Here is a 122778-nt window from a genome sequence, read left to right as displayed (position 1 = left end):
ACAGATAATAAACGTAAATTACTGGAAATTATCTCATTCTCCACATTTAAGTAATCTGAATGGAAATAAATGGAAATAACTGTAAATAAATAATATGTACCTCTACATTTTTCCAAAGACTGACATTCGAAAATCTTCACTGTTAAAAAAAAAATTAACAGTGAGAGTTCGGCCACCTCTAACCAAGCTCCGATCGTCTCTCCCGCCAACCACCGCCGTGAGGCTCGTCGCGACCCCCTTCCGGAGCGCCGACCACGGCCTCCCTCCGGACTCCGAGAACACCGACTCCTTCCCCTACGCTCTCGTCAACCGCCTCCTGTGGGCGTCGATCTGGCTCCGACGAGCCTTCGCCGACCTCCTCCGCCGCCTCCGGCCGATCTGCATCATCGGCGACAACTTCTTCGGCTGGACTGTCCATTTGGCCCGCGACCTCGGCGTCTTCCTCGTCATCTTGGCATGTTGAAGGTTAAAAAAAAACCCAGATCTGGTTTTGTGGAGAGAGAGAGAGAGAGAGAGAGAGAGAGAGAGAGAGAGAGAGAGAGAGAGAGAGAGAGAACGTGGATTCTAATATCTGGTAACTCCTTTATACAAAATAGGAATTTAACATGCACAAAAAAAGGAAAAAATAAAACGTGATTTTAAAAAACTATCTTAATTATTGAAGGACAAAAAAATAAAAAATATTTTGCCACCTAATACGTTTGGCTATTTCCCTAAAATCTCCGAACATAAGTTAGATCCCAAATCAAACGTTTTAGGTTGCCTAGTTAGTTACAAAAGCCTTATAATAAATCTCAAAACTCTCGACGAAATCAGTATCTGAAAACTGTATGTGGTATACAACTTTTCTAGTTTATGTGGATTTATTCATATATTTTTTACATGACTACAAATTTATGTCGATATGTCAATATAACTAACATATCCATAAATTTTGTCACGTCAGTATCTTTTTTATACATATTTATGAATTCTGCGCTGACATATTGACAAAAGCAAAAATGATACAAAATAGCTAATTAAAATTAATTGATTAACGGTATGTGATATTTGTTATAGGTTTCATGCTAGCTATCAAAACGTTGTATAAATTTGATATTTTTTTTCATTTGATTAACGGTGTTCTAGCTAACAATATTTCAGTGCCTATAATATATAAGTAGTATTATCATGTTAAGGTGATTGATGTATTGTTCTTAAATCGATGAATTGTTTTAGGGAGTGTATGGGATATTAAGAAGCTCTTCAACTATGGTGCAAAGGCTTACTATATGTAAGATCATAAACTATGATAAATTTTTTGGTCGTTATGAAAAAGTGTCTTCACTTTTTGATAATTTTTCTTAGATGCATCTATACGCATAAAATATATGGGCATATCAACATTGATATTTTCGGACATATCATACTGTATAACATGTAGTTATTATCTGCGTTTATGCGTGAATAGTTTTGTCAATAGTTTCCAAATTGAAGTTAAATAATTTTCCGTAATTTGGGTTCACATGTACTCAGTGGTGCATTATTCATTTCAACTTAAATCTGTGTAATTTCTTTGTACTTACGCAACTCACTTATATCAATAAGTGATTACCCGATCTTATAGTAGTTCAGTCCAAAAAAAAAAAAAAAAGTACTCACTTTTACTTGCTATGATATGGTCTTCAAGATAGGCTTTGTTGTTACATTAATTGGCGATTTAATGTTGGCAAAATAATATAGAATCGTGGAATATATTATCGGATAGCGTTGGGCTTTGTTACAATTTTCGGTCACAAGTGTCGCAGTTTGTGTTGTAACAGTCCTGTATAACAGTCTCGGCCCATTGACTTTTGGGCTTCGCTACTCCGACTTGAAGAAGGATTCCAGCGTGGATTAATGAGATAATGGGCTGGTCTTCCTAATCCGACTTCAAGATTCGTGTTGACCTAGTTTTCTCATATAAATAGGTCATCACCTCACCTTCTACACTCACGCCTTTTGAGAGATTTATTTGAGTGTTTAGCTGAGCTTAGAACGACCTGTGTTCAAGCTTTTAAGGTGTCTTTTACCTCTGCTTTGTTGCCTATATACGGGTGATTGTATTAGAAGCTAGAGGTTAGGTTTTTCAATTGTTTTTGTTGGGAAACACGTTTAGAAGTCTCGGGAGAGATTTTCTGTGGGAATCGAGGGGATCTCGTGCTTAGGGGGAGCCTAAGTTGCTGTTGAAGAGGATAGACGTAGGTTGGGTAGCTAGCGAGGGAGTCGTTGAGTGTAAATCCTTATTGTACCACGTTATCATAGTAAACTGCTTTCCACCGGGCAAAGGCCCTCCAGACGTAGGCACGGATTGCCGAACTGGGTTACCAACTCTGGTGTCTCTTTATTATTCCGCACTCATATCGTTAATCTGTTGTTTCTCTAAATTTCAGCAACTGTCGCACTTTCTGTTACAAACACTTTCTGAAACAGTTGCGCAGGTTCAGTAATTTCAATTGGTATCAGAGCGGTTCACTCAGTCCTGTTGAGTGTGATCCGTAGTGTTACTGATCTGTTTATTTAGAGATGGAGTTCATGAGAGAAGGTGCATCTATTGGCCGTCCGCCCCTCCTCGACGGTGGAAACTACTCGTATTGGAAAGCTCGGATGAAAGCCTTCTTAAAAGCACTAGACGAGAAAGCTTGGAGAGCCGTCCTCACTGGCTGGAAGCACCCCACCACCACCGATGATGCCGGAGAGACTGTTTTGAAACCTGAAGTTGATTGGTCCGTGAATGAAGATAAACTGGCAAGCGGTAACTATAAAGCTCTTAATGCGATCATGGCTGCCGTCGACCCCAACACATTCAAGCTGATTTCTACATGTGAAGTGGCCAAAGACGCATGGAATATCCTTCAAGTCACTCATGAAGGAACTGATACGGTACGAATGTCTCGTCTCCAGCTTTTGACTACTAAATTTGAGAACTTAAGAATGACAGAAGATGAAACGATTAGTGAATTCAATTCTAGACTTTGTGACTTGTCTAATGAATCGTTTGCCCTTGGTGAAAAAATGTCTGAGGAAAAACTTGTCAGAAAAGTTCTACGGTCGCTTCCGAAGCGGTTCATCTACAAAGTCACTGCCATTGAAGAGGCCAAAGACATATCCACAATGAAGCTGGAAGAGTTAATGGGTTCCCTCAGAACCTTTGAGATGAACGATGAGCACCACAATCCCGAGCCGAAGACTCATGGAATTGCATTGAAAGATGACCTCGACAACAACCATGGCCTTACTGAAGATGAAGACTTGACTAGGACTATCTCTCATCTGGCTAAGAACTTTGGCAAATTCATGAAGAGGATGAACAACAACACTCGCAGAAGTGTTTCAGAAACTGTCTCTGACAGTTCCCAAAACAGATCCAACGCCAACGAAATTTCCACAGATCTGAATGTCAAAGCTAAGGGGATTCAATGTCGAGAATGTCATGGATTCGGTCATATCCAAGCAGAATGTGCCAACACCCTCAAGAAGCGTAACAAAAGTTACAACACCCGTACTTGGAGTGATGAAGATTCAGAAGAGGAAGACATTATTGACAACTTCCTTGCTTTTACTGCCCGTGATTCTCAAGACAATTTGAAGCCATGCAACACTGTCGCAGGTTGTGTTAGTGACGTTTTCTACAACAGCGACTCTGAAGTCAGCAGCAACGAAGAAGATGAAGAAGAATTAACACTTGAGTCTGTTACCAAGGCTTATGGACATCTCTACAGCAAGTGGAATGAGGTTGTTAGTCTTAATCAAAGGCTTTATGAGAAGATTGCCACCGCTTCAAAAGAAAAGGATGAACTCCTTGCCTCTGTTGCCTCCTTAAATGAAGAATTGAAATCTGAAAGATCTCAACAAGATAAGTTTCTTTCTGAAATAACTCTCTTGAAGAAAAATATTAGAATGCTCAATTCTGGAACGTCAAAACTTGATGAAATTTTTTGTATAGGTAAAACCAGTGGCGATCATCATGGTCTAGGCTATCAGAGAGGAGGAGCATCCAGCTCTAAGACTACATTCGTCCCGAGCATAAATTCCCAGAATGAAGATGCTGGCTCAACAACTGTTACAACAGTTTATGCAACACCTGCGAAGGCAAGCCAAAAATCTTGGGTTTGTCATTACTGTGCCAAGAAGGGTCATATTAAACCCTGGTGTTACAAGCTCCTGAAAGATCTGAAAAAGCAAAGACGTTCAAGGTCAAACCCTCTTGCCATGAAAAAAGTTTGGAAAGTCAAAGATCCACAAATTCGCGGTGCGTGTACTCCTCTGAAATTCCCGACCAAAGACGAGCAATCTATCATATGCGATAACTTCATAAAAGAGGATGTTGCTCCGGAACAACAACTTGCAGATATTCTCACGAAAGACGATTCAAAGTTCGAATCACTTAGGCCTGCCGTGGGTCTTTGTGTGAATGATTCGTGATCTATCATCGACGTGTATTCGAGTATAAATATGGAAAATTAATGCTCGAATACATTTTTATTGAGGTACGATATTTTTTTTACCTCAAGTGCAAGTTGTCATGTTAACTCGGAATTTTAGTGTTCGTCCGAGTAGTTGTCTTTGTGTTTTTCGTTTTTTTTCCTAGCTCCTCCAAAAAAAAAAAAAAAAAAAAAAAAAAAAAAAAAAAAAAAGGGAAAGAAAGTCGAAATTCGAAAAAAAAAAAAAAAAAAAAAAAAAGTTGCAGATTTCCAGATTTTACTGTTCTGGTTTATCACTCGGCAGACAGACTTAAACGTCTCAGAATCCAATCTCCACCGTTCAGAATGTACCTTTATGTGTTACGACCATGGTGTACAAATTTCGTGACGATCCAACGGTTAACGAATTCAGAAACTCGTGTTTGGCAATGCTGATCGGAGTAGTTGCGATTTATTCCGAAATTTTTTGGTTTCTTCTCCGATGAACCAATGTTTTTCTCCACATTCGGAGTAGATTTGCACCACCATGAGCGCCTCTTTTCTACACTCATTGAGCTAGAAGCTTTTGTATTGAGCTTGGGTCGTGTTTTCTCCGACGCCGTGATATCTTCTTTTCGACATGAAACGAGATCTACGATGATGCATCATATTCAGGGGGAGCAAATTGTTGTTTGGTGGTTGTTCAAATTTGGAGGTATGTTTATGACAAAAAGGGGGAGATTATGTGACTCTTGGTGACTCTGCTATAATGAAATTGAAGCTTCGTCGTCGTCGTCATCGTCACAAGTGTCACAGGTACGATTCTGTTTTGCCTTTAAACGCCAAAGGGGGAGATTGTTGTTACATTAATTGGCGATTTAATGTTGGCAAAATAATATAGAATCGTGGAATATATTATCGGATAGCGTTGGGCTTTGTTACAATTTTCGGTCACAAGTGTCGCAGTTTGTGTTGTAACAGTCCTGTATAACAGTCTCGGCCCATTGACTTTTGGGCTTCGCTACTCCGACTTGAAGAAGGATTCCAGCGTGGATTAATGAGATAATGGGCTGGTCTTCCTAATCCGACTTCAAGATTCGTGTTGACCTAGTTTTCTCATATAAATAGGTCATCACCTCACCTTCTACACTCACGCCTTTTGAGAGATTTATTTGAGTGTTTAGCTGAGCTTAGAACGACCTGTGTTCAAGCTTTTAAGGTGTCTTTTACCTCTGCTTTGTTGCCTATATACGGGTGATTGTATTAGAAGCTAGAGGTTAGGTTTTTCAATTGTTTTTGTTGGGAAACACGTTTAGAAGTCTCGGGAGAGATTTTCTGTGGGAATCGAGGGGATCTCGTGCTTAGGGGGAGCCTAAGTTGCTGTTGAAGAGGATAGACGTAGGTTGGGTAGCTAGCGAGGGAGTCGTTGAGTGTAAATCCTTATTGTACCACGTTATCATAGTAAACTGCTTTCCACCGGGCAAAGGCCCTCCAGACGTAGGCACGGATTGCCGAACTGGGTTACCAACTCTGGTGTCTCTTTATTATTCCGCACTCATATCGTTAATCTGTTGTTTCTCTAAATTTCAGCAACTGTCGCACTTTCTGTTACAAACACTTTCTGAAACAGTTGCGCAGGTTCAGTAATTTCAGGCTTATTTAATGCTAGCTCTGACCCCCGAAGGCCCTTGAGATAGGAGTGAATACATGTAGTAAATTTGGTCAGTAATTATCAGTTCAAATATTTCAATAGCTTGGTTATAAATTGATTGAAGTAGATATAGAGATAGAGAAGGAAGCTTTTGACTTTTGGGTTAACACACAAAGTCAGAAAACCTTTGTCCTATAGGTCTTTGAATTACCAGTTTTTCTAACACGGGTAGATCTAGATGGTCGTGGTTATAAACTTATAATAGGAGCTAAGACCGTAGAAATGTCAAAGATACATATAATATACCGCCCAATTTAAGAGATTATTTTTGTTTGTAATTGTTGCATTGCAGATTTGCAGTCGCGGAGTAAAATAAATAAAGCACTCAATTATTACGACAGTTGAGATGACATGGGAGAAAACGTCTTCGTTCAATTAAACATTTTCAAAAGCTCGAATATTCACTATTTTGGACGTATTTGCTTAATCTCTTGCTGGATAAGGCGTCAGTGTCCAGAACTCTACGAGTCAGATCTTTTACACTACGCAAATGCCTATCAAACCTTATTTCACTGACCAAACAGCGAGAGAGAGAGAGAGAGAGAGGGAGAGAGAGAGAGAGAGAGAATGCGATCATGCTTACGCTTGATTACAGTTTTAGTTGACCAGTATTATTTCTGATAGGAGAGTTACATCAGAGATAGATATTTCCGATGCTTCTATACGTGTATACCTGGCCTTGTTGTCTGTTCTTTGTTTTGAGAGAAGAGCTTCAGTAGGTTTGTTTAGTCGTTTATTTATTTTTCGTCGTCAAGACAAGAGGAACAGGAAGTACAAAAAGTGCAGTCCCTGAGAGAGTACCTTCATTAGTGAAATACGCTCTGTTTGACGGATCACATACAACCCACGCAGTTTATAAGGGTATGTAAGATGAAAAAACATATCAGAGAGGCATAATATTTTTTAATCTAAATATAAATATGATAAAAATATACATTAAAAAGTTTTAACGCCGTAGTTATTTAGCCAGTAATTTGGTTATTTTGTAAATTAGCTACTTATCGAAATTAATGTATGAAAATCATAAGGACAACCATGTAAAATATTATGTGATGAATAAGGCCGCATCACTAAATGTGGTTAGATTTTAAACATATTTGAGATATTGGCTGGATTGTAAATCCAGTGTTTCAAATGGTCTAACAAATAAATAAATAAATAAAAACTATAAAAGTAAAATACGCATTAACCTAAAAAAATTAAAAATTAAAAAAAATACACAAAGTAGCATACTTCTAAAGCAAAACCCATTTTATATTGTTATGTTGCTATTTGAATACTGTTGTCGGTCGTTTTCGGAAAACCCGGAACGCCAAGAAGACGCGCCGCTCAAACGGCCGATGGTCAGGCCGGAGGTTCTGGAAAGCGGCAAGCCTTCCCTCACAAGTCGCCGGCAAGCCTTCGCGCCAAGACTCTCGATCCTTCGAGTCGAGCTTCGCTCCTCGAGTCGGGTCGTTCACCTCGAGTCGAGTTTCGCTTCTCAAGTCGAGTCGTTCTCCTCGAGTCGAACCTTGTTCCTCGGACGGAACCGAGGGATATTCTCTTCGAGTCGAGCCTCGGGTCGTTCTCCTCAAGTCGAGCATTGCTCCTCGAGTCGAGCCTCGAGTCACACTCCTTGAATCAAATCCCACTCGTCGAATAGATATTTTCGTATTTCGCGCAACAAACGCAATATCCGAAGCCCAAAACGGCCCAACGGGTCCGATAGAACAAAGGCCGCGAAGGCCCACGAAAATGCAGCCAGGCGCGCGCCGCGCCTGGCTGAGGTCACGCAGTGCAGCGCATCTCGCGCGCCGCGCGCACACGTATCGTGTGCCACGCGCCGCATGCCGCGCGCCGCGCGTTGTGCGCCGCGCACACCTGCGCGCCTCCTTTCGACGGTGTATGCGCCCCTAGTCCCACATGGACGAGAAAGGGACCTCCTAAGGCCCTCAAACAACTATAAATACCCCCTCTCATTGAGGGGGAAACAACCTAATAATTTCCAATCGATACGCTCGAATTCTCGCTCTCATCCGCTTCTTTTGATGCCATCTCTGGCCTGAAGCGCTCTCTACAAGTCTCTCTCTCGTTCTCAGAGGTTCCGAAGCACTCTCGGGGACTCCCGGACGTCGCTCCCTCTGATCGAACGCCGAGATTAGTGCCCAGGCACGCTCCTAGGGTTTTCCATCGAAAATCCCCTACGCGTCTAACAAACTAGACACGTCCGCGATTTCCGAAGTTCTGAGACGTCGCCGAGGACTCCTTCCGCACTATGTCTCCTTCGTTGAGAACGCCATCTCCCAGGCTCCGCGCCTCATTCCGCGTTACATACGTCCTGAACTACGTTCTGACCTGATCCCACACACGGGTACGTAGGCAGCCTATACACGAAAGACACAGTCACTCCTCCTCCTCACCCCTTCCCTCCTCTGAGAGATGGGTTGATCGGAGAAAACCTAGCTCGAGACTTTCGAGTTCACACTTTTGGCCCGGGTGCGATCACTTGGTCCGGCCTTGGATCGAATCGCCCGAGGTAGATAATCGTTGTTCATTTTCGTGCGACAACAAATACCAATATATATACCTCCTAGGTGGTTTTTTTTATTTAAGGAATTTTCTCTCTCTACAAGTTTTTCTCTTTTTTTTAGAGTTTAAGCAGTTTCTCTTCTTCTTTCACAGTGCGCCGCCCCCTCACTCAGGCGCCTTTGGCGCCGGCCTCGCTCTCTGAAGGCGAGGTCAAGAGGGGGGAGGGGGAGGCTCGTCTTTTGTTCCGGCTGATGCCGATTTTTCTTTTTTCCTTTCTCCCTTTATTCCTTTGCTCCCCTGTTTCTTCGACCCTGTTTTTTCATATCTACCCCCGCATCTAGATCGACGTCAAGCCATGACGGGAGATAGGCAACAGACGAGTGGAAGAACTCGTTCAGGATGATGAAGTCGACGAGAAGGCAAGGCTTGTACAGATTGAAAAAATAGGCAGTCTCGTTCGCCTACGACCCAGATCCTCGTCTTGGGTGCTCTCGGCTTCAAAGGCTCTAGTTCTCATCGGCGACGGCAGATAAGGTGCGGCGAGCTCTGCACTCTTCTGCCTAAGGCTGACAGCGTTGGCTGTAGTGACCACGTCAAAGATTCTGAGAGTGATAGAGGGTCGCTTGTTTATGGTTTCTGAGTTGGTTGGTTTTTATTTTAATTAGTTTATAGTATTTTGTTATATTTTCAGTTTCAGACACTTGTTATTTAGACCCCATTTGTGTTGGTATTGGGTTGAGCCTTTTATTTTAATAGTTATTTAGCTTAAAACAAGTCTTATAGGCCTGTTACATTTTCAAGGAACTAGTATGAATGATGAAGACATGACCAGCAAGGAGTTGCAAGCCAAGTATCACGAAACATTGGGACTTGTGACAAGAGCTCGTGCCAAGAGATTCAAGGAAGAGCTGAACAACCTGATCATGAAGCTCCAAGATGAAGCAAGAGATAAGCTGGTGAAAGAAGGAATCCAAGGAGACCAAGATACACCATTTAAGAATGTTATTTTTGGGCCAGCCTTGATTAAGACATCATTTTAATTCTTGAGTATTTAGATTATGTTTTATTTTATGTTTTAGGCCATAAACTTCTTGTTTAGAACTACCCATCAACTAATTGGGTTGGACCTTTTATATTGATAGTTATTTAGCTTAAAACAAGTGTTATGGGCCTCCATGACTTTTTTTTTTTGAATAATTCTTCCCCATAACCTATTTCAAAAAAAAAATTATAACTTAATAACTTCAATGACAAATTGAAGAAATATTACTTTATATTAGAGTATGATTTTTCTTAATCACAACTTTGTACAAATTTATATTTAGTCCCTCTTAAAAAAAACTTATATTTAGTCTCTTCGAAAGGCAAATCCTGGTTTCGTCTATATATGTGTGTATATATATTATATATGTATATATACTAGCCTAAACTCATTAAGAGCTCTAGGCGAATTACTATTTTGGAGCTTTCGATGATAATATTAAACTGAAAAATTCGGAATTATTTTAGAATAATCTTAGAGTTATATATTTTTGGGCTCTATAGGCGAAATGATAATAGACTGAAATATATTTGGGACATTAAGCGAATTTTTTTTATCATAATCTTAGAGTTATATATTTTGAAGCTCTAGGAGAATTAATGTTACGTAGATTAAATATTGCAGGTTGTGGCCGATAATTATTGGTAACACCTCAGATCTTCACAGAGATCGCCGTATTTAGCGTTGCAGCATAATCGAGACTTGATTGCGACCGCGGGCCTCAGATCGTTGTTGATCTGAGAAGATGACGGAGAAGAGAAACATTCATTTCGCCATTGGTAGCTCTGATTCCAAGATAATCTTCAAAGAAGTGGATGAAAATGAATTTGGGATTCGAGAGCAGTGGCGGACCCAGCCTATTACAAAAAGGAGGGCCGAGATATTTTTTGGCTGAAAATATAGATAAAACATTTAGGTTGAAAATTGGGAGAGGGCCATAGGATCTTCAGTCTAACGCCTAGGTCCGTCCCTGTTCGAGAGAGAATTGCTCTGCTTGATGGATTTTCACTGAGTATGAATGTGTTACAACATTGGGTATAAATACATGAAAAAATATCAACAATATCTCATGTATTTAATCAAAATACGATATTTATCCCTTCAATTTTTAAAAATACTTGACATCCCTCATTAGAAAATACTTGACATCCCTCATTAGTTTAAAAATACTTGACATCCCTCATTAGTTTAATATAAATAACTCATAGCTTCCCTAAAATTATGTTATATCGCAAATAAATTTTTTTTCGTTTATTTTAAATAAAAAATTAAAATCCCCAAAATATTTATTAAAAGTGGTTTTGATTTTTTTTAATAAATGAATAAATATTTATTTTATTCAGAGTACTTTGAGAGTTTGAATAAATTTTCTTTTAAAAAATAAAAAAGTAGTATTTTTAATATAACTCATTTTTATGCGAGGTACATGTCATTTATATTAAACGGAAAATAGTTTTTTTATATTTATGAAAATTGCAAAAATAAATCGCGCATTACTATTTAACAACATGTCATTACAATTTAGTAGATATCTTGTTTTTACCAATTCAAAATATCTTTGCCCTTTAATTATCCGATTTTCAAATTCCTTGGTTTTCCAAATTCATTTCTATTTTTTCGGTGATCTTTGGTTTTCGGTTTGAGTTTATTGAGTGTTAGCTTTAAAAATGTCTCGTTAATCGGGTTGTTTTTATTGTTTTTTTTTTATTTCTCCTCTAACACAATCACGTAACATTTGGCGAGAATCTGTTGTAAGGGTAAACAGGTCTATTTGCATCAGGTAATATATGACGATGGTCAATTGTCACAAATTATCTAAAAAGTGACTAAAATGCAATTCCAAGTTTCAAAATGATCACAAATCAAGTCCGCCCTTCATTTTTAGCAACCGCTGAATCAAAAAAAGATTGCGCTCATTTTGGTCAAAAGAATATTTTGTTTCACCCCAAGTTCTTGGCACATTAGATATAAATCAAATTAAATCTACTTTTAGTAGCATTTTCTAAAATTTATTTTTACAGAATAATATTTTCTAAAATTAATCTATAGAAACTCGTGTCCCGGCTATTTGTCCACCCTCTAGTGTTCCTTCCTCCGTGTGGAAGACAAGAAGACTAAAGGTAATTTGTGCGTTGATGGTTACTAGCTAGACTCTAACAAGAGCTTGATTCCAATGAGAGCTTGGGTTTGTTCGCCATGGAAATATTCAAGTAAAGACTGGCTCTTCAACCATGAATGATCATGTCCGTATACTTGCTCTACGACGTTATATCTCTGAATTGTCCTCGTCCAGACTCAGTAACCCTTGTATTTTGATAAGTTATTCTTACCGAGTCTCTTGATCTTCCATAGCGGTTTGCCTCTGTAGCTGGTATTGGGCCCACCGGGTGTTTGATGAAATGTCTAGCAGAGGATAATTTCCTGATCGGTATTGTTACTAGTTTGTCTCGTCTTTGGATGCAAAACGAAGCCAGAAAAAAGATTCAAGAATTGAGATTTCGTCCCATTTGGTTTGCTGTTAAGCGCTTGTTTCACTTTTGAAGATTTCATTTTTGTTTGTGCGGTGAGTGATTTAGCCTCTGGATTACAATGATGCTCAAGAAACTCGGCGGAAGTCAGATTTCAAGAACTCCCTCGACACTTTTACGTCTCTTACTTTCCGATGGAACTTCCGTTACACACCCGACCTGTACAATTCGGTTTCGAGGTTTCTCGAACTCTTTGTTTGTCAGCTCTGATTGGGCCAACCAGACGGAGAATAGAATCACTGTTCAGACGAAGCCGTTCCCGGCCGAAGCAGGAACGATCCTGGTCCAGACTCGAGACCCGGTAAAGCTGTCTTCCGAGATCCAAAGCTCGCTCGAAGAACGCAGGCTCGAACACGCGTGGAAGCTCTGCGAACAGTACATGATAATGGACGGGATTCCCGCGAAGTCGATTCTGAATCACATCATCGCCGCTTCCGCGGAGAGTCTCGACGCCCAGCTGCTAGAAAGGGCTTTTGCGCTGGCCCAAAGAGCCTGCGAGGAACCGAAACGCAAGTGGGTAGAGAAAGAGACGATGATGTATCTGTCGTACGCCCTGGCGAAATCGGGCTCGCCGACCCAGGCCTCGATCGTTCTGAGAAAGCTCGTGGAGATGAAGGAATACCCTCCTGTGGCGGCTTGGTCGGCCACTCTGGCGATGATGTCGCAATCGGGTCCCGGGGCGTACCTCTCGGCGGAGTTCATTCTCGAGGTCGGGTATCTATTCCAGGACAGCCGAGTCGATCCTCGGAAGAAGAGCAACGCTCCGATTCTCGCGATGAAGCCCAACACAGCGGCGTTCAACATCGCTCTCGCTGGGTGTCTCTTGTTCGGGACGACCCGGAAAGCCGAGCAGCTCTTGGCGATGATGCCTCGGATCGGAGTCAAGAGCGACTCCGTTATGTTGGTGCTCATGGCTCACATACACGAGAGGAACGGCCGGAGAGAAGCCGCGAGGAAGCTCGAAATCCACGTGAAGCAGGCCTACGATTTCGACGCGGACAAGTTTCTTCAGTTCCAAAGTTGCTTGCTTTCCTGTCATCTGAAAGTGGGCGATCTCGACTCCGCGTCGAACATGGTTCTGGAAATGCTTCGCAAGGCCAAAGTGGCGCGGTCCTCACTTTCGGCCGTGTCGTTCGCTTTCGATGGTGTCGTGAGTAAGAAGAAGAAGAAGAAGAACGAGCCCGAGTCCTCTCTCGAGCCGCGTTACGAAACAGTCGATCCGAAAACGTCAGTGTTATCTTACGAAGAGTATTCTAAGGACGGGAAATTTGTCAGGCTCGAGACTGAGGCAAAGGAAGCGATCGTCGAGATGCTAGCCAAAGTGCAGAGTCAAGTCGATATGCTGAAAGTCGAGAGAGGGATAATCCAACCGACCCAGAAGACTTTCGCGAAGCTGGTCAAAGCGTATTTGGAGGCCGGGAAAACCAAAGAATTGGGAGGGTTTCTGATAAAAGCGGAGAGAGAGGGAACGCCGGTCTCCAACGACGAATCGATCTTCGTCCACGTCATCGACTCTTGCGTTTCTTACGGCTTTCTGGACCAAGCGCACGACCTCCTCGACGAGGCTCGCGTCGCCGGAGTCAAGACCAGCCCTTCTCTGTACTCGTCGCTCCTGAAAGCCTATTGCCGAGCCGACCGGGCCGGAGAAGCCGCGGCTCTCCTCCGAGACGCTCGCCAGCTCGGAGTCCAGCTCGACTCGAGCTCCTACCACGCCCTAATGGGGTCTCAGATTCTCCAACAGAACACGAGCGATGCGATCCACCTTTTCAAGGAGATGAAACAAGCCAAGATCCCTAAGACCGGCAACAAGGACTTCGACAAGCTCGCCAAGGGCTCCTCTTCTTCTTCTGAGGCCGAGACGAAAGGTGGGCATTTTAACCGGTCGATTTAATCTACATTTTAACCAAACGATTAATTTTAGGATCCAGTGGATAAATAGCGATGTGAAACGTTGGAAATTATCATATAGCCAACGTTTCGTAATTTTTTGGTAAATAGCCACCAACAATTATTTACACTGCTGAAAATACGTAAATACCCAGTATTTACGTATTTTCAGCATGTAAATATTTGAGGGTGGTTATTTACAAAAAATTTACGAAACGTTTGCTAATTAGCAATTCCTCTACTTTTGGTGGCTTAGTTAGCTAATTATTTGTTAATTTTAACCATTTATTTTATGGTTAACCGCGGTCCGAAAACAAAAATTTGAATCTTACAATTAAATAATTAACCTTTTTAAAAAAAATAACGGTTAAGCGGTAGCGTTAACCGTCTAAAATGGTTACCGGTTCTAACCGGTTAACTGTTTTGTCCATGTTTAGCCGAGACGATGAAGAAGCTGTTGGGGGAGATCAGGGAGGGTCAGAGCACGGAGAGCGGGGTCCACGAGTGGAACAACGTGATCCACTTCTTCTCGGGGAAGAGGCTGATGAAAGACGCGGAGAAGGCTCTGAAGAAGATGCTGAGCCTCGGGATCGTTCCGAACGCTCAGACGTTCCACACGATGGTCACGGCTTACGCGGCGATCGGCGGGAAGTACGAGCCGGTTATGGAGCTCTGGGGGGAGATGAAAGCGCTGGCTCGATCGGCCCCGATCAAGTTCGACCAAGAGCTCTTGGACTCGGTGCTCTACGTGTTTGTGAGGGGCGGGTTTTTTGGGAGAGCCAACGAGGTCGCAGAGATGATGGAGAAGGAGAAGATATTTGTGGACAAGTACAAGTACAGGACTCTGTACCTCAAGTACCACAGGACATTCTGCAAGGGAAAACCGCCTCAGTTTTTAACCGAGCTCAAGAACAGGAAGAGAGAAGAGGCCGCGATTTTCAAGAATTGGCTCGGCCTAGACTGATTGATTATTTGATTCATCACATCTTCTTTGTGCCATAAAATGAAGAAATTGCTTTCGAAAGGTTGTTTCCATGCTTAGTTGAAAAATTGTTTTGTTCTTCAATGTACCTTTACGAGACTCGGTATGGAGTCTCTGTTGGCCGTTACACCAGTTCAGTTCAAAACTTGTTATTATTTGTAAAGAACAAATCTTGCTGAAAATATTCGAACCCCGAGAAGAGCGATTATTTTTCCAGTACAAAAAAAAAAAAAAAAAAAAAAAAAAAAAAAAAAAAAACCTTCAAGAAAATTCGTTTTAGCAAATAGCAAATGGTAAAACTTGACCGTTCTGGCAAAAATAACCGAGAGAAAAAGAGTTGTCATTTGGGGGTAAAGAAGAAAAATAGGAGCTAGAATAAAGGAAAGCCAAGTTTGCACATCTTGGTGTACGGCCTTGAATAAAAAGCGAAATTCTGTTGACGCAGACACAATGTCAGCCTCTTAAATCCGCCGGTATTTTAGGATGCCAAATCCCTATAAATATATAATACACACACACCAACCTCCTCCAGAAATTATTTGACATAAGATTAATATTTTAAAATAATAATAAAAAAAAGAATGGCAAAGAAGGTGATTGCGTTGTTGGTGATGTGCGTGATAGCGATGGCAGCGCTGCGTGGGTGCTCGGCGGACGAAGCCGTAAGCCCGGCCAAGTTCAAGGAGTGCTTCACCAAGTGTCAGAAAGACTGCCAAGCCACCGGAAATGGCTACACTTTCTGCGAGGTCAAGTGCGACGAGGAATGTTCTGACCAGGAATCCAACGGTAATAATTTGCTTTTGTATTATAACTAAATAGTAAATTGAAACTAATAGGTTTGCAAAATAATCGACAATAATCAAAATGTGTAAGTGCCAAATTTTCGTAATTTTTTTTTATTATGTGTAAATTTTTTTAAGTGAAAATTGTTCAGGTATCTCGTCAAAAAATTTAAAGACTCCTCAAAACAAATTTTGATAACTTTATTTTGACTGCTGTGCTGATAATTAATTTTAAATGTGCATTGGATATTTAAACACAAATTACGATGATTGGATGTATATATACACTTTAGATTTATTTAAATATTGTTTGTGACCTTATGTGTGTGTTTGCAGATAGACTGAATGGGCTGTTTTGAGAGTTGGCAACCGGAGAAGCTACGTACGTACGTACGTACGCACGATGGAGAATAATAAATAAATGTGCAATAAAGTTATTGTGGAAGATCTCCCATTATTGTTGTTTTTTTATTATATTATTTTCTGTGGGGTGTACTGATTTGTAGAAGAAATAAAGACTTGTGTTTTGTTTAATATATAATTGTTGCCTACTATTATTTGACGCGCGAGGTGAAATATTAGCACATACAATAATTTATTAAGATAGCGTCGTAAAAATCTTTTTCATTCCAAGTTTCCAGCCACCTTAATAACATCAAGCCATTTGGTAAATAAAAGTTATTAGATAAAAATATAATTTAAGTATATAAAACAATTGTTACGCTTAAAAATTGAAATATTTCAGTGTGTGACAAGTTACACACACATAATATAAGATGAGCTAGACATTATATATTACAATATTATTTTTAGCTATAAATTGATCACATCTGCTCTCCGAATTTCTCTAGATTAGTGATTGACATAACGTTTAGGAATAAAAGAAATGAGACATTCAAAAGCATCATAGATAGAGACCACAACTTAAAAACTGGTTATTGGATTTACTTCTACTAAATACTAATACACAGATAAGACCAACGTACAACATATGAGCTCTTATTAACTTGTTTTATTTATATATAGACATCCGTGGAGGAGTGTTATACTCTAATACACTATCGCACACTTAACCCACCGGCACCGCCCATAACACAAAAACGCGTGACTCACACTCGCTCATATTACATCACATACGCGCGTCCGCGGCCTCCTTCCTCCTCCTCCTCCTGGCGGCGCTGCTGCTGGGTGGGCCCGGCGAAGAAGAACTCGTCTTTCTGGTTACCAAAGATTCTCTCGATCTCCCTGGCGGGTTTCCCGAACGCCAGCTCAGCAGCCACGTTGTCGAACCCACTCGCGACGTTGTTCTTCCCGGCGAGCGTGTACTTCACGTTATCCCTCGCGAAGACCTCGAAGCACACCACTTGGAGGTTCGACTCCGGAGAGGCCACGACGGCGAGCGGGTGGCCAGCTGGAGCCACGAACGCCGTGCCTCGCCTGAGCCGCCCCGTCACGCGCCGGAATGCCTTACCGGCTTGCTGATGTGGCTGCCCAGACGCGTGGGGACACGCCATCTCCAGGTATCCCTCGCCTTCCACCACGAACGCTATCTTCGTCGCCCTTGAGTTGTAAAGCGGCCCTGCCATGTTTCCCTGTTACAAAAAATCATAAATATTAAAAGCCGTTCTAATTAATTGATTCTAAAAATAACCCAAATATAAAATTTTAAAGCTGTCTTGGTTATAAATACTTTTTTGCAAATATAGTTAACAGTTTTGTATACTTTTAACTAATAAATAAAATAAAATAATGAAATTTTATTTAAAAGAAAAGAAATATAGTAATGAGATAATCGACCATACAAATAAAATATAATATATATGCATTTAAAATTATATATAAATATGACGTGGTAGTGCGAATTAATTGATTAGAATAATAATCAAAATAAACAAATTTATTGTTGCCATAGTTTTTTTTTTCTAGGGAAAAATAAATTCTCATCGTTTCAGTATCAAAATTGTAACTATTTAACTAAACATTCAAAATATTGAGAAAATGAGTCTAAAAATCGACCTCGAAAATGAGAGTTTTTTAGGGAAAAAATATTTATAATCTGACGCGATACCCTGGTGATGTTGGCGAAGGAGATGAGGAGGTCGAGGTGTTTGAGTTGCTTGAATTTTTCGAGGTCGGTTTCGAAAAGGCGTCCGTATCGGTTGGAGTGGGTGGGGAACTTGAAGAGGTTGAAAGAGGTTTCTTCCGACGTAGACTCGCCGTGGAACGGCCACACCGGCGGGATTCCTCCGCCGCCGCCTCCGGCGGTGGATTGGGCGTGGCGGCTCAGCTCCTCCACTTGCTCTCTCGACGCCTTTCTGATGCTCTGTTGCTTCTCCTGCCTGAACAGACTCTCTATGTCCTCTTTCTCTCTCTGAGACCCACAACAAAACATACTATTAGTTAATTATATACATATATATTTAATTATTTATATATGAAACACACGTGTACCTTGAAAGCAGCCCTGAGAATGTTCCAGCTGAAGGCTTCGTAGAACGATTCCCGCTCTTTGCTTCCAGCGATTTGGAATGGCTACAATTAACACATACATACATACACCATGCATAAATAATTTATTAAATATAATTTGTAGTTATAAAAAATTGCGATAATAAAAAAAACGGTATATATATCTGTACCTCAAAACGACCAGGAATAGAGACTGGATTGATGAACTTGACGATGAAGAGCTTCTCATTGTCGTCGCGGTTGATCGTGTAGACTGGAGTCCCAGCGGGAATAAACAACACATCTCCGATCTCCACATTGTACGCCTTTTTGTTAATCTCCTTTTCATTACGCTCCTTCCTCAGGAGAGTCACAGTCGCTCTCCCTAAAAAAAAAAAAAAGCATAAATCATGAAATAATTAACCAAACAACTTAAACACATTAACTAATAATGATATATACACCTACGTACGTACGTACCTCTGGCTACGAAGTAGATAGTATCGGCGTCGACGTGGACCGGAGCGATGAAAGCCCTGGGATTGGCCTCGATGAAAGCAAGCCTGTAATTCTCGATGCCCTTGAAGAGCTTGGACCTCTCGGTGAACTTCTTCAGCACGCTAATCCTTCCCTCCTGGGACTCAACAACTCGGTCGTAGTGCTCTTCCTGAAACACGTACTCTTCGTTCTCGCCGCTCTCTTCTCGTCCTTCCCGTTTCCAAGACTGATCGTCTTCCTCCCCTTCTCTGGACCTCTTCTCTCTGATGTAATCCTCGCACTTCCGTTCGCACTGCCTTTTCTGATCCTCTCGGAGACGCTCCGATTCCCGGCACTGTTTCAAGCACTGGCTGAGCTCCGGGTCTTGCTTCGCCCACGCCGACAGCGCCGCCGCGAGGAGGATGAGGCTCAGTAAACCGAGTTTCGATGACATGTTTGTTGTCGTTTTTTTATGGGGTTTATTTTTTCTTTTGGAAATGTTTTCGATGAAGAATGTTGGAGGGTGAGAGGGTGTTTTTATAGTAGGGGAATGTTGAGGGGATTGGGACTATGGTTTTTGCAGTGTTGGGCATGCATGTTGACGAGTGTCTGACTTACGTGGCTTTCATCCCAAGGGCTGGATCGCCGCGTAACATGAAGCGACAATAATTCGGACATGTTTGAGCACTTCTTCTTGTCGTTTACTTATCTGCTTGGCTAGGATCAGGATGATATGTTGTACTTGTATGCATGCAGACATTTACTATATACGACGACTTTTGTTTGTCAGTGTTACTTCGGTGTGCTTATCCTGTAGAGTTTGTTTTATGTTGAAGAATTGTATCTGCGCAGATTTTTGAGTCACATTCATAATTCATATGATTGCATAGACGAACCTGTACGCTTTGTGTCGGATCGATCACATACATGTACTTATCCCCATTTTTTTTTACCAAAAAAAAAAAAATTAAAAGAAAGACATGGTCACACACTCACACACACTACAACAGATGTCGAAAAAAGCAGCTACAAAAAAGTCGTGACTTTTCACTCTTATGTTGCGAATATTGCCTCGTTGTTGTTTAAAATCAGCCACGACTCATCCTGCGCATTCGGACGGCAGAAAATCGTCGGAACGGAATTCCGAACATCGACTGCGCCTCGTGGAAGAATCGTCTACCGCTGGATGAAGGATGGAAATTTCCTTCCGCGGACGTGGCGGAAATGTCAGAGGAGCGTTCGGGGGAGTCGCTGACCTGACGTTTGAGTTTTTTTTTTTTTTTTTGGTTCATCTGGGCCGTTGGATATAAAATCCAACGACCCAGATCATGTCTGCCATTGACGCAGGTTGGCTGCAGCTCGGAAGGAAGGCGTTCCGTCAAGTTCCGTCGAATATTCACTCGGCACGGAAAAACCATTTCCGGACCCACGGAATTTCCGTGTGAAACGCGACGGAAAGCTTCCTTCCGGGAGATCGTCGGAAGGTCACGTCCTCGGTACGGCATTTCCGATTTCGTCCGATGCCCAGCTTGAGCCACGACATGTCCCGGCTAAATAATAGCCACGACATGTCGCGATTGTTGTCCGCCAAAAGATTGCGCGAAGCCTTCCCGAACCGCCTCTCTTTTTTTTTTTTTTGCTTGCCGTTGTTGACATATCTTCATATAGCTATTACATGTCACAAGTCACAACCATATTCATTTGTACAAACAAATGTCTTAACAAACAATATTTCGTAACTACTAACATTTCAAACCAAACAAAATTTATTAATAAATTTCGCAATACTAGAGCACGCACCTTAAACAGAAAGAGTGACATCAGTAAGGGCTTATATGACACGTGGTAAGTAAGGGCTAGTGTATGTATATTCTTTGAAAGTGTTTTTGATAAACCTTGAAACGTTATTCGTTTCTAAGTTTTAAACGTAGAGCTCGCATGCTCAACTGCATGTGTGTGTATATATATATATACATATGGAAAAAAATTGACCGTATTTTTTAAATAAACGTCTTAAATATTTTCCGCATTATAAGTCATTAATTATGCTTCTGTTACGTATCTTTCCATAATATATTATTTAAAGTATTCGAAAGCTTTAGTTTCTATGAAGAAACTTTTCAGTATATGTTTTGTAAAAAGAAACCTGCCTGTCGTGGTTCGTGGGCGAGCGAAGACTCGCAAGTCATGACAGTTGGTTTTGATGTAATGTCCACATTTCCATGACTTAGTCATCTTTCGGATTTTAAGTTCGAGTTTCCCGTTAGACTTTTGGCGATGCAGACACTCAAATTTCTTTCTTCACGGTTGATGGTCCTCGAGCATTTTTGTTCATCCGTTAAACTCGAAGGGTATTGTGAAAGAGCCGTTGAGTTGCTCGAAATTTTATGCGGTCAATCTTCCGGTCATCGAAAGTTCACATAGATGCACTCATTTAAATTTAGTGTTGAAACATTATTGTCTTAACGTGCTATTATTCCTTCTTGAAAGATGTTGGATGTTTGTAAGAAGGTATTATACCTTTTTTCTAATGAAAAGCCTTGAGTTACTACTACTAAAAAAAAAAATCAAACATATCTCATTTTGATCACTTGTGTAACTAAGCCATTCAGTGTATATATATATATATATATATATATATATATATATATATAACTTACAAATGTCAGGAATCCAATAAGACATTGAAATTGAATGTCGTAACACAAGTCATTGAATGTTTATAACTCATTGTTGTTACATTAATTGGCGATTTAATGTTGGCAAAATAATATAGAATCGTGGAATATATTATCGGATAGCGTTGAGCTTTGTTACAATTTTTGGTCACAAGTGTCGCAGTTTGTGTTGTAACATCCTGTGTAACAGTTTCGGCCCATTGACTTTTGGGCTTTGCTACTCCGACTTGAAGAAGGATTCCAGCGTAACTTAATGAGATAATGGGCTGGTACTCTCAATCCGACTTCAAGATTTGTGTTGACCTAGTTTTCTCATATAAATAGGTCATCACCTCACCTTCTAGACGTACGCCTTTGGAAAGATTTATTTGAGTGTTTTAGCTGAGCTTAGAACGACCTGTGTTCAAGCTTTTAAGGTGTCTTTTACCTCTGCTTTGTTGCCTATATACGGGTGATTGTATTAGAAGTTAGAGGTTAGGTTTTTCAATTGTTTTTGTTGGGAAACACGTTTAGAAGTCTCGGGAGAGATTTTCTGTGGGAATCGAGGGGATCTCGTGCTTAGGGGGAGCCTAAGTTGCTGTTGAAGAGGATAGACGTAGGTTGGGTAGCTAGCGAGGGAGTCGTTGAGTGTAAATCCTTATTGTACCACGTTATCGTAGTAAATTGCTTTCCACCGGGCAAAGGCCCTCCAGACGTAGGCACGAATTGCCGAACTGGGTTATCAACTCTGGTGTCTATTTATTATTTCCGCACTCATATCGTTAATCTTTTGTTTCTCTAAATTTCAGCAACTGTCGCACTTTTTGTTACAAACACTTTCTGAAACAGTTGCGCAGATTAAGTAATTTCACTCATAAGATATTGCAATAATATATATGTCTCTTAAAAATAGTTCATTCATTATAAACCTCAATCCAAATCTATCACAATGAAATGAACAAGCTGAAAGAGATGGTCTTAAAAGCAAGAGCTACCACAAATATAAGTTGAAGAGGCGACGGCAAAGTTAAGGTCTTTGAGGACACCGAACTAGTTATCGGCGGACTCAATACCGGATGAATTGTGGCGGTATGACCTTTGGATTCTTCCTGTGGGCCCGGTGCCTGTATCGGCTGCTTCGTTGCTTCAAATTGCGGTGCAGGAGCAACTGCTAATACTTTGGAAGCTGCTTCACGATAAAACTTAAATAAATGATTTTTTTTTAAGGAAATCTAACAATGAACCTCATATCATATATCCTTATTCTAAATAGAGAATGTATAAGTCTAACGGACTTTTTTTAAGATTAGTTGGATTTGCGGTCTCTTAAATTTTATGTATTGTGGCAGTCGACTCTTGATAGCAAGTGTTTGACCCACGTGACCTATTTTTTTTTTTTTTTTTTTTTACGGTAAAATAATCAATTTATGTGGTTTAAAAAAATATGAATTCCGATTGGCTGATAGAACAATCCGGATGGTTGGAAATACATGTAGTGACATTATGCTCGATTTTTAGCAGAGCACTAGATTGAGCTGACTGTTATATATCCTAAAAAAATAAGATTTTGAGGGTTAGAAAGGTTATAATTTCGTCCAAAAATTGATGGAAGCAAAAATACCGGCCATGAGTGCCATATATGTTCACAAAGCATGTGTAAAAAAAAAAGTTTAAAGAAAATGAGAGAAAATAAAAATGTGCCATGAGTGCCATTTAAACTAGTGTGTAATCTTCGTATATATAAAAAAAAATGTAGAAATAGAATTACAAAATGCTTTGAGCTAATTTATATTTTCCTACTTCATTAGTCTTAACTGAAATTTTAATAATGCATTTTTCCGTAGTATTTTTTGGAACTTTTTTCCTAACCATGTTGTGGGAAAATTGTGAATTATTCTATATATTTCTTCCCATATATATTTTGCAAGCTTCAATCAAGTGCTTACAGTGTAGTGAATCTCAAATATATGAAATATCTCAAACATGTTCTTTTGCACTACGATTGTCTCTTTCAAATACAGTTTTAAATTTAATCGCCATAAAAAAAATCCCCAAAAAAAGAAGAAGTTATAGTGAAGCGAAGTTAAAACCTCTTGGACTAAAAGGAGAAGCCGCCATGGATGGCGGGAGACTCGGCCCAGGTGATATCACAATACCTGCCAATATAATACTTGGCTATATCTCATTCTTGATAAATAAAATACCGTAGAAGACAACCAAGGGCATGTATTAAAAAAAATAACGCGCACTCTTCAGCTTAACCCTAAAAAAAAAAAAAAAAAAAAAATTCAATACCACTACCTGGAGCAGGAATAGGAGAACCAGATGCTGCAAAACACAAACACACACACGATCAATCAAATTCAGAGTATTAGAGTAGTACTACTATTAAAAAAAAAATAAGTATATAGGAATGTGTATATATATATTATATGCTGTAATTAATACGTTTGCATCGTAGTGGTACGTTCATGTTACAGGCGCGTGGGAGCGAAAGCGCGAGTGTGCGGTTTATGGGGAGTTGGAGAGGAACGTTGGCGGTTACGAGGAGGCAAAAGCAGTTCATGCCGGTTTCCATGACGGCCTTCATGGACGAGCAACAGCTTCTCGTCGGGGATTTCCCGTTGTTGCTGCTTCCCGTTACGAAGTTCAGGCACGGCGTGTAACTCTTGATCATCGACAACGTGCACGGCGTCGATATCTGCCCATTAATCACCACTCCTCCTGATAATAATAATAATAATAATAACAGTGCTGTTATTATTAGTTGGAGTGTCTTGGACATTTTGTTTGTTTGTGTGTTTAGGGCTTTGATTTGCTCGGGTGTAGATGGATAAATATATCATTTATACGTGTTTGGGATTTTGGTCCTTTTAGTTGGCAAAAAAAAGATAGGGTAGGTTTGAAGTGTTTTTTTGTATTTTTTTTGTGTGTTTATTTGCATTTGTGTCCGTTAAATTTTACGGGTTTGTTAGAGGGGTCTTTGTTCTTTTTTTATTTATTTATGTCATTAGTAGTTGAGTTATTGACGATAAAAATACTCAATATTTTTTTATTATTTGCAGTTTAATACTCATACTTAATTTTTAATAATTTTGCTCATTTAAAGGCGCTTATACGTGTCTTTTCATCTATTTTTAATAACAGATATTAATGGAGAAATGATACTTTAACATTATTATTTTTTTTTTTGCAATTTTTAAAGAATGAGTATTAAACTGCAACAAATCGAAAATATTGAGTATTTTTACCGCCAATAACCCAAAAATAGTTCATGAACTTTGGAAAACAATATTTATATGTGGTTTTATTAAGTGTAAGTGTAACTAGTTTGGTGCGGGACAATACAGAGAGATGAGATGTGAATGCAAAGTGGAAAAAGATTTAATATTATTATATGTAGTATAAAACAACATGATTCGACCAATTCATATCCTAAAAACAGTTTCAAGAGGATCGTACTTTTGAGATTCTGTCAAACAATTGATGGAAGTTTAGGCAAAAAAATGCTGACTGTGTCAAGCTTTCAAAGTGAAAGGACTACTGATGCTAAAAAAATATATATAAAGACTAAAATTGTTAAACCCATAAAATACAAGGATATATTGATGCAAATAAGTCTCTGAGCTTTTTCTTTCTTTTATTCTTGTGGGAGTTTAACTACCTCCAACAACTAATACCTTTACAAAATATTTCATTTTTGGACTTGGGGATGGTATAATAAGCCAGTCTACTAATTAGGTGTGTTTTGGCAATGTTAGCATATTATTAATGCCATTTTTAGAATCTTTCGAATTCCACACGGCTCAAAATCATTAGCGTGACCACTCGGCTTATTAGTTTACTCTCAGAGTTGGCCAACCAAAACGAACCAACACCACTGTTGTCTTGCTTGAAAGGGTTTCCTATATAAAAAAAAATAGTAATCACAAACCCTTTTCCATATCATCAACCAAACATCACCCACAAACCATCAAAACCAACTAAACAAACACAATGGCAGGACTAAAAAGAGGAACTATTAAGGTGGTCGTATCAGCGGCATTATTATTAATACTGGCGGGACGAGCCGCGGCTCAGACGACGACGGGGTGTACGGCGACTCTGATGAACCTGTCGCCGTGCCTGAGCTACATCACCGGAAACACGTCGATGCCGTCGTCAAATTGCTGCAACCAGCTCTCCACGGTGGTCCAGTCGTCGCCGAGCTGTCTTTGCGCTGCGGTCAACGGCGCCGCCGCGTCATTTGGGATCGCCATCAACCAGACGCTCGCGCTCTCTCTCCCCAACGCTTGTGGCATTACCACTCCGCCACTGAGCCAGTGTCAAGGTGTCTATACCGTTCATACCTTACATTTTTAATACATAAATTATAAGTATAATCGGTGCAGATCTAGAAACTCAAGTTGGGGGTGCAAATTTGAAAATATCATATGAATTTGGGCCAAAAATGATAAAAATTGTAATTTCTAAAAGTTATGGGGAGGGCATTTGCCACCTTTGGGCCCAAAGTGGCACTGCCTCTGTGTATAATAAACTGCCGGCCGTGCCGGGTTTATAGGTCTGTCATTTTGACCTTAGAATTTTTAACTGTTTAGTAAATATTAATAAAATCGGGTTAATGTTAACCTATCCGGTTTCTTTTGGGTTAAAAGAAAACATAAATGGTTAACCGCCAGAAAAAAGAGTTAAGATTAACCTCAATCGGATTAGACTAGTTAAGATTAATCGTTGAATATTTTGAGACTCTGAACATATTTTCTAGTCCCGGGAGCGCGCATGAATATTGCTTTTCTTGAAATAAAAAAAAAAAAAATGTTAGGAATCTCACGATAAAAAGATATGAAAACTAGCAAGAATTTCTAAAGATCATGTACTCGTCTTATTGCCAATTGATTTTGATACGTAATCTCATGATACTTTCACACTTACCGTTCGAACTAGGGTTTGAATTTTCTAACTTGAGAGGGAAAAAAATTCCAACACTAAAAAAGTAAATTCGCGTGAGTGAACGATGAACACGCTATTTTAATTTTGTATGATCTAATCTGAGTCAACAATATGTTGCAGCGTCAAGTACACCAACAGGTTCCCCAAGTCCTCCAGAAAGTTCCGCGGGGGATTCCCCGAGCGAATCCCCTGAAGCTTCTCCTTCTACGCCTTCAGCCTCAGATGTCCCAACTTTAGGTTATAATAATTTCAACAAATTATATATATATATATGATATTACGTTGGAAATAGATATAGTTGAAGTTGTTAATTAACTAATCATGGCATTAATTAACAGGTGGAGGGTCTAAATCAGTGCCATCAACGGACGGCGGTTCATCTGACGGTGCTGCTACCAAAGCTTCCATTAATGTGGCGCTCTTCCTCTTCTTTCTTCTTTCATGCTCCTCTGCTGTTTTCACTCTTTAAGGATCTCTTTTGTCTCGCATTATAGCTTCTTTTTTTCTTTTCTTTTTTTTCTTTTTTGTACGTGTGTGGCTGGAGGATTATCCCTTTGTATGATAGTGTGTGCGCTTTGTCTTATTAATTTGTTTGGGTTACTACTTACTTACTACCAGTGCAGAAATAAAAATGGAATATCTCTCTCTCATACAGTATATTGGCTCAAAACATATATATATATATATATATATATATATATATATATATATATATATGCAATTAAAATTTAAAAATACCCTTATATGAACTTTTGACTGAGTTAGAATTTACCCTTAATAATTTAAATTGTTACATTGTTACCCCTCAAATCTAAAATACTAAGGTAAGATCAAACATTGACTAGAAGTTCAATGCAACGTACGGTCAAAATTTGATATTTTAATGGGTTCAACAAATTATAATATACCGCATCCATGCAATAGTAGAATAATTTTTTATTTTTTTTGGAGAAAACCAACTGGTTTTAAGGGCAGGGACCAAATCAGCCATAAAATGATCAAGAATACAATGAGGGGGTTCAATGAACCAAGTAACAGAGTTTGACAAAGTTAGATTACAATGCTTTAAGGAATGGGCCACAACATTGCCATCTCTTTTAACAAAGCTGAAGCTCGAAGAACTCAGCGGCGCTAAGTCCGCGATATCTTCGACCAGGAAACCCACCTCATCCGCCACCAACTCTCGCTTTTGGAGCAGGGAGATCGCCGAGACCGAGTCTGACTCCAGCTCGCACGTAATGAAGCCCCATTAAGACGCGAAGATAACTCCTTCTCGCAGCGCCTCTAGCTCTGCGCTCAGCTTTCGGTCTGGCTCTGCTAAAAGCAGCCACAAAATTCCCTAGGCTGTCCTTGATGCAGCCTCCCAAACCCATAGACAGACCTTCCGACGGGAACGCCGCGTCCACGGTCAATTTTCACCATGTTGCTTCGGAGGGGGCCAAGACTTGGGGGGTTTGGCGTTCTAAATTTGCTTCGTCGAGCAACTGAACAGCTCGTAGTCGTCCCGAACAGATCTCGCCCATTGGAAGACTCGACGAAAATCACCTCTCGACTCGTGGAGCTGTTTTCCATAGAGTGATGGCGAGGAGGGACGAGTCGTCGTCAGAAAGCGTTTCCGCGGCGGTCATAAATAAATTACGAAGTCGAGCGTGAGGATTGGCCTTGCGAAGGTTCTCGAAAAGGCATCCGCTCCAAGCCTCTTCCACCAGCGGACAGAAGATGAGAGCGTTTGCCGAAGATTCCTTCGCGCTTCCACATAATCGGACACTCGGGAGTCACCGAGACATGTTGTTGGGCTAGATTCCCTCTTTGTGGGAATGATTTCTTGGCATGCTCTCCACAAGAAAACTTTGATTTGGGCTGTATTTTCATATTCAAGATTTTCTGCCAAATCGCCTCGCCATGGGGCCTCGAAGGATCTGCCTCGTAGCCACTTATGACCGTATAGATGCCACGTTTATCGAAGTGCCACATAATCCTGTCTTGCTTGGCTTTCTGAGGTCGGGCAAGGGACAATATTTTCTCGGCCTCAAAGTGGAGGAATGAATCACAAATGAGTTGGAAATTCCACTTCCCGGAGTCGAGAATCAGGTCCCTCACCTTGGCATGCTTGTCGAGTAAAGCTGGAGATTGAACTTTGAAGCTGAATGGAGACGGCATCCACCTTCCGCCGTAAATCTCAAATGTTTTGCTCATTCCCCATTCTCCACCTCCAAACCTTTATTCAGAAGGTTAATTACCCCACAAAAAACTACGCCACACATAATTAATTAAGAGCAATCGTTAGTGTGTTTGCCATAGCCTCGGGATTGAAGTAAGTCAAAAGACTGTTCAACTCGCCATCCTTAGTGTGTTTGTCATTTTGCATCCCTCTATTCAAGTCTTCATGAAAGTTCAGCATTGATTTACTCAGATCAACGATTGAGTTACAACTTATCACTATTGTACCATAACTCAAATTTTACGTCCAAACTCATATGACCATCACCCGATTACTTCTTTTGGTCAGACTCAACCGTTACTCAATTTGAAGTTCTCAACTTTAGTTCTACATCTTCATGGTTCCCCCTTCTTGTTTTTCTTCTTTTTCTCGTTATCCATTCTCGTACTCAAGGACGAAGCCAAAAATTTAGATTAGGGAGGCTAATTTGCAAAAACAATATTAAGAGAAGACTGATTTGTAAATTTTGAGAATAAAAAATGGGAAAATAAAATAAAAAATTGGCAAAAAGTGCAAAAAAAAAAAAAAAAAGTAAATTAGGGGGGGTATAGTCGACCATGAACCGGTACTTGTTTCACGCCTGCTCTAACTTCAATTTTTTTGTCCGAGAAACAATAAAGCATAAGTAATAATAACTTGTGATATTAAAGAAATGTAACATTGCCCCCTTATAAATATCCAAAATTATTAATTAATATACTTTATTTATATGAGTATTTTATATGTATGTGTGTGTTGTTGGTTAATTTGTAATTAGATCTTATCACATGAGGAAGAATAAGGATATATTTTAAGATTTAAAAAATAGACAATTGAAAACTTGAAAATTAGATGTACACCCATAGTATTCTAAAATTAATTTTTGTGATGTAACATTATTTAGGTTTAGCTTAAATACGTATTTAAATAAATAAAAATAATTCATTACTTGCATATCTATTTGACACTCATGATTCATAAAAAGAAATTGAATTTACTAATTTAGGGGAATTAGAGATCCCCATTTATTAAAATTAAAGTTTAACTATCTAATCATTAAGAAAATAGACGAAATTAAAACAAGATGAATATGCTATATTACAAGAGATTTAGACATGATTTTTTAAAAAAAATATTTAAATAGCTAGTTTGATGACAAATTTAATTGAAGGGTCACTTGACTATTTCTATTAATTTTCTTAAATACTATTGTCTAATTCAGGATTTAAATTTTAATTGTATAATCAAGCTTAAAAATGTTTTTATATATTATTTCTAAAAAGATAAAACAGAAGTATTATGCTAAAGCAAACATTTGAAGTATTATGCTAAAGCAAATATTTGAAGATTGCAAAACCAAATAAGCCAACCAGAATTTGTTCTTTTCTTCCCTTTAAAAGTTTCAACCACGTGACATGAACATGAGATTCTGATAACCTAGAGAAATATATTTAGGATAAAAAAATGGTCTTTTAGCTATATAGTCATTTGACTTATAGCTTTTTGTATGATAATCAATCATTTGTTAATTTTCTGTAAATAGCCAACTCAATTTATCTACACTATAAAAGATTGAGTTATTTTGATCCTTAATTTTTTTTTTGAGCAAAATCGTCTCCGGTTTTTTTTTTTATTGGCACAGTTGGTTCCTCCCGTCAATAAGTAAACGGAATCGATACGTGCTATGCACGTGAGGATATATATAAAAGAAAACTTTTTATTTCCCTCAATCTTAAAATTCTCAAACATACCAATCTCCTTCTCGTGTGACAATTTTAAGATAAGTTTCTTACTTTGTTTTGAACCATTTTTTGACGATTAGCTCGCTCCAACAACCTCTAATCTTCGAAACCCGCTGTAGCAACCCTTCGTCTTTGACAGTCCCTCGTCTTCCCAGTTCGTCTCAGAACTGATTCAAAATTCTTTCATGATAGTTGATTCTAATTTGGCTATGGTAGTTACCCTATTTAATTAGGTATACACAAAATAATTTGGGAATGAGGGAAAAGGAAGGTTTTCTTTCAAATATATCCTCACGTGCATAACACGTGTTGATTCCGTTTACTTTTTGACGGGAGGGACTAATTGTGCCGCTAAAAAAAAAGTCAGGGACGATTCTGCTCCAAAAAAAGGTCAGCTCAAACTTAAATGTTTGAAGACCAAATGAGCCAAAAAAAAAACCTTAAAAAAAAGAGAAAAAAAGACAAAAGAAAATGTAAACTTTAAAGCTATCTAAGCACACTGTTCATTGTTTATTTCTGGGGAAGAACCAGATATTTAGAAGATGACAAACAAATAAAATGGAAATTTAGCACGAAAAAAAGGAACTTTAGCAACAAAAAAAAAAAAAAATTGTTGTAAGATAACTACTTGATAAAAAAAAATTATGTTTCAGAAAAAGAAAAAGATTGAGTTTTTTATTCTGAGTAATCAATCTTTCATCCATGTTACTATAATGATCGATATTTTTTTAAGAAAATCATATTATGAAAAAGTTGTTTATAGTTTATACACGAGATCCACAACTAGTTTGTAATAATAAAAAAAAAGGTACAAAGAGGAATATCCTGAAAGGGGCAAAATAGTAAGTAGGTCAAGCTTAATGGTAAAACGCTCGAATAGCGCAGAGAAGTGATTAAGTGAATCACGCAATAGAATAATAATAAGGAAAGCAAAGATTACTCGTTTTTTTCTTTTCTCTCTCTCGTTTTGTCACACATAGCGCTCAAATGTTAGGAAGAGTCTTCCAATACACAATGCACACAAAATTAATAAAAAACTAAATTCATTTCGTCTTTCCCAACTCTCTCGCTGCGCTTGCGTTTTTATTTTCCTTTCAGGCCTTAGCTGTTAAGTCTCTCTCTCTCTCTCTCTTCACAATCCAAACCCTTCAATTTCTATCTAAACAATTTTCGAGCAACGAGCCCCAAATCTCGTGTTCTCAACCCGGTCGCTTTTTCTGAGGACCTGAGGTAAATCTACTCTCTCTAATTCTCTTTATTGATTCAAAGCAATCTGTTTTTTAATTTTAGCGTTTTCTATTTCTTTTTTTGTTTCAACTTTGTATTTGGCTGTATTCTATCGGAAAACTTCTTGAAAATTTGCTCATCGTGGCTTTTGGTCAGGACTGATTCCTTTAGAGTTGAATTGGTATGTTCGATTCTTGATTCCTCAGCATAGTTTTGGGGCAAATTTCAGGGTTTATATGAAATGTTGATGTTTCACATGTTATTGTATTGCATCAATGCCGTGAATGTTTCGGGTTTCGATTTGTCTTTGTTAACTTTCCTGCTCTGCAAGAAATTGATTTGCAGTCTTATCTGTTTAACATTGCTCGGCACGTCTCAATAATTATAATGACGATGATAATTTAATGGTTTCATCGAGCTAGTTGAAATGCATGTTATAAGGATGGAATTAATTTGGAATCTTGAGGTGTGAATCCTCAACGACTTATTATCAGTTTCACCACAAATTCTAATTCGTAGTATAGCTGTAGTGAAATGAGTTGATATAGATCCCTTGTTGGGTTACTAGGGTTTACACTGTCTCACATGTTCTCTCCTTTTTACTAAGCTTTCGTATGTGTCCCGGTTAGTGGCTGATAAGAAATCGAATCTTGTATATCGGTTATGTTCTTGGTTCTGTTAGATCTTTGTTGGGAAAATATTAAGGTGAAATAAGAGTGCTATTTTTAATCATATAGATCTTTGGGGGTGGAATCTTTCTCCTTTTTTTTTTTTTTTTTTTTTTTTTTTTGTCTGTGTATGGATGAAGGGTAAACACTGTACAGGGCTGACATGTCTAGATACCTGTTTATTTTAAGGCTCTGTTTCTTCATTGAGCCATGCTAGATTGTAGACAGTTGTTTTGGCTGGGGTCAATTTGCAGCCTCTCTCACATCTCTTGAATGTTTATACATTGCTCATCTCGAAACAAATATAGCTGAGTGTGTTAATAAATATGTTTTCTGTGATAGTTTGGTCATCATTTTTCTTCAATAGTTTTGGGTACTGACTCCGAGTTTCTGTTTATGGTTGTGCGAATTTTCTTTTAGCGCCGCTGGAATTCAACCGCGAAGAATCACCCGAAACAGATGAACCGTAACGATTATGTCTGAATTGATCGAAGGTCTCCCCGACGCAGTTGCGCTCCGGTGCCTCGCTCGGGTACCCTTTTACCTCCACCCGAAGTTGGAACTGGTTTCTCGTCCCTGGAGAGCTGCCATACGCAGCAACGAGCTCTTCAAAGCCCGTCTAGAAGTCGGTTCCGCCGAAGACCTACTGTGCATCTGCGCCTTCGACCCGGAAAATTTATGGCAGCTTTACGACCCTCTACGCGATCTTTGGATCACGCTTCCCGTTCTGCCCTCGAAAATCAGGCACCTCTCCCACTTCGGTGCCGTGTGCGCTTCGGGGAAGCTCTTTGTATTGGGCGGCGGTAGCGATGCCGTGGACCCCCAGACGGGCGATCAGGATGGGAGCTTCGCGACCAATGAGGTCTGGTCGTACGACCCGATGATCCGGCAATGGTCTCCTCGCGCGCCGATGCTGGTCCCGCGAGCCATGTTCGCCTGCGGCGTCTTGGACGGGAAGATCGTCGCGGCGGGCGGTTTCACGAGCTGCCGAAAATCGATCTCTCGGGCGGAGATCTACGACCCGGAAAAGGATTCGTGGTCCCCGATACCCGATCTCCACCGGACCCACAACTCGGCTTGCTCGGGGGTGGTGATCGGAGGAAAACTCCACGTGCTTCACAAGGGCTTGTCGACTCTGCAGGTCTTGGAGAGCAAAGGGCTCGGGTGGGCCGTGGAGGATCACGGATGGCTTCAGGGCCCGATGGCGGTCGTTCACGACACGCTCTATGTTCTGAGCCACGGGTCGATCTCGAAGCAGGACGGGAAAGCGAGCAAGGTCGTGGTTTCGGCGTCGGAGTTTCGCCGGAGAATCGGGTTCGCGATGACTGGGCTACGAGATGAGATCTACGTGATCGGCGGCGTGATCGGGCCCGACCAAGGGAACTGGGAGATCAAGCCGATGTCCGACGTCGATGCGCTGACGATCGGCGGTGGCGATAGGCCGGCTTGGCGCAAGGTGGCCCCGATGACTCGGTGCCGCGGAACCGTTCTTGGTTGTACACAGTTGAGAATTTAGGTGAGACTGCCTTTGTTTTTTATGCTGTGAGCCGTGTGATTGGCCTCTTTGTGATCTTGTTAGTGTCTCACTCTCTCAGGCTGTTTTAGCAGAGGTGTGATTTAGTATGTACTGTATGTCAGCACAGCAACCCATTTTTAATGTGGGCAACATCATGTTGTAGGAGTACATTGAATTTTATGATATTTTTAGTGGTGGAATGAATCCTATATTTCATTTTATTTTGAACAATGTTAGGATTGATGATTGATAGCTTGTTTCATTTCTATAACTTTCCTGGTCATGGACGTGGTTTACATTTGGTTTTTTCTCTGGTGGTGCTTCTGAAAATCATACCCCTTTAGTTTTGACAAAAATGTGTAATTGTGCTCGTCTAACTGCAAATTGGAATACCGGTTGCGTTGAGTCATGAATTACGGGTTACACTTGCATGTACGATGTTACAAGTGGGCTGAGGAATGTAACTTCTTTCAAATAATACATGTATGAAAATATCGACCTCACAACATCAACATGACAAGATTGATATAAAATAAAAAGATCAAATTCAAACTATAACTATTCGAGTAAGATCAAATTCACACTATAACTATACGAGTAAATGAACGGTAATAGTTTTATGATCCACTAGATAGATTGAGATAAAATAAAAAAGATCAAATTAACACCATAGCTAAACGAGTAAATGAACCGTGATAGTTTTATGGTCCACTAGATATATAGTCATAGTTTTATTTACATATCTGATTTATTATTTAGTCAATTTTTAATATTTTTTTGTAAATAACCATAAGTTATTATTTGCACGTTCAAAAAATATAACTGCAACAATTTATTTTTAAAAAATATGTGTAAATACGTTAAGTTTGTGACTATTTACTTAATATTTACCGAAGATTGGTTAAACCGTAATTTCGAAAATCTAAGTGGGTTAGCTTCCTATTTTTTTTTTAATTTAGTTTTATTCTTAGAATTAAATTGAGTAATACAACATCCTATTTTTTGGAATTAAGTGGATTAAAATTATATTTTTAAAATTAAAGTTCAATATAATTCCAATAAGACCTCATTCTTTTCTAGCGTGCACCAACTTAAAGTTGCTAAACCCTGAGAATTGCAGAAGCGGAGAGCGCGAAAAACCCTAACAAGAAATGGAAGACGCTCAGCTTGAATCCGGAGAATCAAACAAAGACGTTGAAGTCGCTCCGGCTCTCATTGCTGTCCATCCTTCTCAAGATTCCGTCGCCGTCGCCGTCGGATCCGAACTCCGAGTCTTCGACCTCCGGTAAGCTCTCTCTAACGATATCTTCTTTTAATCACCGCTTGAGCATTAAGCATTAGGAATGGTACAAGAAGGCTCGTACAAAAAAAAATGTTTTGAATTTTCTCATTCTGATGTAAAAAAAAAAGTGTTTTGATTTACAATCGGACCACGCATCAAGTGTCACTATGACGGAATTTCGACTCTGAATTCTATATTGGTACAGCCGTGACTGCGCTGTTACATTAGACCAAGGAAGTGGCGATTCTCATTGCAAATCGCTGAGGGCTATCCGTTATGGAGCTTACGGGAAGCTATTTGTCTCTGCTGGTGACGACAAACTAGTCAAAGTATGGTCAACGGAGACTTGGAGTTGCGGAACCACTGTGTAAGTCTTTCATGATGACCATGTGTATTGCTCTATGAAACGGTATAAGTATTGTTTTTGCAATGCTTTTGAAAAGGTTGTCTTTCTTGATTTTTCTTATTGTTTTACGGGCTGCTTTTGAGCAGGTTCTCAGAGAAAAGGGTGACTGCCATTGCCATAAGCGAGGACGGTTCATATGTCTGCTATGCTGACAAATTTGGAGTTGTTTGGGCCTTTTCTCTGGTTAATGAGTCAAAGGACGACACACGGCCTGAACCGATACTTTCTCATTATTGTAGTATCATTACTAGTTTGGTCCGTTCTTTCTTGGCAATTTCTGTATCTTCCTTTTTGTACAATGTTTCTTTACTTTTCCAAATCGTTGTTTATGCTTCTTGCTTGATTGGTATCTTTTAGCAATTGTACAGGAATTTATGAAATAAATAAGTACATTCTGTTTGTATTATTCGCAGGAATTCTCGCCGGATGGAAAGTATATTATAAGTGCGGACAGAGATTTTAAAATTCGGGTACGCCATAGCTCAAACATAGTTCCCACATAACTTTGTAAGAATTGTGTTATGGATTGTAATGACAAACTATGTATATATATATATGTATATATATATATATGTGTATATATATATATATATATATATGTACCAGGTTACAGTGTTTCCTAAGAACCATGTAGAGAATGGTGCTCATGAGATACAAAGTTTTTGCCTTGGGCATACAGAGTGCGTTAGTTTTTGTTTATTTATTTATTTTACCGTCCAAAGTAATTTTCTGGTACTTGTCTATTATATTGGCTCTGAACCTTTTTCCTATGTCTATGCAGGTTTGTTACCTCCCTTGCCTTTGTATGCAATCCGGATCTCATGGTCTCTGGGAGTGGTGATTCTACTGTTAGTTCTCCAAATCGATTACACTCGTAATGTTGTTTACAGTCTCACTCTAGATTGTTGCCTGAGGACCGTATGTCATATTTTCTCAGGTCCGCATGTGGGATATTTCCTCTGGGTCGCTTCTTGATACTTGTGACCTTGGAGAGAAGGTGATTTAACTGTTCTATGCTTGGGTTTTTCTGCTCTAAACCGTTCTTGCTTTTGGTCTCGAACTGACAGTTTTCTGGCAAAATGACGGGCTTGTTACATATTCTATCAGTACTTCTCTACTGAAATTTAAGATTTCTTCGACTTTCTTTTTGTAGGCAGGACTTTCGGAGTCAAATGGTGTACAACCAGAATGCCATTATGCAGTCACTGACATATGCACTATCGAAGGCGAGTCACTTGTTGCGGTAGCTATCCAAAGGTTAGTTCAGTAAGATTTTTTGGCATCTTTATTCATGCACCGTTCTCTCTGATGTGTGTATATATATAACCCAAATCAAAATATCTTGACGCAGTGTGCAAGGAATAGTATTGTTAAACTGCAATATTTCTGCTCAAACTCTCTCTTTTTCCAAGGTAACAATACAACTGTTCTCTCTTGTCAATATCATGTTTAAAATTATTTGCGAAATTGATTATAGGGGCAATTTCTTGGAAATCATTTCAATATTAGTGTGTAAACAGTGATACTGTGTTGACACACATAAAAATTTGAATCAGGAAGTCACAAGTCATTTTAAAGCATTTAGATACCCGATATTTGTGTTGTACCTGTTAAGGTTCATGAGAATACTGAGTTACAAAGTTTATTTGGCCCGTGAAAATATTATACTTTTCATGTTTAGACCTAACTTTCATCTAGTAAATGTAACTGAGGCAGGCGTGTGAGCTTCTAGTAAATGTAACTGAGGCAGGCGTGTGAGCTTCTAGTAAATGTAAGGATAGAGTCACAAGGTAAATTGAAAAAACAGATATTAAAAGTTTTTCGATGACATATGTATAAAATTAAAAACTAAATATCAGCAGGATAAAATTTCTCAACCCGTGATAAAAAAAAAAAATCTTTACCGCACACAACCTCAAGCTATTTAGCTTCGCACACATGTATGATGACGAGGTTAACATACAAAGAAAAACAGATAAAAACACGTTTGCATAATTTGCTCTCTCAACAGGTGGTTTTAATCGGCGGAGGGACATTTATTCCCACGAGCATTCGAATGAGCAATTCAACGGGGCTGTTGTGGATGGTCACAGGAGTCTCTAATATACCTGATTCAGACTGCGGAAATTTGGCCCGTGTCAGGGCTATCTCCATTTCAAAGAAAAGCGAGTCCGAGTCTGATCAGAGTGAGGCTTTGGTGCTGGATGATAACAAGATACCAGGGGCAACGAAACTGCTTGAGAAATTGCAGGGCAGTTTGTCATACAGTGAAGAGGCTTTTGTAGCCGCTGCTGAAGCTGTGAAAACGGCAATGAGCAATCTGCTTATTAAGAAGCACTACACTTCGGAAAACCGAGAGTTTAGGAAGAGAACAAGAAATGATAAGAAGACTAAAAAGTAGCACAATTTCTACCGAGCGGAGCAGAGCGGGCCCGAATTGTAGCAGTTTCTTTCTTTCTTTTCTGTGAGGATTTTATTCTTCGGATTTAGGTGGCAATTCAGCTACCTTTGTAGTTCCAGAGTTTTGTAACACTAGAGAGTTTAGAATCAAAAGCATTTGTATATTTGGGATGTTGGTTCAGAAGCAACTACCCATATTTTGTTGTTTTTTTGTTGCTGAAAATCATTGTATCAGTATACCTCTAGCATCCACCTTTCAGTGAGGATATTTGGGACATATATGTATATATATATATATATATATATATATATATATATATAGAGAGAGAGAGAGAGAGAGAGAGAGAGAGAAGATATTCTAGACATAAAAATATTCGACATACTCCACAAAATCTGTCTTAAACCTTAAAAACAACGTTCGATCGTTAACAAAGCACACCATCAAACATATTAATTATAGATTGTACCACCATAAAAAGCACACCATCAAACATATTAATTATAGATTGTACCAACATATTCAGCTACAGCAACAAGAAATAAATTCACGAAAAAAGTAGCTTGTTTATCACGCTTCGGATTTTGAGAACGTTAGAGGTGTAGACTGGCTTCCAGAATTTGTTGAATCTGTGAAATAATTGCCCGAAGTGGAAGACGAAGCGTAAAACGAAGAATTCAAATCCAATGGAGGTATGACATATATTGGTTTAGGAAATTTCGGTGGGAGATTAGGCAATGGAGCTTCAAAATTCATAACATTCACGACGTTTTTGACTGGTGGCCTGAAAGAAGGATCAGGGTGGCAACACCACAACCCGACCGCAATTAGTCTTTCCATTTCTCTCTTATCGAATTCCATACTTAGCCTCATATCGGCGGCTTTGAGGGCTTGCCCTTGGCCGTAAAGATCCCACACCCACTCTACAAGGCTCACCTTTCGTGGGTCATCGTGCCGCTCAATGGGTCTTCTCCCACAACAAATCTCGAGGAGAACCACGCCAAAGCTGTACACATCGGACTCCTTACTCGCCTTCCCATTCATGACACACTCTGGAGCCATGTACCCCATTGTTCCCGCCAATATCGTGGTTTGCAAACCCATCTCATGGTCAGCAAATCGAGCCAGGCCGAAATCTCCGAGCTTGGCATTGAAGTTTGAGTCCAACATGACATTGCTCGACTTGATGTCTCTGTGCACAACGCACCGTTCCCACTCTTCGTGGAGGTACAACAGAGCCGAGGCCAATCCATGGGCTATTATGTTCCTTGCTTCCCATGTCAACGGCTCTTTACTCTCGAAGAGGTGTTTGTCAAGGCTCTGGTTAGGCATATACTCGTAGACGATGATGAACTCTCCTTTTGTGTGGCACCAACCGATGAGTTTGACCAAGTTCTTGTGTCGCAAACTGCTTATGATCGTCACTTCCGCCACGTATTCCTTTCTCCCTTGGCTCGACTGTTTCGATATCCTCTTCACCGCGACTTCGGTGTTGGATTCGGTCAAGAGTCCCTTGTAGACACCCCCAAACCCGCCCTCTCCGAGCTTTCCTTCATCGGAGAAATCCCCCGTGGCCAGCCTTAGCTCATGGTACGTGAACCTCTTCGGCCCGGCTCCCCTTTCAAACTCTCCATCGAACAATGCGTCATCTTCATCCTCCCCGTCACCTCTTCTTTTCTCCCGAAAAACAAACCACAGCACTCCTATTCCACAGATCACCAACACCAAGACACCCAAACCCACAGCCAAGCCAATAACCAAACCCTTATTCTTTCCCTTCGGTTTATGATCAATCGCGTCCAAGCTGGAGTTAAACGACCAAGAATAAACGCTATGCGTCTGCATGGATGCCCCGGTAGCCGCGCTGAAACCAACCATAATCTTCTCAGGCAAGAACTGCCTCAAATCCACTTTGTAGGACAACACATGATAATCAAAACTAAAAGCCGTACTTTGATTGTAAGTCAAGAAAACGCTTAGGTTATGAGTAGTCGAGTTATATCTCACCCACGCACTTCCGACCATGCCATCTCTCAACAACACGGGCGCGGTGGTCTCCGATCTGATGGAATTGATATCGATCCCCACGTGAGAAAACGACGGCGGGTCCCAATCGGGATTGCGAAAGTTGTCGAACTCGACGGCCACGAAATGGTTGAGGCTCTTGTTGAGGTGGTTAGGCGCGGGTAGAGAAAGGCCGAGCGCGCCTCCGCTGGAGTTTTCGGGAATGGAGGCATTGAATGGGGCGAGGAAGAAGGCCATCCCGTCTCCTCTGCCCGAGGCGTTGCTCATCTCTTTTATGGAGAACGTGAAGTGGGTTTCGAAGTCGGTGAGCTGCCCCGTGCGGTTGTCCCAGAGCTGGACCGGGTCCCGGTACGAGGCCCGGCCGTAGCTGAAGCCGAGGAACATGTTGAACTGGTTGGTTGTGAGCTCCAAAGAGGATGTGGAGCGAGTTGCGTTTCCCTCCAAATCGATCCCCTCTGTCGTCTGGTTGAAACTCGTGAAGTTCAAGCTCGTACCTGCGCTTCCTTGCGTAGCGAGCTTCATCATAATCATCACCAACGTTATCAGCGTTGTACTCGTCTTCATACTTGATCTCGATCCTATGATCATCAACAGAATGGGAATATGTTATGAAAATCTCTCTCTCTCTCTCTCTATCTCTCTCCTATGTGCAACGACTTAAACTTCTCTTCTATGATCAATTCGTACCTAACATCAATTTGACGTGTTCTCCATTTTAGAAGTCTCCAGCTTCTCATATTCAATAATTCAAGTTATGCCTGATCTTCAATTCTCTCTCATACTATTATCATTCCCATGTTGAATTTTCTTCAGTCAAATATTAATACACGTCAATTTTGACAGGTACTAGTTCCGATTTGTCACCTGGTCATTTGTGGGCAATAAATATATGGTCATTTCGAATGCATGTACCTGGCTGGAATAGTCGAATTTTAAGCCTTCTTTTATAGGTTTTTTTTTTTCCCCCTTCAAGGGTAAATTGCATATTTACCTGAATTGTATATCTTTTCAGCAGTGATTTAAAAAAAAAAAAAAAATCTTTTCAGCTAGTCCCACTTAAGAAAAATAACGGTGAGTGTAGTCTCAGTATTGTATATTCTTTAAATTTGCCCAATATATCCATGAAAATATATGGAAGGAAAAAAATATTATTAGTTTGCTAAGCTATCGATAGACATGGAGATTTTAAACTTAACCCCCTAGGCCAGCCTACATGACAAAACCCCCGAAACCTCCTTCTCCGAGCTTCCCATGATCTTTGGAGAATAATCCCCAGTGGCCAGTCTTAGCTTGTGGTACGTGAACCTCTTCGGCCCAGATCCACTTGATTTTTGTGATACAAATTAAATCTATTGACGAAGAAACAAGACTAAAAGCATACTAGTTGAATTTTGGAGGTCTCCGTCTTAAACAAGAAAATAGTTGAATAACTCGATTACACCATTTCAAATAGATAGGTGTTGATTTTTTTCAAGGTAAAGTAGAATGACTAAAGGTATAGGAGAGGTCTTGAGATAGAAGAGAGAGATAAATATGAATACTAATTGATGAACGGATTTGAGATATAAGAGAAAAAAAACACACGAATATTTGGTCTGAACCAAAGATTAAAATATCGATACTGATATCGATATCTAAGTTCTGATTTTACTGATATATCGAGTATCGACGTATATATCGACGAGCATCTTATAATAATTTCAATACCGAGTACCGATGATATATCGATTAAAATCTTATAACAAATAGATATTATGTATATATCATTTAATGATACATGTAACAATTATATTATATATATAACATATCTATATAGTAAATGTAACTGAGGCAGGGGTGTGAGCTTTTAGTAAATGTAAGGATAGAGTCACAAGGTAAATTAAAAAAAACAGATATTAAAAGTTTTTCGATGACATACGTATTAAATTAAAAACTAAATATCAACAGGATAAAATTTCTCGAACCGTGATAAAAAAAAATATTTACCGCGCACTTAACACAACCTCAAGCTATTTCAAGCTTCGCGCACACGTATGATGGCGAGGTTAACATACAAAGAGAAACAGATAAAACACGTTTGCGTAATTTTGCTCTCTCAACAGGTGGTTTTAATTGGCGGAGGGACATTTATTCCCACAAGCATTCGAATGAGCAATTCAACGGGGCTGCTGTGGATGGTCACAGGAGTCTCTAATCTACCTGACTCAGACTGCGGAAATTTGGCCCGTGTCAGGGCTATCTCCATTTCAAAGAAAAGCGAGTCCGAGTCTGATCAGAGTGAGGCTTTGGTGCTGGATGATAACAAGATACCAGGGGCAACGAAACTGCTTGAGAAATTGCAGGGCAGTTTGTCATACAGTGAAGAGGCTTTTGTAGCCGCTGCTGAAGCTGTGAAAACAGCAATGAGCAATCTGCTTATTAAGAAGCACTACACTTCAGAAAACCGAGAGTTTAGGAAGAGAACAAGAAATGATAAGAAGACTAAAAAGTAGCACAATTTCTACCGAGCGGAGCAGAGCTGGCCCGAATTGTAGCAGTTTCTTTCTTTCTTTTCTGTGAGGATTTTATTCTTCGGATTTAGGTGGCAATTCAGCTACCTTTGTAGTTCCAGAGTTTTGTAACACTAGAGAGTTTAGAATCAAAAGCATTTGTATATTTGGGATGTTGGTTCAGAAGCAACTACCCATATTTTGTTGTTATTTTTGTTGCTGTATACCTCTAGCATCCACTTTTCAGTGAGGATATTTGGGATATATATATGTATATATATATATATATATATATATATATATATATAGAGAGAGAGAGAGAGAGAGAGAGAGAGAGAGAGAGAGAGAGAAGATATTCTAGACAAAAATATTCGACATACTCCACAAAATCTGTCTTAAAACCTTAAAAACAACGTTCGATCGTTAAGAAAGCACACCATCAAAACATATTAATTATAGATTGTACCAACATATAAAGCACACCATCAAACATATTAATTATAGATTGTACCAACATATTCAGCTACAGCAACAAGAAATAAATTCATGAAAAAAGTAGCTTGTTTATCGCGCTTCGGATTTTGAGAACGTTAGAGGTGTATATTGGCTTCCAGAATTTGATGAATCTGTGAAATAAGTGCCCGAAGTGGAAGACGAAGCGTAAAACGAAGAATTCAAATCCAATGGAGGTATGATATATATTGGTTTCGGAAATTTCGGTGGGAGATTAGGCAATGGAGCTTCAAAATTCATAACATTCATGACGTTTTTTACTGGTGGCCTGAAAGAAGGATCAGGGTGGCAACACCACAACCCGACCGCAATTAGCCTTTCCATTTCTCTCTTATCGAATTCCATACTTAGCCTCGTATCGGCGGCTTTGAGGGCTTGCCCTTGGCCGTAAAGATCCCACACCCACTCTACAAGGCTCACCTTTCGTGGGTCATCGTGCCGCTCAATGGGTCTTCTTCCGCTACAAATCTCGAGGAGAACCATGCCAAAGCTGTACACATCGGACTCCTTACTCGCCTTCCCATTCGTGACACACTCTGGAGCCATGTACCCCATTGTTCCCGCCAATATAGTCGTTTGCAAACCCATCTCATGGTCAGCAAATCGAGCCAGGCCGAAATCTCCGAGCTTGGCATTGAAGTTTGAGTCCAACATGACATTGCTCGACTTGATGTCTCTGTGCACAACGCACCATTCCCACTCTTCGTGGAGGTACAACAGAGCCGAGGCCAATCCGTGGGCAATTCTGTTCCTTGCTTCCCAAGTTAGTGTCTCCTCGGTTTTGAAGAGGTGCTTGTCGAGGCTCTGGTTGGGCATGTACTCGTAGACGAGGATGAACTCGCCTTTTGTGTGGCACCAACCGATGAGTTGGACCAAGTTCCTGTGCCGCAAACTGCTTATGATTGTCACTTCCGCCACGTATTCCTTTCTCCCTTGGCTTGACCCTTTCGATATTCTCTTCACCGCGACTTCGGTGTTGGATTCAGTCAAGAGTCCCTTATAGACACCCCCAAACCCGCCCTCTCCGAGCTTTCCTTCCTCGGAGAAATTCCCCGTGGCCAGTCTTAGCTCATGGTACGTGAACCTCTTCGGCCCAGCTCCCCTTTCAAACTCTCCATCGAACGACGTGTCATCTTCATCCTCGTCACTGCTTTTCCTCCAACAAACATACCAAAACGCTCCCATTATTCCGCAAATAATCAACAAAACACCAGAACCCGCCGCTAGTCCGATAACCATAGACTTATTTCCTTCCCCTTCATCAATCACGTCCAAGGTAGAACGAAACGACCAAGAAAAGACGCTATGCGTTTGCATGGAATCGCCGGTTCCGGCGCTGAAACCAACCCTAACCTTCTCCGGCAAGAACTCCTTTAAGTCCACCCGGTACGACAACACATGATAATCAAAACTAAACACCGGATCTCGTTCGTAGGTCAAGAAGACGCTTAGGTTATGAGTAGTGGAATTGTAACTCACCCACGAGGTTCCAAGCGAACCGTTTCTCATCCTCAGGTCGGTCAGCAGCGCGGTGGCCTCCGATCTGATGGAATTGACGTCGATCCCGACATGAGCCGAGCTCGGATCCCATTCAGCGTTCGTAAACGTGTCGAACTCGACCGCCACAAAGTGGTTGAGGCTCTTGTTGAGGTGGTTAGGCGGAGGGAACGAGAGCCCGAGAGCGCCTCCGCATGAGTCATCTGGGACGGTGGAGCCAAAGGGCGCGAGGAAAAAGGCCATTCCGTCCCCGCTGGCCGACTCTTTGCTAGTCTCCCTTATCGAGAAGGTGAAGTGGGTGTCGAAGTCGGTGAGCCGGCCGGTACGGCGGTCCCAGAGTCGGAGTGGGTCCCGGTACGAGGCTCGGCCGAAGCTGTGGCCGTGGAAGGTGTTGACGAGGTTGTTGGTTGTGAGCTCCAGGGACGCGGTGGACCGGGTCGCGTCTTTCTCCAGCTCGATCTCCTCCGTCGTTTGGTTGAATCTCGGGAAGTTGAACCGGGTTATTGACCTGCCTTGCTTCGCAAGCATCATCATAATCGCCAACGTTAGCAACGACATAACTGTTCTCGTCTTCATCCGATCGGTGATGGACAACAGATATATCTCAAAATTTTTAGCAACTCTCTGATCTCTCTCGAAAGTATCAGTGTTTCTATATCAACTGGACTTTTCTTCTTTTATGATCAATTCGCACTGAACACCAATTTTGACCCAGCTATACTCATGAAGATTATTCACAAGGCCATCGTTGTCCGCAATAAATATGTGGTCGTTGCTCGAATTGTATGACTTGTCTCAGTTTTCCCTCAAGAAAAATAACGATAATTTAGCCTCATGTGTACGCTAGGATATTTTTTTGTCTTCATATATCTACCAATGTGCTCCATCAATCTATGTAAGACATGGAAGAAAATGTACTTTATAACACAATTATAATTTGCTAAATTTTCGACATACATGGAGATTTTAAAGTTAATTTGATAGACATTTGAATTATAAATCAAGAAAAAATAATTAAAATCTTAAAACTCTATAAAAGTTAATTTAAGAATTTCGTTTCAAATCTCTCAACACCAACGGCGATTAAAATAGCTTTGAAACACAATAATGATTACTACTTTATAAAATTATATCCCGTTAGTAGCTCTGAAATGACGGCATAAATAGTTAATATTTTAAAAAACGTACACTTAAATATTTATTCTTTTTTCGCGGAAAAAATAACTAAGTCAGATGCACCGTCAAACTAAGTCAGTTAAATTTGACGGAAATCCACGTGACATTTTCAGATCAAACACGATTTAACATTTTTTTTCTTCAGAAAATTAGCTAAAAATTAATAATATCATTTTAATAATATTTTTTTAATTATAAATGAATTTATATTATAATTAGGCCTTAACAATATTATTAAAATGATTTTATATTTATTTAAATTAACCAAGCATGAATAATATTCTTTATTATAGAAAAATGCTTAATTAATTTTTTAATATAAAAAACGTTTTTAATAATATCATTATTGCTTGATGTATAATAATAGATGTATATATATATATATATATATATATATATATATATATATATATATATTAGGTGGGAAGTTAAAATTACCCTAAATATATAATTCTATACGTAATTTAACAAAAAAAAAATCTATTGATTAGATGTTTTGTAACTCAAATAACTTCTTTTATTATTATTATTATTATTAAAGGCCTCATAAAATAAAACATAAAAAAAGATGAAATTTGGTAAAAGGATACTAGCTTCAAGGCTCACCCGCAGTTTGTTCAAGCAATAGAGACCCTTGAACCCGCCCTCTCTCAGTTTCCATTCCTTAGAGGAATCTTCTGTGTGTTAAGATTTATTTTCAAATCCGACCTAAAATAAGAAAACGAAACACATAATTACGAAGAACAATAACACACACAGTTTATAGTGGTTTACTTCCAATGCGAAAACTACATCTATTTTCCCGCTGCAAATTCTCACTAAACCCAAATTCGAGAGAAAAAAAGTGTTTAAAACTCTGTTGCGCTCTACACAGACAATCGGCACATAGGGTATTTATAAGAGAACATGCTAGGCCGATCCACGAATCATCGTCGTAAGTTCTTCAGCCGTCAAGCCGATCGATTAAGCTCCACAATTCAACACTGTGGCCAGTCTTAGCTCGTGGTATGTGAGCCCGGCTCCCCTTTTAAACTCTCCATTGAACAAAATGTCATTTTCATCCTCGACGTACTCCTTTTCCTCACGCAAACATACCACAACACTCCTAATCCGCAAATAATCACCAAAACCCACCGCTAGTTTCTTAACAAAACTCATGTTTCCCTCCCCTTCGTCAATCACGTCCAAGGTAGAACGAAACGACCAATAAATTAAGCTATGCGTCACCATGGATTATTAAATCGACATGTAATTTTACATCTGAAATTATAATGAAAGTTTATTGCCAATTTTTTTCCCGCAATGATTCCAGAAATTTGTTCAACAGTTTTCTCTAATAATTTTTTTACAGTGAGTAATTTTTTAATTTCAGAATTTTAGCTATATTTTTGGGTAACTAATTCTTTCAGATATAATTCATAGTTCCCAAAGTTACATTTCTAATCATATTAATAACAGAATATAAATATCCACCAAATATATTCTAAACATACAGAATCCAACATAGAGCACAAAATCTACTTTAAATTATCTAAACATCATTCGATCATTAATAAAGCACAACATCAAACTTCACACACATAACAGACTAACAGTCCTATATTATTTTACCATATACAAATATATTAATCGGCAACACAGATTAAATTAAAAGAACAATAAGGCTTGTTTCAAACATTTCGGTTTGTGAAAGTGTTGGAGGTTTAGACAGAGTCTTGGAATTTTGATGAGTCCGTTAAATAATTGGTTGATGTGGAAGAAGATGCGTAAAATGAAGAATTCACGATGGATGGGGGTTCAAAATACATTGGTTTCGGTAATTTCGATGGAAGACTAGGCAATGGCGCTTCGAAATTCAGAACATTCACAATGTGTTTCATAGATGGCCTAAAAGAAGGATCAGGGTGGCAACACCACAGCCCTACCGCCATCAGTCTTTCCATTTCTTGCTCGTCGAATTCCATACTTAGTCTTGCATCGGCAGCTTCGACAGCTTTCCCTTTACCATATAGATTCCACACCCACTCCAAGAGGCTCACCTTCGACGGCGATAGAAACATATACCGAATTTAGGGGGGGTCAAATGTCAAAAATTATAACATCAGCGTAAAAGTAAATATATAATAATTTTAAGAAGGGCTAAATTTAAATTTAAGAATTATATTAAATAAGTTTTAAATTATTCATCCTAAATTTCTAAATTTAGAGAACTTAATCCATTTATTGCTTTTTTTTTATTACTACCAAGTGGTTAGCTTGGTTGACATCACCTCCTTTGTGAGGTTTATAAAAGTTTGGGTTCAACTTTCACAAATGTAAATTTCTTCCATACTCTGAAGTTTAAAGATTATATTACTAATTTGTGCTTCAGTGTCTAATATATTTTTTGATGTAAATAATGAAAATTTTAAAAGAATTGCTTATTTTATTACAAAAATTAAATAATATATTACGCATATTAAAAAAACCCAAAGAGAGTAGAATTATAAATAAAAATTAATAATAATAAAACCAAAAATTGAGGGTGGGCCGACTATGCCCGTCGTTGCTCACCTTTTGCGAGTCTTCGTGTCGCTCAATGGGTCTTCTCCCACAACAAATCTCGAGGAGAACCACGCCAAAGCTGTACACATCGGACTCCTTACTCGCCTTTCCATTCGTGACACACTCTGGAGCCATGTACCCCATTGTTCCCGCCAATATAGTCGTTTGCAAACCCATCTCATGGTCAGCAAATCGAGCCAGGCCGAAATCTCCGAGCTTGGCATTGAAGTTTGAGTCCAACATGACATTGCTCGACTTGATGTCTCTGTGCACAACGCACCGTTCCCACTCTTCGTGGAGGTACAACAATGCCGAGGCCAATCCATGGGCTATTCTGTTCCTTGCTTCCCATTTCAACGGCTCTGGTTGGGCATATACTCGTAGACGAGGATGAACTCTCCTTTTGTGTGGCACCAACCGATGAGTTTGACCAAGTTCCTGTGTCGCAAACTGCTTATGATTGTCACTTCCGCCACGTATTCCTTTCTCCCTTGGCTTGACCCTTTCGATATCCTCTTCACCGCGACTTCGGTGTTGGATTCGGTCAAGAGTCCCTTATAGACACCCCCAAACCCGCCCTCTCCGAGCTTTCCTTCATCGGAGAAATCCCCCGTGGCCAGCCTTAGCTCATGGTACGTGAACCTCTTCGGCCCGGCTCCCCTTTCAAACTCTCCATCAAACAATGCGTCATCTTCATCCTCCCCGTCACCTCTTCTTTTCTCCCAAAAAACAAAGTATAGCACTCCTATTCCACAGATCACCAACACCAAGACACCCAAACCCACAGCCAAGCCAATAACCAAACCCTTATTCTTTCCCTTCGGTTTATGATCAATCGCGTCCAAGGTGGAGTTAAACGACCAAGAATAAACCCTAATCTTCTCAGGCAAGAACTGCCTCAAATCCACTTTGTAGGACAACACATGATAATCAAAACTAAAAGCCGTACTTTGATTGTAAGTCAAGAAAACGCTTAGGTTATGAGTAGTCGAGTTATATCTCACACACGCTCTTCCGACAATGCCATCTCTCAACGACACGAGCACGGTGGTCTCCGATCTGATGGAATTGATATCGATCCCCACGTGAGAAAACGACGGCGGGTCCCAATCGGGATTGCGAAAGTTGTCGAAGTCGACGGCCACGAAACGGTTGAGGCTCTTGTTGAGGTGGTTAGGCGCGGGAAGAGAGAGGCCGAGCGCGCCTCCGCTGGAGTTTTCGGGGACGGAGGCGTTGAAGGGGGCGAGGAAGAAGGCCATCCCGTCTCCGCTGCCCGAGGCGTTGCTCATCTCTGTTATGGAGAACGTGAAGTGGGTTTCGAAGTCGGTGAGCCGCCCCGTGCGCTTGTCCCAGAGCTGGACCGGGTCCCGGTACGAGGCCCGGCCGTAGCTGAAGCCCAGGAACATGTTGAACTTGTTGGTTGTGAGCTCCAACGAGGATGTGGAGCGAGTTGCGTTTCCCTCCAGATCGATCCCCTATCTGTCGTCTGGTTGAAACTCGTGAAGTTCAAGCTCGTACCTGCACTTCCTTGCGTAGCAAGCTTCATCATAATCACCACCAACGTTAACAGCGTTGTACTCGTCTTCATACTTGATCTCGATCCCATGATCGTCAATAGAATGGGAAAATGTTATGAAAATCTCTCTCTCTCTCTCTCTCTCTCTCTCTCCTATGTGCAACAGTATATGGCTCTATATCTTTTTGCAACGGCTTAAACTTTTCTTCTATGATCAATTCGTACTGAACATCAATTTGACGTGTTCTCTATTTTAGAAGTCTCCAGCTTCTCATATTCAATAATTCAAGTTATGCCTGGTCTTCAATTCCCTCTCATATTATTATCATTTCCTTATATTTTCCATGTGGAATTTTCTTCAATCGAATATTAATAAACGTCAATTTTGACATGTACTAGTTCCGATTTGTCACCTGGTCATCTGTCGGCAATAAATATATGGTCATTTCGAATGCATGTACCTGGCTGGAATAGTCGAATTTTTAGCCTTCTTCTATAGGTTTAATTTTTTTTTTTCCCCTTCAAGGGTAAATCGCATATTTACCTGAATTGTATCTTTTCAGCTTGCGATTTTTTTTTTTTTAAAATAATTTTCAGCTAGTCCCACTTAAGAAAAATAACGGTGAGTGTAGCCTCAGTATTGTATATACTTAAAATTTGCCCAATAAAATTATATTCCGAGCTTCCCATCTTTGGAGAATAATCCCCAGTGGCCAGTCATAGCTTGTGGTACGTGAACCTCTTCGGCCCAGATCCACTTAATTTTTGTGATACAAATTAAATCTATAGACGAAGAAACAAGACTAAAAGCATACTAGTTGAATTTTGGAGGTCTCCGTCTTAAACAAGAAAATAGTTGAATAATTCGATTACACCATTTCAAATAAATAAGTTTTGATTTTTTTCAAGGTAAAGTAGAATGATACCGATATCGATATCTAAGTTTCGATTTTACTGATATATCGAGTATCGATAAATATATCGAGAGTATCTTATAATAATTTTAATACCGAGTACCGAAAATACCGATGATATATCGATTAAAATCTTATAACAAATATATATTATGTATATATCATTTAATGATACATGTAACAATTATATTATATATATATATATATATATATATATAACATATCTATATATTTTTATATCTATATATATTTACTAAAAGAATATAACATTTATTTGAATTTTGAACCACTTCATATGAATTTGAAGCAAGGAAATGCAAAAATAAAAATAAAAAAATTTAGTGTTATTTAGCTAACAAATAGAGTTCAGCTTATTGTGAAATTAAAAAATTGAAAGAAATCACTTCATATAAACCTATGTTGTACTATGAATTTTCAAAAGTAACAATGGGCTTTCGTCGGCCGAAGAACTCAACATCAAATTTTGAGCTTGTTTGGGACCATATAAATCGGTATTTGAGGAATAATTTTTTTTATTTTGGCTACTATAGTCATTTTTCCATAAAAATCAGTATTTGAGAAATAAAATCGATATTTAAGCTGTTATAATCATTTTTATACCGAACTTCCCATTTTTTTTTGTTGATTCGATGATAACACTACTAATACTGGGTTAAAGTTTGTTATTATATTCAAATACAACATATCAAAGAGGTGTAGTATTGTGATATTTTCGTATGCAAGTGCATGTGATCGTCCAAATAGTATAATCGTAAGAGCGAGTTGTTGCGATATTTTCGTATGCAAGTGCACGTAGTCGCTCAAGTAGTATAATATTAAGAACGGGTCGATCCCAAGAGGAATATGGTTAATCGAAAATCAAACGAGCTAGCAACGAATTGAATCAAGTAAACGATGGTGATTATTAACTACTTTTGAAGAAAATAAATAAAAGAATAAATAAACACGAATGGATGAATATGAGGAAGACAATGGCAACGACATCGCAACACTCTCCTATGGTCGGGATTCCTAGAACTACACACAATTTTTTGGCTCACTTTATTCACTAATCACACTCACATAATTACATTGCTAAGTCTCTCTCGAGCATCTAACAAACTATATATGTCAATACCGAATTTTTATCTCTTGATCTCTAACCCTAAAAATAGGACAAACACTACAAACAAGAGTTTACACACGATTCCATAGTAGTCTAACTGTCTCTAGCTTAGGATTGTACTACGCTGAAATAATTCTTGTGCACGATCAACCTAATCTTTTTCAAGCATAAAGTCAATCCTAAAAATCATGAATGAGGCCATGAATATTAAACAAGCAATAAGCACGAAATTAATTCAAGCGATAGACAATATGAACAGAAAAATACTTCAATTAAATAAACATGAATCCACAAACGTAATTCAGAAAAATCTAAGCAATCACCCTTAAGGAGTTCAGTTCATGGCGACGACGGTAACAGAAGTACAAAATTAATAAACTAAAACACTCCATGAAAACCATAATAAAATAAATAAACATAAACGCGAGTTCCAAGGATAGGGACAAGAATGAAAAACATTGAATTCACGGTTGTCAATCGCGACGAACGGTGATCTTTTTCTGCGGTTGCATTTTCTCTGCCAACGAGCAAAACAGAAAATAAAAACTTAATATAAAACCTAACTTAATATATAGGGTGTTTTTATGTTTTTTCGGAGCCTTAGAAGATGAAAACTGAGTAAAGATGTGAATCGGGAAAGTGCAGTTTTTTGTATTGCGTGGCACGCCCAGGAAATGGCGCGGTGCGCCATCTGAAATTTATGCTATTTGTGGAACACGCTTGGTGCTTGGATGCTTGTTGCTTCGGTCCGCATGGTGCGGCACGCCACTTTTTCTCTAGTGTGCATCGTTTTTGAAACGGTCATAACTTCTAGCTCCGATATTCGATTCTTGCAAATAAATATGCATTGGAAAGCTAAGAGAAAGCTCTATCAAATGGTGGAAATATATTCCAGAATGTTTTATAGAGAATCTCAAAATCATGCAGAAGAAGATATCGTATTTCTTGTTCCTCTCTAACTTGTTCGAAAAGTCTTCAAATCACCTCGAAATTGCTCTGTAAGTCACATGATGCGCTACTAACCTCCTTAACATCCAAATACTTTCTCAAACTTGAAATCAACTAAAAAATGCATTAAACCACATAAAATCACTCGAGATCGCATTAGATTCAAGCTCGGGAATATCGTGCAAAGCCATATGAAATACTCTTATCACTGGTCGATTCCACGAGAACTAATTTAACCGAAGAGCTAGAAACGAATGGAACTCGAGATTACAAAGGAGATTGTTAACTAAAATTAAAAAAAATAAATAAAACTCGAAATAAATGTGAATGAACGGATATGTAGAAGACAAGGGAAACGGTTTCACAAAACTCTCCTACGGTGGGGTTCCTAACACTACGTACAATCTTTCGGTTCACTATTTTCACTAATCACCCATACGTAATATTATCGCTAAAACTCTCTCGAGCATCTAACAACCTATGTCAATACTGAATTTTTATATCTCGATCTCAAAACTAAATATACAACAAGTATTACATTCGGGAGTGTACACACGACTCCGTAGCAGCCTAGCTATCTCTAGTCTTAGAAATGTACTACGGTTAACTAATTCTTATGCACGATTATTTAATCTTTCTCGAGCATCAAATAATTCCTAGAATTCATGAACGAGGTTGCGAATCTCATACAAGCATTACGAACAGAGTTAAATAAAGTGAAAGAGAAGACGAAGATGAAAAATACTACAATCAAAATAATGAATCCACAACGATATTCAAGCAAGTTAAGCTATCACCCTTAAAGGGCTTAGTTCATGGTGACGAGAGTAACATATGAAGAAAATAAATAAAAGAAAACCACGACAATCAAGCTAAAACAAATAATCATAAAAATATGAGTTTCAGAATTAAAGAGAAGAATATGAAATGTTGAATTGGTGATGGTGAACGGTCTACTTTGTGTCTGCAGCGCGCATTGATGTTTAAAATGCTCATAACTTCTTTATCCTATGTCATATTCGTGCAATAAATATGCATTGCAAAGATAAGATAAAGCTCTATTTAATTCTAGAAAGAACTAATCCAAAATTGTCGATGTAGAATCTCAAAATCATGCAAAATAGGACTTCGTGTTTCTTATTCCGCTTTAACTTGTTCGAAAATCCTTCGAATCAGCTCAAAATTGATCGACTAGCCTTAAAACAATTGTAGGTAATTAAGAACCTATAAAAAGAAAGAAAACTAGAAAAACTATCCAAATACCTCATAACTCGTTTCGATTCAAGTTTAAAAGTACACGATAAGTAATTATGAAATGTGCTTATCACGTAACTTCAATGTTACCCTACAACATTTAAAAAAAAAAAGAAAAAAAAAAGGTGGCCATTTTGTTGGAATTGATCTAGGGTTTAAGAAAAAGATTAAACGCTTCGGGAAGCGGCGGAATTTTAAAAAATTTCTTTTCAAGTAAAAACAGTTTTTACTAACCTAGACAAAGAACAAGTACATGTAATTAAAAACTAATATGAGCTAGAAGTTTACTAACCTTTCTTGAAGCTTGAACTTTGAAGAAGCTTTTGGAAAGTTTGCAACGCTAGTCTCCCCTCGCAGTACGTCTCTCTTTCTTTCCTCGGCACCTCGAGCAACCACGATAGTTTCTATCACTAAATCACTCGAAATAAAAGGAATCAGTGAGTGGACACTTTTAAACACTACGACTTAAGAACAAGTCTTGAAGTCGCAGAGCTAAACACTAGGTCGAGTGAGGACCTAGGTGCCAAAACAAGAATAATCGAAAATGAACTAGAAAGAGAGAGAGAGAGGAGTTCGGCCACAATGTCTAGAGAGAGAGTCTCTCAATCTCTAACTTGTGTGGAATGAATAGAATGAGAGGAATGAGGGTCCTATTTATAGGAGAAGGGTTGGCCTTGGAAAGAAGTAGTTTCCTCTTATTTTCCAAGCCTTTATGAGCAATCTTTATTGCCCATTCCCATCCAAGTCACACGGCCAACATGTGCCTTAATGACACCTTGGATTTGTTTCCTCTTTTATTCTTTGCTCTCTCTAAGCTTGTTTGGCCGAAATCCCTTATGCCTCTTAGAGGAAATTTGTTTCCTCTTTTTCTTTTGGCAAGTATCTTCATACATTAATGCACAAAAGGAACTCTCTTTCTCTTGGGTATTTGGGCGCCCATTATGTCTAGAAAAGGCTTCTAGAATTTTCTTCACTTGTTCATGACAACATAAGAAAAGGCCCATTTAGAATTTTCAATAAAATTCTTATGAAACGAAATTAATTCACGAGGCCCAATGATCAAGTCATGGCCGAGTGACATTAAGTCATCAAATGAACTTGTCAAAAAATTTATTGACATTCATTTCATCCTTTGTCTCAAAAGACAAAAATACCCTTTTAACTATTTTCGTTCTTGTTTTGACTTAGCTTCCAGTTTAACTATTCCTATCGATGTGATTCGTGACAGTGACCTCATGGACCCAAATGAACAAAGCTTGAGCTAAACACTTGGACTCAAAAGTTCACAAACCTTTTCCAAGTTTAGCTTAATGCCAACTGACTCCACTAAAGAGCTGACACTGAAAATCTCTCGGTTCAAATGAATTTATTTTCTACTCAAGAATTCACCTAATTATAATGAGCGGATCAACTGAATATTATCTATGCTACCCTTCATGAATGTCATCAGTTAGTCGGGATTTACTAAATTACCATTTTACCCTTCTAGCTGTTATTTCCTCAACTCATTTGTCGCTTGTGAATAAGTTAGAAACAATGTATTGACGAGGAGCTAACAAGTCACATTGTTTCATCCAAAAGAGTCAGGACTCAATTTGGACACTGGCCAGTTCATTTATTCACACTCCAAGGAACAAAGCATGAGGTGACATACATTGCATTTCAGCAATCGTGTACATGAATTCCATATCTATGAGAACTTCACAAAGTTACTCATGACATTCTCACAACTTAGTACTTCACCAATAGGCCCTGTTCGGAATCACATAGTGAGTCCGAACTCTGACTTTCTCAAATGAGAATACTAAGCTGTGAAATGGCATGTCTCATTTCAGGATTAAGGTAAGCATGATGCAATTCATACATAGTGACTTCGAGACATAAGAGGTTAAATGGTTTGTTCTTATCTTGTCTCTAGAAGTGCACTGGTCAATTCAGTACCTTCGGAAGATACCTAGAAGAACTATAGAGTCTCCAACTCTCAATGCCTCATAACCAGACATCATAGATTCTTCTAACAATCATACTGAGGTCAATAGTCCTTTGACCCTTAGATTGCGAATATATCGTTTTAAGCAAACTACGAAGAGTTTGTTCATGCAAATCTACATTTGTCTCTTCGTAAGTTGTTAAGTTTGTTTATGGACTAAAAGACTAAGGTTTTATCATAAAGCTTCAAACAAAGAAAGAATGAATGAACGTTTCAACTTTATATTAATGAATAAGCAATTACAAGCAAGAGTCTTCGTAAGACTATATTACATCAAATGTACACAAATAGACACTACTACTCTTCTTGTAGGCACCATTGACAACAAACTCCCACTTGACTCAAAGAAGATGTAAGTAGTCCTACATGCCTAATCCCTCTCGAAGTTGGTCGAAGACCATGTTCGCTAGGGCCTTGGTGAATGGATCTGCCAGAGATCTACTTCACCTCCACGTCTCTGCGTTACGCGATCTCTCGAATCAAATGGTATTTCCTCTCAATATGTTTAGAGCGCTTATGGCTTCTAGGTTCCTTTGAGGTAGCGACAGCCCCACTATTATCACAATAAAGGGTCATGGGCTCGTCGACGTTTGGAACAACTTCCAAATACTTAAGGAATTTTCTAAGCCAAACAGCCTCTTTGGATGCTTCACAAGCAACCACATATTCTGCTTCCATTGTGGAGTCAGCAATGCAAGATTGCTTAATACTCCTCCACACAACAGCTCCACCATTAAGGATGAACACAGATCCCGAAGTGGATTTCCTGGAATCCTTATCCGCTTGAAAATCGGAGTCGGTATATCCCGTCATAGTCAGGTCAGTACCTGAGTATGTAAGCATCAAGTTCCTAGTTCTTCGAAGATACTTAAGAACATGCTTAACAGCAGTCCAGTGCTCGGGTCCAGGGTTGGATTGGAAACGGCTAACTACGCCAACGGCGAAACATATATCAGGTCTAGGGCAAAGCATAGCATACATGAGGCTTCCTGCGGCAGAGGCGTAAGGAATTTTCCTCATGTCTTCAATCTCTTGTGCAGTCTTGGGAGACTGGTCCTTAGAGAGTGAAACTCCATGCCTAAAGGATGTTTGGCCCTTCTTGGAGTCTTGCATCGAGAAGCGATCCATTACCTTATCAATATAAGATGCTTGAGAGAGCGACAGGGTCCGGTTTTTCCTATCTCGAAAGATTTGGATCCCCAGAATGTACGCGGCTTCTCCTAGATCCTTCATTTCGAATTGCTTTGCCAACCAGACCTTAACCTCAGATAACTTACCCACGTCATTACGAATGAATAGTATATCATCGACATATAGTACCAGAAACACAACTTTACCTTCGTGTTTTAACTTGTAAACACAAGGCTCATCTATTGACTGTTCAAAGCCAAAAGCTCTTTATAGTTTCATCGAATCTAATATTCCATGACCTAGATGCTTGCTTTAATCCATAAATGGACTTAAGCAACTCACAAACCTTGGTCTCTTGACCTTCTTCCACGAAACCCTCTGGTTGAGCCATGTAAATGCGCTCGTCAAGATTGCCATTCAGAAAGGCTGTCTTGACATCCATTTGCCAGATCTCATAGTCGAGAGCTGCAGCTATGGATAGAAGTATGCGGATGGATTTAAGCATCGCGACTGGCGAGAAGGTTTCTTCATAGTCAATCCCTTCTTGTTGGGTATAACCCTTCGCCACAAGTCGTGCTTTGAACGTCTCGACGTTCCCATCAGGACCCCTTTTCTTCTTGTATATCCACTTACACCCTACGGGTTTAATCCATTCAGGAAGGTCTACAAGTTTCCAGACTTTGTTGACATACATCGAGTGCATTTCAACTTTCATGGCGTCAAGCCAAAGGTTTGATTCAGAACAAGCCATCGCTTGGCTATAGGAAACAGGGTCATCCATTCGGAGACGGCTACAAGAGAGTCTCCATAAGACATGTACCTGTCAGGCTTTTGAGTAGCCCTCACACTACGTCTAAGTACTACTTGACGAGATTCTGATGAGTTAGGTTGTGTTTCAGTTGGGGTAAGAACAGTTCTTACAGATGAGGTAGAAGCTTCCTCACCCGACTTTTCTTCAAGCACAATTTTGCTTCTAGGTTTTGCATCCTTCACAAAGTCATCCTCAAGGAAACGAGCATTCGTGCTAACGAAAGTCTTATCGTCCTCGGGACTATAGAAAGTAAAACCTTTGGTTTCCTTTGGATATCCCACAAACAGGCACAATTCTGACCTACTAGCCAACTTGCTAGTCTTTTGCCTTAGCACATGTGCAGGGCAACCCCAAATTCGGATGTGGCCCAAACTTACTTTACGGCCAGTCCATCTTTCATAAGGAGTACCAGGAACCGTTTTAGACGGAACTTGGTTTAGAATGTAAGCGGCTGTTTCGAGGGCATATCCCCAAAAGGAAAGAGGGAGTGATGAGTAACTCATCATTGATCTAACCATCTCCATTAGATCACGATTAAGAGACTGTTGTTTATTTTTTAGTTTTTAAATAAATTACATATATGGCGCGAATGAATAAAGATAAGTGGTGTTTATATATAAATATTATAGTCAACGTCAATGAAAAGTCAATAAAAAGAATATTTGTGACACTGTTGTCTATTTCAGGGTATAATTTCGTTATTTTAGTTAAACAGATGGTATAATTTCGTCATTTTAGTTAAACAGAGCGTATGAACTCGACATTTTTGAAAACCGAAGGTTAAACTTGACATTTCACTAAAACACATGGTATAAATGTGTTATTTTTCCTAAATGAAATGCTAAAGAATTTCAAACGATGTCATGTCATTATAATGACTATATACTTATTTATAAATACTTGTGGCTTAATTATTTATAAATTTGTTTAAATAAATAACTTTTATGGTAATATGCAAAGTAAACTTTCATGTATTTTTTTGTATGCCCTTCAAAAATTAAAGTTCCTCATATTTTTATTTTTATTTTAATTTTATGCTCCAATCAATCAAATGGTAGGGACCACACTCTAATCATAAAACAAAACCGCTTTTCTTTAAAGTTCGATATTTTTTTTTCTTAGTGCGAAGTTGGAAAATTCGTGGCGAGTTTTCAGGCAGGCATTTGAAGAGTGAAATAAAAGAGTGAAACCTTTAATTGGGACGTGTATATGAATTCCAAAAACCCACTTAGTAAAAGTGCAGCTTTGCCCTTAGATTGATCACATCAATGCAAAAGAAAAGCCTTTTATCTTTGTTATTCACCTTCATTGTAATGATGCCATTTTTCTCATAGGAATTAGCAAAGCAATCCAAATCTGCTCCAGGTCGAGAGAGAGAGAGATTAGAAGAGACACTGTTTGTGGTTCCACTTTCTTGTACAAAACTAAATTGCAGACTCTTTCAACATCTCTGCTCTTCACATGCTTTGCATGCGCTGTGATGATTAGGATTTAGTCTTTCTAGTTTTATAAGTCCAACAGAGTCCCAAAATATATAAATATTTATAAACCGACTAAGCTCTTTGTTTTGTCTTGTTTTTCTTCCCTTTTGGCCTTTCTGTGCTCAGTTTTTATGGAAGCCACGGAGATTTAGCAAAACATTTGGCCTCTGTCTCTCTCTCCTCTCTCTCTCTCTTTCTCACAGTAATTGTTTCTTGACCAAATAGGGAAAATAAAATAGAAAAAATTCCATTCATTTTCCTAACCGAGTCATTGACGGTTTCTGAGAGTAACCAAAAAAAAAAAAAAAAACTCTGGTATTAGAGTAGCGTTTCTCATTTATATTTTACTATTAGTAGTTTTCTATTAATATTAGTAGTAGTTTTATTTTGTTATTTTGAGTCTTCTAGTATTACAAATACCACACTCCTCAGTTTCTTTCTGCAGTAGAATTCTCTATCTTTCGGTTCGATAATCATTTTCAGGTATAAAAAATCTGTAACTTCCATACTCTTTCTATTATCTCTCAAATCTCTTCGCTTTTGCTTATACTGATCACTGATGAACAGAAAGAAGAAGAAAAAAACACAGATGATTACGCTGAGGAACAGATCTAGAGCGGTGACGAGCAAGCAAGCTTTAATGGCCGATCACACCTCTCAAACTCCTTCGCACGCACAAACTCAGAAGAGCGGATCAAAACCCCCTTCTTTCTTCGTCTCTCCAACGTTCAAAGCCTTCACGACTCATCAAAACGACGCCGCTCTTCTCAGCCCGACCTCGATTCTCGACTCTAAGCCCTTCTTCACTCTCAAAAACCCGTTCTTCCGCGCAAAGACCAAACCACCCCCGGGAAGCAAGCACCAACCGTGGGACGACACGTCAGAAGCAAGAGGAATCGGCCTGGTTCTGAATCTGAAGAACGACGACGCGTTCGAAGAGCGACGAAAGAGAAACGACAACGACGACGATCATCACCGGCGAAATAATAAAGTGGTGTTGGGGACTAAGCTCAGAGTCCGAATCCCGCCGACGGATTTCGGGACGAAGACGAGGAATATCCGGTCACACGTGTCGTCTTCCGTGCGGGCTCCGAGATCGGTGGTATCGGTGGATCAGGATTCCGAGAGCTACACGTGCGTGATCTCCCACGGTCCGGTGCCAAAAACCACTCACATTTTCGAGAATCGCGTCGTCGATCACAATCCCAAGAAGATCAGCTCTAATGCACGGCCTCGGAGCTTCCTCAGTTTCTGTCACACGTGCGAGAAAAATCTCGACCAGAACGTTGACGTTTACATTTACAGGTCTTTGACTATGCCTAAAATAGCTAATTTTATTTTCTTATCTTATCTATCTATTTTTTCTCTTTGAATTTTAGTATAGTTATTTATGGATTTAGTTTCTGGTTTTGTGTTATATATGCAGAGGCGAGAAGGCGTTTTGTAGCCGGGAATGTAGACACCGAGAAATGGTCTTGGATGGAATGGGAAATGAAGAATTTGATGATCATTCTATCAACAATAGATAGTTTTTTTTTTTTTTTTTTAAATTTCAGATCACTGGTCTTGTTGGTGATTAAATTGTTAGCTAAGTATGCTTTTAGTGGCATAGATCAGAGGATAAGATTTTGTAGATTAATAAGAAAGGCTGTTTCTTTTTTTTTTTTTTTCTTTTTTTTTTTACTGTTGTGTTGTTTGATCTTTCATCAATTTCATGCCCGCGTGGCTCCTCGATAATTCTTTGTTATCCTAATGTGACCAAATCTGATGAATTTTGATTAAACAAAATATTTCTCTGTTACCGTGCTGATGATGGTGATGATGACGACGATCGTAATATTTGTTTTTGTTATATGATTTGCTATCTACCAGTCGTAAGGGATATAATATAAGGGGTATTAATCATCTAAGAAATTTTTGTTTTGGTTATTGACTTCTTATACTATTAGTAGTAATATTAAATCGTTACGTTACTATGCAATAATGAGGAGAACTGCTTCGGTGTCTGTTCAATTTATTAATCAAGTTCAAGTGAGGATCGATTATTTCCGTCATAAGCTCTCTCTCTCTCTCTCTCTCTCTCTCTCTCTCTTAAGTCTTATCCGTTTGTGGTAACTAGTTTGGTCTAACGATAATCTCACACACACCTCGACGGAGAGGTTATGGGTTCAAACCCTCATGGGATGCAGAAATGCATGTCCCCTAAGATTTATTCTAATAAGTATATAATCTTGGCCAATAATGTCACCTATTATATAATTTTGGCCGATAGTGTCACCTGCGATTTGCGCTAATATATTATGTAATTCTAACCAACAGTGTCCCTACTAAAAAAAAAAAATAATAAATAAAATAAAATAAAATAAAAAATTCTTATCCGTTTGGCTTGTGACTATTTGCTAAAATTGTATCATATATTCATATTCATAATAATGTATGCTTTATTAATTATAAAAGAAAGGCAAAAAGCGGCACGTCTCGAGCCTCGAGGGAATAAAATAAGAAACTTTAGCCCTCTTTCCACAAAAAGAGAAAAGCAAAATATCAGACGAGTTTAAATGACGAGCAATAATTAAACATGGTGTGGCATACATATAGTTACATTACATACATCTACGTATGGATAAAAAATAAAAATTATATTTTATTTTTAGTATAATTTAATTGGTAATTTCATATCAATTTTAAAACGGAGGTAGTTCAATCTTCACTCACAGCTAAATTGCATTAAAAAATTGTATAAATAAAAAAATATTAAAAAAATGTATGAATAAAAAAATAGAGGGATGGTGTATATAGTCAAAGTCACGGATAGCTGTGTAGCTAATTAGTTAGGTAATATGAGCTAATTAACATGGAGTGTAGTACAATGATGATGTCTGATTGTTTAAAGCTAGTGTCACTGATGCAAGAAAATACTAAGATTAAGAATGCTTCATAATCATTTAATGACACCGTTGATCACCAATTTACACATATAAATAAATTAAAAACAAAATTAACTTAAATTAAAAAGAAACAGTTGAATAATATTATTATAATTGACAACTTTTTTTTTTTTAAGAATAATTGACAACTTTAAGAATTGCCTACATTTGAGTATTTTGTTATAAAACAATTACTAATAATTAACATAGAAAAATCATATATACTTTTAGTATTTTTGGATGTGTGGTGAGTCAGCCACTATTGGTATTGGAGTTGTTTTACAAGCTAATAAGTTTGTGAACAACTGCTAGATTCAATGTGAGTTGTGAAATGAAGATCGTGTCTTTCTTTGATCCCTAATTTTTCAGATTTTTTTTAATATTTTTTTTTTCTGTGACTCGAATTTATTGCATCATTCGGAAGAGAGAATGTGGTGCTTATCATTGGGAGTTAACAAATGCATGGAAGAATTGTGTTTTGTTCCGAACTTTCTCGGTTGGAGCTTCGCCAAAGATGGAGACATAATTATGGGGGATTCTATAATTTTGAGAAGAGTAGCAACTAAAATGAAATATTAATAACTATTTAGTATTTCTTTTCATAATTCTGTATAAACTTTTGTAAGATTTTTTAAAACGTACTTTATAGTCATTTTGTTTATAAAATCAATTTACTTGGATCATTATATTAATATATATAGAATGTTAAACATCAATTTTTTTAATAGAAGGGTAATACTCAATTAAAATTAATAGATAATTTGCAAGTACTCAGTTTTAATAAATTTTTTAATCCTATGATTAAATTTTTTAAAAGTGATAAATTACATACATAAATCATAAAAAAAAATTACCACAATATCAAATAAAAAAATTCACAATGTAATTTTAGTTATGTTGTTGAGAAAACTTGAACTTTGGATATCTTACTAATCAATTAGCTTCAAACGGAAAATTATGTCATTCTTGTTCATCATCATTGGTTACACTCGAAAAGTGATTGAAAAAAATTAAAATTATTGGATAATTGGTCAGGGTTTCTTTTATTTGGTTGACAATCTTAAAAAGTTAACAAGTTTTAATTTACAATTCACGATCAGGCTCCATTAAGTAAATTACCACATTCACAGTTTGAAATTGCTAAATATTCAACGTTTCGTAAATTTTATGTAAATAGTCACTTTCATATATTTATAGACCTAAATCTTAGGTAAATATGGTCAATTTCATTTATTTGGCCACGTCATCTTTATGACTATTTACTTAATATTTACGAAACGTTGGCTATATAGCAATTCCAAAAAATTTAGTTGACTATTTACCCAAAAAAAAAAATTATATTAGACTAACATTTTAAATATGTTTCAAATATAGTCAAAATAAATTACGAACAGATTTCAATTTACATAACTAATCGAACTAAAAAGAATCGGTTGAAACTGGGTATGTGTAAAAATTTCTTTAAGTACTAGCTATTTTATTAAAATGTTAATCATTCGTATTTTCAAGATTGTTTAAGTACTAGCTATTGTATTAAAAAATTTAAATTTTAATCATTTCTTTATGATCTCTCAAACTTCTTTTATAAATAATTTTGATGCCCCTCTGAAATCTTATTTTAACATTACTTTAGAAATTTTATTTTACCAACATTTAACCCTATAATTTTCCTTAATTTTGATTTGAGGCTCTCTCTCTCTCTCCCAGATTAAAACTTAAGACACTTAACTAGGTGGTGGTAACATAAACAAAGATCTCATTTCGTATTTTTTATTAAATGTGGTGGTGGACCAAGTTTTTCTTTTTCTTTTGGTGTTGAAAAATGAAAATGGTGGAGCATGTTGCCAAGGCTTGTGAAGCAAAAAAACGAGCTATTAGGTACTGACACTTGAGTATTATATCGACATGATGACCACTAAAGGTGTAATACGAGACATACTTGTTTCGTAATCCGACTTGGCAAATCCTTATATCTTATCTTACCATTAACTCTCTCTCTCTCTCTCTCTCTCTCTCTCTCTCAATTTGACGTTGGAATTTATTTCTAAATTGAAAAAGAAAGCTACCTGCTTTAATCAATGCTCACAAAAAGACTATACTATTGTCGTATTTGCGTCTCCATAGAGGATAGTCCAAAACCTATATGTCTATTTCCGACTCTCCCATCTCACCTCATCTCATCTCATCTCATCTCATCAATCCATAACTATTTCTCTTGGGGAAGTCATGATCATCGTAAAAAAAAGTCAACAAAATTCAAAGACTACATGACAATTCACTTCCTTGACCCTTTAGAATACGAAAACTCAAAATCAGATGGCTCTATGTGACCGTTATTATATGGGTACCCTGACTCTTTAAGAAAAAGCCGCAGCTGGATTTGATGAGAGAAATCGAGAGTGAAACTAGCCTATGAATTTTTTTAAAAAGGTATGAAATAGTGAAGAAAAAAAAAACTACTCTCTATCAAAATTGTAAGTCAAATAATTACTCTCGCAATTATTTAAATATTAAGAATATAATCAGTTTTATATCTACATCTTTAGCACACGTCTTGTTTTAATTTATATTATTTTTTAGTTGGATTAAAATTAGCTATATTCTTGACTTCAAATATATATATATATATATATATATATATATACGTAAAAGTACATATCCGTAATTGCTTAACGTTGTGATAGATAGTTGTTCAACTAAATTTTTGTGACTATTTGTTGAACAACTCATTGATTTTAACAAGATTAATCAAATCAACGATAAATTACACAATTATCTAAAAGCAATAAAAAACACGCAAAATAGGTAATCATGTTCGGTGATAAAGCACATACTCAAGGGCAAGTTTGACTTTTTGCGAAAACCGACCAGAAACCAGCCGAAAACAGCTTTACCGGAGAGGACCGGCAATGGTTCGCTGGTAACCGTTTCCGCTCCAATTTTTTGGCGCTTTCCGGTAATTTTCGTTCGTCGCAGCCTTTTATTTGTTGTCAACTTTCATTGGATTTCACCAGATAAGTTTTGGGGGTTTATCAAACTTTGGGGTTTTTCATTTTTGTTAATAATTTTTTACTTTAATCCATGATTTCAAGGATTTGAGTAATGAATATATGAGTTTACTGGTTGTTTTGTATGGTTTTTTTTTTTTATGTATTTTTAAGTTTAATTTGAATTAAAATGTTGATTCTTAATCCGAATATGAGTTTTTTTTATGTTGTAGATGATGATTTGATGATGAATATGATGATTATGATGTTCTTGAGTAGATGCTCTTGAGATGAATATGATGCTTATGATTTTTTAATGATGATTAATGATATTCTTGAGATGAATATGATGATTTGATGATGAATATGATGATTTGTGATGATGAATTGATATCATGTATTCGTTGTATGAATTATGAAGTGTGAACTATGAAAAGCATGTTTATTTTTGCTAAATATTTGTATGAATACCATTCGGTTTTCCACATTTTTTGAAGGTTTCTTCTACGGTAAGCAGTTTTCTACCGATACCGATTTCTTTTTTGTTGTCTAAATACCCTTCAGTTTCCCCTCCGGTAAACGCTTTATCCCCAAAATTGAAGTTCCAGTACGGTAACGGTAACGGTAACAGTAAGGCGAACCTTTGCTCAGCGGACTGATACGTCTGGGGTGAAAAACAATCCACTAATACGAATAGTCAAATGTACAGGAATATCAAGTTTGACAAAACTCCCCTTCACAAACACTTTCGTCTTTGACTCATGTTATGCCTTTAATCGTCACAAGTGAAAAATGACACTTCTAATAAAAAACAACAAGCAAACGGTTCTGAAAGCTAAGCCCAAAACGGCTCTGAAGGGTGAGCTCCAAACGACTCTTAAGATTGAGCCACAACGGCTCCGAAGGCTGAGTCACAAAACGGCGCTGAAGGCTAAGCCACACAATGGCTCTGAGGGTCGAGACACGAAATGGCTCTGAGGGCTGAGCCATTCTAAGAGCTGAGTCACAAAACGGCTCTCAAGGCTAAGCTCAAGAAACTTGGAGCCCAAAAATCAAACTTTCTATAAATACTACATACATTTTGGAAGAAAGAATAACCATTCTAAGAGAAGCAAAATACCACAATTTCTCTCTCTCTCTCTCTCTCTCTCTCTCTCTAAATATTCCCTCAATAAATACCCGCAAAATAATGCTAGAGTTACTCCACATCTCTCATTTTTTATTTAGAAAAACACTAAGAGGAATGAGCTACTTCATTTCTCTCTAGAATTGAAGAAGAGTTATTCTCTCTCTCTCTCTCTCTCTCTCTCTCTCTCTCTCTCATATTTCTTTTCACAAACAAAGGATGAAAGTATGCCACATTACATTCCCTCTAAAAAGATGTCCAAGAGTTTGAGAAATCTGGTTCTCATGTTCTTCACTTAGTAAGAGGAACATTTCATTATATATCACTCTTTGTATCTTCTATTTCAGCTAAGGAAAAGGAAGATCACGGAAAACCACATCACCCACGTCGAGTTCCCGAAGATCTCCACCGCAGTAGTAACTCTAAGAGATATCCTCGACCCGATCCATTCGAAGCCATATGAGATTCGATGCCCACAACCCAAGATCGATACACGTCGAAAGCTCGCACCCCGACACATGTCTCTTGAATGTTGATAAAAAAAAAAAGCATAAACAACTCCTTTTCTGGATTCTTGGAACCTAAGCTCTCATTAGATTTGAGACTCCTTCTCACTTTTTCTCAATCCTCTCTCGAAGATTGACGAGTAGGTCAATGCAAAAACATACGCTCTAACACACTTGGTATGACGATTGACAAGTTGTAAGTTTCTTTGAGCTCGTTGTCAATGATGATCTCTATAGTAGAGAGACGAACTCAAAGTTATGACTGCGTGAATTTTATCAAACATAAAAAGTGAAATCGCTCAAAACAAACTCTAGGTGGATTTATATGATTGACTTCATAATCTCTCGCAATATCTAATAAGTCGGATTCTCCTAGTAAATCCTATCTTATATACCCATAAAACTAGGAACCAAACGGTGTTTAGTCTCTATTTTCACGCGGGAGGAAAAAGACATAAGTACCCCAATATTTTTAAGTAGCTTGAACAACTCTTTGAAGCTTTGACCTGAACAATTATTATAATTTGTTTTATCAAGCATAAAACTATGTCATAGAGGATCCAACAATATTAAATACATATTTATTTATGAAAGTACATAATATATATATATATATATATATATATATATATATTAAGAAATGATAGTGGCAGGAAATCCGTCCGTACTTTCCTTTAATTTATTCACCTTAAATTCTACCCAATCTTTGCTTATATATTAAAATTAGCGAATCCGTCACTAGAAATTCTAAATCTAAGAACAAAATTTAGAGAATAAGCTCTTTTAGGCAATGTGTGAGATACAAGGCTTATATACAGTTGTAAAATATAAAAACGATAATAAAATACTTGCATAGGACATTTCTAAAATGATGATTTTATAATTATTCAAGAAAATATGAGATCAACTTTAAAAGTTTGGTTGTGGAAACTTTTCTATTGAAGGATCATATGTTTCTTTCTCCAATTCTTCTAAATGTGAGAGGATTATTAGCTAGTGGATTTATGGTCAAGTGGTTTAGTTCAAATGATGAGTACTTCCGCCCATATTAATGTCCTGAGTCAGTACTTAAACTCGTTTTTTGCTTCAACGGTATATCAGTAAAATAGTTAAGTGTATTTATATATCTTCAATCTCTTTAAACTCTTTATTTTCCCCTTTTGTCTGCTCTGCCCAAGGAATTCAAGGATTAAAGTACCAACGGTCTACTATAATATAGTACGATATATCGTTGGTGTCGTGTGAAATTAAATATCTCAGTAAAATTATTACCGCCATATTTTACTTACGCTTGTCACTTAGCAATTGATAAAACAAAAACTAACTGTAACTTACCGCCGGTTTTTTTTTTCTTTTTTTTGGGAACTTGGTTTTCTTGTGAAGAAGATAAAGTCATTTGCAGTAAGAAGAGGAAGAGGAAGAGGAAGAGGAAAGAGAATTATTAGGGACCACCATTAAAGGCATTTGCAGTACTATTGTACAACACCAAAAAAAAAGTTGTACTTTTTTAGTAACTCTAATTAACAACAATGTACTTTTTTTTGTTGGATTAAATGTGGTTTTGTGGTGAACATCTCTCTCTCTCCGCAAAACCCTCGTTCAAACCCTCTGCTTTCTTGCCGCCGCCCCCCTGGGAACCGGACGTCGGTAGTACGACTCCGATCCGGGGGGAAGGCGAAGGTCGCGTTTCTTCGCGAGTGGTGGCTTCTCCGGCATCGATCTTCTCTTGACCTCGCACGACTTCCAAGGCGGTGACCGAGAGCCATTTTCAGATCTGAAATCTCAGATCTGATTTTAGGTCCGTAGTGGAGGTTGGCTCTGTCTTCTTCTCCGACCGGGGCTGGTGCAGCGCTTCCGCCGGAGGTTCTTGCAGCAGCCGTGTCCTTCATCGTGCTTCACCGGAGAAGGCAGAAGCGGTCCATCGGGGGTCCCTGGTTCAGTTCGGCACCGGCCTCGTCGTCCCGGTGGTTCGGTTCCTCCTCGGCGAGGGTGCCTCCGTCGCGGTCCTTGTGGGGTGGGATGTCTTTGAGAGCTTTTTCTTTTTCTTTGAGCATGACGAAGATAATATTAGTTTAGTTTTGTGTTTTGATTTCTTAGTATTAGTTCATGCTGGTGCTGTAGTGAATCTTTATTTTTATTGTTGTGCTTTGGTTTTTTTGACTTGTTTTGGAGTCGGATTAGCCGTAGTCTCCTTATCCGTAGTGGATTCCCTGTTAGGCTTTGATCTATGCAGGTTGAAGAGTCATCTTCTTCGTGGTCATCGGACCAAGGTTGGTTGGATTTTTCCACCGTCAATTTTTGGGTTTTTGAACGAGCCTCTTGTGTGCTCTATTGGTGCTTGTAATTCTTCTCGTTGTCGAAGTATGCACATTACGTACTTTTACAGGATCTTAGTGTTAGATTCACTTCAACTTAGGTCTTGGTGTTCCTTGTACTAAGGTGTTATTCCCCTGTATTAATGTGTTTTTTACCCAATTTTAATGGAAAATCTGTTTATTAAAAAAAATGTGGTTTTGTGGTATTATATTCGTGTAAAACATTTAAATAATAAATTTTGGTAATGTGCTTTCATAATTTGATAATATTTACCTAGAGAGAACGTAATTATATTTGAATTAGTAATTATATTTGGTTATTTTATAGAATATTAATGAGTATACTCGTCGGTATTTGTTATATCAATAAATTTAGACGGTATAAGTTGGTAACGGTATTAAACTTACTATGATTATCAGTCAGTATACAACTCGACAGCCGATATATTAATAAATTCATGACTTTTGTATCGCTATTGGTATCTTAAGTATTGACTCTAACCAATATTTTAAATGTCTAACAAATTTACATGTTTCGTTAATCTAACTCTCCCGCTTATTTTTCTCTCACATTTTATCTACCCACAATAGAGAATTTTAAATTTCACTTACATTTTTCTTCAAAATTTTCTCTTTTAAGTTACCTCAAGAAAAAAAAAACATTATAATTCAAATTTTCATTGTCTATTATAAAATCTAGGTTCCAAACATAACCTAAAGCTAGAACCGATGGAATTTTCGGACCAGAGACATAACAAGCAACTGAAGTAGGTTTAGCTCGAAAGTAAGACTAGTCTTAAACTCTTAATGGAAACCCATAAAACACAAGAAAATATTTCCTTAACCTAATAGCAATAAAAATACAAAATATTAAAATTAAAAAAAGGGTGATGTAGTTAAATAACCAATTTAAAGTTATGAATTTGCAAAATATATAAAGTTTGCCTTAATTTATTGAAAATAGCCAAAATGTACATCAATCTGGTTTCAACAAATAAAAATTTACCCCAAGATTAATTTTTTTTTAAAAGAGATAAATTGCTTACAATAATCGTCAAAATTTTTAATCTTAGCTGTCAAAAAATATTTGAAAACGCAAATTTAGCTACTTTGCTGAAAAGTTGAAACATTGGATATTTTGCTAATCAATATGTTAGATTACGTGTGTATATATGTAATTAGTTACGATAATAATTATGTTAGTTCCTATTTCGTAGGATTAGTTATCTATTTTAGTTATTTGTTTATATTTTATTCTGTTGCATCTGAACGTGTATTCAGTCCTAGTAGTTAGGAAGTTAGTTCACTTTGTATCTCTATATATATCAGTTTATTAATAAAGAGACTTTACATGCTCAATTATACATGCTCTTATGGTATCAGAGCTATAAACACTTATATTGGATTCAGTCAATTCTAGATGGCTAATCCAAATATTAGCACCAGTTCTACTGGTGAATCTGTTCGGTCTGGTGGATGGAACTCTATCTCCACGACCGAATCTCATCAAAGCTATTCCATTACCTCACATAAACTACATGGGGGTAATTTAATGAAATGGTCTCAATCTGTTAAGCTTTTTGTCCAAGGACGAGGCAAGTTCGGATACCTTTCAGGGGCGACGGCCAAACCAGACGTAACCAAGGATCCAACCGGCTATTAGAAGTGGGAGACTGAGAACTCGATGATCATGTCTTGGCTAGTGAATTCCATGGAGGCAAGTCTGGGAAGGACTTATCTGTTTCTACCATCAGCAAGTGCAATCTGGACTGCAGTGAATGAGACGTACTCAGACCTCGGAAACGCATGCCAACTCTTTGATATCAAGACTCGGCTGAGAAAGGCAAAGCAAGGTGATAAAACGGTCACTCAATATTACACCGATCTCAAGATGTTGTGGCAAGAACTCGACCTTTACTGCAACTATGAATGGAGCTACTCAAAAGACAACGCCTTCTATCAAAAGACCATCGAGAAGGAGCGAGTTTTTGATTTCCTTGCAGGGTTAAATAAAGAAACTCGATGAAGTAAGAGGAAGAGTGCTTGGCCGGGAACCACTTCCAAGCACTCGAGAAGTCTTTGCAGAAGTCCGTCGAGAGGAGAGTCGTCGCCAAGTCATGCTCGGACCCGGCATCACCAACACCTCAACCACCGAGATGGACACCATCACCATGATGACGTCCAGGCCTGACTCACACCAACGCTTCACCAACTCCAACAACCGCGCCTCGAAGAAAACAGATCGCCCAATCTGTGACTACTGCAACAAGCCTGGACATATCAAGGAAAAATGTTGGAAGCTCCATGGCAAACCAGCCAATTTCCAGCCATCTCGGTGATCTTCTCACGACAACAAAAATGCCTACATAGCGTCTCAATCTGTTCCCAGCGAGCAAGAAGTCCAAACCTCGTCATCTGAGCAGACCTTCTTCAACAAAGAAGATTTAGAGCAACTGTATAGACTATGGACCTCACATAAATCATCATCCTCACCTTCTTCATCGTCCCTTGCCCACAAAGGTAGCTCCCAAATAGCCCTAACTGTCACCAAAAAAAGGCCTGACCTTTGGATCATAGATTCAGGGGCCAATGACCATATGACTGGGTCTGCGTGTCTATTCAACTCATATTTTCCATGTTCTGGCCATGAAAAAGTAACAATTGCAGATGGATCTCTCTCAGCTATCGCCGGAAAAGGGTCCATCGTGATCTCACCTCCATAACCCTGACAAATGTCTTACATGTTCCTAAGCTAGCATACAATCTATTGTCTGTACACAAAATAACATGTGATTCCCAATGTAGACTCATTTTTTTCACCTACTGATTGTGATTTCCAGGACCTATGCTCGGGGAAGATGATTGGCAATGCTAAAGCGTATGGGGGACTCTACTATTTCTCAATGTTCTAGTTTCGTTTCTTTATCTGATGAAATAATGTTATGGCATTTTCGCTTGGGCCATCCCAATTTTGGGTATTTAAAACACTTGTTCCCTGCCTTATTTCAAAATAAAAGTCCTGATTGTTTGCAATGTGAAATCTGTCAATTAGCTAAGCATAAAAGAGCATTCTTTCCATCTATTAAATATGTTCCATCTAAACCATTTTCGTTAATACACAGTGACATGTGGGGACCATCTCGAATAAAAAATATTTCTGGAACGAGATGGTTCATCACTTTCATTGATGATCACACTAGGAACACATGGATATATTTGTTAAAAGAAAAATCTGAGGCAGCTAATACATTCAAAAATTTCTATACCATGATTGAAACTCAATTTCACACCAAGATTCAAATTTTGAGAACTGATAATGGTAGAGAATATTTTAATAAGGTCTTAGGACAATTTTTAATTGAAAAAGGCATCATCCATCATAGTTCGTGTGTTGATACACCTCAACAAAATGGTATTGCCGAAAGAAAAAATAGACATCTACTTGAAGTCACCCGAGCTTTAATGTTTTCTATGAATGTTCCTAAGCATTTTTGGGGAGATGCAATACTAACTGCTGCATATCTAATTAATAGAATGCCAAGCAAAGTACTTAGCTATCAAACTCCGATACAATCTCTTCAAAAATTCTTTCCGGAAAATAAATGTTTTACTAGCCTCTCTCCTAAAATATTTGGTTGCACTGTGTTTGTTCATATTCATGACCATAAAAGAGGAAAATTGGATCCAAGAGCCATAAAATGTATTTTTTTTGGGGTTTTTCTCCAACACAAAAAGGTTTCAAATGTTTCAACCCTAGCTCGGGTAAATCTTTTGTAAGTATGGATGTCACATTTTTTGAAACAAAACCTTTTTTTGATAAAACTTCTCTTCAGGGGGAGAATATTAATAATGAAGATCAATTTTGGGAAATGCAAATTTTACCTATATGTGAGAACATTGAAAATATCCACAAATCTAATGATATGCCTCTGGCTGAGAATATCGATAATAGTATTTCATCATATAAGGAAATGAATCACATTGGGGACCAAAGTACTGAATTCCGAGTTCACTCGAGAGGGCATACGAGAGCTGAGTCCAGCACCCCGACGCTGCAATCATCTGAACCAAGCATCAGTCTAGGTAACATGTCCTTATTCCCTTATCAACCTCAAGAAATTGAATCCGAAAATGAGCCAGTCAGCCCTGAATCAGTAGAATCATCTCACAATAGCCTAGATGAACCCATAACCCTAAGAAAAGGAACCCGAACTTGCACAAAATTCCCTCTATATCCGCTGTCAAACTTTGTCTCATATCAAAATCTATCTCCTACCTTTAGGGCGCCCTAATTCATAACCAATATAACTAATGATGAGGTTCCTAATTGTGTACACGAAGCTCTAAGTATTCCGAAGTGGAAAAAGGCTGTCTTAGAAGAAATGAGGGCTCTAAACAAAAACGAGACATGGGAGATGACTGAATTACCTAGGGGCAAACGCACGGTAGATTGCAAGTGGATATTCACGGTGAAATACAAAGCTGATGGCCATGTGGAAAGATACAAAGCAAGACTAGTTGCTCGTGGGTTCACTCAAACCTATGGACTAGACTACGAGGAGATATTTGCCCCAGTTGCCAAGCTTAACACAGTGAGAGTTTTGCTTTCCTTAGCTGTGAATCTTGATTGGCCACTGCTACAATTTGATGTCAAGAACGCGTTCTTGAACGGGGAGTTAGAAGAAGAAGTATTCATGCAAGTGCCTCCAGGTTTTGACAATAACTTGGATGGAAAGGTGTGCAGATTAAAGAAGGCCTTGTACGGACTTAAACAATCACCTCGGGCTTGGTTCGGAAGGCTCTCTAAAGCGATGAAGGAACAACACTACAAACAGGCTCAGTCGGATCACACTATGTTCTACAAGCGCAATTCAGGAGGGAAATTGACTATACTGCTTGTTTATGTAGATGACATGGTCATGACTGGAGATGACGAGGCTGAACTCAGAGAACTAAAGCGTTTCTTGGCTCAACAATTCGAGATCAAAGACTTGGGAAATCTCAAGTATTTTCTGGGAATGGAAGGTGCAAGATCACCAAAGGGAATTGCAATTTCACAACGAAAGTATGTGTTGGACCTCTTGTCAGAAACTGGTCTTCTTGGGTGTAAACCAGCTTCAACACCGATTGATCCCAATCACCGGCTCAGCAAGATGGAAGATGTCCCGGCGAACAAAACCAGGTATCAAAAACTTGTTGGGAAATTGATTTATCCGGCTCATACTCGCCCCGACATCGCTTATGCTGTGAGTCATGTAAGCCAGTATATGCACAGTCCATCTAGAAGTCACCTCGAGGCTGTGTACAGAATATTGCACTACCTCAAGGGAAGTCCATGCAAAGGAATTCTTTTTCAGAAAAGCGAGAGCAGGCATATTGAGGTCTATACTGATGCTGATTATGGTGGGTGTATAGATGACAGACGATCGACATCGGCATATTGCACCTTTGTTTGGGGTAACTTGGTGACTTGGAGAAGTAAGAAGCAGCAGGTAGTGTCTCGAAGCAGTGCAGAAGCAGAATTTTGCGCCATGGCACAAGGAATATGTGAGGTTATTTGGATAAGAAGCATCTTGGAAGAATTACAAATTGAATCGAGCTCACCTATGAAACTCTACTGTGATAATAAATCTGCAATCAGTATTGCTCACAACCCGGTCCAACACGACCGGACCAAACACGTAGAGATAGATCGTCATTTCATAAAGGAGAAGCTGGAGAAGGGAGAAATCTGCATGCCATTCATTCCAACCACAGAACAGCTTGCAGACGTACTCACAAAGGGCCTATATAGGCAGAAGTTCGATGATTGTCTTAGTAAGTTGGGCATGAAAGATATCTTCGCACCAACTTGAGGGGGAGTGTTAGATTACGTGTGTATATATGTAATTAGTTACGATAATAATTATGTTCGTTCCTATTTCGTAGGATTAGTTATCTATTTTAGTTATTTGTTTATATTTTATTCTGTTGCATCTGAACGTGTATTCAATCCTAGTAGTTAGGAAGTTAGTTCACTTTGTATCTCTATATATATCAGTTTATTAATAAAGAGACTTTACACGCTCAATTATACCTGCTCTTTTTTTTTTTTGAGAAATCAATTATACATGCTCTTACAATAAGTTTCAAATGGCTATTTTGTATAAATTTTCCATTAAAAAATGCAACTACCCTATTTTGTCACTACAAAATCTTATTGGTCGTAACCCAATTAAGATAGAGATATCTTATATAAAAAATAAAAAAAGATATAGAGACATCATGTGACGGAATTGCTCAATGATATTTTATTTAATTGCACAATTCCTAATATAGCTTAGTTGGTAATTCCACACTACTTCCAAAATCGGGGTCGTAGGTTCAATCCTCACTTACAACAAAGTTGCTTTAAAAAATAAAATAAAATAAAAATTTACTCCATTAATGACATTTTTGCCCCCTGAACTATGGTGTCATTAAGTGACTCTTGATAAAAAAAAATTATGTTTTCCCCCTTCACGTTAGACCACAATTCTGTTTTAGTCCTTCTGTCAAGTTCACCGTCAAAATAGATGTTAAAAGGGTCATGTGCGTGACTCTATTTTGAGGACAAAACTGTAATCTTATAATAAAATAAAAATAAAAATAAATTAAAAATAATAATAATGAGAAATAAAAAAAATCTCTCTCTCTCTCTCTCTCTCTCTCTCTCTCCATTATACTTATGCATACACACACACACACACACACTCATATACATTATGGCTCGATACTGAACGTAGCATAGGTCCGTGATATTTGATTGAAAACAAAAACAAAAACAAGAAAACAACTCTGTACATTATGTGAAAAGAATACACGAAAAACCCTCAAAATTGGAGTGAGAACCCCAGTTAGAAGAATACATGAAGATAATAAAGATTAAAGTGGTGTAAATATTCACAATATATTAATCAGAATTCATAATCAATGTCCATGGTGTTCGGGGAGTGGGAATCGGAGCATTTCAGCAACCGGCCTTCCTCGTCGTAGCGGTCGAGATTGGGGCATGCGAAGGGTGCTGAACACCTCATGCGCACTCTGAACGAGCCCGCGAGTAAAGATGCAATTTCGGTTAAATAAATATGACCGAGAATTTTGGTTAACGGTTAACTTCGGTTATCCAAATTTCCAGCTTTAGCCGCGAGAGGCGTAGAGGCGGATGGTATTGGATGAGAGAGCAACGTTTCGACGAAGTACGCAGCCAGAATCAGGAGGTTGGTTGAGCTTGTATGTCCTGAGGAGAGAGGTTTTAGACGTCGGATTCGAGGTCAACACCTTTCTCGAGCCAGGATTCGAGGTCGCAGACCACAGCGTTTAGGGCTTCAAGCTTCGCGTCCTTCTTCGGCCTCTTTCCGATCACTTGGCGGTGGCGAATATCGCAAAAAGGGTTAGGTTTGGCAGCGGTAGGGATTTTAAAGTCACATGACCCATTTAACATCTATTTTGACGAACAATATAACAAAAGGACTAAAACAGAATTGTGTTCTAAGATGAAAGGTGTAAACGACAATTTTTAAAACATCGGGAATCACTTGTTAAAGACATCATTGTTTGAGGGCAAAAATATCATTAATTTTTTTAAATAAGTGTCATTTTCCACATTTATTGTCAATTACCTTTCTTTCTCCCAATGAACAAAAGTCAGAAAAAAAAAATAGAAATAAAAAGCCCGCGTGAAAAGAGGATAAGTGTTGCCCAGGCCTGCAAAAGATTCCCCGTGAAAATAAGGAAACGACTATGACAGTGACGAGTCCTTCATAACTACGTCTCCTTCACAAACTTGAAAAAGTAAACCAAACCACCAAATTTCTAAGATTGTTATAAAATCAACAAAACAAAGTGTCTTGAGTCACTCAGCTCATTTACTGCAAATTTAAGGAAGCATCGATCAAATGAAACAAGTTCAAGGCATGGTGAAAGACAGTACTTAAGTAACAGACCATGTCTATTGACTGAAAAGAAAATAAAAGAAAAAAAAACTAGAAAGAACAAGAGTTAGGAAGTCTCAGACGAACACTTCACACTGACTTGTACTCTCTACGCCATTGACGAACGCGATAGAAATACAGACACACGACATTCTCTAACGCGATCGGCCGTCCACGGGAAAAGCTGATTAAATCGCCACCTATTCGAGTAAAAGAAAATTAATCAGAACTGAACTTAACCGCGTAAAAACATATGATTATAACGAAGAAGAAAAATAGTACCTTCAAACTGGCTTGGCGACGGCAACGATCTTCAAAGACTATGAACAATATGTGAGGATACTGGATTACTTGATCGCAAGAACACAAAAGCGAGATAGAGTATGAGAGGAAAAGAAAGATATAGATGGAATCAAGGAATTGAGAAAGCAGAGCTGCAAGGGTTATCCGTTCCCATTTTTCTTTCTTCAAAAAACCAGAAATGATGGCAAACAAGGAAAGACCCCACAGCAGAGCCTAGAGCTAAGTCTGAGTATGAAAACTAAAAGGAGATTGCCCGGTCAGGCAAGGCAAGGCAAACTAGAAGGGAAAAAAAGAGCTAGGGAATTCTGTATGTGTAATTAGAAAGAGAAGAAAGTATATATACATAGGAAGTTAGGAACTGAAACCTAAACGCCTAGAGACTTTGCTCTAATTAATGATGATTAGCAAAAGCTGATGAGAATGATTTCTGGGGCAGTATATTGAGGAATCACCAGTGAAACTTCAAAAAGGTAAAACCAGAAGACCGTTGACTTCCTAGAGATCGTCAACTTTAATTGTTGGATCTGAGCGAGAAATCAGACGATCACTCACTTTCAAAACCATCATCCCCTGCTTCCAATCCACCGCTGACTTCCGAGTCGAATCCTCTTTGCAAATCGCACAAACACTAAATACCGTTCCTGTTCTTGTTCTTGTTCTTCTACCACCACTTGAAAGCTACATTAACTGAAAAAGACAAAGCCCACCAGATTTCTTCTTTCTATACACAATCTAAATCTAACACGTTTATTTACAGGAGCATCGCAATCACGCCCCTCTCTCTCCCTTCATTCATAGTCGACATCGAGGTTGAGTATGCGACGCAGAGTCTCAGTCGCTGAGTCAGCGCCGCGGAAAGGACTCCTTGTATAGAAGCCATGCTCTCTAGTCGGGGACGTCGGCGCAGACTTGGCTATCAGGCGAAGCTCAACATCGTGAACCAAACTAGGGAGCTCGAGCGACACGGTTCTCTTCGGCCGGACCGAGAACTTAGGAATCGGCAGCGAGCTCGGGGGCGGCGAGTTCGAGTACGCGGGCCCCGCCCAGAGCTCGGAAAACGAGAGGCTCTCGCCGGAGAACTCCTCGGCGAAGAACTTCCTCCTGTTGGAAACTTTTGAGTTGATTGCAATCGGAGCGCTTCTCGTCAACTTTCTGTCGGAGACTGAACTGTAACTCGGCGGCGGCGGCGGCGTTTTGGGGGAAGAAGAGCAAGCCTGTTTGGATACGGGGCTCGCTTTGGACTTGGACTTGGACTTGAACGGGGATGGAAAAATACCCGCTGAGGATTGCAAACCACAGCTATTCAAGCCTCGATAGTCTCTCAGCGGTGGTGATGACCCAAATCTAACCAACCCTTGAGCCTTAGCTTGGCTACAATACCGGTCCCTATGTTGAGCAACTACAACAAGAGTCTCCATAATAATTTGATTCTAAGTTCTTCTGACCCACTACGAGATACAACTTCTATGATAACTGTCCCTCTAGAGCTTCAAAAACAAGTTTTAGAATGTGTGTCTGAGTTATAACGAATGGAAACCCAGGAAAGGGGTCAACTTGCTAGATCTTCTCAAGTCTCAACTACCAAACCAAATCGGATATCTGAACGAACGCTCTCTCTTACAAGACTTCAGACAATAGGTCAACAAAATCCCAAAACTCACTGTAACAAGATCAAAAAAAGGGGAAAACAAATAAACAAAATGAATATATTCCTTTTTTTTTTTCCTTTCTAATCCAGAAATGTTTCAGAACATCACACAAAATCGCCATCCAAACACAAGATCTAAAACATTCCGCGCTTCATATTCATTTCTTTACAACTACATAAATGGAGAGCGAAGATTACCTGAGGCGAGAGTGAGCGGATCTGGGAAGACGAAGAGAGAAAGAGGGCGATCAGAGAGAGAGAGAGAGAGAGAGAGACGCAGATCTGACGGTGGTGACGAGTGGGCTTCGATCTGAAGATGATCGTTGTTTGGTTTTGGATCTGAAAAAAAAAGTTTGATTGGTTTCTTATGTTCGACGGTTGCACTCCACTCTCCTTCGTCCACAGTAGATTGTCCGCATCGTCACACTGACGTCACACTATAGGATATTTGTTGTCACGCCTCACTAGTCACTAGAGTGACTAGACTCACTACCCAATTTTTTATAATAATAATCTAGTTATAGCCATATATCCAGATTAACGAATTAAATTAGATTATAATACCCTCAATTAAAACCAAATTAATATTGTAGTAATTAAAAAAAAATAAAGGGAAACAAAAACCCAACTAAAATATATTAGCATTAACATTATTATATGTGTGTATATATATATATAGGAAAACAGCACGACACCATTCGCTAAACTCATTTCACTATTAAGTCTACAATTAATTGATAAAATTGCCCTTTAAAATTTTATAATTACACGTGTGTGGTTTATCTCTTAACCCCTCACGCGCGCGCGCACACACACACACGCGCGCCGCCGCCGAGCCGAGCCGGGCCGGGCCGGGCCGGGGCCGGGCCCGGGTTTCGGGTTTCGGGTTTCGGGTTTCGGGTTTCGGGAATGTCTCGGTCTCGGGCTTGGGCTTGGGCTTGGGCCTTGGGCTCTTTGGGCTTACCCTTAACTTTTTATTGCAAAGTTCACTTACGATTTCTTTTAATTCCATAACATAACATAACCCTTAACTTATTCTGCATGGGATAAATGCATTACGTGAGAGTGCTGAACACTGGAAAGCAATCGTGAGAGTGCTGAGGTATTTACGATTCACTCGTGATTACGGTCTACACTATACAAGATATCCTGAGGTCACTGAAGGTTACACTAATGCGAGTTGGATATCTGATATTCAAGATTCTAAAGCCACTAGTGGATATGTATTCACTCTGGGAGGTGCGGTTATATCTTGGAAATCCTCCAAACAAACTGTGATCACTAGATCCACAATGGAATCTGAGTTTGTTGCGTTGGATAAATGTGGCGAAGAAGCTGAATGGCTTAGGAATTTCGTAGAAGACATTCCTGATTGGACTAGACCCGTGCCTGCAATATGTGTATATTGTGATAACCAATCTGCTATTGGTAGAGCACATAGTGTGATGTATAATGGTAAGTCTAGACATATCCGTCGACGACATAATACCGTTAGACAACTTCTCTCATCTGGAGTCATAAGTATTGACTATGTTAGGTCCAAAGAGAACATTGCGGATCCGCTAACCAAAGGGTTAAATAGGGACCAAGTAGAGAAGACATCTAAAGGAATGGGACTGAAGCCCATGGCAAATAAAGCCAAGGCAAAGGAAACCCAACCATGATGACTGGAGATCCCAAGATCTTGGTTCAAAGGGACAACCTAATTGTCAAAGGCTAAGTGAGGTCACTGTGGGGGTAACCCCTGATCCTATTCCTATTAAAATAGTGACTCCCGTACGAGGTTAAGCTTAGAGCTTTTAATGATTCTGTGAAATTGGATTGTTGAGATTCCGAATGAGTAATGCGGGATTACTCTTAATAACTGAATCACCTATGTGAGAGAGAAGTGGGGCCGCTTCAAAGGAGAATTAATTGGGCTTAGTTCTTTAGAAACTCTTGCAGAACCAGGCGAATGTTCAGGGCCAAAATGAACATAACCATGAGAACTGAACCTGTGTCAGGAAAATATCAGTGGGGGATACGTTTATCGTTTATACAAAACGACTAACAGTTCAAGGACATCGTGTCTACTGAGTAGTTAGTAAAGATGACATATCTTTCCGAGGGAAGGTTCAAAGGCTCTACCTACCTATCCTATACTGGTATTAACCGTAGAATCTATCACCACTTTGAGTCGTGTCGTGTCTTTATAATTGTCGTCTCACAATTTCATTCATGTGGGGGATTGTTGGAAGAATTGTAAATAATAAGCTTTATTTACAAGTAAATGGATGATTTGTGGCTAATATTTGAGTGGGGTCCACTCATCGGAATTTGTTAATTCTTGCGTATTCTTATTCCTCGTTGCGTTGGGTATAAGATTGATTATTTATTTGCCAAAATCATTACTATAATGAATGAGAAATTGATGCTCAAAGTATGCTTAAAGAACACATTAGTCATGTGGAAATAAAGTGAATTGCAAAAGTCCCACATGGGTTGGGTAAGTGTGTTGTGGTAGTGTTTATATACCATCATCTCTCTTTAGTGGTCAAGCAAGTGCAAGAGAGGAGAGTGTGTGTGGGTTATCTCTTAACCCCTCACGCGCGCACACACACACACACACACGCGCGCCGCCGCCGAGCCGAGCCGGGCCGGGCCGGGCCCGGGTTTCGGGTTTCGGGTTTCGGGAATGTCTCGGTCTCGGGCTTGGGCCTTGGGCTCTTTGGGCTTACCCTTAACTTTTTATTGCAAAGTTCACTTACGATTTCTTTTAATTCCATAACATAACCTTTGTGTTATGTTGGGAATTAATTTATTCTGCATGGGATAAATGCATTACGTGTGCCTTTATTCTGGAGAATAAAGGAGACTTAATGGAGACGTTTTTGAGCGAGCTTCCAAGGTTGCTCACGTTCAAAACCTGCAGAGTTAGTGAGCAGTAATGAGCATTAATGTATTAATTGGAGGTTATGGCTGAACGTTTTAGATGGTTCAAAATTCGGAACCTCCTCTGCTTGCTTGGCTATAAAAGGCCTTCGAGTCTCTCATTCTGGACACATCCGTGAACACTCCTCTCTCCCTCTCTTTGAAATTGTTTTGTTTTGTAGTATGGTGATAGGTTCTGACGCTCTGGTTCTAGTTCGCCGAAGCCGAGTTCTGTGGTGCATTGCTCGTCTTGAAGTCGTTGTATCCTGGGAGGCTTTCGCTCACGAAATCCAGCACCCGTGGGAGGGCGATAAAAGCTTCAAGGAAACCGTCAAACGGGCCTCGACCTTTCCTTGTTTTCTGTTGCTATTCCGGTTTATTTTCTTTTTAATTTCCTTGCATGTGTCTTGTAATTTTCCTATCAATATTTTATTAATATTGCTAACAATCTTGAAGCTTTTAATTTTTTTTTAAGACAGCGTGCGAGGAAGAAAAGTTTTCCAGAATATTTTTTTCCCGGTTTTGGTTTATTCGTTACTAATTTCCGTTGGTTTCTCTTGTAGAAAAGATGACTAACGTTAACGACACGACGAATGTGACTGGTGATGGGAGCCTCGCCGAGAATCCCTCTGTGGTGAACACCCCGACGACCATGATGTTTGGTCAAATTCCTGTGACCTTGGGTCAAGACTCGATGGCGGCTACGGCCGGGAACGGACCTGCGGGTCTTGTCCAACCAATGGCTTCGATGGCCATGAACGGTCCAAGCGGTTCTGTGGCACGCGTGCCCGCCGTCATTCCGGCCGAGAAGCCCGAGAAGTTCACGGGGTTGAACTTCAAACGTTGGCAACAAAAGATGTTGTTCTACTTGACAACGCTCGGTCTTGCACGGTTCCTGACCGAAGATCCACCGACTCCTCGCGAGGACGAAACCGATCGTGATGTGCTAATGGCGTTTAGCGTATGGAAGGATTCCGACTACTTGTGTCGGAATTCCGTGATGAATAGTCTCAACGACTCGCTGTACAATGTGTATAGCTCCAAACGCTCCTCCAAAGAGCTTTGGGAATCACTGGATCGGAAATACAAAACCGAAGACGCGGGCTCTAAGAAGTATATCGTGGGCCGCTTCCTCGATTTTCAAATGGTGGATTCAAAGACCGTGGTGAGTCAAGTCCAAGAGCTGCAACTTATCATCCACGAGATTCATGCCGAGGGAATGACCATTAGCGAGTCATTCCAAGTTGCCTCTGCCATCGAGAAACTACCCGCGGGGTGGAAGGACTTCAAAAACTATCTCAAGCACAAGCGAAAGGAGATGAGTTTTGAAGACTTGGTTGTCCGTCTCCGAATTGAAGAAGACAACCGTGGCTCCGACAAGAGGTTCAAGATCCACTCCGAGAAGGCCAACGTCATTGAACATGGCGAGAGCTCGAGGGGAAAGAAACCCGCCCACAAGCTTGGGCCAAAAGGAGGGACGTTCAAGAAGAAGAAGCATCAACAAAAATTCGTTGGGAAATGCTTCAACTGTAACAAAGAAGGTCACCGTGCTACCGATTGTAGGAAGCCAAAGAAGAAGAAGGAGGTCAATGTCGTGGAGGGCGATGATGAACTCCTCGTCGCTGTGGTCTCCGAGGTGAACATGGTGGACTCGAACCCCAAGGAATGGTGGCTGGATTCTGGAGCAACCCGCCACATATGCTCTGATAGAAACTCCTTCTCCACCTTCGAGCCGATGGAAGATGGAGAGAAGTTGTTCATGGGCAACTCTGCCACCTCTGACGTCAAGGGAAAAGGCGACGTCCTTCTGAAGATGACATCTGGGAAGGAGTTAAAGCTCACGAACGTGCTCTATGTGCCCGATATAAGGAAGAATCTCATCTCTGGAACTGTGATGTGTAACCATGGGTTTAGAATGGTTTTAGAGTCTCAAAAAGTTGTACTATCTAAGAATGGGATGTATGTGGGCAAAGGCTATATTAAGAATGGGATGTTCAAGATGAATGTAATTGCCATCAAGGCCAATGAGATTAATAAGAAGAATTCTTCCGCTTATATGATTGAGTCATTTAATTTATGGCATGGTAGATTAGGTCATGTGAATTATGACACGTTGAGAAAATTAATTAACTTGGATTGCATTCCAAAGTTTAATATTGACTCAAAACATAAATGTGAAATTTGTGTTGAAGCAAAATTAACGAGAACATCTTTCCATTATGTTGAAAGAAATAGCGAACCTCTTGACTTAATCCATACCGATTTATGTGATTTAAAGTTCATGCCAACAAGAGGGGGTAATAAATATTTTGTGACTTTTATTGACGATTGTACAAAATATTGTTACGTTTACTTGCTTAAGAGCAAAGATGAGGCAATTGAGAAATTTACCATGTTCAAATTAGAAGTTGAGAATCAACTTAATAAGAAAATTAAAAAGGTCCGAAGTGACCGAGGAGGAGAATATATTGAGCCTTTTGGGGCGTTTTGTGCACAACATGGTATTATTCACGAAGTCACTCCGCCTTATTATCCTCAATCAAACGGAGTTGCCGAACGAAAGAATCGCACACTCAAAGAGATGATGAACGCGATGTTGTTGAGTTCTGGGTTACCCCAAGAAATGTGGGGGGAAGCAATTTTGTCTGCAAATTTCCTTTTGAATAGGATACCCCGAAAGAAGGAGGATAAGTCTCCGTCTGAGTTATTTAAAGGAAAAAGACCTTCCTATAAATATTTGCGAATGTGGGGGTGCTTAGCCAAAGTGATGGCGCCTCCTCCAAAGAAAATGAAGATAGGACCAAAAACTGTAGATTGTGTCTTCATTGGATATGCACAACACAGTAACGCATATAGATTCATTGTGTATGACTCGAAAAACCCCGATATACACAAAGATTCAATTATTGAATCTAAAACTGCTTCGTTCTTTGAACACGTGTTTCCTTATAAGTCTAAGGAAGATGTACCCAGTTCTTCAAACCAATTTCTTGACGATATTGAGGAAATAACTCAAGAAAATAATGACGAGTCTGGGGACGAGACAGAGTCCGAAGGACCTAGACGAAGCAAACGAGCAAGGGTGGAAAAATCATTTGGTTCTGATTTTCTGACCTATATGCTAGAGGCTCCACCTCAAACCTACAAGGAGGCTGTAAACTCTGTTGAGGGTCATTTATGGAAAGATGCCATAAGAAGTGAGATAGATTCTATCTTGCAAAACCATACTTGGGAGTTGGTTGACCTTCCTCCTGGAAGTAAAACACTTGGTTCTAAGTGGATCTTCACGAGGAAGATGAAAGTCGATGGTACTATTGATAAGTACAAAGCAAGACTTGTAATCAAAGGGTATAGACAACAAGAAGGGTTGGACTACTTTGATACATATTCTCCCGTGACGAGAATAACATCCATAAGATTGATAATTGCATTTGCTGCATTACGAAATTTAGAAATTCATCAAATGGATGTAAAAACTGATTTCCTTAATGGAGATCTCGAAGAAGAGATTTATATGACTCAACCCGAGGGTTGTATTGCTCGTGGACAAGAAAGGAAAGTGTGTAAATTGGTCAAGTCGCTTTATGGCCTTAAACAAGCCCCAAAGCAATGGCATGAGAAATTTGACACTGTGATGATGTCAAATGGATTCAAAATCAACGAGTGTGATAAATGTGTGTATATTAAAGTCACTGATAATGGTTATGTGATTTTATGTTTATATGTTGATGACATGCTAATTGTGGGTAGCAATAATCGCATGGTTCAGTCCACGAAAGATATCTTGAACTCAAGATTCGATATGAAAGATTTAGGACATGCTGATGTAATTTTAGGTATCAAGATTACGCGTACGACTAATGGAATTGTCCTAGATCAATCACACTATGTTGATAAAATTCTAGACAAGTTTGGAAAGAGCGATTCTGGAGTCTCTAGAACTCCTATAGACATTAGTCAACACTTGTCTAAGAATAAAGGTGAATGCATCTCCCAAATTGAATATGCGAGAGTGATAGGCAGTCTCATGTACTTGATGAGTTGTACGAGACCTGATTTGGCCTACACTGTTAGTAGACTAGCTCGATATACGAGTAATCCAAGTGCTGAACACTGGAAAGCAATCGTGAGAGTGCTGAGGTATTTACGATTCACTCGTGATTACGGTCTACACTATACAAGATATCCTGAGGTCATTGAAGGTTACACTAATGCGAGTTGGATATCTGATATTCAAGATTCTAAAGCCACTAGTGGATATGTATTCACTCTGGGAGGTGCGGCTATATCTTGGAAATCCTCCAAACAAACTGTGATCACTAGATCCACAATGGAATCTGAGTTTGTTGCGTTGGATAAATGTGGCGAAGAAGCTGAATGGCTTAGGAATTTCGTAGAAGACATTCCTGATTGGACTAGACCCGTGCCTGCAATATGTGTATATTGTGATAACCAATCTTCTATTGGTAGAGCACATAGTGTGATGTATAATGGTAAGTCTAGACATATCCGTCGACGACATAATACCGTTAGACAACTTCTCTCATCTGGAGTCATAAGTATTGACTATGTTAGGTCCAAAGAGAACATTGCGGATCCGCTAACCAAAGGGTTAAATAGGGACCAAGTAGAGAAGACATCTAAAGGAATGGGACTGAAGCCCATGGCAAATAAAGCCAAGGCAAAGGAAACCCAACCATGATGACTGGAGATCCCAAGATCTTGGTTCAAAGGGACAACCTAATTGTCAAAGGCTAAGTGAGGTCACTGTGGGGGTAACCCCTGATCCTATTCCTATTAAAATAGTGACTCCCGTACGAGGTTAAGCTTAGAGCTTTTAATGATTCTGTGAAATTGGATTGTTGAGATTCCGAATGAGTAATGCGGGATTACTCTTAATAACTGAATCACCTATGTGAGAGAGAAGTGGGGCCGCTTCAAAGGAGAATTAATTGGGCTTAGTTCTTTAGAAACTCTTGCAGAACCAGGCGAATGTTCAGGGCCAAAATGAACATAACCATGAGAACTGAACCTGTGTCAGGAAAATATCAGTGGGGGATACGTTTATCGTTTATACAAAACGACTAACAGTTCAAGGACATCGTGTCTACTGAGTAGTTAGTAAAGATGACATATCTTTCCGAGGGAAGGTTCAAAGGCTCTACCTACCTATCCTATACTGGTATTAACCGTAGAATCTATCACCACTTTGAGTCGTGTCGTGTCTTTATAATTGTCGTCTCACAATTTCATTCATGTGGGGGATTGTTGGAAGAATTGTAAATAATAAGCTTTATTTACAAGTAAATGGATGATTTGTGGCTAATATTTGAGTGGGGTCCACTCATCGGAATTTGTTAATTCTTGCGTATTCTTATTCCTCGTTGCGTTGGGTATAAGATTGATTATTTATTTGCCAAAATCATTACTATAATGAATGAGAAATTGATGCTCAAAGTATGCTTAAAGAACACATTAGTCATGTGGAAATAAAGTGAATTGCAAAAGTCCCACATGGGTTGGGTAAGTGTGTTGTGGTAGTGTTTATATACCATCCTCTCTCTTTAGTGGTCAAGCAAGTGCAAGAGAGGAGAGTGTGTGTGGGTTATCTCTTAACCCCTCACGCGCGCACACACACACACACATGCGCGCCGCCGCCGAGCCGAGCCGGGCCGGGCCGGGCCCGGGTTTCGGGTTTCGGGTTTCGGGTTTCGGGAATGTCTCGGTCTCGGGCTTGGGCCTTGGGCTCTTTGGGCTTACCCTTAACTTTTTATTGCAAAGTTCACTTACGATTTCTTTTAATTCCATAACATAACCTTTGTGTTATGTTGGGAATTAATTTATTCTGCATGGGATAAATGCATTACGTGTGCCTTTATTCTGGAGAATAAAGGAGACTTAATGGAGACGTTTTTGAGCGAGCTTCCAAGGTTGCTCACGTTCAAAACCTGCAGAGTTAGTGAGCAGTAATGAGCATTAATGTATTAATTGGAGGTTATGGCTGAACGTTTTAGATGGTTCAAAATTCGGAACCTCCTCTGCTTGCTTGGCTATAAAAGGCCTTCGAGTCTCTCATTCTGGACACATCCGTGAACACTCCTCTCTCCCTCTCTTTGAAATTGTTTTGTTTTGTAGTATGGTGATAGGTTCTGACGCTCTGGTTCTAGTTCGCCGAAGCCGAGTTCTGTGGTGCATTGCTCGTCTTGAAGTCGTTGTATCCTGGGAGGCTTTCGCTCACGAAATCCAGCACCCGTGGGAGGGCGATAAAAGCTTCAAGGAAACCGTCAAACGGGCCTCGACCTTTCCTTGTTTTCTGTTGCTATTCCGGTTTATTTTCTTTTTAATTTCCTTGCATGTGTCTTGTAATTTTCCTATCAATATTTTATTAATATTGCTAACATGTATGAATGAAAATAGTAAAAAAAAAAATATATATATATATATATATTAACAAAACGGATTTCATATATAATGAAATAAACTTTAATAAATGTAGTTAATGACAGTTAATTTCATATATATTGATATATATATATATATATATATATATATACACACACGCGTGTATGGCCTTAAAATACAAAATTTTCGACTTTTACACAACAAAAAGGAATTTAACATGATTAAAAATATCAAAATAGTTAATAACATTAATTTAAATAAATTTGTTTATGCTACAAATTCAATATCCCATTTTATTTTACATTTATATCAATCTCTAAAGGCAAACACACGAAATAAACAATAATAATTTCTTAAAAGAAACATTTATCTAGACATATGAAAACAATTTAAAGTTTAAAAATTGAATGTTCAATGATAACAACAAAAAGACATGCAAAACAAAAACAAAATATATAAAGTTAAAACCAAACAAACATATGATTCAATCAAGGAAAACCCTTCACTCGTCATTGATAAAAGCTGGAAACAAAAACTCAAATATACTCGAATATGAAGAAAAAAAAAAAAAAAAAAAAATGTCAACTAAAATACATTGAATTTCGTAGATATCGAATTCAACACTTACATTCTACTTGAAATATTGACTAAAAAAATTGTTTATATAAATAAGCAAATTAAGTTTTAATTTATTTAAATCAAATCATAGATGACTTGCATACTATGGACACTGCTTAAATCAAAAAGAAAAAAGAAAAAGAATAAAAGAAATAGGGCTAAAAAGGGAATCATAAAATTCTGTTGAAGTGTCATGTCATCAAATTTAGTCAATTTGCAAAAAACTTTGAAATGTTAGTCATTGTGCAATCTCAATATTTAATGTGGCTAGATAGAGTAATTTATATATATATATATATATATATATATATATATATATATATATATATATTGAATATGCGAATGGAGTGTTTAATTTTGATTTGGTAACAAAATTTAGTATTATTTGAATCGGATCATTTCGAGCCTTTGGAAACGGGAATTCCTATAAGACCATATTGGAATTCCAAAGGCCCATGTTTAGTATAATTTGGAACTGTTTTAACCACACGGCCTTCATCGTAGCTTATTTCTCGGACAAGGAGAAATAAGATCTCTTCCAATGTATGATCTTCTTACCAATCTCGTTCTCTTAAGTACCCAAACAACTCTGCCATATCCAAACTGATGAACATATAGGCAAACCCAAGGATGGGTCACGAGTCTCAGTGACCCGAACCTTGAGTGCCCTAGCCGCCGCTTCACCCACAATCGTGTTAACACTCTTCTCGAAAGTCACATCTAACTTGTTAAAATTAACAACTTGAGGGGAAGCCCGGTCATAGGAGTCCAAGCATCTCTTAACTTGAAGAATAGAAACATAATTTATTAATTTTTTTTGTTCTCAAATTATTATTGTACGATATTCCATCTAAAATTTAACCATCCGTTCTAAAAACACTAGTACAGAAAAGACCTTTGGGGTGCGACTTTTTTCGCACCCAGAAGTCAATTTTCGCACCCAAAGATATCTTTAGGTGCGACTTTGGGTGCGATTTTTCCGCACCCGAAAGTCCGCACCTAAAAGTCATGGGTGCGACATTTAGGTGCGACTTTCCGCACCTAAAGTCGCACCTAAAAAGTCACCAAAAAAAAATGGCGACCAAATCCCTCGGCCGAAACACAACCCAATCCAAATTCACGGTCAGCGTCAAAAACACACGGCCAACACCAGAAACACACGGCCAACGTCAACTGATTTCCACAAAAGCCCCATATTCAAGTTCCAAACCCTAGAAAATTTGGGGCTGAGGTCGAGGGTTCTCGAGAGGCCGCTCGCCGCGGGAGCAGAGGCCGGGAGGGAGGTTGCCGGTGAAGGCGTTGGAGCTGAGGTCGAGGGTGCGAAGGGCGGTATACCTGCAAAGAGGAAGAAAAAAAAGAGGAGTCCGAGTTTGCGGCTGGCCGGAAATTAAAGAGGAAGAAAAAAAAAGGGAGAGGAAACTCACCATAGGATGCTCGATGGTAGTGGTACCCGTCGGTGGTGGTAGGAGAGAGGCTCGGTGGAGAGAGAAGCTCGGTGGACTGGTGGTGGTGGTAGGAGAGAACTCGGAGAGAGAGAGAGAGAGAGAGAGAGAGAGAGAGAGAGAGAGATAGAGGCTCGGAATATGAGAGAATGAATGAAAATCGCAGTGAAAATTTATTTTATATCCTGACCTAAAATAAGTCGCACCCAATGAGGGGGAAAATTTGACCGCGATAAAATTTAAGACATTAGTACTATTAGGTGCGAAAAGTCGCACCCAATAGTACCTTTGGGTGCGAAAAGTCGCACCTAATAGTATTTCACAAAAAAGATGGGAAAGTTGACCGCTCAAATGTTTTAAGACTATAGGTGCGACTAAGTCGCACCTAATAGTTTTGATGAAGCATTGGTGCGACTAAGTCGCACCCAAAAGTTTTGACGAACTTTTAGGTGCGAAAAGTCGCACCCAAAGTTTAAAAAAATCAGCGAAATTTTTTATATGCTGGTTTAGTTTTGGGTGCGACAAATCGCACCTGAAAGACTCATTTGGTGCGAATTTTGGGTGCGAAAAGTCGCACCCGAATGTCTTCCGCACCGGAAAATAGTATTTGTAGTAGTGAAATAAATTGACCAGTAGCATATATCAATGGTGGATTCTACACTAAACTTTTATTATTATTAAAAATTCAATATATAAAGTCATATTCAGTATAAAATAAACTTATAATTTCTATTTTGATGTAAAGTCTAATCTTAACTCTATGTCTATGCTTAAGGGACTGTTGTTTATTTCACGATTAAGAGTCAACGTTTGGTATATGAAAGTGACTATTTACTTAAGATTTACGTTTGAAGTGGCTATTTACCTAAGATTTATCAAATATTGACTATCAAGCAATGTCAAACGTTTAAGTTGGCTATTTTCATAATTGACTCTTTATTTTATTCGTGATAATAATTAATTAAAATTATTTTCAATGATGATTTTAATATATTCTATCAAGCTTATACACGTTTATTTTAAGTGTTGTAAAAACACCAACTTCTACAACGTTTATTTTAAGTGTTGTAAAAACACCAAACTTCTACAACGTTTATTTTTAAGTGTTGTAGAAGACAAAACTTCTACAACATTTATTTTGAAGTGTTGTTGAAACACCAAGTTTCTACAACACTTATTTTAAGTGTTGTTGAAACACCAATGTTCTACAACATTAAGTGTTGAAGAAGCACCAAACTTCTACAATACTTATTTTTAAGTGTCGTAAAAGTAAATATTTTAAGTGTTGTAGAAGCACAAACACACTTATTTTAAATATTGTAGAAGTTCCGTTGTAAAATCTCATATTTGTATATTTGTAGTAGTGTCAGTCTTGTAGTTGTCTACGTTACCGACTTTGATTGGTTGAGAATCTAACTACTTGTTGTGAACTCTCAATTTTTTTTAATATCTTTGAAATCAACCAAATGGCTGGATTGTAAATATTTTATGATGAACATATGTAAAAAAAAAAAAAAAAAAAAAAAAAAAAAAAAAATCCAATTATATCTGACTACGTACCAATTGTCAGTACATGCATGTTCACGTCATGTGCCTGAACATTGTGATATATTCTATTGATCGATAAAGTGTGTAAATAAGTAATTGTAGAGAGAATTATTATACAGTGTTTGGGAAGGAAGACAACAAATATAATTCGGAATCGATAGAGTTGGGTGATCTGAGCTTTCTATGAATACAGACGTTATTACATGCTTTGTTTGTGGTCACGACTCACGTACGTAATCAATCGCTACAATGCATAATTATGAGATGTCTCTCTCTATCTTGCTATTCAATTTCGTATGTATATGGTATGATAGTCTTTGATTTACTGAGTTTTTTTTTTTTTTTTTTTATGATCTTTTTTTTTTTTAAGGCAGCTTTTTGCTGCTGTGGAATTGAACCCACGACCTCCACACAGGAGGTGGTGTGGAATTACCACTAGGCTATCCTAGGTACCACAATTTTTTACTATGATCTCATGAGTATGTTAAACGTACGCTTAGTAATCATACCAAATAATTATAGTAAAGTAAAATCTTAAACCCTATTTTTTTTTTTTTGCTTCAAAAGTTGGAACCTGTAAGAAGTACCACGCATGTAATTATATTACTGGTACGTTTACCAGAAAAATAAAAATAAAATAAACAAAGATTCCAGAGAATCTCTCTACTAAAGGTATTAAGTGTACGTAAAATATATATATATATATATATATATGAAATTAAAAAGTAGTTTAGCAAATAGAAGTTAAATTAAAAATATCAAACCAGGGAGAAAAGAAGTACGGTACAAGATGCTACTTTCTGTACCATGTCAGTGGGATTTCAAAAATAATAAAATAATTAGCAAAAACATTAGCTGCCACAACGACATGGGTTCCAAATTATATGTTCTTAAAAAAAAAGACATGGGTTCCAAATTCCAATCAAGGATCTGGTATACGATTCAAATAATGAGTATATATTCATCAAATACCCCATTTAATATTATATCTTTAATATGCTGATCCGGCATCAATTATTAAGTAGAACGGACACTCGATCGAGGATGTTTCTTCCCTCGGGGAAAAAAAAATTAAATATATGATTATTGAAGTTAGTACAGATAATCATTAACGTTCTGTATGTTTGTTAATCTGTATATATTAACGATGTGATGCCAAGAAACCCCAACGGTGTTAGTTACATCTGATTTATACGCGTTTTATTTATTTATTTTCTAAATTATAATGTTTGAGCTCAAGAGACTTATAAATGTCTAAAATTTAAGGCTTGCTCGCAAAATAGCGAAACAACATATAGTTACTCTCGGCAATTCAGTGTCTTATATGTAATGTTTTGTGAAATTAGTGGTACTAGTGATATGAACCTTACACTATTTTTTTTTTTTTTTCACAAAAAGGTTTGACTATCTTTCCTTTTAATCTTCGTAGTATGTAAATAATAAATGCCGATCGACTTGAAAAAAATCCTGATGTCTTATTTAGCGATGTGAAAAGCTTTTTTGTGTCACTTCCTGTAGAAACAACGTGAAAAACTTGTCACGTAAAGTTTTAGTGAGAAATGAAAAAAAATTACATTACTGTATCAAAGATTCAAAGGTAATATTTTCATTTGAAAGTAACATATGATCAAGCATTTCCTCCAAACTTTTCATTCTAATAACAATCTGAATTAAAACAAAATTACATTTATATACTTATTAAATGGTCGATATAAACTCAAAAACCATTCAAATAGACAATCAAAATGCTCTCCGTACATTCGTTCCTCAGGGAGTGTGTCTAAAGTAAAGAGACTCTGGTTTACAGTCCGGTGGGTCGCGCCGTCGCAGACCCGTGGGTTCTCTCTCAGGAACCTGTGACCTAAAGGTCTATGGCCTTGAGGTTGGAAGATGAGAGTGAGGACTTTGCTCCTCCAACGACGTCTATTCTGGTATCGGAGCTACCCACTGAACCTCCACAGACCAGCAAGAGAAGCCCTGCCTCCTACGTACTTCTGGCTAGAATCCTCGATCACAGATCACTGAGCTGTGGGGTTATCTCCTCGGTTCTGAACAGAGTCTGGAAAACGACGAGCTCGTGGACCGTATCCGAGGTCAGGCCAAGGCTGCTAAAATTCCAGTTCAAGTCACGAAAGGACAAGGACACAATCCTTGCCAGAGCACCATGGACCATCAAAGGGGCACAACTGGTGTTACGGGAGTGACCGGACAACCTAAACTTGGACGAGATTGAATTCACCCACTGCCCTTTCTGGGTTCGCCTGTTGGGCTTGACTCCGGAGGCGATAAACCAGAAGACGGTAGAGCGGGTTGTGGCCTTCTTCGGGGAAGTGGTGGAATGCAGAGTACGACCACAGGATAAGCACGGGGTTTGGGTGAGATTCAAAGTGGAGATTAACATCTCCAAACCCATCGTCCCTGGTTTCTTCTTGGACAGGGAAAATCAACCACCTACCTGGATCCAAGCCAAATTTGAAAATTTGGGAAATTTTTGCTTCAAGTGCGGCCGGCTGGGTCATGGAAAATCGGAGTGCACTAGGGCGTCGGAGTTGGTGGTTCGTAAAGATGGCTTCCCCCAGGTGCCGTACTATGGGGAGTGGCTCCTAGCCTCATCTGAAACTCGTTCATGCTTCTCGGAGGAGAGCCGGAAACGGACTGCCGGAAAGGAAGAAGAGAAGCCGGTGGAGGCTGAGCTGGCAGACCCGGCAAGGCCTGAGGAGGTGGGGTCCACGCGAGACACCCCTCGGGTGAGGGAAACCCGCCTGGAACAGAGTGCACAACCGGAGAAGGTCAACTCCTCGAGCGCTGAGCCTCAGAGTACTATCCAGGAGCGGGGAAAGAGGGTTTCCGGATCTGGAGAAGAAGATGATCTGACGCAAAGGAGCAGAGAAACCGGAGTATATGGGATTTCCTCTTTGAGAGCTACAAAAGGAAAAGCTAGGGTTGGGAGTCATGATTCAAACGCTAACCCTATTGTAGAGACATCAGCAGGTGGGCTTTGTTCGGCGGGCCCAATCCATATATCTGCCCAGGGCCAGGTGGGCCTCTCCCGTGGTAAACCTGTTTTTTTTTTTGCCTCAGTCTGGATTTACAAAGCCCACCACGCACTCCTCTGCTCAAAATGAGAACACATCGTTTTGTCTGTCTGAGCCTTCGCCCTCTGCTAGAGATAATGGTGTGCTCTCAGCGTCAAGCATCAAGACTCCGAATTTGTTCTCCACTGGACAGATCCAGGCTAACGCAAAGGCGAGGAAGAGGCGCCCACAAGCCAAAAACAATATTTCCTCCGGGTGGTCTAAGTCTGAAACCACAGCGGGAAAATGGAAGAAGAGTAAGACATCCCCGTGTGTTCAAGAAGTGGAGGCAGACCACGGGCCCTCCTCAGACTCTACACTCGTCGCTTCATCGGGTACGGAAGTTTCTCTCCAAGGAGATTCGACTGTGGCCGCCCAAAATCTGATATCGGCGCCCCCCGTCACCCGGGGCGACCGGGAGCAATGATTGGATTAGTGTGGAACGTCCAAGGGATCGGCAACCCTTAGACGGTGGAGGCCCTACAGCTCCACGTGCAAGACCACTCACCCCATTTCATCTTTCTCTCTGAAACGAAGCTTGCGAAGGCCTCGGCCGAGAGGCTTCGAGTGAAACTTGGATATGGTGGGTGTCTTGCGGTGGACCGGGTAGGTTTGGGTGGGGGTTTAGCCCTCTATTGGAAAGACGATGTTGATATCCACGTGAGGTCGTTTTCAAGATTCCATGTGGATGTGGCGATTAAGGAAGAGGATGGCAAATGGTGGCGTTTTACGGGCATCTACGGTAACCCGAACGCGTCCCAAAGGAAACACTCTTGGGAACTTATGAAGAGGGTCTACGATTCAGCCACGGGGCCTTGGCTGTGTGGAGGGGACTTCAACGAGATCCTATTCAATCATGAAAAGTGTGGAGGGGGAGCCAAAAGCCCGTGGTACCTCGAGGCTTTCCGACAAGCTCTCGCTGCGTGCAACTCCGAGGATATTGGATATGTTGGAGACCCGTATACGTGGCGACGTGAATCCAACGACGGTTGCACTTGGGAGAGGCTTGATAGGTGCGTGGCCAATAAAGAGTGGATCGAGATGTTCCCCTCGGCGAGTGTGCGTCATCTCGACTTTTGGGGGTCGGACCACCGTCCCCTCCTTCTCTCTACGGCAAGCGTGGCGCCGCCGTACTCTCGGCTGCCCCGGGGTTCTCCTCGGCATTTCCTATTTGAAGCGGCTTGGTGTGAGGATGAGGAGTGTGGAAACATAGTCGAGAAATATTGGAGTGAAGATGCTCGATCGGCCGTGGGAGAGTGCGCTAGAGCCCTCGCGAGGTGGGGAAGCTCAAAGTTCCGGGAACTCCGACGAGACATAGAACATCATCGGGCGATACTTAACAAACTCAACTCCCCGTTCTCGCCCTTCGATGCCGAGGCTGTCCGGGGGGAGGAGCGAAGGCTCAATGTTCTCTTGGAAAAGGAGAATACATACTGGAGACAACGGAGTCGCATCGCGTGGCTTCGGAGCGGAGACCGAAACACAAGCTTCTTCCACCGCAAGGCCTCCACGCGCAAAAAGAAGAATTTCATTGGGGGCCTCCGGGATGATAATGGGAGATGGATCAACAACCGAGACGGGATTGAAGGTATTATCTTTAGTTACTTTCAAAGCATTTTCACTTCCTCTAACCCTAGTGTGAGTGTTGTGGAGAAAGTGACAAGATGTTTGAACCCGGTGGTGACTCCCGAGACCAACCAAGCCCTTTTGAGGAGCTTTACGGCGGAAGAAGTCAAGAGTGCGTTCTTCGATATAGATCCTTCCAAGGCCCCGGGAAAAGACGGATTCCCCGGCCTTTTCTTCCAACAATATTGGAATACGGTGGGGAAGAGCGTTACAAGGGTGTGCTTAGGGGTTCTCAACAACGGAGAAGATCTCGGAGGCCTCAACGAAACGGTCTTGGTGTTGATTCCAAAGGTAAAGACCCCCGAGGAGATTCGAGACTTTCGGCCCATAAGCCTTTGCAACGTGATGTACAAGGCCATCTCGAAGTGCATTGCAAATAGGCTCCGGAAAACAATGGAGGGTGCCATATCGGAGAACCAAAGCGCTTTCGTTGGAGGGAGACAAATCTTTGACAACGTTACTATCGGGTTCGAGGGGCTTCATACGATGAGGCGAGGGCGCTTCGGGAATGGAAAGTGTGGCGCCCTCAAGATCGACATGTCTAAAGCATACGACCGGGTGGAATGGGATTTCCTCGAAGCCGTGATGCTCCGTCTCGGCTATGCTCGGGAGTGGGTGCGGTTGGTGATGAAATGCGTGAGATCGGTGATATTTTCCTTCGCCATCAACGGGAAGATTAGTGGGAATATCGTTCCGCACCGAGGCCTCCGTCAAGGGGACCCACTCTCTCCATTCCTTTTCCTCTTTTGCTCCGAAGGCCTCTCGGCCCTCTTTCGGGTGGCGGAAGAAATGGGGGCAGTCACGGGTTTGGTGTTCGGTTCGGCTAGAGTGTCCGTTACTCATCTATTCTTCGCCGACGATAGTTTTATTTTCTTTACCGCGAATGACATGGAAAGGCTGGAAGTTCGGCGGTGCCTCGAGGAGTATGCGCGGGCCTCGGGACAAGTCATTAACTATGACAAGTCGGAGATTTAGTTCGGCAAAAAGGTCAAGCCGGAGGATGGAGAGGCGCTGGCTAGGCTACTCGGGGTTAAACTTACGGCCGGTCACGAGCGATATTTGGGGCTACCTATGACTATGGGCCGTAGTAAGGCGGAGGTGTTCAACTATATACGGGAACGTGTGTGGAATAAGGTCCGGGGGTGGAAAGGCTCATTCTTCTCTTTTCCGGGGAAGGAGATAATTATCAAAGCGGTCCTTCAAGCTATACCTAGTTACGTGATGAGTTGTTTCATTCTCCCGAAGAAGCTAGTCAAAGACCTTCACCAAATGGCGGCAAATTTTTGGTGGGGAAGCACCGTCGAAAAGAGGAAAACTCATTGGGGGAGTTGGGACAAACTTTGTTCTCGGCGTGAGGAAGGTGGTGTTGGCTTCCGTAACCTTGGGAGCTTCAATCAAGCTCTTTTGGCAAAAGGTGTGTGGAGAGTATTGAGATTCCCCTCCTCTTTAGTAGCGCGGGTGCTCAAGGCGTGCTATTTCCCGAACTCGGACATCCTCTCAACCACGACCATGAGTTGCGCCTCTAGCACGTGGAGAGGCCTCATGTGGGGGCGTGAGTTAATTTGCAAGGGCTCGAGATGGAGAATCGGTTACGGGTCATCGGTGGAGGCTAGGACGGGGCGTTGGATTCCTAGAGATTCGGGGTTCTCGGTCCGAAACCCGGATCTCCTCCCTGCGGGAATGATGGTTTCGGAGCTGAAGCTTCCGGGGGGCAGGTGGGACGTCTCGCGCCTTCGGGAAGTTTTGGTCGAGGAGGATGTCGAGGAGGTGCTGAAAATTCCGTGCGTTACGGCCTCGTGTTCCGACGAATTATGCTGGCATTTTACCAAGGATGGAGAATATGCCGTGAAGAGTGGCTACCGAGTGGCACGCGAAGCGGTAGGGAGGATTGGCTCGTCGGACCCCAAAGAGACGAAGAGATGGTGGGACGGGGTTTGGAAACTGAAAATCCCTCCCAAGATGAAGTTTTTCCTTTGGAGAATCGGGAAAAATTGGCTGCCGACATCAGGAAATATGGCTAGCCGAGGAATGAATATTGACCCGTGGTGCTCGCGGTGTAAGGCTGACAGAGAAAGTGTTTTCCACGCGGTGTGGGGTTGCACTGTGGTCTCGAAGATATGGAAGCACTCCGGGTGGTGGAAGGTGATCAAGAGGGCGTATGCCGGAGACATTATCGACTTCCTTATCCGGATTAGAGAGACTCTCTCGACCTCGGACTTTGAGACCTTCGTGGTGGTGGCGTGGACCTGCTGGAACGATAGAAACGACGAGGTGCACTCGGGAAGGCGCGGGAACCCGGCGGACAGGGTCTTGTCTGCGATTCATTACCTCGACGAGTTCTGTCGTGCCTCGCCCCCCAGACCCGCGAAGAATATCGATCGGAGACGCACTGAACGGTGGCCTCCCCCACCTGCGGGGATCACAGCGGTCAGCGTGGACTCAGCTATTCCGCGGGAGGGTGTTATCGGAGGCTCAGGTGGGGTGCTCCGAACCTCGGAGGGCTGGGTGGTGGGCTCTTTCGTGGCCCCGCTCAGCAATCCCTCCTCGCCACTTGTGGCTGAACTCGGGGCTATGGTGGAAGGTCTCCGCGTGGCGCACGACCTGGGTTGTTCGCGAGTCCGAATTCAGTCGGACTGTGCTACCGCGGTGAAGCTGCTGAACGGAGAACAACATTGGGCTAAGGAAGAAGGCTTGCTGGTTCGTGAGGCGTTGAATCTCGCGCTGCATTTTCTCGCTGTCGAATTTTGCTTTTTACCTAGAACCTGTAATTCAATAGCTCATCTTCTAGCAAGGAAGTCTCTCGTTTTTGTTGACCGTGTTGTCTGGAAGGAGGCTATTCCTCCAGAGGTCATTGAACTGTGTTTGGCCGAAGTGCCGTAATCCATTTCCTGGGCTGGATGCCAGGTTTTCTCAAAAAAAAAAAAAATTAAATGGTCGATCGGTCGAGGTTTGAGCCTTGATAATTAGCTGTGTCGAAAAATCATTGACGTTCCCATCTTGTTTTGAATTTTTTAAGAATTTTTTCTTCAATGCATGAACCAATACACATGATCATTGTGAGTTTTATGTTTCTTGTGAAGAGATAAGGACTGCTGGCTTGATCAGATTTGTTTTCCTTTTTTTTAGCTTATACATAATATTTGTACATTAATGAACTAAACATGCAAATACAGTAGGGTCCATTATTATAACTAGTTAATTCATATGTCTTAATCAGTCTAACATACACTGCATAATTGAAAATTTACCTGTAATAGTGTGCGTATATGAAAGACATTTTCAAGAATATATGCACAAATTAATCACCCTTGAAAATAATAGTAAAATTGAATGGTTTACCCTTCAAAAACAATAAGAGTTCGAAATATGGAAATTTCACATGTCTACTTAGTTTCTGTTGAATTTTGGAGCCATTTTAAAATAATCGCCTAGTTAATGGTAAACGTATGGCGTCACGTTTGAAAGATCCAATAGCAATTTGTTACAAAGTGCAATTAATCGGGGTATTTTATATAATTAATCCAAATATTTATGCTAATTATGAGCGTAAAAATGTGGTTAAGGCCTAAAGGTGTCTAAAACTTACATTTCGGGTTTCGATAACCAATCAGATTTTTTGCTGGTAAAGGCGGTTTTCTCGGTATCTAGCGGTTTTGTTTATACTGTACCGCAAAGTGCCAAAAATCGGTATATCGACCAATTTTCTTCCGGTTTCCCCGATATTCCAATCCACGATTTTAGCAACTTCAATGTGATACTTAATTTGATTTTTTACGCTGGTTAATTCAATTTACTATGAAGATAAATTTAATCTACTTAATTAAGAAATGTGTCGATTGTGAACATGAAGTTTAGTTAAAAAAAACGTTCGACATAAACTAATTTTGGTTAACCTTGATTACTTTAATTTACTATATTGACTTATTTCATTTAACTTAGAAAATTTATTAGGGATAGAATGAAAATTTTGGAATTCTGTAAGAGCTAGGCACATTTTAATATTCGTATAATAAAGAGAAATTGCTTAATTTGCCACCAATTTCATAACATTTTCCAACTTTCCACCAAATTGCTAATTTTTCCCAAAATGCCAACATCTATGTCAACAATGTTGATATAGATGTTTGTCCTTCACTACTAGATGTCAACATTGTTGACATAGAGGTGGCATTTTGAGAAAATTAGTCTTTTGGTGGAAAGTGAGAAAATGTTATGAAATTAGTGACAAATTAAGCGATTTCTCTATAATAAATTATAATTTAAGCTAAGGATAGTCCTTTAACTATTTTAAATCACTTAATAAATACTATTTTTAGGAACAAAATATCATGCTTTAGCTAGCAAGGGAAAGTGTATACCATGATTCTTGGACAAATATGTATATATATTTTTAAGGACAAATGTGTTATTAATTTTAGGGTTAATTACGACAGAATACCTAATGTTTTCGATTCGATACACTTAAATCACTTTTTTTTTTTTTTTCCGGAAAAAATACAAAACGTTACGTTTTAAGATATACCACCCTTAGCATTCTTGCCGTTAAAGGACGTTGCCACTTGGTGAACAAACCAATAAACTTTGGTCATAAATAAATCATCAATACTGTCTGAACGGTGAGAGGTCCATTTAAACGCACTTTATCATGACTATCACTGCCTAAGCAAACAAAACAAAGCCCTCTCTCTCTCTCTCTCTCTCTGCATTAGATATGCCGGGGACTCTGGAAAGAAGATCATCAACACTAAACCTGAACCTCTGCTTCACCAAGATCAAATTCCGTCCAACAATCTTCCAATCAACCAAACCCCAAACACCAGAAGATCACAAAGACCTTAACCAAACCAAAGACTCGATCTCGACGACGACGGTAACAAGAAACTTCAACACGCTCTACGAAGAAGAAGAAGAAGACGAAGCAGCAGATTTGGCGAGAGCCTTCGCGTCGGGGCGGTTCTTCATCGCGGTGCCGGGGCTGTCGAAGTCCTTCGTCGACGTGGCGGCCGGCGTGGCGGTGGTGGCGAAGATGTCGCCGGACCCGTACGGCGAGTTCCGGAGATCGATGGAGGAGATGGTGGAGGCGCGAGAGACGAGGCCGAGCAGAGAGTCGCTGGACGAAATGCTTCTGTGTTACTTGGCGCTCAACGCCAAAACCACTCACAACTCCATTATCGCCGCTTTCTCCGACCTCCTTATCACCCTCTAGTCTTCCCTGCCTCCTGATTCATTCTTCTATATTATTATTATTATTATTTGTGTAATTGGGTATATTATGTGCATGTTACTTCCTTGAATCGGAATCTATTTTTGTTTTTATTATCTAGATATAACTTGGACAAAGTTCTCCTTCCAAAAAAAAAAAAAAGTTAAGATGGGATAAATTAGGTTGCGTGAAATAATCATTCGTACACAAAGTTGTAATCACCTTACTTATGAGTATTCGTTTGGTGATTCATTTTATGTTCAGGCTTCTTTGACTATAAAAATACTAATATGAATGAGTAGCTTTAAAAAGACCAATATTTAAAAAAAGAAAAATACATAATAAAAACATCTCTTTAGCATACCATGTTATATATTAAAGACTACTTACTTTACAAATTGCATAAACAAAATGTTTACAAGAATTTTGACTAAAATATTATTAACTTCATATATTATTTCATTTTATGTTTTTCATTTTCAACTCTATTTTTACTCGAAATCTCTATTCTCGACTTTATCTCTATTTACATCCAAAATTCCAATAATCCATTTTCGAACAAATTAGTTTTTCGTACTTTTAATATTTTTGGCGCATTGTTCATGCGTAAAACGCGATCGTGGATGAATATAAATGATTCTAGTTTTTAGTTTTCGGTTGTTACCTAATTCTCTTGATAACGTTTAATCTTTTTTTAATGAATGGTCCTAATTATTAGGGCTGTACAAAACCGAACCGAAAATCGGATAAAACCGATATCCAAACCGAACCGAAACCGAAATTTGGAGCCACGTCAGCTAACCGAAATTCGGATTCGGATAACCGATCCGGTTTACAAAACTGGACCGGATATCGGATTTGATTTTGGGAAAATCTGGATATCGGATATTTAACCGATTTTTTTAATTAAAAATAAATATATATTAAAACAAATTTATGTCACTATTATTAACACATGATGGTCAAGTTGTCATAGAAGAACAAACTTTTCATATATCAACTCATACTGCTACTATAACTTGATTATGTGATCTATAAAGGTAACATACAAATTCAATTGTTGTATGGTTTATTATGATCATTAAGGTAGTAATTTTAATTTTATATTATGATATTTACATGTGCAGGTAGTTGGAGACGAGTGTCCTTTTGAATTTTATTTTTTTACTCAGTTTTAGATTATGTATTGTCATTTTGGAGTTTTATAAGAGTCGTTTGTACTCGTTTTTTGAATTTTTACAAACCGGATTTGGATTTTAGAAACTGGATATCCATTTTTATAAAACTGGATATTAAACTGGATCTGAAATTTTACAAACTGGATAACCGAATTTTAAAAATTGGATACTGGACTGGATACTGGATTTAAGAAACCGGATAACCGAATTTCGGTTTTAGATTAAATTGGACCGGATACTGGACCGAGTTTTTAAAAACCGAAAATTCGGATTCGGATACTAAAACTGTCAAAAACCGAACCGAACCGATCCAGTTTCACCCCTACTAATTATAGGCATTCAAACAGTTTAAGGTTGATTCTTCTCGTAATTTTCTTTTGAATCCCAAGTTATTTTCGGTTAGGGAGCTTTCTTGTCCCGAGCTGTCCAGAGCTTGGAAGAATTCTTGCTCGTTGACGCATCACCCGAGCTACCTAATATATTGTCATTGCCCTTTAAGTGATGGTCTTAATACTTGCGCGGTCAATTCATGTACGACCTAATAAATAATATGACTACGTAACTAATTGTTTGGTATTGGTAACATGCCAGTCAATGAATTTTGGCTCCTACATAATCACCCGATTTCATTAGAAAATCATATCGTGTCACGACCCGCGAGCGACAGCTCGCGCACGAGCCGTGACCGACCGACTCTGAAACATTACAAACTAAAAATATAAATTAATAAATTTTAATTAGTTGCGAAAATCCGGGGAAATTTTTCGCTTTTAACTTAGAGTCTTATAGCGACTCCTATAGATTTATGTTCCGGAACAAATAAACAAACCCCCGGTCGAAACCCCATAGCCCATAGGTCGAGGCAATACGCGCTCGGTCTCGGTCTTCGACTTCATTTCCCGCTTACGAGCTTTTTCTTTATCTACATTACCAAGGGACATAAAACTATGAGTCGAATGACTCAGCAAGCGGGAGTCTAGCTTAGGAAAGAAAAGCAGCTAATGCAAAACATATGACGTGCGAACAAGCAAACAAGAATGCAAGATGCAGCTATCACCTAAAAGTGACTAATGAGCGCGCATCCTAGAACACTAGCCGTCCCGCAAGGTTATACACTCCTCACTGCTATAACCTCCGGTTCGACTAGAGACCAGTTTCAGACTTCGAGCAGCAGTCGTTAACTGATCTAAGTTTTAACACATGTCTGGGATCCACTAGTGGTACTTTCTTCATCATGACGTCAGCGCCACTGGTCTCTGGCATAGTGAGCTCGCGAACCGCGACCTTCACCCACTACGCCCCGGTTTGCTCAAGGCAGCTTCCGGTGAGTCTTCCAGCTAGCAATGAGCTCGCGATGCGCGACCTTCACCCATTGCTTCGAGTACTCGGCGCACGGACCGGCATGGCCCGCCAAGCACAAGTCGTGGACTTGTGAGTACCACCGACACGAGTTTAAAGTTTGGGTACACTGCAGCTAGCAACGTACACGTTAAACTTATATACGGAAGAGCGTGACGGGATAAACCCCGAAAGAAATTATTGTTTCCCTTTGAAGCTCGTTTAGTGTTTTAAGTTGAAAGCTCGAAATGTGACTTCCGAACTCTCTACTCTCGATTGAATTTGAGAGTCTATCGCTCTTCCGTCCTCTCGATTCTAACCTACTTCCTGGAGTTAGAAGAGAAGTCTAACTATACACAAAGCAAACGTGGCGGGTTCAAGTTAGCGTTTGAACCTAACGGGCGAACCCGAGCTTAGTTTTCAAGCAAGAGTGGCCGAAGCCTTAACTTTCGAGTTTATTCATTTTTAGGCTTTTACCTACTCTTGTTTACTAGCAAGCAAATGCACAAACAAACAGGGTTATACCCTTGGTAAGTAGTTGACTTATGTCTCCTCACTTACCCGGAATTGTTCGACAGAAAGCTTGACGATTCCTGAAGATGTCTTGCTTCACACGTTCTTCGAGACACTTGGCACTTGTCGAACGTCGAGAGAACTAGCATCCGGAGTTGAACATCTGTTAGTTAATGGATTCGAGTTTTCTTAAAGAGGATAGGGTTCGTTGTCGGGATTAGAGTTGGTTCGGAATTCGGGAATTTAATTTATTATTCCCCGGTTTTTCGGAAGTTTATTCAAGACTCACGTATTCTCGTATCGAGAGTGATACGAAATAATGTTCAACGAGTAATCATGAGTCTTAAATAAATTAAATAATCCGAAATTAAAATAACCGAGAATTCCAAACGAATAATTAAATTAAATTCATAAGCATCATTAAATAAATAATTATAAATTATTTATTTAAATACTGAAAGTACATATCTAAGAGTATTTAAACGCTATAAGCGATTTAAAACTCACGAGTTAATCGAGCTTTATTTCGATAACTCTATCACTTGATATCTTCAGAAACTGATCTCGTCGCTCTTGACTCGTCTGGTTCCCGTTCGTCCGTCAAGATCTGTAATTCAAACCTGGAACCCAAGGACGAGTTAACATCTTAAATTTCAAACTCTTATCAGTTTCAAAATCCAAATCCCGATATCACCATTCAAAACTCGAACCCATAACCAAATCAAACGAACTTAACACAAATCCAATCAAGCAACAACTCAACTCAATATACAGGTTCTCAGATTCATCATCACAGCCTCTTATTGACAACAACAACTATCAGAAAACAAAAGCCTCAAAGGATCACACGGCCAAGAGCAATTCCAAAGAAAATTCGTCCAAAAATTCAACAAAATTCCAAACAACCATTATCAACCAAAACTCAAGCTTAAAACAGGTTTAGAACGTCTCAGAATCATCACATAACTCGCAGAAATCAAAAGCCCCAAACAAAACCTAGCTTATCACATTTTCGGCCAAAACCAAGCCAAACCAAGGAAATTCGAAAACAATCCTCAAATTCAAGTTATAATCATCAACAACCGAGTTCAATCAACACACAAAACCCATCAATTTCACCAAATTCAACCCGGAATCCATAAAGCCCCAAAAATCAAGTATGAACCCTAGAATCACCAAATTCATTTCGGGTTCAATTTCCTTACCAGGTTTCTCGTGAATTTGGACTCGTCGGCGTGCTAGTACTCTTTCCCGGCGTCTCTTTCTGGTGCGGTGGTCACGGCGAGCTCGCGGCGGAGTGCTTCCTCGGCATGGACGCGCGGCGACTTGGCTCGGTGCTGGGTGACGCGCGAAGAGGAAAGGAAGGAGAAGAAGAAGAAGAAGTGAGGGACGAGGTGGTGTTGGTGATGGCGGTGAGGCTCGGTCTCGTGGGACTCAGGGCCGAGAATTTTTTTTTCTCTTGTCTGATTCTTTCGGCTGAGCAACGTGAGGAAGAAGAAGAAAAGTAGAGAGAGACCGAGAATGAGAAGAATAGAGAGAGTGAGGGACGGTAAGGTGGCAGCGAAAGAGAGAGTGAGAGTGGAATAAGTGGCTAGGTGGCACACTCTCGCCACGCCACATGTACCCAAGCGGTCCACTCAAAAATTGCCACGCTTCTCTTAAAAAGACCCCCTCTTCCTCTTTTTCTTTCAATCTCGTCCTTCAAAATGTTGCACATAGGTCCCTTTAAAATAAACTCTCACAATTCTGTCCTTAATTAATTAAAAATAATCTTGAAAAATAACCGAGAAAATTATTATTATTTCCCGTTATCTTGAATATATTTAAGGGATTCCGGAATTTATTTTTACTCTTGAGATTTTTAAATCTCCGAGTATGTTTCGAATAATAATATTGGATTACTCGAATATTCTCATTCCGAAATTTCATCGACCTTAAATATTATCATTTTCCAATATATTTAAAATTTAAGGTCATCTCATATGCAACAAGAATTTGAATTAAAACTCATCCATTTTATTCAAATTCACAAGTAGAGCGTTTACAAAAGTTTATACATTACATATCGATTGTGATTTTATTGTAAAAGAACAAAGAAAATTTTAACTTTGGATTATTCAAACACTATGACCATTTAGTAGTGTTTTTCTTGGGTCGTAGTTTTGAAAAAATCAAGATCAACCAGTACCAGAATGCCCGTTTTTGCTCAATCCGTTTAATCTAGATTCTTTAGCAATGAAAAAAATTGCTCTGCACCATTTTTCTCCCATTATTTACTAGCACTTGCCTAACTATCTCTTTCGCTTGAATCTTGATTTCAACGACGTGTTCTTCATGCATGAGTTTTTCTACCCAGATACGAGTTTTCTGTAAGATGATGTTAGGAAGATTGTCCACATTAGAAAACTATATTAATTATCTTTAGACTAATGATTAATAAAAATAAGTTACATATTTAGCATTGCATTAATTTGATTAGATGATTCTATCGGAGTATGAAATATCTAATCAGGGTGGAACGCTTAAACTTGGTAAGTAATTAATCTATGATTGAGTAGCTAGATTCATAATCACAGATGTAAAACACGGAGTGCTAGCATTCTATAGAGAGTTTGTACATGATCCACATGGACTTCGATGAGATGTGTTGTTTACTGAACTGTTACGATAGACATATTAAAGTCATAACGATGGTCATTTAAGAATTATCTCAATTCCGAGGTGACCCTTGACTAATAGGTCATATTCTCGGGTTCTTTGATTCACTTGTTAGTGGCTAATCAAGACTAAACACTCAAGCTTTATGAGTTTATGATTAAAGCAAATTGGAATTTGCCGACCTGATAAAGAGTGAATTTTCGCTTGAATGGTTTCATAACCGATAGATTTTTGACATTTCATAATATGATTAAGACTACATCTCGCGTTGGTGATCAATGATATTTCGGGCATATATTTGAGTTATAGGATATAACAACATACATGTACAAAAATCAATAATCCTGTAATGACTTGGGATAGGAAATGTCTAGTAAATAATAATAATAATAATAATAATAATACCAAAAGTTAATTTTCAAATGAAAAAATTATACAAAATAATCATTTGAAATCAATTTTCCCTAATTTATTAGACAAAATTGGCAAAGTTTCAAATTTCTAACAAAGTGACCAAAATTTCGCTGTCAAATTATTTTTGATAGAAAGTATTTATAAACAATTTTTTACTTTCAAACAAATTAACTTTAGAATCAATTTTTCTTTTTGGAAACCCGATTCATGTACTATTTCACTAATTTTAGACGATTAATAAAAATTATTATGGAGAGAGAGAGCTCCCCCTCCCCCCCCCCCCCCCTTTTATGAGATTCATAGTTCCTAGATCTGATGGATATAATAATATATTATTAAGTAGGTACTAAAATTTACAGTTTAACCAATGTTTAAAAAGGCGGTTCCACTTCGAGGCTTACGCCTGGGAGCGTTTCTGACGTTCTCCGCCTCGGCCGAAAAAGGCGCCCGCCTCTGGCGGTCAAAACGCCTCAAAACAGCCTTTTACCGCCTTTGAAATGAGACTTTTAAAAAAAAAAAAACTGGGCCAAAATAATCGGGCCATTTTTTAATTCGGGCCTTTTTAGGTTTTTTTTAATAACAATTAACTATAAGTACATAAAAATATCGGTATGTGAACCGTCTCTCACGCAAAAAACTCTCTCTCACGTTGATCGTCCCTCCATATTCTACCGACTCTCAAACTGGTCTCTCACGCTGCTCTCGTCCCTCTCTCACGCTGCTACGCTGCTCTCGTCCCTCTCTCACGCTGCTACGCTACTCTCGTCCCTCCCTCACGCTGCTACGCTGCTCTCGTCCCTCTCTCACGCTGCTCTCGTCCCTCCCTCACGCTGCTACGCTGCTCTGTCCCTCCCTCACTGACTCGGTAATTATTCGAACTCACTCTTGGTTCGGTTTATAATGTAGTCTCTGCGTCACAAGTCACAGCAATGTTTTTTTTTCTTAGTCTCACTTGTTCCGCGTCAGGGTGTGAGAGGAATTGGAGCATCTTCAACCAAATTCACACTAAAAAGAGGAACCGGCTATCCACTACTAGGATGAACAAGCTTGCTTTCATCATGTTTAACAAGAAGTTAAAGGATCGCCACTTGAAGTTAACTTCTCGACAAAGCAGCAATGGTGAGGAATTTGATCCATTGGTGGTTGATGCCTTGGATTCCGATGATGAATGGTTAATGGGGGAAGCTGAAAATGAGGAACGGGCTGAACACGAGAGTGGAGAAGCCACTACTTCTGGTTCTAAAAGAAAGAGGCCTAGTGAAAACGAAGGACAAAGGAAAAAGAGAGGTAACTATGATCACGTAGCTAACGAACATTATTGATTTAGTTGTTGCTCATATGTAAGTTCTAATGTGAATCAAATTGATTATGCATTGGCAAGGAGAAAACGTTGTTTGATCACCTAGATGATGACGAGGACATGGAAGATGATGACAATTTTTCCGAAAACGAAGAGCTAGACTATGATTTGTTTGATTAGTGTCGTCGAGTTTAATTTATATTTGAGTCTAAAACTCTTTTTTTTAGATTGGTTTTTTTTTAAAACTTATGAAAACAACGAAATTACTATGAATTTTATATATATTATATATTTTCTATATTATTTTTTAGGCTTACGCCTCGTACCGCCTAAAGGCTTACCGTCTCCGCCTAGAAATGGGTTTCGCCTAAATTCCCGCCTCCGCCTTATTAAACTTTGAGTTTAACGATTCCACGTTTCAAATTCATAAAAATATGTTGATTAATAAATTATTAATTATTAAATTAAAAAATTAATGATCATTATGGGCAAATGTAATTCAGAGGGCCAATGAGCCTTGCCCCTTGGTGTTGCGTCTACGGCAAGGAAGAAAATCTCTTTGGCAGGTTTTACTCCATTGAAAACTTATTTCAGAAAAATATATATATAAGAAAATAACTTTAAAAGAGTTATTAACGACAAAAATACACAATATTTTTTTTTTATTTGTTACAATTTAGTAATCACTCTTTAAAAGTTGAGACAAAAATACTCAATGTTACAAAATTGTATCTCCATTACTGCGTGATCGGTAAATTAGACGAAAATACACATAATCTTCTGAAAATCCTAAAAATATTAAAGATAAACAAATTATTTTTGTTATATTTAAATATATAAAGAAAATTTAAACATATCTCACACAGACACACACACACATATATATATATATATATATATATATATATATATATATATATATTTACATATAAATAAATAAAGAGCGTCACCACTTTTCTGATAAAGAGAGAAAGACCATACATTTATATAACACGAATAGTTTATTTTTAATATCTTTTTATAATTTTTAGATGTTTACATGTATTTTTCCATCCAATTTAATTGCGAAGAACGATTTTGTAACATTAAGTATTTTTGTCGCAACTTTTAAAAAATAAGTATTAAACAACAAAAAATCAAAAACATTAAATAATTTTACGCCACTATTAAATTGCAAATAAGATCTTGCTTTTTTTATAGAAGAAATAAGATCTTGTTTATATATTTGATTTATACTAGAGGATAATATCCAACGAATGTCGAATAGCTAGCATATAAAAAAAATAAAAATAAAAAAAAAACCTTTTCTATTGTTGCTGTTAGGTTACAGCAATCTAACTAACTTTTGGTCACTTATACAGGCCAACAGAAGACATACCTGGTAAGTCGAATGTTATTGTGATGACTTACCCACACTCTACTTGTGCGATTTACCCTTACATAACTATGCATAATTCAAGTGAAGACCATCGTCTTAGCTTATTAGAGTCTAAAAGGTTAATCAGTTGCGTCAAGCGACATAAAAGGGTGCAGTACTTTTTCTTGTACAAATCTAGTACCAAAAGTTCATCAGGCAGAAAGAAATAAGACGTTTAAACAATTCATGGCATTCTCAATTTACTTCAACAAAATTCATAGATAGAGAAACTCAACAGCCCTAAATGGGATATTCTGATTCAAGGGAAAAGAAATATTCAATCTCAAAAGCATATATGTAAAAGCTGATGTAGAACTAACAGAACCTCAACTTCAAGACAAAACCGGCCATAGGAAACTGAATCGTAAAACGATTAAATCATCGCTTCTTGGAGACACCAACAGTCTTACCCCTGCGACCGGTGGTCTTGGTGTGCTGTCCACGAACACGGAGACCCCAGTAGTGACGGAGCCCACGGTGGTTCCTGTGGAAAATAAATTGGCATGAGACGCTGAACTTTTAAACAAATATGGTTTTTTTTTTCAAAGGTTATATGGTAAGGACAATGAAAATATGAAAAAAAAAGAAGCAAGCAAGCAAACCTGATTTTCTTCAACCGCTCAAGATCATCTCTCAGCTTCATGTCCAAGGCGTTGGAAACAACTTGAGAGTATTTCCCGTCCTTGTAATCTTTCTTCCTGTTCAGAAACCAGTCGGGGATCTTGAACTGGCGAGGGTTCGCAACAATTGTCATGAGGGTCTCAAGCTCTGCAGCTGAGATCTCTCCAGCTCTACAGAATAAATGCACAAATAAATATAGCACAAGAGAATGACTGCTTAATCATTAATTTTACGTAAAACAAATGAAAATTTCTCATGACAATGTTTAGATTATCAAAGCAGATAGTCCTGTTTATCAAGCCCTTATAGAAAAAAATCATATACGACCTCAGCTACAAAATCACAGCATGTAGTCATATACTTCCAGACACTCATTGTCGGGAAAATTTACATTTCAGCGATCATATTCGAGGGCAAACCAATATTTTTAGTTTACAAATCATAACACAAGATCCTTTGATTCATTAAATACCGCCTTAGTAAAATGTAAAACTGATTATAACAATAAATTATACTTTTAAGAACAAAAAAATAGGATTTTTTTTACTTATTCCAACAACAAAACAGATCGTAATCCCTATCCAAATGGTAGGACTCAAACTTTTTAGTTCAAATGAAATATACGCTAAACTCGGCAATTTTCTTTGCAAACTAAACGAGGATCAAAATTAATTCTACACCCCGTGAATTTCAACCAGAATAAGCTTTAGAAATACGAAAGTAACTCGGTCACACAACTTATATAAAATTGTATAACACATCAAAACAAAGGAATGCATAGAAATAAAGCTGACCTCTTGTTCATGTCGACATCGGCTTTCTTGCAAACAATGTTGGCGAAACGACGACCAATACCTTTGATAGAGGTCAAAGCAAACATAATCTTCTGCTTTCCATCGACGTTCGTGTTCAGAACACGAAGAATATGTTGAAAATCTTCATTCGCAACCAGAGACTGTCAAAACATCAAACACGGAGTTCCAAGCAGTTAAGAATCAATTTCAAGCAGAGGAAGTATTAGCGATGCGATAATATGAAACTCACCATGATTTAGGGTTTCTGGACGATGGCGCGGAGCAGAAGCCCTGTATTTTTTTTTTCTTTTTTTCTTTTTTTTAGCTAAGAGAGCCCTAGCTTGTTCACTTTATATCATTGGGCATTTGTGGGTTTTTGGGCCGAGAGAAATCTTCAGTTTTTCTTTTTGGGCCAGGCTAAAAATGGGCTTGTTAACCGATCTAGATCATTCATGGGTTATTTTTACAGATTTTTAGAGTTAATTTTATTTCAATAAATGACATTTTTTGACCTCTCAACTACTATTGTCACTTTAAAAGTTGAACCTTCAACGAAAAAATCTGCCATTTCGATCCCTTATAATCAACGCATTTTCACGCTCGATCCTTCTGTTAGCATTGTTGTCAAAATTGCAATTCTTATGTGTAGAACAAAATAAAAAAAGGAAATGGAAAATAACACATTTATACCTTGTGTTTTAGTGAAATGTCGACTTTAACCTTTGGTTTTCAAAAATTTCGAGATCATACCTTCTGTTTAACTAAAATGACGAAATTATACCCTGAAACGGATAATAGTGTCACAAATCTCATTTTCATTAATATTAACTCTTATATAAGAAAAACATAATCAAATCCAAAACAGTATCCTAACTTTCAAATTTTCAAGTTTGAAATAAAAATAACCTTAAATTGAAATTAAATAATAAAATTCATATCTCCCAAGAGATGACTTCATTCTGTGTTCGAATTGCAACTCTGAATCATGGATTCCATGTTCGAATGTGTAATTTTGATGACTATCAACTGTCAATTTTTACCATTTTGCCTCTTTTTGCGTTTTTCACGATTAAGAGACTGTTGTGTATTTTTTGGTTTTTAAATAAATTACATATATGACGCGAATGAATAAAGATAATTAGTGTTTACATATAAATATTATAGTCAACGTCAATGAAAAGTCAATAAAAAGAAGATTTGTGACACTGTTATCCGTTTCAGGGTATAATTTCGTCATTTTAGTTAAACAGAGGGTATGATCTTGACATTTTTGATAACCAAAAGTTAAACTCGACATTTCACTAAAACACAGGGTATAAATGTGTTATTTTCCCAAAAGCAAATTATCATAATACCCTTAACTATTATGCTTCCTAATTATTATGAAAAAATAAATATACTCTCTCTCTCTCTCTCTCTCTCTCTCTCTATCTCTCAATCTCTCTCAACTACAACAACACCACCACCACCATAATTATCGACGCAAAAGAGTTTAAATCTCTTATCTTTACAACAACAATACCAAAATCAATCCCCACATATTACAATCCACGGGAAAAAAATTACAGAATGACTGAAAGTGAAAAAATGACTATCATAAAGGACGAATAAAGCAGTTTTTTTCATTCGGGATCCAACTTGTTAAAGTAGTCAAAGATGAGAGACCAAAAATATCATTTATTCATTTTATTTGAACCGTCCGCTTAAATTTAGGAATTTCCAATTCTAGGATTAAAATATGAGGTGTTTCCACATTACGTTCTTTTTTGAAAAATGACACATCTAAAAGTATTCAAATGAGAGAGAAATGCAGTCAAAAGAGAGATCAACAAAATTTACCAATTTAACATTGTTATAAACTCCTATTTACAACTTCTACCACCTTAAGAAACCCCCAAAGTTTCTCTCTTTGCAACGGTACCACTTTTTCCTCTCATCCCACCCATTCTCAAGTTTACACAACATTTCATCTTCTTCTTCACTCCACCTTCATTTGTCTTCTACTCATCCGTCATTGCTCTCTTTATTTATGTCCCAAAACATTTTGTCAGCTTTTTTCGACCAGCATCACAGTAATTCTCGTCAGCTTTTTCCGATCAAGAGAACAGTACCTCTCGCCAGCTATTTTTATGAAGATAACAATAGTGTTTGTTCGCTTCTTCCGATAACCGTGCTGGATCAAAATATGGAAATTACTGCCGGTTTTTTGTGGTAAATTTTCATCCCAAATCTGCATCTACTGCCCCAAGCTATAAAGGTAAGTCTCGGATTCTTCATCTACAATATATAAAATATTAAAAACAAAAAATTTTGAAATCCATATTTACATCATTGCATTTTGGAAACCCAAATTAAACCTAGTTGGCGTTACTTATATGTCACTAACTCAGGTTTTGTTTGAAGTTTTAGTTATTTTTCTATGTCTTTTAGCGCATGAAAAAATTGATGAAAGTATCTTCGTCTTGTAATTATCATCGACGAAAATTTTTCTTACGAATTACTAGAAAGACACGCTCTTTTCAGCTTATGGAGTGGATGCAAACGAACATATTTATCCACCCGCCTTTGGTGTTAATGATTCAGAGTCTAGTGAGTTTACTTCTAGACACTATTTAAAAAAAAAAAAAAAAAAAAAAGCAATTGTGGAGATGCAACATCAGGTCATTGTGTCAAATAGGAACAATGGAATATTTTAGGATGTTCGAAAGGTATTCAGAGTCATTGTTTGTGGCATTTAATAGCAATAAATGCAGCTTTAAATCTTATACAAATAAATTCTTGAGGGGATTTAATAGCAACAATTGCTATTAAAATCTAAAGCCGGACTTGTACAACTTTTGTAAAATCTAGTTTAATTCACTAGCTCCATTTTTTATTTCCAAAATTTTGTAAAGTACAACCTCTTGAAATGCTTTCTCGCTTCTCTATCTCTACATTCCCATAATATTTCATTAGTTAAATATTTATCAACCAGCGTGGTAACTTATTTGGTTTAGTAGAAATCTCACACATAACTCGTTTGAGAGATTCTGAGTTCAAGATCCATGGGCTGTAGAAAAGCATGTTTTTTTAGGATTTATACTAAATTATATAATTTTGATCAACAATACCATTTACACTTGCACTGCTAATATATCATGTAATCATGACAAATAATTTTTAATCGAGGACTGAGCGCGCTAATGGCTCAATCGAACATGATTTACAAACAGAATAAAAAGAAAAAAAAAAAAAGATAGTTCTCAGCGCTGATGGCTGATATACAAGTGAGCAGTCTCATCTGCATCTCAGCCATTAGCGCGCTCAGTCCTCAATTAAAAACTTTTGACATTCAAAGAGAAAATAATTGTAGTCGACGATGAATGATCATATATTTACAGTGCGACAAACTGGGAACGCCGTAAAAAGCAACCCAGTTTGTTTCCACTTTGGCTAAAGCTACAAAACACAGTTAACAGTTAAAAAGCAATTACATGAGCTAAACAATAGCCATACACCATCTTTCCCCTCGATACTTACACGAACACAAAAAACTAAAAAACAAAAACAAAAAAACCGTCAATTCTTCTGCTCTAAACTCGAGGCTGCAAAAACTATTTTCTCAAATCTAGTGAAAAATAAAAGAAAAGGAAAAGATAATTATCAGTTGGCCACGTTCAATATCTGGTTTTTTAACAGTCAAAGAAGCGGAACCAAAATCTAAGCCCGAGAGCAGTCCCGATGAACTCAATGCTCGCCGTGAGAAAGTGACAGCTCAATCGTGGAGGGTTTCCAAAACCACCCCAAGAGAATCCGACATAACCTCCTTGGATTCGCAGTGACCGTTTCTCTCTAGATACGCCTCGCGAGAAGGATCATCAGCGTTGGACTCAACCGGGCCAGACACAGGTTCATCATGGGTCTCACCACCATTGATTCTACGACCAACGTCTTCTGATTTTTCTTCTGAGATCGGACGTCGGACCAGATGATACGATGATGAATCCTTGGAACAGTTTTCGGAAGTCGAATATATACCCCCCAGCGATAGAGATGTCTGTACAGTCATTGAACGGTCGCTATGAATTTCACGAGCTCCTAGATGATGTGGCACCACCGTGCTTTGAGCAACTGAATCATGGCAAACCATCTTCTCAAAAGAAACTTCGGACTCATACGAACCAGCTTTTTTTGGAGTTTCGGAATTTCTGACTCCGTTAGAAGGGTAGTCTGTAACAACAACGTGATCCTTTGCTTTTCCATTACCATCACCATCATTTCCGGAAGCACAGCGAAGTGGTCCCCCATTTTCAGTGACTTCGTAATCATAGATACGATACTCATTGGATCTGATGCCCAATGCCATGGCTGACCCGAAACTAGCCTTCTGATGAATCGTGATATCTTCACGCTGTTTTGGAGAACTGCAAACTATATGCTCAGGTTTCACAATCGTTTCACCATCATCACCCAGATTATGATCGGCCATGTTAAGATCAACCAAACTGGTTTTATCGGCGTTATTCGAGGAGCCATTGGAAAGCGACAAACTGGGTTCAACTGCTTCGATAGGGAAGTCTGAAACAGCGTCCTCAAATATGATTTCTTCCTCGTGTTGCTCCTTGAGATCAGTGGGCATTGGACCTATTAAATAGGAACATAATGTTTATAAATTTGCCAAACAATAAAAGGCAAAAAACAAAGATCAAACGATTACCTTTGCGCACAATTAGATTTTTTTCTGGAGTGTGAGACTTCAGTACTGGTTTCTGGAGCATCTGTACACCCGGGAAGACCAACACATTCATATCTTTTATTGTTTCCTTCATTGACACTTCAAGAGGCATGAAACCAAATACAGAAGTCCATGTTTGTTCAAGTTCAGAGATGGCAGGTATGACCAATCTCTCAACGCCCAGTGAATATAGGATCTGTTCAAGAAATACAAAAACCTGAAATCAGACTCTGCGTTGAAATGATGAATGGAAATCCATCAACGGCTACAGAAACCAAGATATCACAAAGAACAGTTACATCAAGCATTTTTAGCACGGATTTTGAATTGTCTGCCTAATAATATGTAATATCTAATTCTTGGTTCAAGATACAGTTTGAACAATCACGAGAGTAATTATATAACGAACACGAAATGCTTTGGAGTTATATTAATATCACATCGAGGTCACTCATTTCGAGAGCTGCTTAGGAAGTTCCAGTTCAAACTTATCATCTCGGAACGTGCATCATTCATATCCTCTAGATTCAATGGCATTATGTACTTGAATCAAGTAGTTCTGCATGTTCCAACTATTATCCCTGCTCTTTCTACCAGCATGAGTTGCAAGTGAGTTTGAATTGATTTAGTTGGCTATACATTTACTTTCATTTGTAGATATAAAACATTAACCCCCTTTAAATTGTGAACTTGAAACTTGATATATAACATCAGCAATTTTTCAAACACAGGTTGAGATTCAAGCAAAAGCAAATAAGAGAGTTTTCTGAGAACATACAGTTTCAATTGCATTCAGAAGCCTGCGGCACATTCCTTGGCGTCGATAAATATAGCGGGTCCCAATGAATGGCATTTCTGCTAATTCATATCCATGGATGCTGTTTGACAAAGTTATAACATTAAATTAAGATGGTGGAAATATGCCATGGATTCCTCGGCTACCAACAGTAAATGGAGAAAAAAGATTACAATCCCAAGGTCCAGCAAGAAATATTAAAGGAGGGAGATATTATAATTTGTGCGCTTCATAGTTTTATGACATCTATTTTTGCCCTTCACTATGAGATGTCAACATTGTTGACATATCGGTAGCATTTTGGGCCAAATTAGTCTCTTGGTGGAAAGTGGGGAGATGTTATGAAATTGGTGGCAAATGGGGCAATTTCTCAATAATCTATAGCTACACAAACTTTCTACAATTAAATATCTACACCAACTGATCTGGCTGTTTAACACATTGAAATAAAGTAATCCCAAAAGAAAATTAGTCACAGCAAACATTACCATGAATTGCTGATTTTTATACTTGGTTTACTAGATCATATTTTTTCGTAAAAATAGATTAACTTCGTGTTCAGAGAAAGAAACATTTACACAATTATATTTGTTTTTACCAATTCCCAAAGAAACAGACTACAGTTTACAGGAGCTATATTTCAAATAGTCTTTGCTTCCCTGTTTCTTTTGTGATATATGTGAGTTTCTACTTTCTAGTGTATGTGATGTGAACATGAACATATACATGCATTCGTGTGTTCACCTATACATCTATGTGCATGGATTTTTGCAGAAGATTAAGGAAGACACTTCTGATCTAATCTAACTATTGGGAACACAAAAACCAAAGGTTTTGCACCTCATTAACGGACAACTAAGGGAACATAATTTCAGTCAACGACGAAGGCATAAAAAAAATAATATCATCACGTACCGAATCGTAGCTGCACAGACAACCTCATCACCTCTCTGTAAAATAACAGTGAGAAAACCACTGTAATTCAGTCGTTCGAAATTAGACCTGTAAGGAGCACAAATAAATTTTTAAAAAAATAAAATAAAGGTCGTTAATTCGACATTCAGAAATAGAATTGTTTCAAAGAAAGTTCACCCACCCGAAATTGTAGACGATATTACGGATCAGATTGATTCCACTTCTGTTATCAACCATAGGCAAGAAGCATTCATCCATTACCAATAGTGCAACAGCTAGCTTGGAATTGCTTTCAATTTGCTTCGCTACATCGTATTTCTGAGATTCATCAGAAACAGAAGTACTTGAACCAACATCAGAGCGACGAATGAGAGTACATGAAAACCCTTCTTCCAAATCATGCTTTATCCCAAGGAGTTTCTTCATTTTCTCATATAGCTGACAGAACAAAATATTCAAAATCATTGAAAAGCGGGGAAAATAGACTAACTATATACAGAAACTGTGAAAAAAATACCTCTTCGCATTTCTTTCCACAGAAGGACGAACCATTAGAATAAATATCTACAGAAACATTTACACTACTACATAATGGATGATCTGAAACAGAATAAAACACCAGTCATAAAATATACATGTTTGAGCAGTAGTGATCAAATCAAATGTCATTGACGTAGAGACCGTACATTTTTTCTCACACAATTGGCATGTATACAGCTGTGACGCAGCCAAGTCATCATTATCATGCTCTCGACATTCATGTCCACCGACCATCTTGCAAAATTTGCATGAACAATATGCACAATGCCAACGACCAGAAGGAAATTTCTGGAGAACACAAAGAAAATAAAATGATCTCCTATGCTACTAGAAATTATCATGCAATAGGTATGTCTACCAAGTGAATTAGAAATCCGAGTTTTGTCATTTTTTTTTAATCCCGAAGTAATGCATGACAGCTTATAAGGATTTTCCAATAACATTGTCAATAACTGTTTAAATAAGAGAGACATATTTTTCTGCAACCATAAACTAGATTCACACTACTTTAACCGCATAAGACTTAGATAGAATGCAACTAAAACATAAATAGTTCATTTGCTTTGTGTAACTTCAGCGAGTATAATATGATGAGAAACCATACATATATAGCAAGAAGCATGTAAAAACATTCATTAATGTTAAAGAAAAAAAGAGAGTGAGATGTCTATACTTGTATATCCAGGCAAGATTGATGGAATGTCGATGGACAGCCATCGCAGCAAATCAAGTCTCCACCGTCTCCACAGATACCACATGTGTCATCATTTGGGTCATCGCCGTCGATATCTATTTGATGAAACCCTTGACGATCAGTTTCCGGCTGCATATTCCACGAATCTAACAGACACTGTGACAAGGTAATTCCAGACTCTAGACATATGTTTTTAAACGGTTCGCGGAGTTCACTTCCCGAATGAATCTCAAACTCCGAAAGTGTCACTGTCTGAGTACAGCAATCGCAAAGAATGCCATCTCTAGTGATTCTGCCTTCAAGCGACACGCCCGTAGTTCTCTGGTTGACGTAATGCACTTTAGAATTCAGAGACACGGTTCCCAAATCAATCATCCAGGCAAGCACGGTTCTTTTCCCAGTGTAAGGGGTATAGCCACCCACAACCGAATCGGCCTCTTCCATAGCCTTACGAACCAAAAGAGTACGCCGTTTATCGTTTTGCATTTTCTTCTGGGAACGATCACGGTTTGAAGCAGACTTTCCTTGCTCACTAAGAAAAGGTCTCCCTCTCTTCGGCTTCCCAAGCAGTTTCTGTTTCTGCCTTTTCTTATTCATTGATCTCGCCGTATTTTCAGACTCGTCATCCTCCATTGTGTTCGGTGTCTTTTTTCTTGATCTCCTCTTGCCCATGACCTTTTTTAAGACCTCTATTTCATTATCCGGTAACGAGGTAAATTGGAACCCGGTTTTGTAATACGAAGACTCGCCTGTACCATTTTCGTAATGCTGTTTAAGCATTCTGTAAGCCAGAGTGACCGACCAGTGTGTACGTCCGCTTAAACTAACATACACAGAGTCCAAGTACTCTTTGTTTTGCCTAGGCCTGAGTTGAATAGACCAGCCTGCGCTCAGAAGTATTTTTACTAACTTATCTCTTACAGACTGTTTTAGCTCACTCTTTGCTTGTTCCCCTTCTCCTTTTTCTGAATCCAAGCATTTCCCGGAAATGCCCTTCCTCTTATTCTTAAGTCTGAGTGTATCCATAATCGTGCACATATTTTCTGACGCGGATGCATTATCTCTGGTCCCCAGACCCACCTCATCATCGTCTCGCAACTTCAACACCCTCTCAACTTTCTGATCCGCATCGCCTTTGTTTACATTATCTTCATTGGAGTACTCGGTGCTCTTTGGGTGACTAGCATTATAAGATTTAAGCTTATTCTTCGGCCTACCATCAGACGTCAATGATTTCAACACTTTATTTTCCACTTTACACGCTCTCCCAAACCTAATCCCTCGAATGCTCTGTTGCACTTTTCGAGGTCTTCCCCGCCTCTCAACTTTGTGATCTCTGTTACCTTCTTGTGTTCTTTGTGGTATCCCCAATTCAAGTTTCCCAGCTCCATCGATCAATGGATATTTCCGAGGCCTCCCACGCCCATCCTTCTTCTTCTTCCTCAAACCACCATCCAATTTTGAAAGATCAAAGTCTTCTTTCACAGCTCTGTCGATCACTGGATACTTTCGAGGCCTCCCACGCCCATCCTTCTTCTTCTTCCTCAACCCACCATCCAATTTTGAGAGATCGCAGTCCTCTTTCACAGCTCCGTCGATCACTGGATATTTCCGAGGCCTCCCACGCCCATCCTTCTTCTTCTTCTTCTCCCCCAACCCACCATGAAATTTTAAGAGATCGCAGTCTTCTTTCACAGCTCCGTCGATCACTGGACATTTTCGAGGCCTCCCACGCCCATCCTTCTTCTTCTTCGTCAATTCACCATCCGATTTTGAGAGATCACACTCTTCTTTCCTAGGGCTCTCACGCCCATCCTTCTTCTTCTTCCTCAACTCACCATCCAATTCCAAGAGATCATACTCTTCTTCCACTTTCAGCGGCCTCTCGAGACTGACCTCCGGTTTCTCCAACTTCATGTTACCCTCTCCATTATCCTCCAGAGGTGGTCTACCACGCTTTCGATTTAACTCCGTACTCTCACCGCCGCCACTAACCAAACTATCAGACTTCTCATTTGCCTCCACAACCTGTTTCTGCTCTGCATCACCATCTCTATCCGTTAACCCCAAAATTTCATCACCCTTGGTCTTAACACACCCTTCGGATCTCGCAGCACTCGAGCGGAGAACTCTGCGGAAAACCTGAATCACCTTCAAATCACTCGAACCTCTTCTCTTCGCCTTCTTTTTCCCTCCATCGCCGCGATTTCCAGTCCGTTCCACATCATCGTCCACACACTTCCTCTTCCTCACAATATCAGCTGATCCGACCTTTGGACTTCCTTCTTCCTCAGTGCCACCTTCAAATCCCTCTTCCAACCCATCGCTCTTCTTCTCATCTTTCAACCCTGAGCTGTTTTTCTCAGGAAGCACGACCAAGTTCAAATCTTTCTCACCCACAGAACCAGAAACAGCTCGGTCTTCTTCATCAGCTGTTTGCTTCACCTTAGCAACAGTTTTCTTCCTAGTAACCACACAATCCTCACTCTTCGCAACCAACTTTCCAGATCTCAAACCTTCTCTCATTTCTCGGAACCTCGCAAAAACCCTAACCCTTAAATTAAGTCTCGCATCAAAACACGCTCACCAACCAAAACTTAAGCCCGGAGAATCGCCACTCCCCTATTCGCATTTCCAATGAATTTCAACGCCATAAAATCAGGAAAGAGATGACCTATGACAAAACCCCAAAATAAAACAATAAAAAAAATTAATACCAAAAGCTCCTAAAGAAACTGCGAAATCGCGAGAGAGAGATCAAAGAAGAATGTCAATAAAACTCACGCAATGCATCGAAGCCGGCGTAATTCCATGATCGCACGATCGATATCGCAATAGGCTTCCGAATCTCCGGCAATAAATCGGGGAAGATTTTATTTGCTAGGGAAAGAAAGGAGAAGAGAAAGATAGGCGTCTGGTTCGGCAATGAATATCGAATACGTAAAGGTTTTAGAGATTTTTATCAAAGGAAATTCATTACATATACATATATTTTTTGGGGTTTATTATAGAGTCCTTTAGATTTTAGAGAGAGAGAGATGGAAAAGGCAAG

At 39.0% G+C, this 122778-nt stretch overlaps 12 protein-coding genes, 1 long non-coding RNA gene and 2 pseudogenes across 16 annotated transcripts in view; 6 read left to right on the top strand and 9 right to left on the bottom strand.

The window, feature by feature from the left end:
• Positions 1-11685: 11685 nt before the first annotated feature.
• LOC149388779 (Pentatricopeptide repeat (PPR) superfamily protein) lies at positions 11686-15205 on the top strand. Its single transcript, XM_089624811.1, has 2 exons — positions 11686-14075; positions 14535-15205. Exons 1-2 carry the CDS (start codon positions 12272-12274, stop codon positions 15059-15061), a joined length of 2331 nt encoding a protein of 776 aa, XP_089480937.1. The 5' UTR covers positions 11686-12271; the 3' UTR covers positions 15062-15205.
• Positions 15206-16785: 1580 nt separating this feature from the next.
• Positions 16786-19297, bottom strand: LOC149388778 (vicilin Cor a 11.0101-like). The gene is made up of 5 exons (XM_089623085.1): positions 18790-19297; positions 18501-18694; positions 18313-18393; positions 17930-18232; positions 16786-17453 (listed from the first exon to the last, which is right to left on the bottom strand). Exons 1-5 carry the CDS (start codon positions 19238-19240, stop codon positions 16986-16988), a joined length of 1497 nt encoding a protein of 498 aa, XP_089479211.1. The 5' UTR covers positions 19241-19297; the 3' UTR covers positions 16786-16985.
• Positions 19298-22319: 3022 nt separating this feature from the next.
• LOC149388777 (non-specific lipid transfer protein GPI-anchored 16-like) lies at positions 22320-24245 on the bottom strand. Its single transcript, XM_089623086.1, has 4 exons — positions 23892-24245; positions 23745-23771; positions 23534-23599; positions 22320-22629 (listed from the first exon to the last, which is right to left on the bottom strand). The coding sequence occupies exons 1-4, from the start codon at positions 24226-24228 to the stop codon at positions 22388-22390; spliced, it is 672 nt and encodes a 223-aa protein (XP_089479212.1). The 5' UTR covers positions 24229-24245; the 3' UTR covers positions 22320-22387.
• A 1150-nt stretch (positions 24246-25395) lies between these two features.
• On the top strand, positions 25396-27050 carry LOC149388776 (Bifunctional inhibitor/lipid-transfer protein/seed storage 2S albumin superfamily protein). The gene is made up of 3 exons (XM_089623893.1): positions 25396-25773; positions 26514-26630; positions 26732-27050. The coding sequence occupies exons 1-3, from the start codon at positions 25440-25442 to the stop codon at positions 26860-26862; spliced, it is 582 nt and encodes a 193-aa protein (XP_089480019.1). The 5' UTR covers positions 25396-25439; the 3' UTR covers positions 26863-27050.
• Positions 27051-31245: 4195 nt separating this feature from the next.
• Positions 31246-34042, top strand: LOC149388775 (Galactose oxidase/kelch repeat superfamily protein). The gene is made up of 2 exons (XM_089624774.1): positions 31246-31565; positions 32651-34042. The coding sequence occupies exon 2, from the start codon at positions 32706-32708 to the stop codon at positions 33744-33746; it is 1041 nt and encodes a 346-aa protein (XP_089480900.1). The 5' UTR covers positions 31246-31565; positions 32651-32705; the 3' UTR covers positions 33747-34042.
• Positions 34043-34830: 788 nt separating this feature from the next.
• On the top strand, positions 34831-42570 carry TRM82 (Transducin/WD40 repeat-like superfamily protein). 2 transcript variants are annotated; one of them, XM_089622962.1, is made up of 10 exons: positions 34831-35031; positions 35234-35395; positions 35521-35689; positions 35848-35904; positions 36041-36114; positions 36216-36282; positions 36372-36431; positions 36588-36691; positions 36786-36846; positions 41960-42570. In XM_089622962.1, the coding sequence occupies exons 1-10, from the start codon at positions 34898-34900 to the stop codon at positions 42347-42349; spliced, it is 1278 nt and encodes a 425-aa protein (XP_089479088.1). In that variant the 5' UTR covers positions 34831-34897; the 3' UTR covers positions 42350-42570. The 2 variants fall into 2 exon arrangements, with proteins under 2 accessions (XP_089479088.1, XP_089479087.1); XM_089622961.1 differs by lacking the exon at positions 41960-42570 and adding an exon at positions 37446-38149.
• LOC149388774 (L-type lectin-domain containing receptor kinase IX.1-like) lies at positions 38180-40631 on the bottom strand. Its single transcript, XM_089622960.1, has 2 exons — positions 40545-40631; positions 38180-40435 (listed from the first exon to the last, which is right to left on the bottom strand). The coding sequence occupies exons 1-2, from the start codon at positions 40549-40551 to the stop codon at positions 38403-38405; spliced, it is 2040 nt and encodes a 679-aa protein (XP_089479086.1). The 5' UTR covers positions 40552-40631; the 3' UTR covers positions 38180-38402.
• A 140-nt stretch (positions 42571-42710) lies between the features above and the next one.
• On the bottom strand, positions 42711-45087 carry LOC149388772 (L-type lectin-domain containing receptor kinase IX.1 pseudogene; annotated as a pseudogene).
• Positions 45088-47170: 2083 nt separating this feature from the next.
• On the bottom strand, positions 47171-49865 carry LOC149388771 (L-type lectin-domain containing receptor kinase IX.1-like; annotated as a pseudogene).
• A 9003-nt stretch (positions 49866-58868) lies between these two features.
• LOC149388770 (protein MARD1-like) lies at positions 58869-61048 on the top strand. Of its 2 annotated transcripts, XM_089624463.1 has the most exons (3): positions 58869-59730; positions 59815-60552; positions 60674-61048. In XM_089624463.1, exons 2-3 carry the CDS (start codon positions 59837-59839, stop codon positions 60774-60776), a joined length of 819 nt encoding a protein of 272 aa, XP_089480589.1. In that variant the 5' UTR covers positions 58869-59730; positions 59815-59836; the 3' UTR covers positions 60777-61048. The 2 variants fall into 2 exon arrangements, with proteins under 2 accessions (XP_089480589.1, XP_089480588.1); XM_089624462.1 differs by lacking the exon at positions 58869-59730 and having other exon boundaries at positions 59739-60552.
• Positions 61049-76921: 15873 nt separating this feature from the next.
• On the bottom strand, positions 76922-79522 carry LOC149388769 (flocculation FLO11-like protein). The gene is made up of 3 exons (XM_089624251.1): positions 79210-79522; positions 77343-79023; positions 76922-77260 (listed from the first exon to the last, which is right to left on the bottom strand). The coding sequence occupies exon 2, from the start codon at positions 78779-78781 to the stop codon at positions 78152-78154; it is 630 nt and encodes a 209-aa protein (XP_089480377.1). The 5' UTR covers positions 78782-79023; positions 79210-79522; the 3' UTR covers positions 76922-77260; positions 77343-78151.
• Positions 79523-101198: 21676 nt separating this feature from the next.
• Positions 101199-102271, top strand: LOC149388768 (transcription repressor OFP16-like). The gene has a single exon (XM_089624023.1). The coding sequence runs from the start codon at positions 101343-101345 to the stop codon at positions 101835-101837; it is 495 nt and encodes a 164-aa protein (XP_089480149.1). The 5' UTR covers positions 101199-101342; the 3' UTR covers positions 101838-102271.
• A 1315-nt stretch (positions 102272-103586) lies between these two features.
• LOC149388767 (uncharacterized) lies at positions 103587-106398 on the bottom strand. 2 transcript variants are annotated; one of them, XR_016300509.1, is made up of 4 exons: positions 106069-106398; positions 105371-105483; positions 104912-105005; positions 103587-103934 (listed from the first exon to the last, which is right to left on the bottom strand). It is a non-coding gene; the product is annotated as an uncharacterized LOC149388767 (long non-coding RNA). The 2 variants fall into 2 exon arrangements; XR_016300508.1 differs by lacking the exon at positions 103587-103934 and having other exon boundaries at positions 104746-105005; positions 106069-106395.
• Positions 106399-110819: 4421 nt separating this feature from the next.
• Positions 110820-112394, bottom strand: LOC149388766 (small ribosomal subunit protein uS13z/uS13y/uS13x). Its single transcript, XM_089624022.1, has 4 exons — positions 112318-112394; positions 112068-112228; positions 111255-111443; positions 110820-111136 (listed from the first exon to the last, which is right to left on the bottom strand). The coding sequence occupies exons 1-4, from the start codon at positions 112318-112320 to the stop codon at positions 111031-111033; spliced, it is 459 nt and encodes a 152-aa protein (XP_089480148.1). The 5' UTR covers positions 112321-112394; the 3' UTR covers positions 110820-111030.
• A 3019-nt stretch (positions 112395-115413) lies between these two features.
• Positions 115414-122778, bottom strand: part of LOC149388765 (uncharacterized) — a 7381-nt gene continuing 16 nt past the window's right edge. Inside the window, exons 1-9 of the mRNA XM_089621706.1 lie at positions 122511-122778; positions 119706-122400; positions 119179-119320; positions 119010-119092; positions 118674-118930; positions 118493-118579; positions 117560-117659; positions 116764-116977; positions 115414-116690 (exon numbers count right to left, since the gene is read on the bottom strand). The exon at positions 122511-122778 is cut by the window's right edge and continues 16 nt beyond it. Coding sequence (XP_089477832.1) covers positions 115822-116690; positions 116764-116977; positions 117560-117659; positions 118493-118579; positions 118674-118930; positions 119010-119092; positions 119179-119320; positions 119706-122252 — 4299 coding nt within the window. The 5' untranslated portion in view covers positions 122253-122400; positions 122511-122778 and the 3' untranslated portion in view covers positions 115414-115821. The remainder of the gene's footprint in view (positions 116691-116763; positions 116978-117559; positions 117660-118492; positions 118580-118673; positions 118931-119009; positions 119093-119178; positions 119321-119705; positions 122401-122510) is intronic.

This window comes from Urtica dioica, chromosome 8 (genome assembly GCF_054948205.1).
Source record: "Urtica dioica subsp. dioica isolate 48M chromosome 8, U.dioica_male_clone48M_v1_H2, whole genome shotgun sequence".
NCBI lineage: Eukaryota > Viridiplantae > Streptophyta > Magnoliopsida > Rosales > Urticaceae > Urtica > Urtica dioica.
Note: the sequence above shows the minus strand (reverse complement) of the source record. Positions and strands in the feature narration are given on the sequence as shown.

What these genes read in the sequence shown, in the direction of transcription:
- LOC149388779 (XM_089624811.1), top strand. Translation starts at nt 12,272, where the DNA reads ATGATGCTCAAGAAACTCGGCGGAAGTCAGATTTCAAGAACTCCCTCG. An exon ending in TTCTGAGGCCGAGACGAAAG is followed by an intron (nt 14,076 to 14,534) that starts GTGGGCATTTTA and finishes GTCCATGTTTAG; the next exon opens with CCGAGACGATGAAGAAGCTG.
- LOC149388778 (XM_089623085.1), bottom strand. Translation starts at nt 19,240, where the DNA reads ATGTCATCGAAACTCGGTTTACTGAGCCTCATCCTCCTCGCGGCGGCG. An exon ending in CTATTCCTGGTCGTTTTGAG is followed by an intron (nt 18,394 to 18,500) that starts GTACAGATATAT and finishes TGTTAATTGTAG; the next exon opens with CCATTCCAAATCGCTGGAAG. An exon ending in TTCTCAGGGCTGCTTTCAAG is followed by an intron (nt 18,233 to 18,312) that starts GTACACGTGTGT and finishes TGTGGGTCTCAG; the next exon opens with AGAGAGAAAGAGGACATAGA.
- LOC149388777 (XM_089623086.1), bottom strand. Translation starts at nt 24,228, where the DNA reads ATGTCCAAGACACTCCAACTAATAATAACAGCACTGTTATTATTATTA. An exon ending in CGTACCACTACGATGCAAAC is followed by an intron (nt 23,772 to 23,891) that starts GTATTAATTACA and finishes TGTGTTTTGCAG; the next exon opens with CATCTGGTTCTCCTATTCCT. An exon ending in TTCTCCTATTCCTGCTCCAG is followed by an intron (nt 23,600 to 23,744) that starts GTAGTGGTATTG and finishes TTATATTGGCAG; the next exon opens with GTATTGTGATATCACCTGGG.
- LOC149388776 (XM_089623893.1), top strand. Translation starts at nt 25,440, where the DNA reads ATGGCAGGACTAAAAAGAGGAACTATTAAGGTGGTCGTATCAGCGGCA. An exon ending in GCCACTGAGCCAGTGTCAAG is followed by an intron (nt 25,774 to 26,513) that starts GTGTCTATACCG and finishes AATATGTTGCAG; the next exon opens with CGTCAAGTACACCAACAGGT. An exon ending in CTCAGATGTCCCAACTTTAG is followed by an intron (nt 26,631 to 26,731) that starts GTTATAATAATT and finishes ATTAATTAACAG; the next exon opens with GTGGAGGGTCTAAATCAGTG.
- LOC149388775 (XM_089624774.1), top strand. Translation starts at nt 32,706, where the DNA reads ATGTCTGAATTGATCGAAGGTCTCCCCGACGCAGTTGCGCTCCGGTGC.
- TRM82 (XM_089622962.1), top strand. Translation starts at nt 34,898, where the DNA reads ATGGAAGACGCTCAGCTTGAATCCGGAGAATCAAACAAAGACGTTGAA. An exon ending in TGGAGTTGCGGAACCACTGT is followed by an intron (nt 35,396 to 35,520) that starts GTAAGTCTTTCA and finishes GCTTTTGAGCAG; the next exon opens with GTTCTCAGAGAAAAGGGTGA. An exon ending in CTTGTGACCTTGGAGAGAAG is followed by an intron (nt 36,432 to 36,587) that starts GTGATTTAACTG and finishes TTCTTTTTGTAG; the next exon opens with GCAGGACTTTCGGAGTCAAA.
- LOC149388770 (XM_089624462.1), top strand. Translation starts at nt 59,807, where the DNA reads ATGAACAGAAAGAAGAAGAAAAAAACACAGATGATTACGCTGAGGAAC. An exon ending in GTTGACGTTTACATTTACAG is followed by an intron (nt 60,553 to 60,673) that starts GTCTTTGACTAT and finishes TTATATATGCAG; the next exon opens with AGGCGAGAAGGCGTTTTGTA.
- LOC149388769 (XM_089624251.1), bottom strand. Translation starts at nt 78,781, where the DNA reads ATGGAGACTCTTGTTGTAGTTGCTCAACATAGGGACCGGTATTGTAGC.
- LOC149388768 (XM_089624023.1), top strand. Translation starts at nt 101,343, where the DNA reads ATGCCGGGGACTCTGGAAAGAAGATCATCAACACTAAACCTGAACCTC.
- LOC149388766 (XM_089624022.1), bottom strand. An exon ending in GATGTCGACATGAACAAGAG is followed by an intron (nt 111,444 to 112,067) that starts GTCAGCTTTATT and finishes TTTATTCTGTAG; the next exon opens with AGCTGGAGAGATCTCAGCTG. An exon ending in GAGCGGTTGAAGAAAATCAG is followed by an intron (nt 111,137 to 111,254) that starts GTTTGCTTGCTT and finishes TATTTTCCACAG; the next exon opens with GAACCACCGTGGGCTCCGTC.